At 43.6% G+C, this 144179-nt stretch overlaps 2 protein-coding genes across 3 annotated transcripts in view; one reads left to right on the plus strand and one right to left on the minus strand.

The window, feature by feature from the left end:
* Positions 1-1891: 1891 nt before the first annotated feature.
* On the plus strand, positions 1892-77077 carry OLFML2B (olfactomedin like 2B). The gene is made up of 8 exons (XM_075616809.1): positions 1892-2777; positions 41938-42201; positions 44942-45049; positions 48188-48364; positions 56357-56573; positions 60633-61175; positions 64311-64487; positions 73884-77077. Exons 1-8 carry the CDS (start codon positions 2574-2576, stop codon positions 74483-74485), a joined length of 2292 nt encoding a protein of 763 aa, XP_075472924.1. The 5' UTR covers positions 1892-2573; the 3' UTR covers positions 74486-77077.
* Positions 77078-117534: 40457 nt separating this feature from the next.
* ATF6 (activating transcription factor 6) overlaps positions 117535-144179 on the minus strand; it is a 168064-nt gene continuing 141419 nt past the window's right edge. For both annotated transcript variants that reach the window (XM_075616811.1, XM_075616812.1), the window contains one exon: positions 117535-122850. In XM_075616811.1, the coding sequence (XP_075472926.1) occupies positions 122642-122850 (209 nt within the window). In that variant the 3' untranslated portion in view covers positions 117535-122641. The remainder of the gene's footprint in view (positions 122851-144179) is intronic.

The following is a 144179-nucleotide window of genomic DNA, read 5'->3' on the forward strand; positions in this document are numbered from 1 at the left end:
ATCTTTTTAAACAGTGTTTTGCCCTAGCCTCCTCACCACTCCAAGTTTAAGTCCTCTGACAAAACGCGTAGGAGTGGGGGTGCTAGGCAGGACCCCTGGATGATGTTATCACGTAATTATGCTACCTAACACTGCTGCTATGATTTTTTTTGGACATTGAAACTCTTTTTCCATCATAGACATATACACTATACACAGGTTGTTCATCTAGTAGTTTATTGAGAGGCTGCATCCTATTCATGCCATTTATATGTCTATCTGTCCTATGCATTCAGTGATCCTCTTAGCATTGTTACCAACTTCCCTCAGAGATTTCTTATTGCTGTTGGTTTTGGTTTTCATATCTGATTTTTTGAAGCAGACTTTATGCTTGTTTGAGGTAGTCAAGTACACATTGACTCATCACTTTATTGTGTTCAGGACGTACTTCATTTCATGCATGTTATAGGTGCCTGTGAACTTAACAACTTGTTCTTTAAATTTGTGTCTATTTAAGAGTTTTTTGATAATACTGTCTATACATGACATTAGGGTTCACATTGTGAGTTTATCCCTTAGCTGTGCTACAGTGTTTCCATTGGGTAGTACCCGTGATAGGGGTCCTAGCCTTAATTTTTGTTTTTAAATCTTGTACTGTTTTCTATATCATCTTTGTGTCAATCAATAAATTGTTATTTGTTATATGGTATACCTGAGTGCTCTTAAGCGGGTTCCTTTTTTCTTTTTTTCTTTCATATATATATATTTATTTATTATGTATGTAAGCGGGTTATGTAACAAAGGTTCCCGGCATCAAATTGCACCAGATTGTAAAAGAATAAAGTCGCATTGGATGCAATGGGATTTTTTTGCTTTGGTATTTGCTTTTATTTGCTCCAGATTTCAAACTGGGAGACTTTGATGGATCATCCCCCGGCTGCAAAACCAGGGTAAATGTGTGAACTAAAAAAACTGCCAGATTTAATAGGGTAAAAAATCTCATTGCCTGTAATGGGATTTATGTTCTTTAGTAAATCTGGTGCAGTTCTCTGCTCCATGTTTGTCTTAATTGTGCCGCTGGGAGACTTCGGTGGTCATGTGGGTCAAAAATTCATGGCAGTGGAATTTTATGCGTTGTTTGATACACATGGCACAGATGTTTTAGCACCAGAATTAGCACCAATTTTGCCTTTATACATATATGCCCTACACTCACTGATTTGTAAGCTACTCAAGGCACGAAGCTACAGTTCCTGTAAAATTATTTATTAAAGTCTTCCGTGGGCTTTTCTTTGTCGATCAATCTGGTACAGCAATTGTTCATCAGTTTTGTCCCAGTTTTCCAGCCCTCAGACTTCGGTAACCAACCACCACCCCCCGCCCCGCCCCCCCCCCATATATTTAGCTTGATAAGAAAAAAATATTATTACCAAGGGTCAACGAGAAGACAAGCTGGCTAATAATTCAAACCCCCTTTCCAGGTGTACTGTAGATGGGAGAGATTTTTTCCCCGTATCTTCCATTGATTTGGATTGAGTTGTTAGGACTGTTCCATGGAGAAAGTGGTAACATTTCTATTTATTCAGGTAGTAATGAGAGAGCCCTTCTCATAAACAGGTTGTTGTTCAATATGGGAATGGTATTAAGGACAGCCAACATTTCTCTCACCACTTGATGTTTGTACAATTTGATAGTAAGCTCTTTGGCCAGGAATATGCTGTGTCTGCATGTGTGTTACTGTAAGCAGGCAATGCAAAAAAAATGATGTATTACACAGGAAAACACACCAAACGTTAACAGAGTTTCTGGCAATCCCTATGTCACTGTATTATAAATTGATGTGAGTATCAATGTAACAGCTAATTTCCCCTAAAATTCAAATGTACTTTGGGAAAACTCCTCCCCACCATGTACAGTCCTGGGAGATCCACCCCAAAGCAGACTACAGCAGGAACTTCTCCTTCATTCTCATCTGCTCTGACTCCTCTGCATTGAGATCCTACTGTAACTCTCTGCTCCTCATCAGCACCTTCCTCCTTTTCTTGTGTTGTAACTTGAGAAGGATTAGGGCAGATCTAAGAAAGCAGCCTCTCTTGTCTGGCTTCTCCTTGCATCCATCAGCAGTTCAGCAGTTCTGTAGTGCAGGCAGAAACTCTGAACAGAAGGGGGAGAAAAAACCCTGTCTGCTGAGCATGCAGAAGACAACCTAAATGTGTCACCAGCACGCAGATGCTGTCATTGCTGTGTGATGGCAAAAAGGGACAAGACAAGGTCAGGCAGTGGATTCATCATCAATCATGTCTGACATTATTGACCTCTTAACTCTTTCCACCTAGCTTTACCAGAAACAGCCTGTGCATCAGTGTGTGTAGGTGTACATTTGTGAAACTGTTGAGCAGAAAGATGGTTGCATTTTTGCCTACTTGATACAAGGAACAAGTGGATGTTGTCATTTGCCATCACTATTGGAATATATAGGAGTTTTACTTTTTTTTTTTTGCAATTGAAAACATTAGCTATATTTTGGACAGCTTCCCATCAATACACACAGGATCCCATTGCATGGACATAATCTGCAATTGTCTTCTCCTGCTATGGAGACACCTAGGATTGTGTTACTGCTTCTCTTTGCTTGTTGCACTGGTCAGTGCAAGGGATCTACTTCCACTGGAGAAACAGACAAAGCAAATACCCAGCCCTCAACCCAGCCAACCGAGCCCTTCACTCAGAGACCAACAGACCCCAGCAAAGATTCCCTGGAAGATGAGTTTGAAAACCAGGAGAACATTTTGTCACAGGTACTGTAAATGCTGTTTGCACTTCTCACTCCAACCAACTGCTGCAGAGCACGCCACTCTGCCACATCTATAGTAGCTACAATAATTTAGCAAAGTGTCAATTGTATTACAGAATGAAAACCCTTTAGCACTCAAAAGAAGGTGATTACATTCCAATAGAGAGTCATGATTAATCATTCACATTGGTAGCTCGGTTATTTTTACTTGTGACCCCAAAGTAACCCATTGGGTGGCCGTGGCTAGCCATAACCAACTCCAGAGGAACAATGTTGTGAAGACATGCAAAGTGTCACATCCACCACTCATTCTATCACATCACAACCCATATTTAATCATTTTATATAGGGTGCATATTCCCTAAGTCCTTGTGGAAATTCAACTTTCATTAATTGAACTCTAACACTACACATTGCAGACATTTTTTTATGCAGCAATTAACCTTTACAGTACCAATTAACACTGAACAGGAAGTTACTGTAGTTATGGTAATTATTGTTTACTAATGCCTAATTATTAATTAGAAACGCACATGTAACAGCAAAAATATTTTGAAAATGGTCTGCACTCCATAGCATTTTCATGGAATAACCGTACAACCATTATGTAAACCTGCCCTGAAGAGCTTACAGACTAATAATACTTAATAACCGAGGGGCAGGTGATTTGCAGATCAGACAAAGTAAATGCTAAGTTTTGAACTGGCATCTTCCACTTCCACAGGTCACTTTATTTATAATAAGGTTATTCCTCCAGTAAAAACACTGACGTTCAGCGGTGAAAGGGTTTATTGCTTGAGAAATCGGGGGTTGTCTAATTCAAAACATCCTCTGTATAGTCCATCTAAAAGGCTTTGTTGCTATACTGTATAGTTGTAAAGAAAAATTGCATCCAGACCTTCTCAGGGGAGACATGAAGTTTATTTTCATGCAGCTGCCTCCTGCTGAGCCCCCCATTGCATAGAAAACCTGCAAGCAATCTGTTTTTTTTTTTTTGGTGGCTTACTGCACCCTGAGCACATTCTCAGGGCACTAAGGCATTTAATGGTTAGGAAGCTGACAAGGTCAGAGGGTCAAGTGACCGCTCTGAAACATGCAGAGACCAAACAAATCTTGTTGTCAGTTTCATGTACTAGAAGGGATCTAAGTGACTGTAGATCTAAAATACGTCTCGTCCTTCTTACACACCCAGTTTAATAAGGGATTTACAATTCAGCTACAAGTAAAAGTGCTGATGATGGGAGGTAGCAAACAGCAATTTGGAAGACATTTTTTTAAATGGATTTCTAAATGTGAAAAAATTACTCCCATTTGGGTAGGACAACTTGTATCCAGCTAAGAGCACAAGGAGGATGAATAGTCATCCTCCTTTGTCAAGGAGGTCCCTCAGCACCCTTCTGTTGGAGAGCAAGTCAATGCATTGAGGAGCAACACACCGCCTCATATACTTGTATATGGTTTAACTGTAGTTTTTTGGGGGATGTAGCCTTCATAAACAAAGTATGTCATTAAGTGCTGTCCCATTGCAAGTAGTGAATGGTCAAACGGTTAACCAGCTGTGCCATTATGGGCTGCTCATTAATTTGTGGGCTCTAGCGCCTCCCACTTCTACCTTGTTTCCACAAATGTCTCCTACTCCCCTTTATGATCTACTCCGTTCTCTCTGCCCATGTTTCTATTGTCCGCTTTGTCTTTACAACCCTTATTGGCCCCTATTCGATATATATGTGGCATAACACATACAGTAGTTAAAATGCATTAACTGTGTGTTATCCCACTTCGCAGTTCATTGAATCTAGTTGGATCATGTGCTTTTCATCCACACGGTACAGACAGAATTGCACACAAAGACTGGGGGGTTCCATGGCAGCTAATCTTCTTATCTCCTTCCTGTTTCAATTTGTAAACACAATGGGTGCTGGATGAAATCTGAGTGTAAGACAATGGTCGTGAATCTAGCCGATATAAATGTTTTTAGCTTCGAAGGTTCTAATATTTGATTGCACTATACCTGATACAAGAGTCGGAAAATAATTTTGACTAATTTCTATGCACGGTTCTTAATTGTCTTTTTTTTTTTTTTTAACTAAAATAGAGCAACACAGGGTCTTTCTTCATTCAAATTTACAAAATTATCATATTCCTCAGGACTAGACACTAGTTTAAGGGAAGATTATGTTTAGCTTGAAAACAGGACAGAGTGCTAGATATCAAGTATAACCTAAAGGGATCTTTCTGCAGACGTTTCTGGTGTAATAGTTTGACTAGTCAGAGGTGTCATTTTTACATGTATAAAAAAAAAAATAAGACTTTTTGGAGAGATCTGAGGCTACAGAGAATAAGGTAGAAAAACAAACTAGATTCAGGATGGACAGGTGAGGGGGAGTGGGGGGGGGGGATGGGGGTCAGGGAAGCAACCAGTTTAGCCTGCAGGAGAAGAAGAGGTTTGCAGAGGTCACAGTTGCATAATTTGTGGTTCCATCAGGTTAATGATAACATCTATATCCTGAGATCTTCAAATCTACAAAGCTATACACTAACCAATGAGGATGATAGGCTTCATTGATTGCTCAAGGAGTTGTGATATTCAGGTCAGTACAGGTTTTATATGGCAAAATCTATTGTATCTGCCATCAGTCTCCATGGGTAACGAATTCCACATTTTAACTGTGAAATCTCCTTTCCTCCAACATAAGGGGATGCCCCCGAGTCTTTTGTACTGCCCGTGGGATGAATAGTTCTTTTGAAAGCTCCTTGTACTGTCCCCGAATATATTTGTATATACAGATGCAGCGGCCGTTATTCGAACATTTCACGGAGCCGTTTTCCTGTGCTCTGCTGTATTGCACGCGGCATTATCGCCGCCAATCACACCAGGCACACCTGTGTTTACCGCAGTTGATTTGTTTGAATTTCATGGATTCTGATTTCTTTGGGTGCAATTCTTCACTTATCCGTGGCAGAAATGAATGAATTGTAATGTATACAGTACTGTGCTACTGTGTCAATTTGCAGGTGTTTAAAAACCAGAATACTAAAATGCCATTTTCTGCACTCGATAAAAACGAGTCAACAAGCATTTTAAGGCGGTAAGGTTGGAAGAAATCACGCGCCATGACATGGGTATTCCGAGGTATACTCCGCATGAAATGTACGAATAACGGCCGCTGCATCTGTAGTTCTCATATCCCCTCTTAGATACCTCTTTTCTAATGTAAATAAATCAAAATTAGCTAGCCTCTCCTCATAAATTAGATTGTCCATCCCCTTTATTAATTTGGTGGCTCTTCTCTGCACTCTCTCTAGTTCCATAATGTCTTTTCGAAGGAGTGGTGCCCAAAATGGTACTCCATATTCAAGGTGTGGTCTTACTAATGCTTTGTAAAGGGGCATAATTATGTTTACTTCCCTTCCATCCATTGCCGTTTAATGCAAGATAAGATCTTGTTTGCCTTTGCAGCTACTGCATGACTTTGGGCACTATTGCTAAGCCTGCTGTCTACAAGCACTCCTGAGTCCTTCTCCATCAAGGATTCCCCCAATTTATCCCCATTTAATTTGTAAGTCGTCTGTTTATTCTTGCTTCCCAAATGCATAACCTTACATTTATCTGTATTAAACCTCATCTGCCATTTACCTGCCCAAGATCTCCCCAAGTCCTTCTGGAGAGAAATTACATCCTTCTCTGATTCTATTACTTTACACAATTTAGTATCATTAGCAAAGATGGAGACTTTGCTCTCGATGCCAACCTCAAAGTCATTCATAAACAAGTTGAAAAGCATTGGTCCCAGTACCGATCTCTGAGGTACTCCACTCACGACCATAGCCCAAACTGAAAAAATTCCATTTATGACAACCCTCTGTCTATCCTTCAACCACTTTTCAATCCAGTGCATATATTTTTACTGAGTCCAATTTGCTTTATTTTATACACCAAACACGTGTGTGGAACCATATCAAAAGCCTTTGCAAAATCTAAGTAGACCACATCAACTGCATTATCCTGGTCTAAATTCCTACTTACCTCCTCAAAGAAACAAATAAGGTTAGTTTGGCATGATCTATCCTTCACAAATCCATGCTGACTATTACTAATAATTTTGTTTTCCATTAGCTATTCCTGAATATTATCCCTATTAAACATACAAGTAGTTTCCTCACTATTGAAGTCAGACTTACAGGTCTGTAATTCCCCGGTTGTGATCTAGCTCCCTTTTAAAATATAGGCACCACATCAGCTTTACGCCAACTTGTGGTACTGAGCCTATGGAAATGGAGTCCTTGAATATTAAATGTAATGGTTTGGCTATTACTGAACTTAACTCCTTGAACTCTTGGATGTATGCCATCGGGGCCAGGTGCCTTATTTACTATAATTTTTTCAAGCCGCCTATCAACTTCTTCCTCAGTTAACCAATTGTTCATTAATATGGAGGTTGTGGGTTCCTCCTGCGGCACTACTATTGAAATGGATTCTTCCCTGGTAAACACAGAGGTTTACAGAGGGAACAAAGTTCCTTTGTCTGCTTCTGTCATTAATCTAAATGGTGGTCTATATTAAACTCCGACAGTATATGGAACAGTGATAAACCTTAATTCTCACTGGCCATTACTGTAAACATCAACCTTTCTACACATTCATCATGTGGATCCACAGAAACCAGAGAGATCCAAAAATGACTAATTACAGGAGTTGCATTGGAAAAAAGTAACCATGGGGAATTAACGGAAAATGCTCTAAAAGGAGAAATTAACATCATAATAAGAACATACTAGGACCTATTACATTACCAAATCCTAAAACAAAATCTGAAATCCCATAATAGGAGTTTCTTGTAAAAACACTAACTAAACATAAACCAAAACCAAATGTATTCGTTTCCATTTCAGGCCGAACCATTTAAAAGAGAGCAGGAAAAATGACTTTAAAGGGGAATATATACATTTCCTGTGTTGTAATAAGCAAATTGTTACTGTAACAGAAATTGCTTCCCCAAGAAAACACGTAAGATCTTTGAAAAGGTGTTTAGGACAGAATGTCTTATTGCAGGAATCATTTCCATATGTGGCTGAGATTAACGTTCATTTACAGGAGCCCTCATTATCCCTCTGCAAAATGAATATGCTGCAATGTGTACCAATACTGAGCATGTGGATACACTTGCAAACAAGAAGCACTTCATACATAGCAACAACTTGGCAGTTGTCTATATCAGGGGTGGCCACATCCAGTCCTCAAGGGCCACCAACAGGTAAGGTTGAGGATATCCCTGCTTCAGCACAGGTGGATCAATCAGTGGCTCAGTCATTATGACTTGTGGACTGGAGTTGGCCACCCTTACTCAAGGCCATGCATGTATCTGAGAGATAGACTGGACTGCAGACGTGGGTAAGAAGTAGCAAAGATGTTAGCGTGAGAGAGCAGAGGCAGCAAGGAGAAACGGAGCGGTGTTTAGACCCTGTTGTCTCTCAGTTAAGTCGTATCTCTAAGCATTCTGGGATCTATGGTCTTCTTTATCAGGAATCAGGATTCCTGTCTGCTCATGGGTTGGATAAAACAACCAGGACAGGAGCAAATGTTATTGAAATTCTGGAGCTGGCTAACAGATTGTGGTCCATATTTATTAAGTGGTGTTATTCCATAAGACACCTTCCAGGGCTGGAAGACACCTTACAGCTCATTTATGTGAAGTGGTGTATTCGTGAGTAATTATTGGTCTTTGCTACAGGGGTATCCCCCAATGAGATTGATGGTGGGGGCTTTTCTTTCTTCATACTACCCGTCTTCAGGGGGTGTTTACCCATAATTGCTGGCTATATTACCAACACGTCTTATTAATCCTGATATTATTCTCCTTGGATGGTGGTTTGGTGTTATTGAATATTCTACCTGGCATTGAGCGCTCCTCAACCTCCTATCTACATCTGTAACCTGCATATAAATAGGGTAATGTAACGGATGGTTGGAACTGGCTCAGCGCCAGGAGGAGCGTTTTGAATGTAATTACATTATGTTACTTCAAAAGCGTAAGGGATAGAGTTACAATGCTTTTCATGCCACTTAGGGCCCTATTACATAAACTCTGATAAAGCAGCTTTGGTATTGCCAAACAAATGTCCTAGTTATTTCCCCCTGAAATGTTGTTACACTTTCCCCCTAATTTAATTAAAAATGAGTAATGCATGATTTGTCCCTGTTAAACAAGCAATTAGCATACACAAACAGAACAGATTTACAGGACTGATACAAAACCAGTGGTTACAACCAGGGATTTAAATAGGCGATAAAATGTGAGATAAAACAAATGATATTCCTGCAAATTGTGGCAGAAATAAAATATCTGATGCACACTCCACATGCACCTTCTCTCTCTCCCCCCCCCATTCAACTGGGTTCTCTCACTCACCATTCTCTCTGACACATGCTCTGTCTCTTATCTTGCTTGACATGTCTTATTTACCTAATTCACAGATGGTTTGCCTTATTCACACGTCTTTGGGCAGCTTCTCAGGTTTTTGGGGCTGTTTTTTTTTTTTTTTTTTTTTTAACTGTAAGGAGCCTCTCAGGTTGTCTCTCCAATGTTTTTCTTTATTTATGTTTTAAGGTTGTTTATAAAATGTAATAACAAAGGTAATCCTCCTGGAATTTTAATTCTCTTTTTAGGTTTGGTTTATGGGGCACAGCTATTTAATTTTTTTCATTTGGTCCTAGCCATAAACTTTATAATCCGGACATCAGCCTGAGTTTGGAAAAGCTCTTTAGTACAGTAGCGCAATTCTATGCAGCCAAATTCATTCGTTGTAGGGGATTCTTGTAACATTAAGTCCAAGATAAAAACTAGAAGCTATTATTACATTATCATCATTACGGTCTGTAACTTTTTGATACAACGCAGTTTCAAGCTCATTGGCATTTGTAATCACTAGAATATCACTAGAATATCCAACAACATAATTTTACTTATGATATTGCCCCGTGAAATTGATGGTTGTATTCATCATATAACAGTAATCAATTATATTCTGAAAGTCTCTGTCCCTCTCCAAATTAAAAATAAAGTCAATTAAACAAATATTAGCATAGTTGGAGGCATATTAGTCACTGTTACTGTTCATTGGATCAATAATAATATATAAGGAATAATTTAGTCACTTAAAAGTAAACTTACTGGGACGTTTCATTTCAATGATGCATGAAACAGATTTATTATCTCTTGCTACCACATTATAACTTACATCCTCATTATTCAAATATGAATCTGACATAATCAAATGTAATGTCCTGTAAAGTTACATACCTTAAATGATTTTAATCTTGTTTATTATTGACCTTGAGGTTGGCATTGAGAGCAAAGTCTCCATCTTTGCTGATGACATGAAACGAAATTGTGTAAGGTAGTAGAATCATACAGGATGTAATTGATTTCCTGAAGGACTTGGAGAGACTGGAACTTGGGCAGGTAAATGAGGTTTAATACAGATAAATATAAGGTTATGCATTTGGGAAACAAGAATAAACAGTTTACTTACAAATTAATTGGGGATAAATTGGGGGAATCCTTGATGGAGAAGGATTTAGGAGTGCTTGTAGCAGCAGGCTTAGCAATAGTGCCCAATGTCATGCAGTAGCTGCAAAGGCAAACAAGATCTTATCTTGAATTAGAACAGGGAATAGATGGAAGGGAAGTAAATATATTTATCCCCCTCTATAAAGCATTAGTAAGACCACACCTTGAATAAGGAGTACAATTTTGGGCACCACTTCATAAAAAAATATTAATGGAAATAGAAAAAGTGCAGAGAAGAGCAACAAAATTAATAAAGGGGATGGAAAAAGCTGATTTATGAGGAGAGGCTGGCTAATTAGATTTGTTTACATTAGAAAAGAGGCATCTAAGAGGGGATATGATAACTATATACAAATATATTCAGGGTCAATACAAGTAGCTTTCAAAAGAACTATTCATCCTAAGGGCAGTACAAACGACACTGGGTCATCCCTTAAATTTGGAGGAAAGGACACAAACCACCAGATGCATCAAGCCCCGTTACGGCTAAAGGCCCCAGATCTGGCATTTATTCCTGTTGAGTTGTATGGAAGTTGACACTGGATGGTGTGCGTTAACCATTAAGGGAGCTTGATAAATCTACCCCACAATGCCAAAATATTCCACTCATCTGATATTCAGTGCTGACAAAAATCTGGACTTAATATTTCCAGATGTAGAGGTTATCGTATATATAGCTTTTAGACTATTTTCAAATAATATCAAAAGAGTGATTAAGAATATGTATCTCTTAATAAAGGTGCTTTTATGTGGCTTTGCTATTATATGGAGAAATAATAGTTAGGGCATACGTTATTTAATGCAAATATTACAATGAGATCTTTCACTTTTAGCATCTGTTGTCATCATTTTTCTCTAGGAACTAAAATACCAGGTCTTAGCCTGTCAAAGAAACTTGTGTGGAATGGATCAAACCTGCTGAAATACATTTGTTATACTGTATTTGGAGTAAACACTATAAGCATAGGATAGTAAATCACTACATATTGCATTCTACTAGCAGCTTGCTTGGCACCCAAGCAATACAGACCATTTTTACTACAGTTCAAAGTTATCCAGTCTGTGGCTACAATCTCTAGTTACCATCTGCAAATGGTAAAAACTATCCAATGCCAGAGTGGGCAGAAACGCATTGCTTAGAGCTGTAAGTTCTATTTTTATGCATACATGAGAAGCAAGAGGGTCTGTCCCCTCACCCATAACTTAATGTTAACTGCAAGTAATATATATATATATACACACTAGCTGAGAGACCCGGCGTTGCCCGGGAGTCACACTGTCCCCGTCCCCCCCCACACACACTGTGCCCCCTCCCCCACACACTGTCCCCCCCCCCCCACACACACACACAAACACACACACACACTGTCCCCCCCTCCCCCACACATACACTGTCCCCCCTCCCCCACACACACACTGCCCCCCCTCCCCCACACACACTGCCCCCCCTCCCCCACACACACTGTCCCCCCCTCCCCCACACACACTGTCCCCCCCTCCCCCACACACACTGTCCCCCCCTCCCCCACACACACACTGTCCCCCACTCCCCCACACACACACTGTCCCCCCCTCCCCCACACACACTGTCCCCCCCTCCCCCACACACACACTGTCCCTCCCCCCCACACACACACTGTCCCTCCCCCCACACACACACACGGTGTCCCACACACACTGTCCCCCCCTCTCCTCCCCCCACACACTGTCCCCCCCCCCCCCCACACACACACACACACTGTCCCCCCTCCCCCAAACACTGTCCCCCCTCCCCCACACACACACTGTCCCCCCTCCCCCACACACACACTGTCCCACCCTCCCCCACACACACACTGTCACCCCCTCCCCCCACACACACATCCACACAAACACTGTCCCTCCCCCCCACACACACTGTTCTCCCCTCCCCCACACAGACAGCCACCGGGAGGGGGGAAGGTGCAGGGCCTGTGAGCGCTGCGCACGCGCCCCCTCTCTGTACCTGTGAGCGCGAGCCGGCGGGAAACGCAAGGAAGGTGCAGGGCCTGTCCGTGTGACGGGGGAGAGTGACAGCCACCGGGAGGGGGGAAGGTGAGCTGCGGTCCGGGTGACAGGGGAGAGTGACGGCCAACGGGAGGGGGGAAGGTGAGCTGCAAGGGGGCCTGAAGCAGTGGTGTGAGTGTGTGAGGCCAATGAGAGGTGTGCGGGGGCGGGCGGTGAGTGTGTGAGGCCAATGAGAGGTGTGCGGGGGCGGGCGGGCCAAGGGACCAATGAGATTGCCGCTAGGGACAGGGAACACACCAGGGAAACATACATACATACAATGCTTTCAGAAATATATAGTAAGATATATATATATAGATATAGGTGAGACAGGGCAGGGGCTAAACAAGAGAATGAACCTGCACCGCCACAGCATCACACGCGGAACAAGAGACAGTCCTGTTGGCGAACATTTCTCTGACTCTGGCCATACGATGAACGATCTGAGGGTTGCCATACTCAAAGGTAATCTTAAAACACCGAAAGAGAGACGGTTGCATGAATACAAATTTATGCAACTGTTCGGGACACTTAGCAGTGGCCTAAACAGAGATCGAAATTTTATGAGTCATTACTGACACAAGTGAACTCTCTTCCCATGAGCGCTATAGGCCATGTCTGTACATACTGTGCTATATGTATGCACACACAGCTGTCTCTCACACATACTAATACTCCTTGTTTTTCCATCCCTATACACCAATAGGGACCACATAGTATCCACACACACTTTTAGTTATACTACTAACTCTCACATTTACACACCCACCCACACCATTTATATCCGCTCCCACTCCACACACACCTTTTGTAAAGCACTGTATATACTGTGGGCTCTCCATTCATTTTTATTCACACTGATACACATACACAATCTTTCATCACTTGCTTTCAGGAACCTTTTGACACCTCCAGCCATAAAACACATCCACACCAGGGGAAGGACCAGCACAGATAGCATTCCAATAGACACTGTTTATAGTATAGCTTTTGCTTCATTCATTGTAACATCGCCGGAAGAAGAGATCAGTGTATCTCGAAAGCTCGCACACATAAAAGCATTTCGTTAGCCACAGAACGGTATCATCTATTTATTTTTTGATTATACATATATATATATATACACACACAAAAGCCCCCTAGGACTTGACAATCTGCTTCTATTGCTGCCAGGGTCTGACAGAGTTTACTGACAATGATTCAAACAGACGTGAAAGAGAAGAGTAGCCATGTGTTTTAGAAACGCAGCCAGCAAAAGTGATCATTCTCCTGGAATGAAAAAATAAAATTACACATCTTTGTCTCCAGGAAATCTCTGGATTTGCAAAAGTAGTACTCTAACTGTTAGAGTGCACTTACCTTGTGCACCGTGGACCCTAGCACGCTAGAGACCATATTGACGTACCAAGTGCTCAGTTTTAGGGGATGATCGGGCTAATCACTGGTCTGATCGAAACAACAGTGGAGCCCTCTCTACTCCCATGTGCCGGGGGCGGTGGCGGCTGAAGTAATCACTGAGCAGAAGTCCCGGAGGTCCGGTGATTATAAAGGTTATTATTTGACGCGGTTGATTTTACTCAGTAGTCTGTACATGTCAGCAGGGCCGCCAACAGAAATCATGGGGCCCGGGACAAATGGAAGGAGCAGGGCCCCCTCCCCCCCAACCCATAGCGCACCGACCATGAATTTTTTTTTTAGCGCAAAACTTTTACTTAACCACCCAATACATATAAAAAATACACCCCCAATGCAAATAAAAATCAGACTTACCTTGTGGATGGGGGGCCGGTGGCTGCAACTGGGGGGACGGACCGGTGGCTGCTACTGGGGGGGGGGGGGGGCGGGCGCCGGTGCCTGCTACTGGGGGGGAGGCGCCGGTGGCTGCTATTGGGTGGGGTGCCGGTGGCTGCTGCTAGGGGGGGGGGGCGCCGGTGGCTGCTCTGGGGGGGGGGGGGCGCCAGTGGATGCTACTGGGGGGTGCATCAGTGGCTGCTACTGGGGGGGGGGGGCACCAGTGGCTGCTATTGGGTGGGGCGCCGGTGGCTGCTACTGGGGGGGGGGCACCGGTGGCTGCTACTGGGGGGGGGCACCGGTGGCTGCTACTGGGGGGAGCGCCGGTGGCTGCAGGATGGCTCGGGGGGGGGGGGGGAACGGCGGCTAGGGGCGCCAGATGGCTTGTCCAAAAATACTGGACACAATGCTAAAATATGCGAGACACCCCCAAAACATATACAAAAATACCCCAACCCCCCCAATACAAAAACACCCCAACCCCCCAATACAAAAAATACCTCGACCCCCCCAATACATATATATATAAAAAACAAAAAAAACATATATAAAAACACCCCGTCCCCCCCAATACATATATAAAAACACCCCGACACCCCCAATACATATATAAAATACCCCAACCCCCCCAATACATATATAAAATACCCCGATCCCCAATACAAAAACACCCGACCCCCCAAAACATATATAAAAACACCCCAACCCCCCAATAAATATATAAAAAAACACCCCGACATCCCCACACCCCCAATACATATATAAAATACCCCGACCCCCCCAATACATATAAAAAATACCCCAACCCCCCCATACATATAAAAAATACCCCCCCCCCCCCAATACATATAAAAAAATACCCCAACCCCCCCAATACATATAAAAAATATCCGCCCCCCTCCCAAAAAATATAAAAATCAAACTTACCTGGGGGATGGTCTCAGGTCAGGCTTGGTGGCTGGGGGGGGGGTGTGCCGGTGGCTGCAGAGGGCAAGTTGTTGGGGGGGGGGGCAGTGACTGGCGGTACAGGGGGGGGAGGTGGCGGAGCCCGTTGCTGCGGGGGGGGCTTGTTCTGCAGTGGGCAGGGCCGGTGGCTGGCGGCACTACGGGCCGGCCGCGGGGGATGGCAGTGCTGGGGGGGGTCGTACGGTAGCACCCTGGCGGCACTGCGCGGGCCCGGCGGCGCTGGGGGTGGGCGCCACGGTGGTGACTGCTGCTGAGGCGGAAGCACTCTGGCGGCACTGCAGGGACCCAGCGCGGCGCCTAGCGGTGCTGGGGGGGGAGGGGTGGGAGCGCCACGGTGGTGACTGCTGCGGGGGAGGGAGCACTCTGGCGGCACTGCGGGGACCCTGTGGCGCTCGGGGGGCGACGGTGCTTTGCGATGCTGCGGGGGCCCGGCGGCAAGCACCTGTTCTCTGAGGCTGCTCCCGCATGCGCCAGGTCTCCCTCTCATGCTGGCGCGCCGGAAGCTTACCCAGCTGCTGACTTCCGGCGCTGCCAATAGGGAGACTCAGTTTTTTAATTAACTGGCGAACTTGCGCCCGGCCGGGCCCCCCTGACACACGGGGCCCGGGACGCCAGTGCCCTTTGTCCCCCCCCTGTTGGCGGGCCTGCATGTCAGCTGGTTCAGAGACAGACACATTGTGCTGTCACACTGCAATATAATATATTTATTTTGCACCAGAGAACTTGTCCACACATTAATGATGGGTATTTTTCCCATGTCATACGTGTACATTATATATATGTAACGGGTATTCCACCCCACCCAATCGCAGATATAGTGTGGGTGCGGGGAACTTAGTGTTACCAGGTGTGGTGCGTTACCTGTTGGCTCACAGGAGGGCTGAGCTTCCGCCACGGGGAACCTGGGGCAACTATAGTATGAGTAAGAATAGCCTTGTGCTCGGTGCAGCGCCTCCACCTGCGATGGTTCCTAGCAGAGCAGGAATGGTTCCTCGCAGGACACATATATATACTCAGCACACGGTATGTATAAACAGTATTTACTAAGCATGAACTGTGACTCCAATAACACCTCTTTGCATAACATCAAACAATATATCAATAACAGTGCTTCACTCTGGATGCATACCCTTGCCCCACCCACATGTCCAGTAATCCCACTGTATCACACTACCAAGTCATATACATGTACGGGTGTGACTGCGCTGTCACTATGTCTGATGATAGGCCTTGTCGGTGCACTTTATAACAGTACCTGCCCTGGCTCCAGCCACGGGTGCTGCTATACCTCTGGGGTTGTGTCGCCGGCGTGGATAATATCACCGCAGCTCCACACCATCTGTACCGTGGCAAGGATCTGTCTGCTGCCCGCAGACCGCAGTCACTGCTTGCTTGGCCTCCGTGAAGATAGTCTAGCTCTCTTAAAGGCTAGGGCTTGAGCCCAAGTATCGTGGCGGGAAACACAGCATCCGCTGGATCCCTAACTAGCGAATAGCTAATGGGGCAGGGTCTCTAACCTAGGGCCTGTCGCTACAACACTCAACTAGGGTGACTCAGGGCTATCTGGGGCCTAGGGGAATTGCTGGCCTAGTGCAGAGAGTCACTGACTCCTGCACCCTACCTCCTTCCCCTAGCTGCTCCGGTCACCAACTGCCTTTCTGCCAAACCCCGCGAAATGTATCTATATCTTGCAAGCAGGGAGCGCCTGCAGCCCTATTGGCTCCCTGGCATCATGGGGTCGCTCCAGAGGCTCATGGGACTTGAAGTCCCCTTACAGAGCCCTCTTCTCATTGGTGGCCTTTCGCGCGCTCGTCCTGCGCATGCGCGACCTTCTCTGCCTTCCCCGCGCCAAAATGTCTTCTGCGCATGCGTGTGCAAGTCCCTATGGCAGTGCCCTGCACCGGGACCTGACAGCGGCCTGGCAACGTGTCCGCACGCGTTCTTGGCAACCGGCCTCCTGCCAGAGAGTCGCGCTATCCACGCCCACCCTCCCGCATCTCCCCACGAACGGCTAATACTTCCTGCTGCCGCGGTGAGTGTCGCGAGGGGGGTGGGGGCAGCGCCACAGCGGGGGACCTGGCTACATCCTCCCCCTGGTAAAATCCCCAACGTCCTCGCTTGGAACACAACTCAATATAACTATATACAGAAGTTATACAATGAAAATGCACAACACCACATACAATCTTAACTGTCTCTAAATCAGATTGCACATTTCAGATTGACAGATTGACAGATTGGATCTTGCTCCGAGAGCACTGCTGAGCCTCATAATGGGGTGCCCCCATTTGATCATAGGTTACCCAAGTTGGAGGGTACCTGACCCTTTGGCTCCGTCGGAGCTGTACTTCTGCAACTCCCTCGGGGGAGTAATAAACACAGTCCTGAGGCTCAGCCTCTTCCCTTGAGGGGAGAAATGTCTCTGGACAGTCTCTGCTAGGCACAAAGCTCGGGCTCTGTGGATCCAAAGGCTGGCCTGTTGGTGCCACCTTAGTAGGCGTCGACCTAAGGGGCCCTTTACCCGTAGCTCCTCCGGGAGATGCCCCTTCTGTGGAGCAGTCCCTTTGAGAGGGTCCTTCCATAGGATCTTCAGGAGTTTCAGAGTGGGTCTCGTTATTGACAGTCTCTTGACCCAACTCTGATAAGTCGGGCTCACCGTTGAGCGGTGTGGCCAGTATCTCGGTCTCTTCATCTTCCACTTGTGGAAGGGGGAGAAGATGATTGCGGTGCCATACCTTAACCCGGCCTTCAGTGTCTTTGATGCGATAGATCGGGAGGACAGGCATCTGGGATTCTATTTCATACACTCCGTCTCTCCAACGATCGGCCAATTTGTGTTTTCCTGCGATGCCCAAGTTCCGAAGCAACACAGCGTCTCCTGGCCGAAGTTCCCGATATCTGACCTTATGATCGTATCGCCTCTTTTTGTCAGCATTTAGCTTAGCGGTGGATTTCTCTGCATGCTGGTACGCCTGCTGCAAGCTGTCTTTGAGTCGTTGCACATATTTGAAATGGGTAGCATTATGTATCCCATCCGTTGAGACTCTAAGACGCACATCCACTGGCAATCTCGCCTCTCGCCCAAACATGAGGAAGTATGGGGAGAATCCAGTTGACTCGTGTCTGGTGCAATTGTACGCATGCACCAAGGCCTCCACGTGTCGACTCCACTCCGATTTCTGAGCACTCTGTAGTGTTCCGAGCATGTCTAGTAAGGTCCGATTAAAACGTTCGGGCAGTGCATCTCCTTCGGGGTGATACGGGGTCGTTCGGGATTTGGCAATGTTCAGCATTCTGAGCAGTTCCCTGATCAATGTACTCTCGAAATCCTGTCCCTGGTCAGAGTGAAGGCGGTTGGGAAGGCCGTAATGTACAAAGTACTTTTCCCATAATATCTTCGCCATGGTGATGGCTTTCTGGTCTTTAGTAGGGAAGGCTTGAGCATACCGAGTGTAATGGTCTGTGATGACTAGCACGTTGCATATTCCCCGGCTATCAGGCTCAATGCACAGAAAATCCATACACACGAGGTCCATGGGACCAGAACTTTTTAGATGGCCCATGGGGGCGGCTCGTGTAGGCAGGGTCTTGCGCTGTATACACCTAGTACAGCGGCGACAGTGACGTTCAACGGCCTCTCGCATCTTGGGCCAGAAAAAGCGATCTCTGACTAACCCAAACGTCTTGTCTATACCAAGATGTCCATGATCATCATGTAGGGACTTCAACACCAGGTATTGTAAATTCTTAGGGAGGACTAGTTGTCGCCTATCCGGGTGGTTGTGGTATTGCACCACCCGGTAGAGTAAGCAATTGTCTATTTCGAATTTGTCCCATTCCCGCATGAGCAAGGCCACCAAGTCATTGGGCGCGCGTTTTAGAAGGGCTGGGTTCTTCTTTTCAACGGCTCGCCGGATGATACTAACGACAGGGTCTCATATTTGGTAGTCTACCAGATCTTTCCACCGGAACACCATGTCATGCGTGAGGTGCATCCCTTTTGGGTCGCAGTAGGCGGCGGGGACAGCCTGCGACTGGCATCCCAAGGAATCGGCCACTCGTAATTCTGAGAAGGCCACTTGGTCGTTGACTATGGCGGCAGTTCTACACATAGCCCGCACTCCGGGTCCTGGAAGTTCTTCCCATTCCTCATCATCTGGAGTAGCCAGTAGTCCGGGCCTTCGGGAGAGGGCGTCCGCCCCGATATTCAATGGTCCCGGCTTATACTTCAAGGAGAAGCTGTAGTTGCTGAGGGCGGCCTGCCATCTGTGGCCTGCTGCATCTAATTTGGCCGACGTATTGATGTAGGTGAGGGGATTGTTATCCGTCCTTACCTAACACCGTACAGGTAATCGTGGAGCTTCTCTGTGATAGCCCACTTGAGAGCCAGAAACTCCAACTTGTGGACGGGGTACCTCTGTTCACTGGGGGTCAGACTACGAGTGATGTAGGCGACAGGCCTAAGGCCCTCGGGGTGCTTCTGGTGCAGGACGGCGCCCAGTCCATTGAGACTGACATCCATGTGCAGAACATATGGCTGTTCAGGATCAGCATACGCAAGCACCGGCTCTTCGGTCAGACATTTCTTTAATTTCAAGAAGGCCTGTTCACACTCAGACGTCCATTTATCACCAAACGGTTGGCGAGCAGATACACCCTTCCTACCGGTTTCCTCGGGGTATATCTTCAACAGATTGTTCAGAGGTTTCGCCCTACTAGTGTACCCTTCCACAAAACGACGGTAGTACCCACAGAATCCCAGGAAGGATCGCAGCTCCGTGACATTCTCGGGACGAGGCCAATTCACGACTGCGTCTACCTTGGCGGGGTCGGTGGCGATCCCTTGGGCGGACACGAAGTGTCCCACGTAGGTCACGGAGGTATGGCAAAACCGGCACTTGTCAAGGGACAATTTCAACCCTTCGTTCCCCAGACGGTCTATCACTTTCAGCAACCGTTCTTCGTGCTCCTCTAGAGTTCTTCCGAAGACAATGATGTCATCCAGGTATACCAGACACTCCCGCGGGCTCATGTCTCCGATAGTCCTCTCCATCAGCCGTTGTAAGGTAGCAGGCGCCCCACATATACCTTGGGGCATACGTGTAAATTGGTAGAATCCCAAGGGGCAGACGAAAGCTGTTTTCTCCTGGTCTTCCGCATTCATAGGCACCTGATAGTACCCAGATCGGAGATCGAGCACGCTAAACCAGTGACTTCCATTCAGCGCATTCAGGATCTCTTCAATGCGCGGGAGGTTGTACTGATCCGGTATCGTACGATTGTTCAGAGTTCGATAGTCGACACACAGTCGTACGGACCCATTCTTTTTCCGCACCACCACTATGGGCGACGCGTAAGGTCCTCGAGACTCCGTCACAATCCCAGCGGTTTCCATGTCTTGTATGGCGTTCCTCACATCGTCCACATCCCGAGGGGCGATGCGACGAGAACGTTCCCGGAACGGAGTGGCATCACTCATTCGAATGGTATGTTGGGCACTGCGACTGCACCCCACATCCATCTCACTCGTGGAGAACACATGTCGTCGTTGAAGCAGCTGGGTGGTCAACCGTTCTTTCCACTCGGTGGACAGCGTTGACTCGCCGAAGTTGAAGTCCAGATCGGCTACCCGCTCATCCACGGCCGCCGCCTTCACCTGAGGCGTGGTTTCCACTGGGCTGACCGGATATATGCATCCCAACTTCTGATCGGCATCAAATTCCATCGGAAAGGGGGAGAGATTCTGCACATACACGTGGGTTCGTAGAGGGATCTTAGCTGTCCATTCCCTCACTTTGGGTAGTACTCTATGAACCTCTTCTTCTTCAGGCGTACTCTCCAGCGAGAACAGTTGGTCGTTCTCATCTCGGTCGGGATAACAACACCAGACGGCCATCTTTTGCACTCCCCCTGGTAATATGGTCGTCAGTCCGCGTTGACGATTGTAGAGGTCCCCATGACGCTCCAAGACATATACCCGGTGGCACTCTTCTCGTAAGATGGGGTCTAGGAGCGAATTGGCCAGCGGCAATTCATTGATCTCTTTCAAGTAGGCTCGGATTACAGCTTCTACTATATCCGCATTGGTTCCCAAGATGATTGGGTACTTGCACTGGTCTTGGGGCTCCGGGCATACCATGGCCGCTACCTACATGGGGTGTTTCTTGCCGGTGTTCAGTTGGAGTAATTCCAGCTGAACCCTTACAATCCCATCGATGGGGTAGTCTTCATTACTTAATCCCCTAACCTTCATATGTTCGGCCGGCCTCAGGGGGCAGTGTTGGAGGTGCTGGTCATAAAACTTACGGTATATTATGGTTACTTGTGACCCTGTGTCCAGTAGGGCCGATGCGTATATCCCTTCCAGTACAACGGGCACGATGGCCGCAGGGCCCACTTGACTGTAAGCTTCACAGGGTGAGGCGTCATCACTGGGGCCAGAGTCAGAAGGGGCATCCGTGGTTCCAGAATGAGGGAGTTCTGGGTCAGATTCTGCCACGGGTACACTGCAGACCATTGATCGGGCTGATTTCTCTCTATCGGGAGGGTGTTCCTCTGGATGACCTTCTCTTTCTGGACAGTTACGGAGGACGTGACCCTTCTTACCGCAGTTATAGCACACAACCTGGCGGCTTTCCGGACGACCCGTGGATGGGGAAGGTGGTCGGTCGGGGGGTCTTGGCTTGTACCCCTTGGACGAGGCAGCAGACTCTTCCTTCTTTTCCGTAGAGCCCTTTCCCTTGGAGGCAGAGGGGCTCTTAGGTTTAGCGGTAGAGTGTAGCATAACATGAGCCTCCTGTATTTTCACTTGCCGTAGCAACTCGGTGAACTTATAGGGGCCCCCGTCCATTATCTTGCTGTGGAGCACGTTGGCTATGGGGTGAGTGGGGCTTGACCCCCGCAGATACTGCTTATGGAGCGCTTCATCCATCCCAGAGGCGAGAATCAGCTTACGATTGAGGAGGATTCCCAAGACCAGCTGCAGGCGGTGAATAAAAGCCGACAAGTCCTCTCCCTCCTTCTGATAAAGATGGAAGTACTTCGTCCAGATCGGTCCTTCGTCTTCTGCTAGCCCGTACGCTTCCAACAGGAATGCCACCATCTCCAATGCCGTCAACTCTGGGTGTTGGTCCCTGTGGATGGTCACAATGGTAGAGGCGGGAGGCCTAAGACATTCCATGATACGCTGCCGCTTTACAGTGTCAGTGCACGACCATTCCTCTACGACTTTTACTGCATTCTCCCTCCAAAGGTCTATTCCCTCCTCCCCCTGGGGTATTGGAAGTACTCCCGAGAAGGCCTTAAGTTTCCGGTAGCCTTGAGACTGGGAGGCCAAGGTGAAGGCTTCTACGAATTGAGGTAGCGTCACCCCCATTATGGAACCTTCGTTCGTTACCCTCTCTCTGATATGCCTGGGGTGTACCTCGCGGGGTACGGGGTCGGGTGGAGAGGGCGGACTGTCAGCCCAACTATTGGCTTCCGTGAGGGCGCTTGGGGTAAAGGAGACTTTGGGTTGGGGACGGTCAACCCGGTTTGGGGTACTTGACACGGGTGCAAGTGGTGTCCAAGTACTGGTGGACGGTTCCTCTGGATCTTGGGGAGGGGCTCTTAGTGAAAACATTTCCCTTATTACTGGTAAGTCCGAGTATATAAGGGGGTATCCTTCTGGCGGGCACTCGGGGGCTACTAGAGTGTTCGGGGCCGCTTCTGGGCATATGTCCCGCCCCACGGTGAATAGTAGGGCACTCCAATGACAAGTAGAGTCGAACACCCTGCCACGGTACCATATTTTATCTGGCCCTAAGAGCTTTCTCAGTGAGTCCCGGATGTCATTTTCCGCCACTAACGCCGGGACGTTCCCTATGGCAACAACGTGTCTAGGTGGTTCACGGACGATGGTAGCCCACGCGTGGACCTCTTGACGTGAGGGAATTACCATGTTGCTGATCTTTGGTGATACTGTTTTGAATAGGGCACCCCAGGTCTGAATCTCAGCAGCGCCTCCAAATGTAACGGGTTTCCCCCCCCAATTGCAGATACAGTGTGGGGGTACAGGGAACATACAATGTTACCATAGGTGTGGTGCATTACCTGTTGGCTCGCAGGAGGGCTGAGCTTCCGCCACGGGGAACCTGGGTCAATTATACTAGGGGTACTCACTTACAACGATGCAGCGCCTCCACCTGCGATGGCTCCCACCAGAGGGGGAGTGGTTCCTCGCAGGACAATCACAATAATCACATACACGGTGAGGTATAATAACTAAGGACTTTACTAATATGCAAGACAACATATCACGGCAATACCATAATATAACCTGTATCCCTCTCTAGATAGGACGCTTCCCCAACACTAGGTGATCCCACCCAATGTCCCGAGAATCCCACCCAATGTCCCGCCCTCTTGGAGAGAACGACTACTGCGCATGCGCTAGCTAAAGGCTAGTGGCGGCGCACTTACTGCCCGGCTCCGAGAGCGCCGGGATCCCCGTGACGCGCGTGCGGCCCCAGCAACTGGCCGCGCGCGTCCCCGGCAACCCCCGAGCCGGGACCTGACCGCCCTCACCCATGCAATCGCCGGACGGAGCCGCCATTGGACGCGGCGGCCCCCACGATCGGCAGCTAGGTGAGGGGGCACTGTCTCGCTGGGGAGACCAGGTTACATATATATATATATATATTTTTTGTACAGTGCTGTATATCCTCATCTATATTTTACAGCCTTGTTGCATAACGTGGTAGGTAAATACCCCTTCAAAGGACACATGATTGTAATTCAAGGCAAATGCTTTTGACAGCAAAGATTGTAAATCAGGGGTTGCAAAATGATAAACATTGTCACATACTCTCTGAGGATATAAAAAATAACCTATAAAACACAAAGCGTAAAGCTATATGCTTACACTAGATCCCTCTTAGGACCACTCACAGCGTAGAAAAAATATATACAGACTTAGTAAGTCATAGAATCTCAATATTCCTAATGGGTGATGCCTGAACTGACAGTGATGAAAGAGTATCTAATTGTTACACGTAAAATAATAAAACTTTATTGTAAATAACCACGGCGCAAGTGAACAATTGTGTACAGTGATAAAATACATTTCAAATATCCCCAGGTGAGGCGACTTCAGAATCCCAACAAACGGGTAACCATCAAATTGGTAATTGTATTCCCAATATAGGTATCTGTGTGTAGTTTCAGTTAGTACAACACACAGAGCACAAAACGGAGGAAAAATGGAATATACCAAGTATAGTAATATGGTTGAGTAAACACACAGCCTCTGTAGCTTAAATGTAGGATACACTCTTAGCAGTCTTATTCCCACTTATGGACACTGTGGCAGGACGGCCTCACGGCGGGGTCAGTAAGACGCTAGACACGATGGGAAACTTTAAACACTAGTGGTTTATTAGCCACAACCAAAATAAGTACGGGTGCACTGTCCCTTTAAGAAACTACTTTCTTGAAAATTAAAGCCTAGCCCCGTTAGGGACACTAACTCACTTCTTGAGCCCTTACTAATAGGACAGCCAGCTAATCTGGTCATGCCCAAAACATGCTACACAAAGGATAACGATACGTATAAGAATAAAGTCTTATCTGTTTTGCCGCTCCAGTAGCAACAGGAACACGGTTCTGGGGAGCAGGCTATGTCCAGCCTCGCAGCGATCTTGATCTTTATCCTAGGTTCGGGTCCCAGCTGGTCCCAGCAGCCTAGCTCCTCGCAGGACTGGGGGACCAGAGCAACAGCAACGGCTTCCTAGCCGGGAGAGTTCTCTCCACCTTCCTGTGGAAAAACAAGCTCTCTGTGTGTGTGTCACTTCCTGCTTTTAAACCTGCAGTCTCTCAGGCCTCCTGCTTAATTAGGCTGCAGGTGTGCTTCTTTCTATCTGAGGAGATTAACACTCTGTGAACTGGCTGCAGCGTCTCTCCATTCACTGTCACAGCCTACTGAGTCAGTGACTCTGTCAACACGCAATACAATGTCCCAAAAAACATGGCTAGTCAGGAAATGATAAGCAGAGGACTCATTGATTTGGTCTATGACCGTATTTTTTCCACGCTTTGAGTGCAGTCCTAAGAGGGACAAGCATATTGCTTGACTCTTTTTGTTTTATAGGTTATAATTAGCCCTGGGCACCAGTGTATATGTAATTAATTTCTCTATTGTAATTGGGTCGAGCGGTGGGTCACTAGTTAGTGGAATTACAGATATTAAAAATAATGCAACAACCAAAACGGAAGAAACTCTTAATAAAATGAAAATATTGTGGGTGATGGATCCAAGCTATTTTATAGCAAAATTAACACAATTTTCGTACGTTTCATCTTGCAAATCTTTGCGTCAATGTATCAAGGTCTTCCCTGCAAGTTTTGCTGCATGTGCATCAGCTTGCGGCTAAGGGAGTGAGAGTTACATGACACACAGACTATAAAGAGAGCTATCATATTCTGCATCTCTGTTCATCACTTAACTTATATTAGGGTAAAAAAACAAACGTTCGGTAAACTTTCCTGCCCATTAAGTTGTGTCACGTGTAGAAAACTATCTTACATTTGACACAAACGCAGGCACAAAATGGAGCAGTGTTTAAAAAACTCCTTTTTTACATCAACTTTATTGTAGTTTTTCTACCCTTTGTTGTTGTTCTTCTTATTCTACTTCGGTGTGACATCCAATTAGTTTTTCGGGTTTCTGCAGGGATAAAATGACCTTGTAAAAATCATACGTTCGAGTTGCCTTCGTGTGCCTGTTCTGGGTAGAATCGATTTTCTATACACGCAGTTATTGATCAGTGAAAATGAAGTAGCACGTTCAAGATGCATTTTATCTGGAGCAGGTCACAAGACAATAGGTTAGCTCTTGACTGATGACATCAAACCATTGTCTGATGTCATCCCCTCATTTCATGCTGCATTTACACAGAGCAGTAAGTGAACTACCAACCACATTCATATAGTGTAGCAGCACAAACCATACTGTGTGTGCCACATTGTATGTATATCAACCACACTAATACGTGTAAACCACCAGCGACTAAAGAGTCTGTCCTTTTGTGTCAAATGTAACACATTTTTAAGCATTATAATGTTTGCCAGAAGTTTTTACAAGCAGGGCTATTTTTGTAGGAAAATTCACAGGGATAGCGTTTGTGCAATTTTTTTTAGGGTTCAGTAATAAATGCCCATTAGTGATGATATTTTTTAGCAATAGCAATGGATGCTAACTTCCATTGAGAAACAGAGTTTCTGAGGAAAGAAATCCCCAAATCAGTGCATCAAAAACTTCTATGGTAGTGGGAAGAACTGTATACATGTTGACTGTTCATAGAATGAGTAATGTATTAAATGGAAAAGTCTTTTATAAAGATCCAGTAGTAGTCACATATTTCAAACTATGTAACATCATATGATAGGGCTCGTGAAAGCGTGGAATCCCTCAGGATGGGGTATGAGACGGGACGGAGGAGACTAGAGACTGAGAGACTCACCAAGGTTGTCTCGGATGGGTTGTGTCCCAACTGGTCCCAAAGTCAACCATGGAGTATAGCCACGCTAACCTGTTACTTCTGTCCAAACATTAAATGAGTATCACCTCTGAATATTGGTGTATGGAATACTTTGGCATAGGCCTACTATGCCCAGGCTTGGGGCAGCAAATTTCAGAGGGGATGGTGAATGCGGTTACAGATGTCCCGCTCTCTTCCTCACAACAATTAAACTGATTGCCGGAGAACATGGGGCCTTTGTAAAGGTATCTTACTCAGTTTCTTGGTGAGTAGCGTGTTGGAAAGAATTCAAAATAAATAAATAAATAGGGCTGAAATACTAACTATACTAATACTGACTATACTAAATGTTTTTCAACCACGTCTTTATTAAATGCTTAATTTTTTATTGTAGGTCACATATACATTCATTTGGCCTTACTCAATTCCCTTCCAAAATCAAACGCATGATATTATATACTGAAGTGGTCAATTACAAGTGCTACTCTAAACATTTCAAATGTAAAGGCGTAACGCTTGCACTCGCCACGAACAAAGCCGGACCCCGATACTGAGGTGGGAAGAGATGACACCACGCACCCACGGCAGCTGGGGCTGGCCTGGTAGGTGGATAGTCTGGAATGCCGGGTCGGGGTTGGAGAAGGTGGGTTAGAAAAGTACTTGCCGGGTCGTGGGGCGGAGCCAGAAGAGAGGTCAGAGTCCGAGTGCCGTGGTCAGGGGTAGGAGCCAGGACAGTGGTCAGTGTCCGAGAACCAAGGTTGAGGGTTGGAGAGTAGCGGATGGTCAGAGGCAAGCCGAGGTCGAATTCCAGAGAGTGGTCCTAAAGTCAAGCCGGGTCGTACACAGGAGAGAAGACAACGAGAGGTTCTAGTACAAAGCGCAAGGCAAGGCAGAGATGTGGAAACGCAAGGCTACCATAGAACTATGCTCAGCCAAAGAAGAGATGGCTGAGCAGGATATAAATAGGAACCAGGATCCAATGAGACTGGGGGCGTGAGTCCAGAAGTGCAGGGATAGGCTGGGAAACACCTGAAGCAGGTGAGCAGGTAGTTAGTGTTGCCGCGCGGCGTGAGAGCGGTGCACGCGCATCACGCTTGCGCGCTGCGCGGGGGGACCATGTGGCTCGAGCGGGGGGGGGGGGCGGAGCCTAACTCCACGTGAGTCTTAGAACTCCCCTGCGTGCGCACGTGTCCTGTAACGCGACCAAGGGTTTGTCCCACAGGGGGTGAGGAGAGAGACTGCAGTGAGCTGGGGACCGCTGCCGTTGAGTGCTGTAAAGCGGCAGGTAAGGGGGGAACCCTTTTTGAGAGAGGTGTTCCCTGATTCCTTACAAAATGATTGCTATTGTTAAAAACAAAACATTACAATCTTGGCAAAACAGTAATAGTTCCAGCACTCACTGACTAATGGAATAAATCCACTCCTTATCCCTGTTTTTTTCATTGTGTATTTTATATTATTGTGTATGTGTCACATCGCTGCGTGTATTTAACTTGTGTAGATATTAAACACTTTTTTGTAAGCTGGACAACTGAGTGTCTGGATGTCTGTCTTTGCGGCTGCCTGATGAAGCACCGGAGTGTGTGAAACGCGTTGCAGCGTTCACTCAGTGCAAAGACAGACATCCAGACACTCAGTTGTCCAGCTTGCAGCCTCCCCACGGAGCTCTGAGCCGTTTCTATCCGGCTAACTCCGAGTGGGAGTAGCGCTGTAGCTGTAGAGACACGGTGATTGCGGTGGACTACTCCATACGGGTATCGCGAGAGGACGCAACCCGGAAGTACCATCCGAGTATTGCCGAGCCAGTTGGTGCCAGCACGCGGGACTGATCCGTGAGCCTCGGCGTTTACCCCTGTGTCTACCATCTACTTGTGCCAGATGTCCGTGCACTGTCTTCTACTGGACAAATTTTATTATTCATGTAAGTTACTACTTGAAATCGTTTTATGTGTTTAATACTTTTATCTTGACCCTTGGTGCACTCCAATAGGTGATTTAGAGAGCAGCAGCTCTGAATCAACACTAGACCGTGATATAAATTTGGCATGACGTTCATTAAACATCATATGCCGGACTCTGTGATGCTCATTGGCGTCATTATGTCACTGCAAATCTGGGAACATACAGTATAACTTGCAAGTTATGAAACAGATACACACAGGCAATCTATAGGTCTTACATTTAGCCAGCAACGTTTCCCCACTTTAAGAACATTTTAATGTACCCTGTAACAAGGCCTTGCTAATGTCCCTGTTGGGCACTGGTGGCTTATGATGTCAACTGGAAATATTTCCTTACATTTAAGACATAACTATTAATCTATATATAGTATAGATAATGATATGGTTTCATGCTTTTATTCAGTTTAGTTCTTGGTCTCTGGAACGCATGCTCCCTCCTCCCCCCCCCCCCCCTGTTTTCTTGGCTGGGCAACAACAGAATAATCAAGAACAGTTGAAGAGGGAAGCCACGTCAGTTATATCTTTCAGATGTGCATTGCAGGGAGAGGGCTGCAATATACACACAGTAAATGTTACAGGATATTGGAAACATTATTGGATATTCTGCAGTTTTCTGGTGGTTAGTGTTGATGTTTAGAAATTGTGTAAAATGAAATGCCTGGATTATTATCAATCTCTAAAGGGAGTCACGTTGTATAAATAATAGACGTTCTCAATCTTTCACCCAGAATTATGAATTGAAAGGGACTGGAGCAGATTAAGAAAATATTAGTAATAATCATAATATTTTTATTTTATTTCTCTGGTAGTGCTACTAATTGAAGCCTTTGATGTGTATAGTAGAATATAGGTGTAACAAACCCCCTCCCCCCCCCTTCCCAGTGTTGGTTACATAGAGTAAGGCTAAGTCCATAGAGACTTAAGTCGTGCGGAGGCGCGCTGAGGCTGATGGAAAGCGGTGCTTTCCCTGGCCTTAGAGCGCGCCGTCCGTGGGTGTGTCTGGGGGGCGGGCCAGTGATGTCACGGAGCTGGTTCGCCCTCATTGGGCGAACCGCTCATGTGACCGGCCCTGCGGAAGCGTGCGCGAGCTCCTGCTAAAGCCGCTCTCATTGCGGCTGCAGGGGCTCACTGCCGAGCAGTAGCGCGCTGACGATGCCCGAGGCCTAAGCTGAGGATTTAATGGTAAGCAGTAGATTATAGGCTCCACTCTGTGATGACAGAACTATGTAGCAGGGGTATAGAAATCAGAGGCAATGATCTAGAGACGAGGTTCCAGTATGAGAGGAAGAACAGAGCCTCGGGGAGTAAATGTGAGGGATATGTCCCCACAGTTATAGTAATAATAATAACTTTATTCATATAGCGCTTTTCTCCCAGTGGTACTCAAAGCACTTCATACAGTAGTTACAAAAAGTGAAAAAGAAGAAAACATTTAAGGTTATAAACAAGACCATACACAAGACAGATACAAAAAACAGGATGGGACGGTACTGTAGCTATTAAATGCTGGACAGGTTGTGGTTCATTAATTAAATGGCTGGGTAAACAGGTAGGTCTTGAGCCTATTTTTATAGATTTCCAGAGAGAGGGCCACTCGAACTGTACGAGGCATACTGTTCCAAAGAGTGGGAGCAGAGTGGCTAAAAGCTCGGGCCCCAAAGGAAATTAATGAGATACTGGGAACTGTTAGGAGTCCTTCATCTGCAGATTGAAGTAAACGAATGGGAGTGTATGGAACTAGAAGCTCTTTGAGATATCTGGAACCCAGGTCATGCAGTGCTTTTGAATGTTAACAAGCCAATCTTAAAATAAATTCGCCATGTTACAGGCTGCCAGTGTAGAGAATGGAGAACAGGTGCCATGTGGCAAGAACGGATCTTGTTAGTTAACAACCTGGCCGCAGCATTCTGCACCAGCTGCAGGCAGTGCAGCTCTTTTTCCGGAAGATCCAGGTGGTGTGCATTGCAAAGGTCCAGGCATGAGGACACCAAGGCATGGACAAGCGTAGTAAGATCCTCTGGGGGGATCAAGTGCTTAATCCTGGCTATGTTCTTTAGGTGGAAGAATGAAGATTTGATCACGACAGAGACCTGATGTTTAATGGTCAAGTCACAGTCAAGGACAACACAGTCTGCGCACACAGAAAGAGTTTAGCAGCTCAGAGCCCAAAAGCTTAAGGTCAGTGTGTTCAACTAGCTGCAGTCTTGTTGTCTTCTGATGATGAACATCTACCAGGAGCACTTCTGTCTTATCAGGATCCACTCTAGGAGCTCAGATAAACATCTATTGAAGATTGAAATTGGGTCCTTAGTGCCTGGTGCAAAGGACAAGTAAAGTTGAGTGTCATCTGCATAGCAGTGATAACCGAGGACATGCCGCCTGATTATGTCACCTAGTGGCAGCATGTACACTTTGAACAACATAGGAGATAGGATAGAACCCTGTGGCACTCCACATGACAGGGGCATGGGTGCAGAGGAGTACACTCCTGAAGATACTCTTCTGAATCCTGACTGGAATGGGTCATAAATTTCATGGCTTGATAGACAACTTTCCAGTTGGGGTGCCACCACTTTCTCAATAACCTTCCCTGGGAAAGAAAGGTTTGATACAGGCCTGTAATTCGCCATACAATCCTGGTCTAATGAAGGCTTTTTTGGAAGAGGTTTGATGACTGCTTCCTTCCGTGGTTCAGGAAAGATTCCTGTCTGCAAAGACCAAAGGACTATTTTGGCAAACACTCGGCTGATTACATCAGCCTAAGAGAAGGCGTATTGGGACTGGGTATCAATCTCAGGTAGTGGGACGGATTACCTGGATTGTTTGTGTAGCCCTTTTTCTGAACACCTACCTAAGGGACTACTGGTCGCTGTCTAACACCTGTGGCTCCAGGAGATCTGAGCCTCCGCTAGCTGGGAGCCTGGGGTAATACTCACTCATTTACATAGAGCAGCGCCTCCACCTGCGACGGCTCCCACCGCAGGGGGAGTGGTTCCTCGCAGGACACTCAATAAACACATACACAGTATAGATAATAACTAATACTTTACTAACGCACATAGAAAACATAGCACAACATAACCTTATACTATAACTGTATAACCCACACAATATCGGTGTTCCCACCCAATGTCCGGTAATCCCCCACCCAATGTCCCGCACTCCTACGGAGATCGTGGGTGACTGCGCAGTCACAGTTAAGCTAAGGGCCCGGTGGTGCACTTATAATTCAGAGTTACCTGCCGAGCACTCCAGTGCTCGGGCCTGCAAAGATCTTCACAAAGGGTCAGACGTGCGATGCATCCGTCTGATCCTATCCTGGTGATATTCTCCGTGGACCCCAACGTGGGTCCGAACTCCGTCACTGGAACAGCAGCAGCCGCTGAGTCCCTAACTATCTAGGTGGCATACGCTATACTATAGGCCGTCCCTATAGCACAGCAACCTGTGGGGTCTTTGGGGAAACTCCAAGGGGCCTACAGGGGTGAATGACCTGTCCCACTCCCCTAACTAACTAAGTCCCAATCCTAACTGTAACTAGCCTCGCAGCAACAACCTGCAGCACTAACATACCGCACACGCAGTCAACCTGCATACAGCAACACACTGTGCTTACTTGTCAGCGCTCACAGCAACACCAGCCGGATCCACTGACAAGCCAGCACCCTCTCACACCTAAGGGCAAGCTCCCTATCTCGGGCCGTCCCTTATCAATTACCCTCTACCTTCTCAGGGATTGGGGCCTGTCTGGGACTTGGGAATCCTTACCTGGTGCAGGAGCCACTCGCTCCCTGCACCCTTCCTTCCCCTTCCTGCTCCTCAGCCCCAACTGACGTGACACTAAGCCCGCGAAATGTATCAATCGGGCTGTCTGGGAATCCTCCAGCCCTATTGGCTCCTATCAGGCACCTGGTGCCTGTCTCCCTATGCCTCCTGGGAGTTGTAGTTCCCAGAGGGCTGTCTGTGCATTGGGGCCGCGTGCGCACTTGCCCTGCGCATGCGCAAATGCCTAATGGCCGCCACAACCTTTCCCTTACCGTCCCTGCCCTCGCGCGACTTCCTAAGGGCTGCCGGGACGCTTTGCCTCTGGCTGCGCATGCGCGATCCCGCGCACACTTGCGTAGTGTGTCATGGCGGCCATCGCTAGCCGGGTGCGCCGCCGGAGCTTCAGGGATACCGAGCGCTCCCTGCACTGGCCCCCACCCACGCGAACTGCCGGCGGGTCCGTCGCTGCCTCCGGCGGCACCCGCGACCACTCGGCACTCGCGGAGGGGGGTCAGTGAGTCAAAAATAACCCCGGGGCTACATTTGCATAAGATTTTCTACATCCAGATGGTCAAAGCTAGTCTATAAAGCCAGAGAACCTGCATTTGCATTTGCATGCCTGGAACCCTGACATTTATTAGATAACACTGTCGGAATCCCAGCCCAGAGGGAGGTTACTTTATCAGTGAAGAGACCAAAGTCATCGCAACGGGACTGTGAAAAGGCTTCACTAGACTGCAAACATGTTGGTTTGCCGAGCCTCTTCATGGTGTAGAAAAGCTGAGCTGGTCTATTGTCCACTGCTATGATATCACAAGACAGGAACTCTGACTTCTTACTAGTAATTGTGGACTGGTATTTTGTGATGTGATCAATCAGTTTCAGCTTGTCTTCAACCCTGCAAGACTTAGTACAGGTTAGGCCTCCCTGTTGTTGTGTTTTAGTTAGGAACAGTGCTCTATAGCATGGCCAGAAAAGAAAAGCATGTCCCAGAGTGGGAATGCAGACATGCCATTGTGGGCAAAATAAAGAAGGCCCCAGCATGTCAGAGGATCAGCCCTACAAATAGATCCTCGCCTACAGTATTCATCACCCCTGAGGAAGTGGCAGTTCCAGAACAGGGCTTGCTATTAATAGAAAAGTACACAGAACAAGCCAGAATCTCAACAGGAGTCCGTAAGTTAAGGTGGCCCATAGGACGTTGCTAAAAATGGAGGCCGGTCCACAAAATGAAGTCAGTAGAGTAACAAGTGAATGCACCTCCCATGAGTGTTAAGAGGGGACACTTAGGGAAGAAGTCTGCCAAGAATACTGATAGCAGTATGGATAAAATAAAGTACAACCATGTCAATCTAATTGTAACTGTGACTTAGGGTTCCCAAGCATGGGAACATGAATAAGGATTGAAGTTGTACTATAAAAACTCCTGGAGTCCATCTTTTTCATCACCCAGCTGACCAGAGACAACACCCTGCGACAAAGTAAATCGTTGCTGATGTCAAACATCCCACTACCTGGATGTAACCTCCATAGTAAGCCGGGCAGGGAGGGTTTCATAGGATTGTAATGTCCCTGTTCTGAAGAGTTTACAATCTGAAGGAGCTAGCAATGTGACTAAAAACAAGGATATTTTAAACGTGGCATTGATTAGAAAAAGGACATAAAATGAAAATAAGAAATCATTCTTGTGTGATTACAGGAGTCCCTCCAGGGGTGTGATTATTTAGGAGTTGTATTGCATGCCATCAAAACTCAAAGCAGCTGTCGTCCATTGGATTTTCAGCTTCAACATCTAGTAACTGTACATAATAGATCAATACAGCAAGTTGAAAATGGAGTCCCATGTACGTATTGTCATCTTCCAATCATTCAACAAAACGTTGATCTGCCCAATTAAAAGCGAAACTGATCTGTTAGCACAAATATGCCATGCGCCAGGGCAGCCAACAGCTTTCCCTGGAGCCCAGGACTAGAGTTTCCACCGGGACCCTCCATTTTGGCTGCCTTGCCGCCCGCTCCCCTCTTCACCCCCCCCTCACATACTTAATCACTTTCTCGCCCCACTCTATTTCTCTCCCCAACTCTCATCCTCTCCCTCCCCCTATATATTTCTCTCCCCCGCTCAGTCCCTTTCTGTCTCTCACTCACCCTATCGCTCACTTTCTCCCTCCCACCCATTGCTCTCTTCCCCTTCACTCTAACTATCCCCCCTCGCTCTAACTAAGTTTGGAGACAGTAGGAGAAGTATTAAGTGCACTGAATGGAAGTACAGAAAAATTGTAAGCCCCCAAATCATTTTCAGAGCATAGAATACTGAGTATATAAGAAATTCCAAATACTTTTGTGAATAATCAGCAGGACATGATTCGTGTTTTGGTTTTGCTGGAACTTCATTGTTTTTCGAAATTATGGGGAACATTTTAGAACTTTCCTCTTTTAGCAAAGGTTTGCAGGACTTTTTTAAAAGTTCAACCAGTGTAGAAAATAAAAAGAGAGAACAAAAGAAAACAAATCAGAGGATGGGGTTTTTGGCTCGCGTTTAGCTCAGCTTCAAAAGTTCATTTCAATGTTTGACTCGATCATCTGAACAAACTTCGAAGCTCAGAAATCATACGCACAAGTGTGCCTCTCCTTCATTTTTGTCTCAGAATTACCCCACCTTTGCTTTGATTCATACTGGTCTTTGGGGGCACATGTATCAAAGCAAAATCTATGCAATCTTGAACACAAAAAAATTGCACCAGATGTATCAAAGGAAATCATCCCATTCTATACAAAATGATTGTTTCCTTTTATTCATATGACCTTTATTCATATCACCTTTTTCCCTCCCAGAATAGTGCCACCTTTGTCTTGATTCATAGCCATCTTGGATCTGTGGTGTCAGTTATGACACTGAAGGCATCCGAGAAGCTGCACAGTATAGAGATTATCCAACGATCCATCCTTACCCAGTGGCAAGTTCAGAGTAGGTTTATCTGACTGTAACGCATGACATATACTGCATGTAACCAGAGATGACTGAGCCATCCTATAAACATATGTTTCAGAGTGAAATTACTTTGCTGTTCTACTGCAGCCAACAGTGATTTATCAAGACATCAGGAGCTCTCGTGTAAGAGTTATTCTTCTGTACTGAAGGAGTCTGCAAATTGTGACAGGGTTATGATGGTAATTTCTGCAATATTTTTGAATACTTGTCAAAAACAATAATACAGCAAGAGAGTTAGGAGTGCAGGACGGGTGTTTTTTTGAAGCAAAGAGATTGTTACTGTACTTACAGTAGATGGAAAACACAAAAGAAAAGTGTACGTCAAACACACGTAACCACTAAATGATGTATGATCTTGTTCTGTGTCATAGGGTAAGAAATGTCCTCGGGTCCCTTACCACTAATGGGTGATTTAGTTAGGACAATGCTTAGATTAAAATACTACATACACTCTCTTTTGCTGTCTCTGTTCCTTACCATTGTTTATTTTCCATTTCACTGATACCCTCCTGTAACTGTCCCTATTCTCTGCGCTACTCTGTCAATATTATGGCTACCTCTAAGGCTGCAGCCATAGTAGGGAAGACCGCGCTGACACATCCGCACGCTGAGTGATCAGACTGTCTAAAGGCAGTGATCGCGTCTATACAGCGTGCGGACGCGTGCGCGCGGAAGCGGGAGGGGGGTGTGCGATGCGCGTGAAATGAGTCAAAACTGATTTCTCGCGCGATAGGGCGGTCAAGTGCGCGGTTCGCCCAATGAGGGCGAACCAGCTCTGTGATGTCACTGGCCGCCCACAGACACGCCCCCGGACGGCGCGCGAACGAAGGCCAGGGAAAGCACCCCTTTCCCTCAGCCTCCGCACGGCTGCTGTGTCTATGGACGCAGCCTTAACACTCATCAAGGCTGTCCCTTCTCTACCTTCTCTCCGTTTTATAGGTAGAGAAGAACATAGGGGAGTAATGAGGCCAGGAAAATGCGTGAAATTCAGAGAGCTAGGTGATTTGTGGAGATATGTACATTGTATGAGATAGTATAATTTGTATTGTATTGTATGTCTTTATTTATATAGCGCCATTAATGTATACACTGTAGCGCTTCACAGCAGTAATACATGTGGTAATCAAATAAATAACAGATAATATAAATAACAGATCATGGGAATAAGTGCTTTAGACATTAAGGAAGAGGAGTCCCTGCTCCGAGGAGCTTACAGTCTAATTGGTAGGTAGGGAGAACGTACAGAGACAGTAGGAGGGAGTTCTGGTAAGTGCGTCTGCAGGGGGCCAAGCTTTATGTATCGTGTTCAGAATAGCCACAGTGCTATTCATATGCTTCTTTAAGCAAGTGTGTCTTAAGGTGGGTCTTAAAGGTGGATAGAGAGGGTGCTAGTCGGGTACTGAGGGGAAGGGCATTCTAGAGGTGAGGGGCAGTCAGTGAAAAAGGTTTAAGGCGGGAGAGGGCTTTAGATACAAAGGGGGTAGAAATAAGACATCCTTGAGAAGAACGCAAGAGTCTGGATGGTGCATAACGAGAGATTAGGGCTGAGATGTAAGGAGGGGCAGAAGAGTGTAAAGCTTTAAAAGTGAGGAGAAGAATGGAGTGTGAGATGCGGGATTTGATTGGAAGCCAGGAGAGGGATTTCATGAGGGGAGATACTGAGACAGATCTCGGAAAGAGTAGAGTGATTCTGGCAGCAGCGTTTAGGATAGATTGTAGGGGAGACAGGTGAGAGGCAGGAAGGCCGGACAGCAGGAGGTTACAGTAATCAAGACGGGAGAGAATGAGGGACTGAGTCAGAGTTTTAGCAGTCCAGCAACAGAGGAAAGGGCGTATCTTTGTTATATTGCGGAGGAAAAAGCGACAGGTTTTAGAAATGTTTTGAATGTGAGGGGCGAATGTGAGAGAGGAGTCGAGTGTGACCCCAAGGCAGCGTGCTTGGGCTACTGGGTGAATGATCGTAGTTCCAACAGTAATGTGGAAGGAGGTAGTAGGGCCAGGTTTTGGAGGAAGTATGAGGAGCTCTGTTTTAGCCATGTTGAGTTTAAGGCGGCGGAGGGCCATCCAGGATGATATAGCAGAGAGACATTCAGAAACTTTGGTTTGTACAGCAGGTGTAAGGTCGGGTGTCGAGAAATATATTTGTGTGTCGTCAGCATAGAGGTGATAATTAAACCCAAAAGATGTTATTAAGTCACCTAGAGAGAGTGTATACAGAGAAAAGAGAAGAGGTCCCAGGACAGAGCCCTGGGGTACCCCCACAGAGAGATCAATAGAGGAGGAGGAGGTGTTAGCAGAAGAGACACTGAAAGTATGATGGGAGAGGTAGGATGAGATCCAGGATAGAGCTTTGTTCCGAATGCCAAGAGTATGGAGAATGTGAAGGAGAAGAGGGTGGTCCATGGTGTCAAATGCTGCAGAGAGGTCGAGTAATATGAGCAGAGTGTGATGACCTCTGTCTTTGGAGCATGGAGGTCGTCAGTTATTTTAGTGAGGGCTGTTTCCGTGGAGTGAGCAGTGCGGAAGCCAGATTGTAGAGAGTCTAGGAGAGAATAGGTGTTGAGAAAATGGAGCAATCGAGAGAATACAAGACGTTCAAGGAGTTTAGAGGCAAAAGACAGGAGGGAGACAGGTCGATAGTTAGAAAGACAGGTAGGGTCAAGCTTGCTGTTTTTGAGTAATGGTATGACTGTTGCATGTTTGAAGGAGGATGGAAAGGTTCCAGAGCAGAGGGAGGAGTTAAAAATGTGTGTGAGCGTAGGGATTATAGTAGGAGCAAGAGGTTTTAGGAGATGGGAGGGAATGGGGTCAAGAGGGCAAGTGATAGAGGGAGAAGAGGTGATCAACAGCAACACATCCTCCTGTGAGACAGTGGAAAAAGAGTCAAGGAAGGCAGGAGGAGAGTTAGGAACAGGTGTAGGATGGGAGGAAGAACAGAGGGGATGTTCTGACGAATGGATTCCACCTTTTCCTTAAAATAGTCAGCAAAGTCCTGAGCGGAGATGGAAGAAGGAGAGGCAGCTGAGGGTGGTTTGAGTAGAGTATCAAAGACAGAGAACAGTCGGCGTGGGTTAGACTTGTGCATGTTGATTAGTGAAGAAAAGTAGGCTTGTTTAGCTTGCGAGAGGGCAGAGTTGAAACAGGATAGCATAAATTTGTAGTGAAGGAAGTCTGCGAGAGTATGAGATTTCCTCCAGAGGCGTTCAGAGGAACGAGTGTAGGAACGCATGCGCATGTGGGAATTTAACCAGGACCTAGGGTTAAAAGGGCGAGTGCGGCAGAGAGAAAGCGGGGCATGTAGATCAAGAGAGGAGGACAAGACAGAGTTGTAGTTCCTGACCAGGTTGTCAGGGTCTGTAGCAGAGCTTAGAGAGGAGAGGGAGGAGCGTAACGTGGACTCAAAGTCAGGTAAGTGAATAGAGTGCAGGTTTCTGAACCGGTGGGTAGATGGAGGTGGAGAAGGGGAGAAGTGAGATAGAGAGAATGAGATGAGGTGATGGTCAGAGAGAGGAAAAGGGGAAAAGGGGAAATGGAGAAATCAGAGAGAGAGAAGTTTTTAGTGAAAACCAGGCCTAAGTAGTGGCCATCCTTGTGGGTGCTGGCTGCAGTCCACTGTTGAAGGCCAAAAGAAGAGTATAGAGAAAGAAAGCGGGAAGCCCAAGGGAGAGAGGGGTCATCAATGTGGCAATTGAAGTCCCCAAGGAGAAGAACAGGGGAGTCTGAGGAGAGAAAGAAAGAGAGCCAGGATTCAAAGTGAGAGAGAAAGGCAGAGGGGGGATGAGTAGAGGTAGGTGGGCGATAGATGACAGCCACGTGGACAGGGAGAGGAGAGAAGATCTGGACAGTGTGAACCTCAAAGGAGGGAAAAGCAAGAGAGGGGGGAATAGGAAGAGTTCGGTAACGGCAGAGAGAGGAGAGCAGGAGCCCCAACCTCCACCCCTGCCTTCAGGGCGCGGAGTGTGGGAGAAAGAAAGGCCACCATAAGAGAGGGCAGCTTCCAGAGCAGACTGAGTGAGCCAGGTCTCAGTTATAGCAAAGAGAAGCAGGGAGTGAGAGAGAAAGAAGTCATGCACAGAGAGGAACTTGTTAGAGAGGGAGCGAGCATTCCAAAGGGCATTTATAGATGGTCCCTTATATTAAACAGTGTTATTAATAGAATAATTTAAAAAGGAATCCTAGCAGTGAGGCAGGGGGAGTTGTTGGAGTCATGTGATTCAACCAGGAAGAAACTGCGCTCCACAACATGGTGGTTGCCTGTTAATAAAAAGTTTGTCTTTCTTATACATAAGCTTTATTGCTTTTATAATCACACAAAACTCATTACATTATCCATGGCCAAAATGCTGACTTCAGCAACCCTGTTCACTCTGGTTCAGACTGAGAAGCACTGCACATTACCACAGTGTGTGGTTAACCAGTTCTTCAACTGTTGTCAATTCTCCAAGCAGACAATAGAAGAGATCCAAGTAGACTCAGGACTGTTGGAGCCAGCGATTATTTTTTGAGGCCAGTGACCTTGAAACGTCAGAGCATTTAACGTCTGCACAAATATCTTGTGGGAAAAATAACATTTTGTTTAATTGAGGAGGCATTTCTTTGTTTTTTTGATCTTGGGAAGATTTAGAAAAAAGGTTTTTGGAAGGGTCGTCACTTTGTGAAGAGATTAGTTGGACAATGCAAACTTGTTAGTTCCCACATGCTAAACGCCTGAAAAATGATCAACATACGTCTACTGTTTCCATTGATGTGCCAATATATATGTGACGCCAATATATAACGTTTCTATAAATAGGGAAATTATTATTTTATTCAATAATAAATATAGGGGACCATTAGACACATTAACTGCCCCCTTCATCGTAATGACAATCCCACAAGGTAATGGAAACATTGGTTGCATGTTCCATGTCTATTGCTATTTATTGAATAAGACAGACTCTTCGGCCTAATTTGTAGTAAACTAAAAAACAGCGTTGGCATAAAAATATTAGCGTTGTGCTAACATTCATTTGTTTATTTACAATGGGATTTAAAGCTAGGTGGTACAAAGTAGTTAGCCTCTGGTAAAAAATGATGCTAATGAAATCTTGGATTAGCGTAATTGCTGAAGTGCAGATTGTATGTTTCTCGCAATTATAGGACTGTGCGTAACAATTATGTGTGTTACGTTTCTGCGTATTTGTATCATCAGACGTCTTTATGATGTGACGTTTGTCTGCAACTATAATAGCCATATGTTCTTATAGTGTAGCCCGATTTTCACCTGGTCTACAGTACGTAGGTGAATAGTTAGGAAGAATTCTTAAAAAGGCAATCCCCGCATGCAATTTTATTTTTTTATTTTTTTTTGAACATAGTACAGTATTAACCCCAGAACCCCACTAATTTCAGCTGCAGGGACCCCCTTCTTCCGGAGATACAGACCTCCGTAGGGCGTGCCAGTAGCTGCTCCGCTTGGGTAGCATGGTTCAAGTAATGCCGGAGTTTCAACGTTCTCGTGCCCTGGTGGCCAATAGGAAGGCGTGACATCATCAGGTGCAGCTTCCTACTGGCCCACGTGATGTGGGACCTTTAAACTTTGCAGAGATACCGACACCCCCTTTGGAGGTGTGTATCTCGGGAAGCAGGTGGTCCCCAGAGCTGAAATTAATGGTGTTCAGCTCCAATCTGCTTCAATCCTATGTTAAAAGATAATAAATAAATAAAGCGCATGAATTGCTCCTTTAAATAAAGAACAGTCATTCAAATGTATCCTTTGTATATTGTTGTTACAGGTTCCTGTGATTGTATTGTTGTATTTTTATATTATAGTGTCCTGTCCATGTGCGTACACCACTGAGAAGTATATGGGCGATATCGAGACACTGTCTCAATTGTATGTGAATAATGCTGTGATACTCTATAGCAGCAGTGCGCAAAGTGGGCGGGGGCTCCCAGATTTTTCTGGGGAGGGGGGCGTGGGCCGTTGAAGGGGCCCTGCGCTATTCCCCGAGGCATTAAAATGAAATGCCGGGGGGATCGCGTGAGGCCTCTGCAATTCTATTTCTTACCTTGACCCTGCCGGCGTCACTCGTGTCCATGGCAACGCATCGTGACGCCGCGGGGTCAAGAGACGTGTCGTCACACGCATCAAATGACGCCCTGGGTCACGTTTAAGGGAGGGGGCGCAAGCACCAGCGGAGGGAAGGCAGGGGGCCGCAACTGCAAAAGTTGGCGCTCCCCTGCTCTATAGTGACTTAACTGAATAAGAGTTTATTTTTGCATTTATCTTGTTGAGTGATTAATGATCTTTTTTGAGTGCTGTGGGTTACATTTTATATTGATTTATGTAGTTTATTTGTGATGACTCTTACAGAGATGTCAACCTCCATGGACCAAAAACCAATGACATTTTAATGGAAAACTACTGATTTCTATGCATGAGACTCCATTGAAGTCTAGTGCTCTTGCTAAAAATCTGTGAAACGGACCCCATAGCGGTGAGACTCACAGTAAATCAGTGAGAGTTGACATGTCTGCTCTTAATGCTTCTTTGTTATTCAGTGTCTTCATTAAATATGTTTGTTTTGATGAGCAGCTGCTGGGTGACTATGACAAGGTGAAGGCCATATCAGAGGGATCCAACTGCAAGTGCAAGTGTGTCGTGAAACCACTGAGTAGGGACGCGTGTCAAAGGACTAACAACGGGCACTCACAACCAGAGGACTTCTATACCGTAGAAACCATCACGTCAGGACCAGACTGCAAGTGCGCCTGTGTGGCACCGCCATCTGCCCTCAATCCCTGCGAGGGGGACTTCCGTCTGAAGAAACTCAGAGAAACAGAAAGCGACGGATTCAAGGTAAACTTCAAAATCTGTAGGTAACGATGTAGCAGGATTCATAATTTGAGATGTGTGCACTTCACCAAATTCGCTCCACCTACGGTTGGCTCAAACCTTCCAAAAAAAGTTTGAAAATTAGAATAGGTTTGACGGAACCTTTTAACAGAAACGTTTTGGCTGAATATTTACCAAGCAGTGTTATTCCATGAGACACCACATGGTCCATTCAAGTGAATGGGCAATAAGGAGTCCTTCAGTGCCAGAAGGTGTCTTATGGACTAACATCACCTCAGAAGAAGACCTCTAGCTTCCAACATTTATTTGCCACAATGACATTGCAACTTGTGGTTTTTCAGCCCTAATATAAAAAAGCTGAAAGAATTTAAACTGGATGAAAATCTGATTCCTTTTCTAAGTTGCCCATGCTTTCACTTCCATTTGGTCACTAAGTTTAATTAATGCTTTAATGAATCCGTTGAGCTCATGATGATGAAGAGGTTAATGGTCACTCCCAATTTGTAAAGGTTTGTGAACCAAGTCAGTTACATCATTAGAAATTCCATGTTTCTACTTCCTATCCACAGGACTCCATAACATCTTGGTCAGCTTGAACGTTTACTCTAAGATCCAGTTACACATGCATAGTTACTCTGATTTCACGCTCCACTGTCCCTAGCACTACTGTTACGCAACTCATTATTTCCCAAGGCTTGCCCTGAGCTGTCATCACCACGAGGAAACGCGTGGAAGTGCTATTGATGCTACAACAGCTGGCTGCATGAAACCATTTTCAAAGCAGTTTCAAAGGACGCTAAAGTCCTTCCGTAATTTGGAAATGTTGGCGCCAGGTTCATATCGCCGCTGTTACCATTTCCAATATGCATAAAAATATAAGGGGAACTATATAATATTGGTAATTAAAAAAAAGAAAAAAATCCAGACCCTTATGTGCATAAATGTGTTTGTTTTTTTTTTTTTACTTAAAACAAACAAACAAACAATTATATATATATATATGTATTATGGTATAGCCTATCCCATAGCCTCTCATGCATACCCAGTTAAAATCAACCCCACACTGATGAGACCCATCAAGGTCGAAACAGCTGTCTGTGGGTGGTTTTCTGGGTATGCACCTTAACCGTGGCTGTGCTCAAAGCTGTGACCATGCAGCATGCTTAAGCCTATAGGGAACCATGTTAAAAATGGTTTTTGAGGCAAAAAGTGACACTGTGTGCTCATTTGCATGTCATTTCCCAGAATCCCTTGCTGCAGTGGAAGTGCTGTATGCTGGGTGATGATGGGGAAAGGCGGGGTTGCAGACCTGCCTAAGACATGCAGATGAGCATACAGTTGTATTTGCATATATATATATATATATATTATAATTTGCAGATAGATGGAGTTGAATGTTGATAAAAAGAAACATCAAAATTGTGCTTCCTTCCCACACAGGGTTTGCCCATTTCTTTTTACCAGAGAGTTAAAAACTACTATACAGGCATACCCCGCTTTAAGGACACTCACTTTAAGTACACTCACGAGTAAGTACATGTCGCCCAATAGGCAAACAGCAGCTCACGCATGCGCCTGTCAGCACGTCCTGAACAGCAATACCGGCTCCCTACCTGTACCGAAGCTGTGCGCATGCGGGGAGACTATAGAGCCTGTTACAAATGTGTTATTTACATCAATTATGCACGTATATGATGATTGCAGTACAGAACATGCATCAATAAGTGGAAAAAAGGTAGTGCTTCACTTTAAGTACATTTTCGCTTTACATACATGCTCCGGTCCCATTGCGTACGTTAATGCGGGGTATGCCTGTACAGTTTTTTTGCAGAGAAAAATCAACTAGAAGATCAACTTACTTTTGTGTTATTCGAAAATGGGTAGAAAAGCCTGCTGAGCTGCACTCACTATCCAGCTTCTGAAGTGCAGCAACCTCTGCAGGTCATGAGTTGATGGTATATGGGGCTGCGACAGGGTCTTTCCCTGGTTTAAAAAGGCAGCACACTTAGGCTATGCCCCCAGTGGCCGCGGCTGCGTGCGCGGTGCACACAAGGTACAGCCGTCTATGGGGCCGGCCCCAGTGGCTGCCTGCACGCGCCTGTGGGAAGCGCGATATGCGACCGCCTTTGCCAAAAACAATAAATTTGTCTTTTGGCGCGGCTGCCGAGCATTGGACACGTCACGGCGGCGGTTCAGCCAATGAGGGCGAACCAGCTGCGTGACGTCATGGCCGCACCCCTGGCCATGCCCCCCTCCCATCACACACAGATCACGGCATGCCAAGGTGCACGCGCCGCCAGGCGCTCCGACCTGAGCCCGCGCGTAGTGGCTGGGGCCGTAGCCTAGCTCAGAAGGGCTGTGCTGCCAGAGAGATCCCAGGAACCAGAACCCTCTATTCCAGGGTGCAGCGTACCGTGGAACCCACTAGAGGCCCCTCCCCCACCACGGACACAAACCCAGACCCGGAGACTGATGTGAAGAGCCCCTCTTTTGTCTTTAGGGTCAGAGGTTGGCCAGAGGCCTAGCCACCCAGCCCTGCAGAGAGGGACTGGGAAGTGTGAGTCAGGCCTTACAAATGGATAGGCTGTATGATTTGTTTTTGCTGACATGAAGCTGTATTGTTTTGAAGCTACGGGACATAATAAAAAGCACTATTTCCATAATCTATGCCTCCCTGGTTGTACCTCTGCACACGTCTCCTACGGGGGCTTTTTTAATAAGAAATGTGTTTCTTGTCTTGCAGCTCTCAACCATTATAGAAATGCTGGAAGGAGCCTTCTATGGGTTGGATCTACTGAAACTGCACTCTGTTACTACAAAAATTGTTGGCCGTGTTGAGAAACTTGAAGAGGTGAGAGGTTGTATAGTATATTAAGTCATCCTAGTTATTGAGTATTTTGTGTGGGTAATTTTACTGACCACAATAAGCACTTTGGACATACACTGTGGTAACTACCAAAGTATTTTTTCATGGTAAAATATCTTCTAAAATAAATTAATTAATTCTGGACGCACCACTAAATCTAAGACCGGCATAACAAGTTAGAGCATACTGCATCTTTATAATATATGGTGATCCTATTTGTTTTCAAACCAGTAGTGGGGTTTATGAATGAATATGTTCCAGAAATGGCAATGTAAAAAAACATAATTCCAACAGAGCGATTAAGCAACTCTTTATTCTAACGCCATTAATAGAAGCAACAACAGATCAGGAATTTACATTCATGTTTTAAATAAAAAAGAGCCTGACATTCTATGCTATGCTCCAGATTACATACATACAACCTGAATGACAGATCCTTACCAGATAATACAGGCAGCTAGAGATGCCAGTTATTTGTTACTCAGTGTTGGTAATTTGTAAGTATTACATAATTTAAAAGATGCCTGTGAATGATGTGTGTGATCCCAAAAGTAGAAGATTTGAATTGTTTGCTGTGTACGTTTCCACCTAATTACATGGAAGTCGAAATAAGGAGGCCTCTTTCTTCTTCTTTCCTGTGATAATGATGGGATTTTATGGGACTGAAACAATATACTGTATTTGTTAAGATGTAACAATTATGCTCTGCTCAGACCTCTGAGCTTTCCTGGTAATTTAAATGTCTCTCGGTCACTACTTATGTTGCTTAGAGCAGTGATTCACAACCTTTTTTACATTGTACACCCTTTGCTAGAAAAGATTTGTTCTGCAAACTCCTAATTAATACATTTAATTGCTTACTCATCAGACTATTGCTAATAGAACTTTTGACCGATCCCAGGCAATATAGTGTCCTGAGCTCATGAGGGGTACACTCTTAATAAAGACCCCAAACTGCACCTTGGTGTGTGCAGACAGCATGGTTGGTATAGCTGTTAATTACTGCGGAAGCTTCCAATGTCACGCCCCACAATGCCTTGCCACTGTGAATGCAAAGCATTGTGGGCAGTGACTTTGGAGACTCCTACTGTTATTGACAGCTATACCATCCACGATAAACTGCATTTTGGGGCCTTACTAGGTACTCAGTCCACACACACACCTTTCGGTGATCCCCTTGTTGATACCTCACAAAATCTTAGGTGTTCCAGAACCCCCTATTGAGAATCACTGACCTAGAGCATCTACTTGTGATTTCCATCTATTGTACTAACTATTGTAACCCAATGTTACCTCTCAAAGACTATAAACAGTAGGTCCATGAATTTATTCACAGATTCTAAAATGACTTTCATTGGGTAAAGTTAAAATCAACTTTTATTCTGTTTGGCCAACATAACTCAGGTCTTTAATTATGGCTTCCAAAGCCAGATTTGTAAACAATGAGTGCTCATAAAAACCACATCAGTACATGAATCGTCTCCAACAAGGATTAGAAAAGCCCACCCATGAGAAGATGCTTGTTGGAATGCCTACACAAACATAGAAACATGTTCATTGGGAATACACTTTGCCTAGGTTACCTGTCCTTTTCCCCTTCTTCCTGTGAGACCTTCCTAGTGTGATTCCCTTTGACCTACAGTAACAACGTGCCCATTTGTTCCTTATTGTATCTGTCTAACAACCTTAGGCTGTTCCATGCATCCACTTTCCCATATTTTTCCAGCGTGTATCTTGGGAGCAGACCCTACACTGTAACATTTATTGTTCTCCATAAAATAAATACAGATGTAGCCAGACTTACTGCTCTAGGCACCGGGACATGCTGCAGTCATGCTACCACGGTGGTCCCAGTACCGGACGCTTAATGCTCGAAATTCTTCTATGGTTATGCTCGGATAACAATATCATATGCACAGATTACTGCGATATCAAAACACCCTAATAACTCATTTACTGTGTGTGTATTACCTGCCAAGCTATGAAGAATCAATTAGAAAAGCCAGCCTCCTATGTAGGAGAAAGTTTGCGATAAGGCCGGCCGTTTTTCACATGTATTTTTTAATTTCCCTTAATCCATTAAACACAGAATAATTACAATATAATATATATAATAATAAGTAGATTAATCTGAGCAAATCAGTGAGTCAGTGCAGGGCTCAAAGACCTCAGAGACATGGAATTTTTCCAACAAAAAAAGGTCTCCTGTGGATTAACCCCATCTGATTACACGCTGCCTTTTTCAGCATCTAAATAAAATGGTGATGGATCATGGAAACAAAGGGCTTCTATTTGTTCATGGCGGTGATTCAGAACAGTCAGCAGCAGTTCATTACAAAGTATTCGCTTTGCCTGGCTGCATTGCTATTGTGCTAGCGTGTATTTTTATGGAGCCAGGAGATGCAGGAGACAGAACCATAAATCTACATTCACATGCAGGAGACAGAACCATCATTCTGAATTCACATGCAGGAGCAAAAGGGTCTTGTTGGCATAGGTAACATCGCCTCAACATCAAGTTTCATACTTCGAAATGCATGGTAAACAACACAATAACAAATACCCATGTGGTTTTTCTTCTTCGATCAATCTGGTCATGTTGTATCCATTTTGCCCATAACTTGCAGCCACGAGAATTTGATAAATGTGCCCTTAAGGCCCAGATTCATTAAAGTGTGCCAAGCATTAGCACATAGGGTTGCCAGGTGTCCAGTATTGAACCGGACTGTCCTGTATTTGGACACTGTCCAGTAAAAAATGAGAGGTACTGTAATACTGGACATAGTGACCTGACGCACCTTTCACCATTGAGTCCAGTATTTTTGGAGAAGCCACTTGGCAACCCTATTAGCACACCTTAACTTTCATTATTTGAATGGGAGTTGTCTTGCTGAAGCTCAGCACCCTATTGAATTGAATCTGGGAATAAAATATTTAGTCTTAGAGCTTTTTATAGCCTATAAACACTTGACTCAATGGATCGGGTATACAGTGCACAATAATAATACAATTCCTTCTCCACTTTTCCTCTTTTTATTGCACTAGTGGAGTTATTCCCTTAAACATGATAGCAATTACAATGCTTCGCTGGTGACTTCAGAAGATGTTTTCTTTGCAATATAGGTAGTTTCCAAGAACCTCACCAAAGAGCAGGAGCAAATCAAAGGCAATGTGGATGAAATCCTGAGTGCGATGCACAAGAAAGAAAAAGAGAACTGTACGAAGAGCATCAAAGATAACCTCTCTGACATTGGCAAGGCTCTGCAGAGAGATGCAGCTGCGGCCTACACTCATACCCACGTGAGTCGGTGCTTTCGGTGACCTATATCCCTGTACAAGATGAGGTATCTTCATTTGTTTCACATTTGGCTCACACTGCCTTATTAAACGTTTCGCCGAACCTTATAGGGCTAAAAATTCCCCAAACATCACACATTTGCACAATAAATTCATAGTTTCCCCCAGCTTTGTTAAGGTGAGAGAGAAAGTGTGAGTCCTATTTAGCAGAGTACCCATTGACTTGTAAACCTCCCAAAACACTACAACACGTGGAGAGATACCTGTGAACACTCCTGAGATATAGGGGAATTATGCAAATCGAAATTATTTTTATATACTGTGCATATTCAAATGAGCTTATTTCCTACAGTAGGTATCTCAGGTGCATTCACAAGTATCTCTCCATGTGTTGTTTACGGTGTTCTGGGAAGTATATAAGTCAATAGATAGTCTACCAAATCCCCCTCTTCTTTCCCTCCCCCCTCTCTCCCCACCCCCACCCCCGTTCTTCTCTCCCTTCCCCTCTCCCCCTCCCATATGTCCTCTCCCCCCTTCCACTCCCCTCTCCCTCTCCCATACGTCCTCTCCCCTCTTCCCGCCTCCTCTCTCCGTTCCTCTCCACCAAAAAAACTCTATTTCAGGGTCTGGATGTGGAATCTGTCTCACAATTTTCTTTTGCTGCAGAAAAAGGGGCACATTTCATCTGGTTTGCGACCTCTATATTTTAAACCACGTGTGATAGTTACAAAATAGGTGTAATTGCGTTCATGCACATTTTGAGATCATTACATAACCCCTTGAGTGTCCCATGTTGTAGCCGCCACTTCATGGGATCTGACACTCCAGGAAGCCAACAACGTAGTAAGTACATCGCAGTCTTTGAGTTCTCACTTTTAACAGCCTTGGCCAAGTGTTCAGCGGTCATATTTACACCAGATTAATATCCTTAAAGCAGTCTTTTACTATAAGTGTACTGATGTGCCATGTAATTCAGGGCACTTCATTTGGCCACTTTCATGAGCGCTTCCCTAAAACCCTGTTTGTGTTATTAGCATTCATTAAACTCCCATTACGGTATATTGGCAGGCATGCTTTGATTTGCACATACAGTAACGTGGGTAAATCATAGGCCATAAGTTAGCAAGCAATCAACTAACACCTAATATTTCAACTTGTCTTGCATTTACCCTGAGTCTCCCTCCTCTATGCTCTGTGCAAGGAGAAGGCTTCCCCTTTATTCTCCTGCCTGATGATATGGCGTGCTGCTCTGCTTGCCTTCCCTGGGGTCTGTACTCTGGCACAACTGGGACCCACTTAACCCAGCTCACCTTCTCAGGCCTCTCTTCACTCAGGACCCCAGGACACACCTAATCCTAAAGGGCGGTTCCCCAATTTATATACCCTGGGGGTGTGAACCTTCCGAAGTCTCTGGGCAAAACAAAGTGTTGCACAGCATCACCTCACTGGTCACATGAGCTGCTAGAATCTTCCAAGCTCTGAGTCATGCCTCATGCGCCAGGAAGCTGCAACATTGTGGTCTACCTCTGAGCTAGCTCTCATGCAAGACTAAGGCCTCGTTCAGGGTGCCTGCTTCGCGACGTACGCGCGCACGTTCGAAACAAAGTATTTAAAGTCAATATCAGTTGTCAGGGTAGAAGCTACCCTGTCGCCGAAGTACAGAGTTGACGCTTGCTACAGTTTGCATACTCAAGTTGTTTTTTGAAGCTGCAGCAGTGTCACTGGTACTTCGGCAGCCAATCAAATCATTCTTGAAAATGATTTGAACAGAGCAACACCCATCCCTAAGCTGAGCTCTGTAAACCCGCCTCCTCAACGCTAGTAAAGGTCTGCTGGGGATGATGTGCACAAATCACCCAGCAGAGTGACGCTCGCACACGCGGACGCGCGCCCTCCACCTCCTGTCTCTGCCACCCTGAACGAGGCCTAAGGGCTCGCTCAGACAGGCTGCTACGGCAGCTTGCTAGCGTTCGCGCCCCCGCCGCTCGCTCCTGCAGCACAGCAATCTGTGCTCAAACTGCAGGATGCAGATCGTGGCGTTTAGGGACGTGGCGGGGGCGTGTAACGAACGCATCACGGAGCTGGTTCGCCTTTATTGGCTGAACCAGCTCGCGTCACGTGACTGTAGCCCCAAATTTCAATTTGGGTTGCGCTGGCAAAATGTGGAGTTTTCAGTTTGAAAACTCCCACCGCACAACCCAAATTTGCGACGGACGTTCGGGCGCACGTTAGCGCGCGCACATCGCACCGCCTTCTTACTGAGCTCAGCCCAAGTCTGCTTCCATGGTACCTCAGACCACAGACTGCCTTAAGGCAGTGTTTGCGTACATGCGGCGTGCGTGCACACGGAGACTGGAGGGGGCGCGCGATGCGCAAGAAATCCGTTAATCTGGTTTAACCCCCACACTGCCAGCATAGAATATAGCCTTCATGCATAAAACCAGGCCTGGTTTTAGCAAGGGGCTACATAATATAACCGGTTAGTAAATATGGGCCCTAGTTAGGCCTAATGCATTAGAATTATCATTCACAGAAGGCAGTCGTGCATGTGTGTGTATGTATGTATGTATGTATGTATGTATGTATGTATGTATGTATGTATGTATGTATATATATATATATATATATATATATATATATATGATCTCATAGATTACAATTTCAATCTTTATACACGTCAAAACTGCTCCATTTAAACAATTTGTTTTGTACACGACAACCCTTAGATCACATCCACTGTGGCTTTTAAACTAGCTACACTTGCAGTAAACCACGGAGTCATCCACTCTGATCGTAGATATCCCACCTGACATTCTGACAGGGCCGGATTACCCATTAGACACAGTGGACACATGCCTAGGGGCCCCCAAGGTTAGGGGGCCGCTGATATGGGGGGTGTACCTGTTTAATTTTAGGGCCGTTTTTAGGGCAAGGGTCCGGCACCTTATAGGGGGCCCCGCACTACCTCCTCTTGTCGGCGCCGGTACCTAACTTCCACCTGCCCTCCAGCTCCCCCCTCCGGTCGGAAGGATCCCGCCGCCGACACGATTGCCGCTGCAGGAGGAGGGCTGCCTCGGGGAAAGGCCCCCAAACTCTTGGTGCCTACGGGCCCCAGAGGGTCTTAATCTGGCACTACATTCAAACATGGACGATTATTTTGTAGGTGTTATGGAATTCAACAGGTTTATCTAGTGCTAGTTTCAGGTCCTTAGACGTTACTTCTACACATACACGCATACACGCATACACGCATACACGCATACACGCATACACGCATACACGCATACACGCAGACACGCAGACACGCATACACGCATACACGCATACACACATACACACACACATACACACACACATACACACATACACGCATACACGCATACACACATTTAGCATTACCAAAACCCATATAAACATTACTTTTTAGTTCTCCAGTAGCTTTGTAACGAAAACTTAAAATGGTCACTACCACACTGCTTCACTTCCATTGCTCTCACTGCAGGAGGTGCTGGCAACACTTCTCACACACTTCTTTCTTTGATACTTTTGCCAGCGATCTCTGAACATTAGTGAGACTTGTGGAGATTTACTTGACCACTTCTGACCACCCTCTGCATGTACAGTAGCAAGAAAAGGGGAAAAAGGAGCCATTGCAGAATACGTCGTTTAGTTAGTTCATTTGGCATAGGACGCATAGGCCCTTAGGCCCCTATTCCCAGTGCTGGAGAAGAGTTTGGCTCCATTCAGTTAATAAGAACTAAAGTATTCTCCAGCACAGAGACGTACAAAAACATGGCAACCACATTAAAAAGGACCACAGAGAACAGATACAGAATGATGGACGGGTGAAATGATTGAACTTCATCTTAATCATTTCAACTGTGGAATCTATATTTGTAATAAAGACTTCAAATACTGTACAAAAAGCCTTCATTTTGGTGGTGACACTTTACGTTCACAACGTAACGGGCACGATAATATGCAGAAAGTTATATATACTGTAGCATCGGGATTGTAAAACAATTCGGATGGGCGAAATATTTAATATACAGTACTGCATGCCCCTTACTACTTAGTATTTTTTTTTTTTACATTTATTATTATTTGTTCATTCTTCTGCCTACTCATTGAATACATATTAGAAATGGACAGGGAGTGGGGAGAGAGAAAATTGTGAGGACACAGGTAATACAGACAGAGAACAGTAAAAGTGGACACCACAGAGAAGACTCTATTCAATATAATTCAAGTGAATGGAAGTTATAGCATCATTACCTATGTGTCGCCTTACTCGTCACTATGGCTCATGTTCAACATACTGTAAAGCCGTCTTCGCTTCATCAAAATGGAACTTAGGGGTACATTTGGTATACTCCGTACCGGATGCTCGTGACGTTTTTGGCCGCAAAAAACAATTGAAGTCCATGTGTATTTGAGTCCGAACGACCGCTCTGGCAGAAGTAGAATGACTCCCTAAAACATCATGACTAAGGGTAGGCAGCTTCTCAGCATATTGGATGGCTGCTTTCGTTGAATAGTGGGAGCCAAAGGAAATGACACTTCGCCACGTAGGGATATTGTTAACCAATAACTAATGCCATGTAGGCTCCTCTGGCATTAAGTGGTGTTGATGTATCTTAGAATAAAATGTGGCTTTTGATCTACAGCTATTGTGGCTAGCTCGTACCCTATTGCCCATATTTACTAAGTAGTGCTATTCCAGAAGACACCTTTTTGCACCTGAGGACACTTTACAACTCGTTAACTTGAATGGAATGTGTCTTGAAAAATAGTGAACCAAGAAAACACCCGGCGCTCTTAATGTGTGGAATCCAAAACCCAAGTGAAATACTAAAGTAAAACAATAAAGTTAAATCAATCACGTGAAAAATGATTTTATATACTGTAACTTAAATTCGTGACAAATACAATAAATATGACCAGTATGCAGCTCAAAACCCAAAAAATGACGGTTCTCTGAAGTACTGGAAGTTGAGATCTTGGAAATAAGGGGAGCACGAAAACCGGAAAAAGACAAAGAAATGCAAGAATAGTGCAATACTGTATCTACAGTAAGTGTGCTAAATGAATATAGAGAATCTCGAAAATGCGCACTCCCAAAGTATCAAAAGAATATAGGCACATCCAACATATAAACCTGGACGTAGTCTTCTTTAACCAGGTGTAAGACTTCTCATCTGTTAGATGTTGAAGAGATGTAGTGCTCATTCCCACCCTTAAAAGAGAGCAAAAAGATGGTGCAGATCGTACTAAACACAATATTTGTTTATGGCTTAGACTCCACAAATTCAAACTCACATTTGTGACATTTTTTTAGGCATTATGTTTAATATGATGGTAACGGAGGCAGGTAATCCCTACGCGGAAGTCCAATCTCACCCCACGCCGCCGATGAGCTGGTGCCCCGGACGATCCCGGTGCTTGTGTTTCCTCCCGTCTCACATGGGCTGGCGTGGTGACATCTCTCCCCTCCGATTGGTAGCTGCTGCTCTGTGACTCTACGCATTTCGCTTACGTGCTTCATCAGGAGTCCTATCAAGTCTTAAAGAATAGCCCAACTTGGTAAACATGGGCCTGTTCACATCGTCTCCCTTTAAAAACTCATTTTTGCCACCGCCCCCTTAACATCACTATAAATATGTGTATGATTATTTTGAACTCTTTACAAGAGTTTTCTTTATGAATTTACCGAGGGTCTGACACTCCCCCATTGCATCACTTTGGTTTACAGAACATTTTGTATGCAGTCTAGCCAGTAACATAAATAAAACCTGTATTTTATGACCTTTTAATGATGTGAGAACATGATGCGAGGAGATCATAACAAAATTGCTAAACTAATCCCCAAATGAAAAAAGTTTTTGATTAATTTTTTTATTGTTCATATTTGACAGGTAGTTTTGATCATAATTACATTAGATTGGTATACTAAAAAAATCAGCAATCTAATCCAGTATTATTGAATTGCTGGTTGTAAAAATTTAATATGTATACAGACCATATGAACAGTAGGAAATAAAGGTAAAATATAATGTTAGCCTATGACGACAGTTTATTCCTATTTAATTGTGATAATGCATCAAAACATTCAATGAATCACGCAGGCTTAAAACTCCTAATAATTCCCTCATCCTTATGAATCATTTCTCAGCAGACATACATTTTAGGGCTAAGGAGTATTGTTAGGAATAATCAGTGGTGTGTTTGTAGGGACAATGTCCCCAACTCTAGAAGAGAAAAGATTATTTATATCTCAACTACAATAAATAATTCATCTTTAAAAAAGGAAATGTGGCAGAAAAGACATTCACCCCGTTCCAAGTTAGTATTCCAGTCCCATTCAATATAATTGTGGAGTTTCTTGTTAAACACTACTGTAGAAGAAAAGGGCTGGAATTCTCCTGAGTTACCCCACAAAGTAGCCCTGAGAATAGCATGTAGCGGGAGTTATTTGCAAAGAGAGGGGCATTGGTAGCACTACATTTACAACCCTTGCTAGGTGCTAAAGTACTTACTTCAGTATTGGTTCCAACTAGGCCATCCATTCATCTGGAAATAGAAAAACATGCTTTCTTCAGTTACACTGCCTAATGTTTTATGTCAACTACAGTATGTGCTATCTGGGTGTAACTATCTTCCATTTCCATTAGCACTTTGCTGTAAAATTTGTGAGACCCTTATTAATAAGTCTTATTTGTTCATAATACATGTATTCAATTTGATATATTAATAGTATTATCACATGGCATTATAAATCTGTATTCAGAAACATTCAGAGATACAGTACTTCACTTTTGCCTTCATTGTGTGTGCTGAGATCTACTGGGGCTTTGTAAAAAGATGTATTGAAAGAGCCAATGGAATTACATCTTAAAAAGACATAGGGGTCTGTGTGTCAAGGCAATTTTGGAGCAAAATCGGGGCATTGTCATCCTGCCCTTGTATCAACGCATTTCGCCATAATTTCGCCCTGTCGGCCCCAGCTTGCACCTTGGAGTGTCAGTAGGAGGAGTTGGGAAGCAGTTACATGGTGTACAGAATCACATTCTGCGTCTCTGTGGACCATTCTGTTTCCCTTTTATCTGCATCCCACCCCCCCCCCCCAAAAAAATCTCCACATCTGAAGTGGTGGCAGTCTAAAAGACTGCATCAGATATAAGAAACTGTTCGCACATATGCCACAGCTCTGCTCCACAAAAAGGAGCAGTGCGTCTATACACACTGTAGTCCTCGTCCATGGTGAGCTCGTGCCTGTAGTTGCAGCGATTTTGTGGCCATGGAGTAGATGCGACTGGGGGGCGTGTCTGAGGCGTTGCCGAGACGTCATAGGGCTGGTGCACCCTCATTGGATGAGCCGCTCACGTGACCCGCCCGTCACGTGGCAGAAACAAATTTATTTGTCTGCTCATGGATCGCGAGCACTGGATCTTCTCATCGCGTGTGCGGTCGCGCTCTACCGCTTGCCTCATAGAGGCACGGCATTTTGGTCGCACTCACCATGGACACGGCCTTAGGTTGATACACAGGGGTTCATGCATCAAGTGCCGGTACGGGTTATCGCATCTGTTCTGGAGTTAACTCCGTTTCAAGTCAGTGGGAGTTAATGCTAGAATGGGTGTGATAACCTGTACTGTATGTGCCCCATAGGCCCCTAATACTTCTGGTTACAATCAATTGACTTGCACCATAAAATAACTTGTATTACCACTTAGAATCAGTGTAATTGCATGTTTTATTGACTACTATTACCACTTACACCACATTAAATAATTTACACTAGTAATACCCCTTCGTTTTGTATCACCACTGAATTACATCATAAAGCCATCGTTATTATTAAGACTATATATAGTATATATATATATATATATATATATATATATATATATATATATATATATATATATATATATATATATATATATATGTATGTATGTTTTATCATGCTAATATTTTGAATGTTTTACCATTCAGGACAAATACGAGGAAAGGTTCATGAGGGATGAACAAGGAAAAGTGATCAGCCCAAAGCTGCAGGTTCCAGCACCTCCACAGCAAGTAAAGAGGAGGCCACTAGCAGAGAGACAAATTCACGTGAGGGCTAAGCCAGCCCCTAAGCCGCCTGTCATGCGGGGGGTCACTTTCTATAAGGCCAAAGTCCCGGAGGATGACAGCGACTTAGAAGAACAGCGTGAGTCCCAATGGATTTAACTCAAGAGTTTTTGGTGCACTGCATACATGAAAATCAACTAAACTCTGGGTCTTTATACAATAGTGTCTATGGGGTGTATTCAGTAAAGTCTTCCTGCTATATAACTAGGACAAAATCAGTGAACAAACGGCACCATATTTCTAACAAAAAATCCCACAGAAAGCAATGGGATTTTTTCCTGGATACATCTTGTGGAATTCTTTTGCACTGGTTTTGAACCAGTTTTGCAGCCACAAGATTTTGGTAAATAACCCCCCACAGTATATATCTAGAGAGTAATATTGATCCTGAAAGAGACATTTCAAACACATTTCTCTTGGTGTCAATACATCAAGATTCAGTACAGTACCTTGTACATATTTTGTCCTTTGCCAGATAGTTGACAGTAAATGGTATGTATCATATTCTGTGTTGGTGGTTCATCATTTTTTCTTTCTCGTACTAGTGTGCAATAAGACGCGCTATATCAACACGCGCTATATCAACACGTGCTATATATACACACGCGCTATATATACACGCTATATCAACACACTATATATACACGCGCTATATCAACACGCGCTCTATCAACACGCGCTATATATACACGCGCTATATATACACGCGCTATATCAACACGCGCTATATCAACACGCGCTATATCAACACGCGCTATATATACACACGCTATATCAACACACGCTATATCAACACGCGCTATATCAACACGCGCTATATCAACACGCGCTATATCAACACGCGCTATATATACACGCGCTATATATACACGCGCTATATATACACGCGCTATATATACACACGCTATATCAACACGCGCTATATATACACACGCTATATCAACACGCGCTATATATCAACACGCGCTATATATCAACACGCGCTATATATCAACACGCGCTATATATACACGCGCTATATATACACGCGCTATATCAACACGCGCTATATATCAACACGCGCTATATATACACACGCTATATCTACACGCGCTATATCAACACGCGCTATATCAACACGCGCTATATATACACACGCTATATCAACACACGCTATATATACAGGCGCTATATATACACGCGCTATATCAACACGCGATATATATACACACGCTATATCAACACGCGCTATATATACACTCGCTATATATCAACACGCGCTATATCAACATGCGCTATATATACACACGCTATATCAACACGCGCTATATATACACGCGCTATATCAACACGCACTATATATACACGCGCTATATCAACACGTGCTATATATACACACGCGCTATATCAACACACACTATATATACACGCGCTATATCCACACGCTATATCAACACACACTATATATACACGCGCTATATCAACACACACTATATATACACGCGCTATATACACACACACTGTATCAACACGCGCTATTTGTCATGTTGGCACATACACCGAGATTCACTAAGCTCCAATAAGTGGTACGGTATCAATCTGGTGTTAACTGTCGTTGATTTATCAGAGCGTAGTGAATCCCCTCCCAGGCCCGTATTCTCTGCGCTGTGAAGCCACGTCCATAAGCTAGAGAAGGTTTTAGTCCAATTCATTTGAATAGAGCGAAGATTATTTTTCCAGTATATTAAATAGGGGGCATAGACTGCAATAGTTGTATAGTACTGTAGGTAGAGGAAGGACATACGTTTCACACTGTAAACTAAAGATTAAAAGCACCAGAGTCCTGGTACATGCCTCACACATTCTGTTCCAGTTTTTTAATCGTTATGTACAGGGATGTACAAATGAAGTGAGCAAGGGGCAAACAAGCCATACTTTTTCCACCATTGTCTTGCTATCTAGCCAAGTCCATTTGGGTAAGCTACAGATAGCCATGTCTCAGCTGGGTCTATATATCAGGTACAGTCTGTTTATGACATCTACAGTAGGCTGTCATTGAAACATTGGACAATCCTTCAGGGTCTGCTGTAGGGGACTTTTACTCCATCTTAAACTAAGAATCTTTTACTAAGACACCCAAAATATCAAAAATAATGACTGCAAAGCATAAGAATTGTTCCTGTGAACTGTGATTTTTTTTGCTTCAAAGTTACAGTATTTCTTTATAAACATGAGCAAAGTTTGCAGCATTTTTGAACGTCATGAATATTTCTTGTGAAAAAACACTTTTGAAAAGCTTTGTGTCATTTTACGGGCACATTTGAGTAAAATGTTGTCATTTTTGTCGGTTGCAAAGGTCCCAAATTAGCAAATCTGTGTGAATGCGTAGCCCATCTCTAGAAAGACATGCACACATTGATGCATTGTTGTGTGAGCCAAGTAACGGCTCCTTAACTACTCATTGCTCCATGTATGGAAAAAGCTGCACACAACAAATAAATATATACAAAGGTAATAGGGTGCATGTATTGCTTTGGTACATATCATTTGTTCCATAATTGCACCAATTTTGCACCTAGGATATGATGATACACATTCCTCAATAAAGAGCTAATGTGTGTACCAGAACAGGGTTAAAGCTGCAGTTCAGTAAATATCCTGCATGTGTGTTTTTTTTTAATAAATCAGTTCTGTAGTAAGAAAAAATACTTTTAGCATTTTCTGTTTTTAAAAAAACAACTTTGAAAGACCAATTTTCTTGTATTCTAATTTAACAGCCATTTGCTAAGGCACTGCCCCTTCATGTCCTGTCACAAGCTCTGGCACACCCCTTTGTCAGCCCTGCCCTCCCTCTAGCACATGTCAGTGCAGGAGTGCTCATGAATATTCATGAGCTTCCACTGACAGACAAGCAGATTATAAACAAATCCCAGCTTTTAATATGTCACCAAATTTCGACCTATCAATACATGGAGAACGAATTGACCTACAGCTATACAGTTCTTTAGGTAATTAGAGATTGCCCACATGAAACTATTGAAGTAAAAAAATAAATGTAAAAAAAAAAAAAAAAAAAAAGACTGAACTGCAGCTTTAATGCTGCTAAGATTATGGCCCACATTTACTATCCCATAAGACACTGTATAGCCCATTCACTAGAATTGGCTGTAGGGTGTCTTCCGGCAGTGAAAGGTGTCTTGTGGCATAGTATTGCTTAGTAAATATGGGCCATAATCTAGGCGCTAATTTAACACTGGTCTGGCACATAGCCCTTTATGGAGGTTATGTATCATATCCTACAGTAAGTGCAATTATGGGACAGAAAACAGCACCTGATGTATCAAAGCAATACATACACCCTATTACCCTTATATGTATTTACTACATACACCCTATTACCCTTATATGTATTTACTACATACACCCTATTACCCTTATATGTATTTACTACATACACCCTATTACCCTTATATGTATTTACTACATACACCCTATTACCCTTATATGTATTTACTACATACACCCTATTACCCTTATATGTATTTACTACATACACCCTATTACCCTTATATGTATTTACTACATACACCCTATTACCCTTATATGTATTTACTACATACACCCTATTACCCTTATATGTATTTACTACATACACCCTATTACCCTTATATGTATTTACTACATACACCCTATTACCCTTATATATATTTACTACATACACCCTATTACCCTTATATGTATTTAATACATACACCCTATTACCCTTATATGTATTTAATACATACACCCTATTACCCTTATATGTATTTAATACATACACCCTATTACCCTTATATGTATTTAATACATACACCCTATTACCCTTATATGTATTTAATACATACACCCTATTACCCTTATATGTATTGATCTATTTTCTTAACTGCAGCTTTTTCCTATCAGAATTTAATCAGTTTTGTCTTGATACTTACTGCAGGGTAACCACAGCCAGGTAGTATGAAATATTACAAATGTTTTAACCCTCCTGTTCCTTCTCATACGTTGAATCATTGAATCCTTTTTTCTACACTTGCACTAATATGCTATTTCAGTTCTAGAGTCTACATGTGAATAACTGACCAAGCTGCTCCACCAACTTTTCCCTAATTTTTTTTGACAGAGGATGAATTCTTCAGCGGGGATAATGCTATAGACATGCTGATTGAAGACCAACTCATAAAGCATAGAGTCCAACATCCCAGCACCACTGAAGAGCCAATCCCAACGAGAGGGCCACTTACCACAAATTATGTTGATATGGAAACCAAGACAACGGAGTCTGACCTTTCCAGCAAGGAGTCTACTGGCACATCATCAACTGCTAATGATTACTCCGTACCTGTTCCTACATCAGAGGTGCTGCCAGTAAGCACACAATCCACTACTACACAAGCCGCAACTACCCAGATACCCACAACTACAACTGTGGCCACGACAACTGTGTTGACAAGAGCAACCACTGAGGAACCTACAGTGCCCCTAACTACCACCGTCTATTCTTCAACCACAATAGTAAAGACCACTACTGCCTCTGTTCACCTGGATACCGTCACCCCAATGAAATCAGATGCTCCCACGATCAGCTCAAATCCCCAGAAACCCACTGTAGCAAAGCAGAGCTCTGAAGATAACAAAGAGGAGGATGACCTCAGAAAAGTTATTGGTAAGAGCGAACTATATCACCTATGAACAGATTTCAATTATCTAACTAACTTGATGTGTTCCTGGCTCTTATCTTTTCATTTCGGTTTCACACATTATTGTGGAAGTCGTTTTGTACAAAAACAATGTGATACAATAACAGAAACCAATATTTGCCTGGTCATAAAAATGGGACCCATTGGGTTTGTTTAATCATTCTACCACTGCACTCAGACTGTTTTCCTCAGTTGCCACCTCTGTGAATACAATATACAGATATAATACGTTTTCTCTGAAGCAATACAGTACAGTATGTTGGAATATGTCGTGTTATACAGCGCCAGCAATGCCATTGAATCCTATGAAATCCTGAGTTATACCGGGATTAGTTGTGTTATCTGGAGGAACAATATGACGAGCTACCTCTGCAGATGTTAAACAAGACCTTTAATATTTTCAGTGACGGGGGTCCCGCAGCATCATAGGGCCACCGGACCCCCACCACTTTCGTGTCATGTGATCCCTCTTCTGTTTCGATTTGGCTGGCCTCGACATCAGACCATTGCCCATCATGTACCTGGTGCATCATAAGGGCACTGGGAAGGTTAAGCTTAAGTTTGAAAACCTAACAATTATAGAAAATGGATTAAACATTAAAAACAACACACCCAGCTGAGTATTTTTTATTTTATTTCATTGCTTACAGTTTTTGAGACACAGATACAATACTAAATACAACTAGGACTTTAGATACGTTCCTTGGATTTATAGAGGTAGCAGTATTGCGTTTTGTTTTAATAAGAAAACAGTCACTTACTGGAGGATAAAGTCAGCGAGGGGTTTATTACAAAAGTTATACGACTGTAAAAACAAATATATTTATTCTGGAATTTATAGTATCACTTACTATGCCGTTCTGCTCACAGGAGGCAGTCATTTTAATGATCTGCTGATGACATACTGTTTTATGTACCATTATAGTAGTAATAGCAGCAACTTGTATTTATAAAGCTAATTTCAGTTTCAAAGCTATAGACAAGAAAATGGTTTCCAGGAGTCAATAGTAAAAAGTCCTAATAACAATTATTTCTTAACGTGTTCTGCACCAATGCCACAATTTTAGGCCTGTATACTGTAAAAGGCTGTGGGAGACTGAATGGGACAGTCATTTAACTTAGGGATGAGACCGTGTTAAATGTCTCTTCTAAAGGTGCCAGTGAATATCACATTTCAAACATTCATAAGCCCCTTTCTTTTCTACGGGATAGGGAGGGCGGCCATGCTGTGCCAGTAAGTGAGGAATTTTCCAGAGAAAAACCATTGGTGGATGGCCAAGACCTTCTGAGTTTATAGGATCTATAAAACCTTAGACAGTTTTATGAGAGAGACAGGCGAAAAAATGAAAACTCCTGCGGTTCCTATTAAGGGGGAACATGTATTGTAAATAAACATGCATGGGGTTAGTGCCTTAAGAAATGGATAATTAAATCCTAATTAATATAGTGTGATTGATGGAGGAGATCTTCGCATTTCCAAATTCTAGCAGCATGCAAATACATTGCTATGTATCCCTTGCAACACAATACTTTACTGCTCTATAGACAGGGTGAATGAAACACGATTGTATGGAGCCATAGGGGGAGTTAGGAAAAGAGTTGTTTGGTAAACGTTATAATTAGATTTTGTTTCATTCTAGCATTTGATGCCGTAACGTTTCTTCACCTTGTTGTAGCTCTAATTCGCTTTTTGTACAGTTATTCCCCCCAAAGTGGCAGATCAGGTCATTTTGGACCGTTCCCCATTGACTTTAATTGGAATTTTCGTCCAAAGACGGCCCAATCGGCCGCTTTATCAAATATAGAATAAGCTCTTAAATTGGCACAAACGTTGTTATTTGGGGAAAAAAAATGTTTTAATAATATTGGTTCCTGAGATAAGTTAATTTAATAAAGCAAATTACTACAACTTTTATATAAACTGCCACTTAAGTAAATTATCCTAAAGCACGTTCATCTTTGTTTGAGACAGCTCAGGCACAGACTGGCAATCTGGAGCAGTTAATCTACCATACGTTGCTACATTGACTAAAATTGCTGAGGAGCAGATGAGCTGTTTTTAGAACTTCATCCTGAAAAATGATATAATCAACATAGAAAACAATAGTTTAATGGTACAAACTATAACCAGTATACTAAGGCTGCGTCCATAGACAAAGGAGCCGTGCGGAGGCGAGCGGAGGCTGAGGGAAAGCGGGTGCTTTCCCTGGCCTTCGTCCGCACGCCGTCCGGGGGCGTGTCTATTGGCGGGCTAGTGACGTCACGGAGCTGGTTCGCCATCATTGGGCGAACCGCTCACGTGACTGGCCCTATCGCGCGAGAAATCAGTTTTGACTGATTTCACGCGCATCGCACACCCCCTTCCCGCTTCAGCGCGCCCGCACGCTGTATAGACGCGATCACTGCCTTTAGACAGTCTGATGACGCAGCGTGAGGACGCGTCAGCGCGGTCTTCCCCTCTATGGACTCAGCCTTAGAGGTTGAGCGAGCATTCCCTGCTTTGTTCTGCCGCAACTAGACCAACAAAACCTTTTTGTCCCAAAGAGGAACCTTGTCAAGGTGAACATGTCTGGAACCAAGAATTGGTCTGCTACATTATACCACTAAATCCTTGTTGATTTAACATACAAACTATACCTGTAAGTTTATTCTTATGCGATCACATTTTATAGTTTAACCAGCTGTTCTACAAACCACTCGAGTTTCCCATCCATTGCTATTATTTTTGATTCACATGTTATTTTGTTATGACCTCATTCCCGGGAATCTGGTAGTAACTCTAGCTGGTACTGTAAGCATGCTGGGGAACAGTTTTTCCCAAAGCTTGATTTTGATGGAGAATGAGTTAAGTCAAACTTGAAAATGACCGCAAGTTTGGGAGGAAAATAATTTGATATGATTTAGTGCTCACATTATACACAGAATAATGGTAGAACCATTACCCAGTAACAATGATCCTGTTAAGAAAAGTCAGGAAGGAAGATCTTAAAACGGCATCATAAAAAGTTAATGTACGTTGCAGATGCCAAAAAGCAGTGTGAAATGAACTTTAAAAGCCAATGTAACTATATCCAATATTTTCCTCCACCGAAAATCATTAGGTCGATGCAAAGACACTTTGTCTACCATTTCGGGACCCACGACTCAAAACACCTACGGCCGGAATGAAGGCGCTTGGATGAAGGATCCACTAGCAAAGGATGAGAAAATCTACGTTACCAACTACTATTATGGAAACACCCTGGTGGAGTTTCGGAACTTGGATAACTTTAAACAAGGTGGGTCTGGGAAATTAATCTGTACTACGGTCTAGTGCCGTTCTGAACCAATACACGGTGAGAGCTGTGGGAGTATTTAGAAAAGGAAAGAAGCAATGCCTCTGGTTTTGACATTGAAGAACCCAGTTCAAATCCCAATGTAAGATCATTGTGAGGTTGGGTAAGTCATTTTATCCCCTTGAAAATGTACGTTTTTCAGTGTAGGGGTCAGGCGCTAGTTGGAACATTTTCGGCTGGGAGTTAAGCATGGCTCACCAGCCCAAGTATCGCACACCTTACACAACTTCAATGTACACAAAAACATACCAGATATATGCACCATATACAAACATGCAAACACTGCATACATGCACTATACATACATACCAGATACATGCACCATGCAAACACATACTGTACCGCAGGTATGCACACAAACTCACCAGATACATGCACCCAAACACAACAGATACTGTATATGCACCATGCACACCGCAAACATGTACCAAACATACAAACACACCACACACATGCACAATGTACCATGCACACACATGCCAGATACATACGTGTCCACTGTACACATCCCCATCATATACATGCACCACGCACATGGACACCAGATCATATATGCGTACACACACCAGATACATGCACAATGCATCATACATTTGCACCAGATACATGCACAATGTACGATGCACCCACATACCGGATGCATGCATAATGTACCATGCACCCATATACAGGATACATACACCATATAATATGCACACACTCATACATATCAGATACATATCAGATACATATCAGATACATGCAATATACACACATATGCAATCAGGAACATATACCCTAAAACATACCCACATCAGATACATGAACCATCCCCACACACACACATGCATGCACTATACATATACATGGACTATACACACATACTGTACGCATTAAATACATACAAATACATACTAAATGCAAACATCAAATGCATGTTCCATACACATACATCAATACATCCACCATACATAAACACAGACACACATACAGGTGCGCCGACGAGTATTCTAAAACTTGCCTTAAACTTGCCTTGGAAAATCAGGGGATATCACCAACAAGATCCAGGTACATGCTGGGTACATGCTGCAACATTTCAGTGACATTTCTGCAGAGACTAATGGCCCATCGGATTAACACAGTAGGAGTCCCTGGCAGTCCCATTCAGTTTGAATGGGACTGCCAGGGAACCCTGCTGTTAATCCGATGGGCCATTAGTCTGTCTGCAGAAATGTCACAGCATGTACCCAGCATGTACCTGGGTCTTGTTGGTGATTGCCCCAGATTTGTTTTAGAATACTCGGCAGCACTACAGTATACTAGTACTTACACACATATACTGACAACACACAGACACACACACATACACACACACACACACACACACACACAAAAACACTTACGGACCTGGGGTTGGAGCAGAGAGGAGTATAGAGGCCAGTCAAGGGGAGCTCAGAAGCGCCCTGACATGGCTGGAATCTAATGCTGCAGCAGCCCTGCCTACCATGTGAGTGCAGATCAACACCTTCTCCTCCCCTCCCAGCAGCTATCTGCCCAGCATTACAAAATCTGAGTGTCCGTCCCTAGGTTATGCCCCTAGGTTGCCCTTAGGCAAGAACTATAAGGCCACCCCTTTTTTTATCTCATCCCGTGTAGCAACAGCAGGCTCAGTGATCGTGCTACTTCAGCGATCCCAGCAGTTAAAGGTTATCAATGAGACAAGATCATGTTCTCTGTCTGTCAGTAAATTCATGAAGAGACCCTGTGGTGAAAAGCTGCACGATTACATGTTTGAAAGACAATTCTTCACATTCTCAATTTAGTTATCCATCAGCATTTTAACTACCACTTTACCTCTTTTAATTTTGCTGAGCCCTTGACAAGTACTGCCCCCAGGCGGTGCTTTACCTGCTTACCACCTAGGGACGGGCCTACTCATATGGGTATAGGTACAGCAAGCTGGCAAAGTTCCCTGAAGTGAGAAAAGGGTTACAAATGGCGCTCCTCACCTTACACACACAGTGAATAAAGAGTGAAATAAACAAGTGAAAAGAATTAAAGTGCATAAATAATTCCCAAGTGATAAAACATGGGTTCAAAGCAACAACAAACAGTGTATAATATAATGGAAGATAAACGTAAATACTATTTGCAGCTCAAACCCCTAAAAGAACTGTTCCTCCAATCCTCCTCAATTGTGTTCGTTGTACAAAACAGGGAAGCGCAATAAAGTAACCGAAAAATACAAGAAAAAAAACAGAATATGGTGCAATATGTATTCAAAGTGTTGGACTTCTGGGAATCTGGTGGAGAAGAATGGTACTCGCAGATTCCCAAATTTCCAAAGCTTATCCAAAATACTGTGGCAAATCTTAGTGCTTGTAGTCTGATGGCAGACAGTGCCATCTTAACGCATGGGCACGCTGGGCAGTTGCCCTGGAGCCCCACGAGCATAGGGGCCCCATGCTAATCTATGCACAGACCAGAATTTAACACTAATTTTCCGATCACCCGCCTCAACATTCAAATCTCCCGCTAACTCGGTAGATGTAGAAAAATTATGACTAGCGGAGAGTAGGCAGGGCCCAGTGCACTGCTTTGCCCGGAGGCCTATAATGCTGTTAAGACGGCCCTGATGGCAGATGAACCCTCCGGGAAAACCAGAGAAATAGACAATAGTGCAGATAAATAAAACAAACTTTATATGAATGGCCCTAAGTAGGAAATACACTCACTTGGTGTCAGTTCTTTAAAACATAGTATTTAAAATCTTTTTACGCTCCCGGTAGGGCGGACAGCTCCGCGCTCATCGCCTTTCGAATGCCGGCATTGCTCTGCAGTTCCGGATCTGGTGCCCGGATATTCGCCCACAGGAAACGTATACATCTCAAGCTCCCTCAGCTCCCAGGATATGGTCGGATTAATCTCTACGCGTTTCACCGCAAAGAACGGGGCTTCCTCAGGAGTATCTTAACGTTCTTTGCGGTGAAACGCAAAGGGCTGTGGGGGAAAATGAGAGCCACAGGCCCCAAGGAACGTCACAATCATGTGATCGCTCCCATGATCTTGACGTCAATGATGATGCGAACAGAGGAGGTGTTCTCTTCTTGCATTCAGATCACGTTGGGAGTGCTGAACGCAGTCTCTCCTAGCAAACAAGCAAAAGCTAAGTCATGGGGCCCCTGTCATTCCTAACCTCAATACATGGTAGCTGCATCAATGGGAATTCAAAGGATTCATTTAGTGCAGACTTGTTACATGGCAACGTGAGCCATATGTATTACTGTACGTGCTGTAAAGCCTCGTAACGGCTTATTGACTTCAAGTGAATGGCCCATAAGGTGCCCTATGGCTTAGCACCACTTGTGACCTTGTATTTTAAAAGACTTAATAAATGTTTTACACAAAGATATTGTAATCCATTTACATAATACTCTGGTCAATATAAAAGGGACTTGACAGAGGAAATGAGGATCAGGTACTGGGACTTGAAATTAGTTCTCTCACTTCATACACAGCCACGAACACAGAACTTTGGCCATTTGGCCTCTTTCTCTGGAGGATTATCAGAAATCCAGACCATATATTTCCTCTTCCACGGCAGGAGACGCCTGTTAGGACAGATGCTCTCTGCAAAACTCTGGATACTCTGTATTAGCTGCACCTTCTTTTAGTATTTTGTAACCAAGTCTGTAAAATGAAGCTAAGAGATTCAGATACTGCAATGGTATAAATAAGTTACAGGAAGGAAGCATTTTTCCAAATAAAAGTAATACTGTATGAGGACAATGTATCACCCCCATAACTAGAGGATAAGGGGGGCTATGTGTGCTAGGAAGCACTGATCGTTTTTTTCAAACAGAGCTACGGCATACAGTGGCGTGAAAATCTTTGTGAACCACTTAGGATTTTCACATACAGTATTTAACACCTAAAATTGTATTATATCTTAATTTAAGTTCTAATAATAGATACAAGCAGCAAGGATGTAGAGGAGCACAGCAGCGTTTCTTGGCAATATACCAGCTAGTGGATCGCCAAAAATGAGGGTAACTCCAAACAGGGATAGGTATTAAAAGGGTACTTTAATGGTCAGTGCAAAAAAACAATGGTAGGAACGCACCTACCATTGTTTTTTTGCACTGACCATTAAAGTACCCTTTTAATACCTATCCCTGTTTGGAGTTACCCTCATTTTTGGCGATCCACTAGCTGGTATATTGCCAAGAAACGCTGCTGTGCTCCTCTACATCCTTGCTGCTTGGGTTTACCCTGAGAGGACTGCACGCTGGAACGGATCCACCCATCAAGGACACCACTAAGGAAGGTAAAGGGCCTCGGCCCATTATATTATTACCCTCCAGTGCTGGACTGATTGAGTTATTTCCCCAGGGTGTACTGCTGCGGCACAGTTTATTCGAGCATTTGCCCGTTCTGTGCCGCAGCAGTAGCCTGGCGCGCGCCCGAGAGTGACGGGCGCGCGCCGAAGCAGCGGAAGAGCGCCCTCCGATCGGGGCGCTCTCCCTACCGCTGCCGGGTCCGCCGGAACCCCCTGCCGCTGTCCCGCGATCGCGGGACACCAGGGCTCCCTCGGGGAGCCCCTGGACGCGCGTGCAGGGGGCGCACGCTCCCGAAGACGCGTGACCGCGCGTCTATGACGCGCGGCACGCCGAGGGGCGGCCACTAGCAAGCCGGGAAATCTCCCGGCTTGCGGATCTGGCCGCAGTGTAATAAACTGTGTCGCCAGTGTAGTACACCATTATTGGGAGACCTATTTTGGAGTACCCGCGTGGGACGACCAGGCCTCTGGTTTCTCACCCTGGGATGTTATGGATTATACTCTATGTCCTTGAACTTGGATCCATTATGGTATATGGAATTATCACTATATCAATGAGCCATCTATGGTGATGCACCAAAACACCACTTATCTACTGTATCTAATAATAGATACAGATAACCTGATCAAACACATGACACAAAAACATGATTCTTTTTCAGCTATTATTTATCCACAAATGATTCAACATTCAATATCCATGTGTGAAAAAGTATGTGAACCTTCAGATTTAGTAGCTGGTGGCACCTCCTTGAATAGCAATTACTTCAACTAAGTGTTTCCTGTAACCGCTGGTCAGTCTCTCACATCGGTTTTGAGGACGTTTGGTCCATTCCTCCTTACATAACTGCTTCAACTCAGTGACAGTTGAGGGCTTCCTTGCATTGACATCTCGCTTCAGGTCCTGCCACAACATTTCAACGGGGTTTAGGTCCGGACTTTGACTAGGCCATTCTAAAATGTGGAATTTCTTCTTCTGCAGCCGTTCTTTTGTAGATCTGCTTGTATGTTTAGGATCACTGTCTCGCTTCAGCTTCATCTTACGGACGAATGGCATGACAGTCTCCTCTAGAATCTTCTGATACAATGCAGAATTCATGGTTGTGTCAATGAGGGAAAGCCATCCTGGTCCTGAGGCAGCAAAGCTGCCCCCAACCATCACACTCCCACCACCATGCTTTATGGTTGGGACGAGGTTCTTCTGTTCAAATGCAGTTTTGTTTTTCATCCAAAGATAACGTTTCTCATTGAGGCCAAAAAGTTCTACCTTTGACTCATCTCTCCAGAGAACATTGTTCCAGAAGTCTTGTGGATCATCTTTGTGCACTTTGGCAAACTTCAGATGGCAGCAATGTTCTTTTTAGAGAGCAGTGGTTCCCTCCTGGCTATCCTTCCATGAACACCATTCTTGTTCAGTCTTTTTCTGATAGTTGAGTCATGAACACTCACATTAGCCAAGGCGAGAGTGGCCTGCAGATCCGTGGATGTTAGTCTGTTTTCTTTTGTAGATTCCTAGATGATTTGCAGGTTTGTTCTAGGAGAGATTTTGGTAGAACGGCTGCTCCTGGGCATAGTGACTGTGGTCTTGAACATTCTCCATTTGTCTGAGAGTAGATTGGTGGAGCCCCAAATCCTTAGAAATGATTTTGTAACCCTTGCTAGACTGATGAGCATCAATAACGGCTTTCCTGAGCTTTATTTTGATCGTGGAATGACGTGTTTCCACACACCTGTATGATGAAGACCAAACTCACAAAGTTTCTGATCTTTACAGTATATAGAGTGGGACCTCCCAAACTAACACCTGAAGATCTACCTAATTATTTAAACACCGGATTCTAATTATCCCCTTTAATTTAGCTGATAAAACCATGGTTTCACTTACTTTTTCACATATCCTGACTCGTAATTACTCATTGTTTGTCTAATTCATACATCATTTTGTTTCAAAAGACATGGAATTGGTTTATAGAAACCCTATTGGATATTAAAGAAAAGACTAGTTTTAATTCAAGAAGGTTATCATGGAAAAACTATGTAATTTCCGTAATTACCATTGGGGTTCACAAACTTTTTCTCGCCCCTGTATATGAGAACAGTTTCTTACATCTGATGCAGTATGTTACACCTACGCCACCTCAGATATGGAGGAGTTTTGGGGGCAAATAAAAGGGGGAAAGAGTGGTGAACAGAGAAGCAGAATAGGATTCATCATTATAATCTTTGCACCATGTAACTTCTCCCCAAGTCCTCCTACCAGCGACACGCAAGGTGCAAGCTGGGGCAGACAGGGTGAAATTGTAGCAAAATTCTTTGATACATAGATGCAGGATGGAAATGCCACAACTTTGCTCCAAAATGCCCTTAACCCCCAATAGGCTAAGGGAAATGTGAGAGTCGTAGCATGGATTGGTCTCCAAGCAATGTGGTGGGAACTGGGAATAAATACAGCCAAACATCTGCCTCAGTTTAGTAACGTAACACCTATATATGATAAATTATAGATATACAGTAGTACCTACAAAAAAAACTGAACAGATGACATGATGATAAATGGTGGATGAAGTAAGTAATACTTCTATTGAGCTATTCTGCTTGAATGCAGAGGCATACACATTTCTAAATGGGTATCATGTATCTATACTTTAGGAAATTAAGATGTTTGAACAATAAATCAATTTTGGACCAGTCACTTAATTATATTTCTCACACATTGAGATAAACATAAAGTACCCCTGTTAGTGAGATTACTGTACCCTCTTATCCCACAAGAGGTATGTTCCACTTCATCTTGCAAAGCGTTACGTCACTCTTCAGTAAGCTGTGAATCTGTCGTGCCGACAAATCAACGGAGTCACAATCTTCCCAAGCACGGGGTAAGGTGGCTTCACAGCATGATGGATAAGGGCCTATATATCAGGGACTTTAAAAAAAGAAAAACCTTCTACAGATTACACGTTTCAATAGCTATCTTGACAATTGAGTAGGAAAACTGGTTCCGTTTATCCATGACAGAAGTCTGAGCCAATCAGAGGATTATATATTGGAAAGTTATGAGTGTAGGAAAGAGCATATATGTGCATAAAATTATTTGATGTATTAAAATCTCTCTTTATCAGAGAAAATTAATTCCATGGAAAAGAGTACAGAAAATAAAAATGCCTCGTGGGCACATTCACGTCTCAGACGGGCCTGCCACTCTGCCTTTCCCCATTATCTCTTAGTGTTTCCACTGTAGCCAGGGATTCTGGGTAATAACATGCAAATGAGCACACCGTGTCACCTTTTGCTTCTTGTCCATTTTAACATGGAGCTCCTATAAGCTTTTGACTGCTGGAAAAGAATAGTATGTTCTCCTTAGATAGTTCTGATTCATTTGTTTACCACTGTTTTTCTCCAGTTTTTCAGCTGGGATACTTTAAGAATTAGAGACCCTAAAGGGTATTGTTGTTGAATGAAACATTTTGATTGGTTCATCTCCCAACCTCCCTTTTTTAATTAAAGAGATAAAAGTGAGTACTTTCAAAGAAAACAAAAGAGTTTCACCATTCCACTTAAATCGTTGCTAAAAAGGTACAGATTGAATTTAATGTGTTGTATATAAGGCTATAAGTGTAAAATACAGTAGATATTTTTTTCCATAATGGAGCGTGAGACATACTGTAGCAGAGAACATGCTTGCACGCTCCTGCAGACGGGCTATTAACACAGATTGCAGGCATATGTCTATTACTGCCACTGCGTGATGGCAAACAAAACAAACACTCACTTTATGGCTCCCTAGATATGAGCTGGCCCCTGTAATCAAAGCACGCAATTAGCCAATGGTATTTATAGTGCTGCTGGGACTGTTCCACTGTTAACAAATAACAACTTCTTCAATAATTGTGATCTTTATGGCTATACGTCAGTCCCATGGCTCAGAAACCTGACCCATTGTGTGCTGTATTGCTATAAAACAATTATTGCTTTAACGTCAGCAGTAGATTAATTAGTTGCCAATTAAAAACAGCAACACCACTACACTCAATTAAAAAAAGGGATGACGTCCTGTAAGAAACATTTTGATGCTTTCTATAGGTATTCCCATATTTCTTCTTATCATGCATGCACAGTCCTGGCATTTCTCTTGTTGTTTGTCTTTGTTTCCTGCAGAACCAGTTATGAATGTTATTGCCACTCATAGATGTAATGCTAATTACACTCATAGATGTAATGCTAATTACACTCATAGATGTAATTTACACTCAGATGTAATGCTAATTACACTCATAGATGTAATGCTAATTACACGCATAGATGTAATGCTAATAAGACCTTCCGGCCTAAATGCTAATTTCATTATACTAAAGGAGAATTGAAAAGAAGGATATTTATTTGAGTGTATTAATTTCCTGGAATTAGTTGGAGAGGTATTTTCTTTATCACAACACTGATCTGTAGTATGCCACTGTTCCCACACAAATGATAAGGATTCAATGAACCTGGAGACACAGGCCCCTATACTCAGTGGCAGACTTACCTTTCTGCCACCTGTAGGCTCGGGGGTGGCCCTCCTCCACAGCGTCCGACATCTTGACATCATGGTGTCATGTGACGCCGTGTTGTCATTTGATGTCCGGTCGCCATGATGATGCGACACTACAGGCGGGGGTAAGGCTTACACACACACACACACACACACGCACACGCAAACACACATTTTCTTCCCCTAAAATTGTCACCCCAAACAAATTTGCCGCTCTAGACTGCAGCCTAGTCAGCTTAATGGGAAATCCGCCACTTCATACACTATGAAGCTACTTCCCCATAGTGGAGAAGATTGTAATCCTTTTTGTTTGAATATAACTGATCTCTCCTCTAACACTGAAAAGTGGCCTAGGGATATTGAATAGGAGGGGGGAGGAAAGAGGTCTTATGGGTTCAGTTACTCCATCCTTTCGGGAATGTACATGTATAAGCATTGCTTGTTTGGAGATGCCGCTTGCTCTATTACAGTGTGGATATGATTCTCTTATCAGGTCGCTGGAGCAACTCCTACAAGCTTCCCTACAGCTGGATTGGGACGGGGCATGTGGTGTACAATGGTTCTTTCTACTACAACAGGGCATTTACCCGCAATATTATTAAATATGACTTCAAGCAGAGATATGTGGCAGCCTGGGCCATGCTCCATGACGTAATTTACGAAGAGGCCACCCCATGGAGATGGAGAGGTCACTCAGACATAGACTTTGCTGTGGATGAGAATGGCTTGTGGGTTATCTACCCAGCCATCGACGATGAAGGGTCCCAACAGGAAGTAATTGTCCTGAGCAAGTTGAATGCCGTAGACCTCAGTACACAGAAAGAGACCACGTGGCGGACCGGGCTGAGGAAGGACTTCTATGGCAACTGCTTTGTCATCTGTGGAGTGCTTTATGCAGTGGACAGCTACAACAAGAAGAATGCAAACATATCCTATGCCTTTGACACGCACACAAACACTCAGATTATTCCAAGGCTGCTCTTCGAGAATGAGTACTCCTACACTACACAAATTGATTACAACCCAAAAGACCGTCTGCTATACGCCTGGGACAATGGACATCAAGTCACCTATCATGTGATCTTTGCATATTGACCTGCCATCACTTTGCCAGTGAGATAAGGGGCATTCCAGTGACTGTCTTTTTGGCTCTCACTATAGGGACGAACTTTAAGCTTCTCATCTGGGTATGTGAGCACAAGAGAATCTAAAATGAGTGAATTTTTGTATTGAAACCTTGCACATTCTAATCTAATCTAGAACACATACCATTTTCTGGGGCTTTAAGGAGACGGAGTGGTTGTGTGGGTTGGATCATTTATTCCATCACCAGAAAGCTGTATTACCCTGTAGGAAGATTTATTTGATACGGGTTAAGCCAAAGAAAAAAAAGGCACTTCAGATAGGTCTTATTTTTCACAAACTCAGTTCAAGGCCTCTGAGATTGAGTTCAGCAATTCAGATACCTAATGTAGTTCAAAGAAATAACTGCACAACCAATGTATTCAAAGTAAAATCACACATTTTAACAGTTTGTGAAACTTTTATCATTTAAACAATAGCAATCTGTGATTAATACTGCCAATTTTATTGTTACAAAGCACGGTTACAGAGGCCCCATGCTCTTCCCCGAAGCAATTAAATTAAATGCATGGGGAGGCACGAGGCCTCTGTAAGTCTCTCTTACCTGGTCTCAGCTGCCTCTTCGGCAAAGCGCCACCATGATCCCGCGGGGTCAAATGGCAGCGCTTTGCCATGGCAATGCAACATCACATGATGTTGTGATGTCATATGACGCTGCCGTGCCATGGAGCCGGTAAGAAGGGGGGGGGCACGAGCAGGGGGAGAGAGCAGACAGGGGGGCGCAAGCAGAAAAGTTTGCGCACCCCTGCCCTAAATTATTCAGAGAGAGCCCATTCAGCAAAGGGTCATGCGTACAAACAAATTGCTCTCATATCCGTTTGTTTTAACGTTAAATCAGATACTATAGATAGAAACGCCATTACTTGGCTTGATGTATTGAATAAACTATCACAAGTTTTGGAGAACTATAAATCATTGTTACCTGAATCTTCCAAATTCAGAATATAGAACAAGTACAAAAGTACAAAAGGTGTGAATAAATAAAAACGATTTAGATTTCTAAAGAAGAGTAATGGTGCTACATTTGGGAGCATAGCAAAACAAATGTAAATGCCTCCAAGTTATACTAATCAATCCCTTTAGTAAAGAGGGTGCAGTGTATTAAAGCAGCAATCCTCGTTTTTCAACTTTTTATTTTATATTACCTGAAACAAGGAATGTCCCCCAGGGCTGATGATGTGTCTCTCTATTAGCCACAGGAGAGAGGCTGCCCATGGGGGCCATTTTGTCTCTGCAAAGTACAGCTATCTTGAGTACTGAGGGATCCCTGGAGCTTGAGGGACTAACTCTGGGAATGTCCTTGGTTAAAGGTAATAAAAAGAGAGTTTCAGAAACTGCTGAATTAAGATATTTTTTCTAAACATCCACAGATCTTATGTAATCGAACCCAATCTAACACATGGTGAGTTTAGTTTAGTTTTACTGTTTTTCTAAAATGCTAAGATGTGTTCCTGTGATCTTTCTGCTATTGTGTTTATTGATTTCAGTGGATTAATAAGAGTAACATTAAGGGCTTTAGAGACTGCAGTTTTCTTATGAACCCAGGTTGACTATCTCGGTTTTAGAAGGTAAAACAAGTGTTTGTTTGTATTACACTGCTTTTGTACACTGCTAACATCCCTGACTTTTTAAGGCACCTCCTGTGCCTCTTAATGTGTCCTTATTTGTTTGGGGGCATTTATCATTGAATACACAAGGTTATGTTGCTGTCAACCATGACACACCAATCATAAGTCTCTCATTATTTTTCTCAGTGTAAGGAAGAGGACCAGTATTAAGTAGCGTCCAAAACTTTTATTTTCATTACATTGGAAAATATATAGCAGGGATCAAATGATATGCAGTTCATCATGTACATACGTACGTTTTGTGAACAGAGAGGCTAATAAAGTTATCTAGGGGAAAAAAATCCTTAGATAGAGATTTAATTTTCCATTCAATAAGCAGGTATCAAAGCTATATCATGAGGAAGCAAGTTAACAAAATATTACATTCACAGCAAACCGTTTTATTGATAACATTTTCATAACCAAAAGTTTCTTCGAATGTTTGAAAGAAACAGTAGAGTTTTTAGTGGGAGACACCAAGTTTAGCGAGATACCAGCATCATCGATCATAAGAAACCATGTACAGTAAGTCAATACATAATCATTTTATGAGTTGATTTACTCAAGACCTTGTTGGATAAGTTTTACCAGAAGGCCCCTATTTCAACTCGGCAGTTAACATGACATCCAAAGATGAGACATTTGTGGTTTCCAAAGTGTATAAAATATGCAACTATGAAAAACCTTTTTTGCTGGTCATGTAAAAGATATCACAACCCGCAATAAAAACACGGTAGGAAAAAGCTTCAGCGAAATGATGGACAATACCCAAGTGCCATTAGCACTTTTTTAATGTTGATTTTGTACAAATTGCAGAACAAATGCTGTATTTTCTTTATATTCATCTGCAGATTGTGGATCAGTCTGCATTGTTGCTTGTATTGTAATTTTGATGTAATCTGCTTCTAATGCATAAAAAGTGACTTTGTATGTGCTACAGATGTCTATTTTTTCTCTTTGAGGTGTTTGGTGCTTCCAAATTTAAATCAAAAAGGCTTGCAGAAGAATTCAGAATGACTCAAATTCATATGAAAACATCCACAGAACTAACACACCTGACGCTTCTTCAAGGTAGTCATGTTTGCAATTCACTTAACATCTTGGCTCAGAGCTTGCCACAATGATGAAGGTATATGCCATCATGCGTGTACCAGATCAGTTAATGGCACTTTAGACCTGGCACATTTGTTTGTGCAGGTAAAAAGGACAACATTGAGAAAGATGGATGCAAGATGTGCGTAAAACGTGATATATCTCATGCAGAAAGTGTGCGGTATAGGCAGCACTACCTTTAATGAAAAAGTAAGTTTGTTTGGCGGGTGCAAAGGGAACAGGAGGGAGACCCCCAATCTCCCTCAAATACAATGTAGATTACAATGAGTGTTCCCAGCACTCCAAAAAAAGGTATGTGACACGTTTTTGTAAAAAAGAATCAATATGTATTGACAAAACAATGGCAGTAACAACGCAATATGATGCAATGGGCGATGCAGGATAAACGAAAGTACAAGCGTGGTCAAAAGCGTAAGGGAGAGGGAGAGGGAAGGGAGAGGGGGGGAAAGGTGAACACATAGACAAGGAAAGGAAGTAAAAAGTAACAAAGGAGTATATATAACGTGAGAGAGAATATGCGGGGAGCAACGTTAACGTTTCAGGGTCCACAGACCCTACTAATTGCCCATTCCCACAGTACCCAAACAAGAGGGATTATGGTACTTCCCAACACTCACTTCCAACACTACGCTCTAAGTAAAAACAATAAGCGATACAACAGCGCTGATAATTTATAATATGCTATGTGGATTACTACTGTGTTCGGATAAGCCACACAAATTAAATCTTTAACACTATACTGTAAACAACACCAAATGTAACACTTTACTACAGATAGAGAAGATCACAGTCACAGTAACAAAAGTAAAGATATCATGAGGTATAGAGCAACAGGTAACATGAACCACATTTCCAGAGGTTCAGCAATACAAGGGTTCACACCAGCATAAGAAATTATGGTCATATACAGTAGGTAGTCCACAGATAGATATGTAAATGAATCAGTCACTATAATGATAACCTATATGAGTTCTATGGTAAGACCTGGCTGTCTCCAAATAGTAATCCTCTGACAAAGGTCACAAGGGGGACCTAGCTGCCCCCCAATCAACTTGCTTTAGAGACCAATAGGCAATGGAGAAAAAAGTTGTATCCAACCCGTGCTCTGCTGGCTGGGGAGTGGCGTCAATCCGTGTGCTCAGCTGGCTGTATAAGGGGAGATCCCTGATGACATCAGCGAGTGGGGCAGGCAGCAGCTACTCCCATATCACACAGTATGAGACGCGGAAGCGTGTGACGTCAGCAAGATGGACGGGTGGTCCGACAGGGAAAGTAGCAAAGTCCAGACATGCGCACTAGATTGCGCTACGTGCTCCATCTGGAGAGATGGGAGTGATGCAGCTCCAGCAGACGGAGTCCATGGCGTCACCGTTGGCATGGTGACCCAGTGAAGAGAGTGCAGAGGAGACACAAAATAAAAGTGAATCAGTCAGTGTTGCCATCTGAAAGTTGTCAATGACATGGGAGACATGGGAAATGTCAGACTGGCGGATGCAGAAAGTAAATAAAGATCTAAGACATGTTGAGGGAGACTCGAGGTGACCAAAGATAACCGAGTGGCAATCATGGCCAAAAAGCACACTTCTATATATGTGTATGGTTGTTCTGGTGAGGGCACACTCCCACCACGTTGGGATCCCTCATCAGTGGAGGCGCTGCACCGAGTGTAAGTATATACCCCAGGTTCCCCGTGGCGGAAGCTCAGCCCTCCTGGTTGCCAAACAGGTACAGCACCACACTGATATGTAGTCAGATACACCTACCCACCCCAATCTCACTTAGGGTGGGGGTAAGAGGGCTACATTTGGACAGTCTCTGCTATGGAGTCAGATACTCTTTCTGCACTCAGGCTGTATGGGCATTCAGGCAATGTCCTGCAGCATGTCTCTTCCTCTCTGAGTATGGTGAAGGAGTCCCTGTCTTAAGGCAGTCCCTATGACATACAGTATTCCTCTACAGTGTCTCAGGGGACTAACTGGGCCCTGGGGGTATACCTCTACCCTAGTCCCTGCATGCAGAAGATCTCTTGCTGTAGATTCTGTCTGATCCCAGACAGACACATGCAACTGGCACTGGTGATATACCACACTGTGTAACTTAGAAAGCAACCCCCTTTCTTCCTATGAGGGGCCTTTCCTTGACACAGCCAAAGCAACTACTCTGGCTGCACTGCACACAACACTGTTGCAACTTACTATCCTGCTCATCTTAGAGGTGGCAGATAAAGCGCAGGAGAAGGCAGAGAGGCAGGAAGGCCCTCTAGAGGTTGTGCATGCGCAGGGAAGGGGCTCGGCAGCCATTAGGATAGCGCAGGCGGAGATAGGAAAAGGTGGGCGGCCATTACAGAGGCGCCCATGCGGTCTCCATAAGCAGGAGCCTCCTTGGGAACTACAGTTCCCAGGAGGCATAGCTGCAGGCAGTCAGGTGCTTTTACTTAGCCAATAGGGCTGAGGGATTCTCCTGTAAAGGGGAGGATCTAGTTAGGGATGTTAGCAAGCTGGCAGGAAGGAAGTCACCCAGGGTGGAGAAGCAGACAGGGGAGGAGGTAGGTGTGCAGGGTCAGGGACCCATGCACTAGGCCAGAATACCCTTCCCAGGCCACAGATAGCCCTGAGTCACCAGTGAGCTGCTGCAGATAGGGACAGACAAAGAGAGGGATGCTGCCACCTTAGCTGAGCAGGATAGTAAGTTGCAACAGTGTTGTGTGCAGTGCAGCCAGAGTAGTTGCTTTGGCTGTGTCAAGGAAAGGCCCCTCATAGGGCCCCTCATAGGAAGAAGGGGGGTTGCTTTCTAAGTTACACAGTGTGTGGTATATCACCAGTGCCAGTTGCACGTGGTGAACTGCCGGCCTTAAGACAGGGACTCCTTCACCATACTCAGAGAGGAAGAGACATGCTGCAGGACATTGCCTGAATGCCCGTGCAGCCTGAGTGCAGAAAGAGTATCTGACTCCATAGCAGACTGTGGTAAAGGATCATTCCGGCTGGGGATCCCTCCCCTGTGGAGTCAGCGTGTGTATCCATTCCTACAGAGAGCAGTGCAGTGCGGCGTGGGATCACTGTGCAGTGTTGCTGAGTTCCGAGATTATCCTGAACAGGAGCAGTGATCAGGGAGGTAGTATAATAAGTGCACCACCGGGCCCCAACACAGGGAAGCGCTATCCCTCACACTCACACTCACCTTATTGTTGTGGACCCTCAAGGGATAAAGTGCCCAAGCACATCATTATCAAAGGGACTGAGGGTGATGTGATGATGGACATGTGGACTGAGGGGATGGTATGCATTCAGGGTGATGCAATGTTATTCATATGATGTAATGATGTATTGATGTTATGCAAAGAGAGTTTCATTGAAGTTACAGTTCATGCTCAGTAAATACTGTTGTTTCCTGTATGTTTTGCAGTTGCCTGTTTGAAGGAAGGCCCTGCAAATTTAGGACCAAGTGGGGACCATTGGATCCACCAGAGGGAGATTGTAGCCCTGTGTAATTATGGGGTTACATGCCTCTCTCCTCCTGTGCAATAATCCCTGTTAAAAGGGCAGGTTTGCCAGGAGTAATCATGAGGTTTGCCCTCATCCCCTGTGATGTGTATTGTGTAGTGAAGGAAGTGACATCATCTGTGTCCAATAAGTGACACAGGGGTGGTGCCTACTGGAGCTATATAGTATACAACATTGCCTGAATTTAGTGTGTGTGAGTGTCTCATCCCACTTAAATGAGACTGTCTGACCCAACACATTGCCAGGGCTCTGGCAAGGATTGTGGCCCTCCCCTAGGGGAGAGGTGGGCAGACTATTCCCCTTACTCTATTAGAGAGTAAGGGAAGAGCAAGGACAGCTTCTAGGGCCCTGACTAGGAGTGGTGTCCAGGGACTTCCTTGAGGTGGGCAACCTTTATGATGAGCGGCTAAAGATGACAATAAAGAATGTCCAATTTGAAAGAACCTTCTTGCCTGAGAGTGGAGTCATTCAGGGGGAAGCTGCACCCAGAGGTTCTCTTTCAGAGACTCCTCCCTGCTGTCGTGGGGACCTGGAAGAGATGGAGGCGCTGTACCAGAAGTGAGTAGTTCTCAGCATTACCTCACAAGCCAGTCCTGATGTATTTCCCCATATCACCGCGGAAGACTCAGGAGTTTTGTAAGCCAGCAGGTGCACCACACTATAGTACATGTAACATGGGGCAGTTTCCTCACGTAAGGGGCCAATATGAGATAGGGGGGGGGGAAACACCGTTACATCTGTAAATATGCGGGTGGGCAGTGGTGGTTGAAGACGCTGAGGTAAAGGTGGATCTACTGCAAAGACAAGCAGCTTAACGGGGTGACAAGTGATCTATAGAAGCCCCTGGTGCACCCCTCAGAGAGAAGGGGGGCACAGGCACAACATCAGAGAGTTCGGCATAGGTGAAGGTAATAAAACGGGAGAGTGAACAAGGAGATAAGCCTCGGCCCCAATCACCACTTAGAAACCTCAGTGTCTGAGAAGTGGGCAGGCAGTACTCATATCATGTGACCAGTTGGACAGGAATGACATTGTAAAAGGATCTCAGAAATGACAGCTGAGATCCAAGTCCTGATTCATTCCCCCTGGTGTCAGGGTTCCCAACGTTCTGATCCACCTGGACTCTTTCTCTAAGAGACGCTGGACTACGTTGCCACCCCGTCTGCTCTTCGCGACGCTGTCTACTATTTGGTAGCGCAGTTGGCTAACATTATGCCCAGCACGTGTGAAGTGGTGGTCCACGGGGGCCTCCACATCACATCTGGTTTGAAATTACCACTAGTCTGTTATTCCCAAAATAGGAAATAAGGTTACAGAAGAATCATATAACTACTGAGGTAATTTTTCTTACAGTTGTTGCGTATAACAGTTCTCCAAATGTAGCCAAATATGTCACAGGTGAATCTTTGAAGCAACCAGTATGTAAACTGCATGCTTTGTTTTTTTAGTATATATTTTTATATGGTGCACAACATTTTCTGCAGCGCAGTACAATGGTAGTTGTAAACCAAGACATAATAAAATATAATATCGCAATGTCACGCCGTCACACTATGTCATACAGTGGGCAAAAGAGGCCACAGCCCACATGTTATGGCCACATGTTATGTGGACCATCTCCAAATGGCCAAGTCAACTAAGAGAGACATAAAAAGAGTAATTTATTATTATCTTTTATTTATATGGTGCCGGCAGCACAGTATAATATGTGTGTAAAGACATAAAAAGAATATACTGATCACTGATAGTAGTTTCTGTAGTATGTAATTATGAGTTGCACCCACAAATACCTAGATTGGCACTGGGTGCATCAGATGAGTTGAATGAAGTATTTTTCCAAAATTAGAGGGAAAGGTGTGTTGTCGCCCTCTCTCTAGCTAGAAGCTCATTAATAGATGCACTCCGGGACTATTAAAACATAAGATTTATTAGGTATAATGCTAAAAAAAAGTCAACAGTGGGTGTAAGGACAAGAGCACAAAACATACTGAAACAATAGGTAATGCTCCGAGAAGCTTACACTCTAATAGGAATGGGCGAGTGCTGACACAAGGACAGGAGAAGGGAAAAGGCCACTCAGCATATTAACTATAGGCTTGTCAGAAAGGTTCTCGGCTGGCTGTTTAAAGAGTTGAACTTTGAGAGAACTTTTAAAAGTGTGAATAGTGGAGGGGTAATCTGATAGTATCCAGTTTGGACTTCCACAGTTGGTTTGCAGCCCAGGAGAAGTCCTGGAGGCGGGAATGAGAGGAAGTAATGAGAGAAGAGGAAGAAGTAATGAGCTGGGTGGAGGCTGCATGTGGGAGAATGCCTGATTATATAAGAAATATACAGAGGGGCTTTGTCATGGAAAGTGTAACAGAACGTGAGAAGACTCCACATGCTCTGGGATCCTAGGTACACAACTAGCAGGACACAAGGGCTTATAAAGAAGTTTATTAGAATAGGTAACAGTAACACAAACATACAACCAATAAAATAAAAGGGGGAAAACGTACCATTACCCTGTCTACTGAGATGCAGGCTGCTGCCACCGCTAGCTTACCCTGGGCACTCAGGTAGTCCAGATCATGGGGTCTCCGCAACAAAGAAGGCAGGGGTGAGGACCTCCAATAGCCGCAGTATGTTGCCTCAGTTCCTAGTCACTAAAACCTCTCTGCAGTCTGAGTATAATCCACCGGGGTCTTCAGTTACCGAGGCTCACCGCGAGAGTCTCTTGAAGTCTAGCTGGGGCTAGCCCATGTATAGATCCTAGTTCCCATACAAAAACATGATGAGCACCGCTCAGCCAATCTGGAGCATCCCTCTAACTTCCAGACCAATCTGGAGGGAGCTGGTTGGTCACAATGGGACAATCACAGGTGGGGTGGAGCTATGCTCCTAAGCATGGCCCAAAGAGGAAGATCCAGAGTGGAGGGAGAACAATACTCTGGCTTTGGTCTCTCAGCAGGCAGCCAACCTCCTTCCACAACCCAACAAAGCCTCCAGACAACATAATGTGTTCAACATATCCACATAATATATAATGTACTTAACATACAAAATACAGTTTACCATGAGTAATGTATTTATCCTTAAAACAGAATGAGGGAATTTAACCCTTACGGCTCAGCCAGCCATCTGACGGTCAGAGGCAGAAGACAGACTTAACCTTTAGTATGTGATTGCCATGATGTCTCTTCTGTCACACAGTATATAGTACAAGCATACAGTGATACAAGGGAGACATTAACCCCAACCTTCCCAAAAAGTAATTTTACTGATGGTCAGATGCAGAAGGCTGGGCTTGACGTTTATTATATGGCCACCTGACCACCTCTTTCATCACATAAAGCTTTGTAGGTGAGAACCAAAATCTTGCATTTGATTCTGCTGGGTATGCGTAGCCGGTGTAAAGGTTTGCACAGTGATTCAGCAGACATAGAATGGTTGTTGTGTGTAGGTTAGCCTGGCAGCAGAATATAGGATGGACCGGAGTGGGACAGTCGGAAGTAGGGAGATCATCTAGGTGAAGTTTACAGTAATTTTGTTGGGATATTAAAAGTGCATGAATTAGAATGGTTTGTACTGCTTGGTGAAGAAGGGGTGTATTTTTGCAAAGTTTTGTAGATGAACGTGGCAGTAATTGATGTGTGGTATAAAGGACAGGGAGGAGTCAAGTATGACACAAACATCTGGGTATCACGAAGATGGTTTAATCCATTGTCAGCTAAAAAATCAGAAACAGGGTTAAAAATAGAGGGAGGAAAAATTATTAGTTCTGTTTTGGCCATGTTGAGTTTCACATCGAGGAGGAAATAGCAGAAAGACAGTCACAGGAGTCTGCTGGAGAGAGGGAAGAGGTTTAGAAGAAGACGTGTATTTGGGTGTTATCATAGTAGAGGTGGTAGTGAAAGTCAAACAACTGTATTAGAGGAGAGGTTCTAGAACAAAGCCATGGGGAACACCAAAATTGAGTGGAAGTAAAGAGGAGGTGCCAGGAAAGAAAACGGTCCATAGATAGAAAGAGAACCAAGAGAGAACAATGCCATTAAAGCTAAGGGCATGGAGAGTATGTAGGAGGACGTGGTCAAAGTATCAAAAGCAGCAGAGAGTTCTAGTAGTAGGAAACCTGTACTTGGGATTTTGCCTTGAGGAGTGAAGATGGGCTTATTTTATGCCAACATTGGAATTTTCGGCAAATATGGCATTTATTCGCTAGTGTGAATTAATAAAAAAATGTTAATTTGCCTAAGTTAAGAAATGTCGGCGAATGTATGTATCAGGATTTCAAGGGGAAATCCACAGGGAGAGTCAGTAGTTGTCGCAGATAGCTGGAGCCAGGATTCCGGATCCGTAGTCTGATGGTCAGCAGACAGATCAGGGAGGAACAGGCAGAAGGGGTAGTCCAGCAATCCATACTCAGGGCAGGCAGCAAACAGCAGAGTGGTCGATCAAGTAGAGGGTCAAAGCAAGGAGCAAGCAGCAGAGTAAGTAGACCAGCCAGAATTGGTACCAGGTCTTGAAATAGCCAGTAGCAAGTCTGGGAGCTTCACAGCAGCAGAGAACAATTTAACCTGCCTCCAGGGTAGTAAGCTCGTTCTGAAACACTGGAGGATAGGACAGGTGTCTTTTTATAGGCCGTGGGTGCAGGTCTTTACAGTATCCAATTCCGCCAGTGTACATGATTCGCAAATTCGACCTAAACATTAGATTCTCCCAGACCCTAAAATATGGATTGAGGGAGATGGGGGAAAAGAAATGGGGGGGGGGGGGGCGGGGGGGATGGTGGGAGGAGAGAAAGTCTTATTTGAGTCCCAATTACTACATTATATATACCACCCTAAACAAACCTTTAAACAACACATGGAGAGATACGAGTGCACAAAAAGGAGCACAACTGTGATACAGTACTTGGGAAATATGCTAATTTTTAGTAATTTGAATATACTTTGCATATCCTGTTAGCATATTTCTACAGTATCTTCTCTCTCAATCAAATGTTCAGGACGAATTTACGGATAGTGGCCACTGCATATATTTCCACACATTTGTTTTACAGAAACCGCACTGATGAATATTCAACTCTGTGGGGTGGTTACAGTGGAATCTAGATTAACATGTATCAATGAGGGAGTTAGAGAATAGAACATGTATCATGCAGTTATAAACAAGACCTTCAAGTAGTTTAGGAGCAAAAAGAAGAAGTGACATTGGGTGGCAGTTAGAAGGTGAGGCTGGGTCGAGAGAGGACTTTTTCAGGATGGGTGTGATAGAGGCATGCTTAAAAGTTGAAGGAAATGTGCAAGTGTTGAGAGGTTAAAGAGGTAGGTCAGAGTAGGAACGATTGCGGTAGAGAGGGAGCAAAGAAGATGTGAAGGAATAGGATTAAGAGTACAGGTTGTAGGAAGGGAGAAGGGGAGAAGGTGGTAAACTTCCTCTTTAGTACCGGAAGGAAGAAGTCAAATGTAGGGGACATGTCTGAGTGGTTGGGGGTAGATAGTATGATATAATTCCATATAATTCCAGTGCTGGATAGAAATCCAGGTTATGATGGGTTTATGTCTTGGTCTAGGGTTGGAGGATATGTCAACACACAGCAGGAGCATAGGGTATTAGAACGACAAGTGCATTGTACATAAAAGCACACCCATCTGTGTGCCTGTTTGATATAATCGTATATACAGATGTAGCAAGTCTTACTGTCCCCTGCGCCGCAGCCAAAAAAGCAAGCACCCGCGGCACTGGGGACAGTGTCTACCGCGATCGCACTGCGGGCGTCCGTGCTTCCGGGTCAGTGAAAACGTAGCATTAATCCGTCCAAGCCAGGGTTGCGGGACTGCGAGCTACCTCGACACGACGGACAGTAAATCTTTCTACATCTGTACAAGGAGTTTGATTTTACATTGCAGCACCATTATTTGTTGCTGTGATAGAGTGCACTCATTCCTGAACCTAACGCAAGGTGCAAAGTGATGACAAAGAGGAGCAAATGAATCTAACGTTTTATCATGCTCCTGTGGATCTCATGCAGCTGTTTGGGTGGACGGCTGGCAAAGATTTGACATCCTGTTTCCACATACTGTTCTGTACTTATTCTGTGCAGCTGCTTGGAAGCACTGCTCAGCAACTCTCATGATATATGCTGTACCTATTCTTAGACAAACTTTCTAGGATTGTAGGAAGGCATCCATAGCGTGTATTACAGATTGTTTGTATTTGTAAACTAGAGAACATAAGCAGGGGACCCGGAGTTCGTTAAATATACTACGCCCAACTGCACCTAAAAGCCCATTCTATTTAGATGGCGGTATGGAGGGCTAAAGCTTAGGAAGGTTTAGTCAATCTGACGATAGATGTGTGGTTTAGCCAACAATGTTAGTGCTAGTATTTGTTGTTTTTCTCTTGGCAGATTTCATTTTCTGTTGGCTAACATGGTATCATCCTAAATAATGAGATGTGTACATCAAGCAGATTGTATTAATGCAACGTAGAGCTTGAGCAATTTATTATTATTCTACATAAATCTGGGTTTGATGCTATTTTTGGGGGGGGCAAGCAATGCAATGGCATCTCTGTCCTGGCAAATGATTAAACACAGAAAATGTGGTGAATGGCAAGATGTGCACACATATGATACTGTACATCACATGATTATGCAGTTGTAACCACAGGTAAGATGTATGCAGCTGACACACATAAACTGCCTCCTGCCTGCAATAGGAAACTACAACTCCCAGCATGCTGTATCAGGGAACCACTTCCAGTGCAAGAGTATGTAACTTGTGATGGACAGGGCCTCAGCCAATGAGATTGGATTCTGGAGAGGTGGGACTAAAGGAGAGATCTGTAAGAGTCCCTGGCAGAGCACGCGGGGGCAGATCTGCGCGTGCCTGAGAAATCTCAGGGTTAACTGTTGGTGACCCGGGGCCAGTTTATGTTCTGCCCATGTTACTGGACGCTGGCTGGAAGGAGAGCAGATACCCTCACGAGGAGACCCCGCAGAGCATCCAAGTGAGAGCCGCAGGAGGAACGCACCCCATCAGAGTGGATCCTCAACGGAAGCCAAATAAGGGGTAGCAAAGCATTTTGTAAAGTACAGGCTTGCTACACAAATACTGTAGGTAGTTTAGAGCTCCAACGGGGTGCCGGCACCAATACACAGGCCTCAATACCCAGGATTCGGTGGCCTCAGTAACAGACACTGACACACACCCACGCAGCATTTAGTGGGCAGTGTTATGTTACTATGTTATGTGGATGCATGTAATGATTCTTCTGTTAAGGATCATAAGGTACCAGAGTATCCATTGCTAAGTACTTTATAAATACTGTTACACTATAAACTATATACTCAGGCCCCCACCTTAGCAGTAGGTGTTAGTCTGAGGCAAATAAGAAGGGTTACACAGTATGTACAGTGAGACCATTTTCTCCAACTTTGCACATTCAGTTGTAACCACACTGCATATTTTGTAGGATAGTACTGCTCCAGTAATAACACCATTCATTGTATTTGTGCGAAACTTGAGAGGGCCCTTCAACCAAGTGGATGTAAATATTATGTTTTGCTTTTATTTACATGTAGTGCAGCCATACTCCCACTGATTTACAGTACAAGCCTTCAAACAAATGGAAACTCGGATATACAGTACGAGCATTAGACGTAGCAACATTAAGCAGGTTTGTCAACGTGTAACAGTCTCAGCTGCAGTTTGTAAAAGGATTTGTGTTTTGCTTATACATCTCCTGCTGTGAAGCGGTTAAGGAGGCACAGACTCCGGCATCCAGCTGAACAAAAAAGTCTAACTGGTGACAGAAAAATCAAATAGAAAAAAAAAAATCAGGCAGGTTGCACAAAAATGCCTTTGTCTATGTCGGTTTCCGTTCTAGACCTTGGGAATGTATTTGGACACTGAAATATGCAGCACAAAAAGAGGATCCTTTTGTGCCACCCACCCCCAAGTCTGCCTTCCCCCAGGTTTAACATCCGACAGACCTGAGAGGCTGGATACTGTACGTGCTTGGATGTTACATACCAGCATAACAAGGACACAGCAGCTCTAATCATAATGGGACACATGTAGCCCTTCACATTCCTGCGCTCCTTTGCTCCCCTATTAGAAGGCTTTTTGTGAAAGCGGAGTGCTTTGTATGGTGGAATTCCTGGGGAGATAACAGGCTCAGTGCTGCATTCATTTGCTTGGTGCATGCAGACACTATTGTGCTGTGTGTGAAGGTGACATCCCAGGCCAAGAAAAGCATTTTTTCCTCTCTCTCCGTCACCCAGGGAGGCAGACGCAAACATGCTGGAATTTGTAGAACATTATTGTAACCCTCCTTGCCCGGCTCTAAAGGAGTTTACATCGAGTTGGATAAATATATATGGCTGTGCTCAGACTCTCATACAGTACCTGTTAAAGGTGCTGGATCTGTGCAGGCTGGGAGTAGATATGCAGATAGAATAATGATGGGCGCCAGGAACTTTTATAGTACAAACAAGAACTTTATTCACAGCCGTTGCTAATGCTCTACAGTACATATAAAACTTACTTCACTTGAGACAGAACGCACCAGCGTTCGAAACGCGTTGTATTTTAGGTCTATGACACAATAAAGTTTATATTTTTTTGGAATTGGGTCCTCTCTTTGCTCCTGTTGGATCGTGCGCTCCTTTCCACTTCCTGCATTCACTTCAGACATTAACTGGTGGCAAATAATATGGTTACTCTGTGCTTCTTCCCATGGTAGCTCTCATTCCTACACTGGGGAAGTACTTAGGCTTGTTTCCTTTAGTAAAGGTTAGATTGTCAATCTCCTACATAGTTTCTGTAACACCATGTATCTGGTTGACCGTTATTGGGACACACACTATTCACAGGGATCAGTATCACTTTACTGTGAGCGTCATTTTCATCTATACTTATCTGATCGGGGGTTTACCGAGGATCTGCCGGTGGGAATGCACTCTATCCATCGGGGATCAACACCCTGTCACTGTGTGTACTGCCTTCCTCATTCAGTCCTGGATCGGGACTTTGCTAAGGACCTTCCGGTGGACCTGATCCAAGTATGCTCAGAAGCTTCTACTCTGCGAACTCCCTGCTGAGAACATGCTTACTCTCCTTCTTGAATGAGAGCAATCTTAGGCCTCATCCAGGGTGGTGCTGAGCGGGCGCGCGCATGCTGGACACGTTGCGACAATGCACGTGGCCTGCGTGAGCGGGTGGGCGCGCCTCCCTGGTGCTCAGCTGCTTGCCGAGCAAGCAAAATTGATTTTGCTGCTCGCAAGCGTGTCACGTGAGCGGTTCGCCCAATGAGGGTGAACCAGCTCCGTGACGTCGGGGCTGCGCCCCCAGACGCGCGCACACCTAGCCAACCAGGAAAAGCACGGCCGAGCAGGGTAGTGTCAGCGCACCTGTTCCCTACCTGGACGAGGCCTAAGCGCTTATCCGCTGACCCGCGCTGACGCTTGTCAGTGAGCGCCTGCAGCCGCAATGAGAGAGGCTTTAGCAGAGGCTCGCGCACGGCTTCCGCACGCCTGCGGAAGCGTAGCCGACAAGAATTTTTTAGTTTAAGCGGTCAATGAGGGTGAACCAGCTCTGTGACGTCACTGGCCCGCCCCCCGACACACCCCCGGACTCCGCCGTAGGCCATTGCTGCAGGCCCTAACTATATTGGGCCCATTCCTTAATTGAAAACAATAAAGGTGGCAGGACATCCTTACTACACTTAATTTATATACTGTACATGACTCACGATGAGGCTATATATACCCTGATGGTGACGTCATGGGTCACCAGACAAAGTGGGCATGGCTTCTTTACTGCCAAGTCCCTCTAAACCAGCGTTTCCCAAATGGGGTTCAGCGGAACCCTGGGGTTCCGTAGCGCAGTCCCAGGGGTTCCGCCCACGGACGCCCCCCCAGTCCGATTTTGCCTGGAGCAGGAGCAGAGAGAAAGCAGTCTGTAGCTGCAATCACTCCTTCAGCCATTAGGTGGTGCTGCACAGCTCATGCAGCACCTCCTTGCTGCATGCAGCTGTGATAAAGTGAGAGATCGAGTGTGTGAGTGTGGAGAGGTGGGATGAGGGTGAAAGAGACATGGAGAGGTGGGATGAGGGTGAAAGAGACATGGAGAGGTGGGAGGGGGGTGAAAGAGACATGGAGAGGTGGGAGGGGGGTGAAAGAGACATGGAGAGGTGGGGAGGTGTGAAAGAGAAACATGGAGAGTTGGTGGGGTGAAAGAGAAACATGGAGAGTTGGGGTGAAAGAGAGAAATGAGGGGGTGAAAGACATGTGGAGGGAGGTGAAAGAGACATGGGGAGGGAAGGTGAAAAACATGAGGAGGGAAGGTGAAAGAGAGACATAGTGAGGGAGGGTGAAATAGACATGGGGATGGGGGTGAAAGTGTGACATGGGGTGAGAGACATATTGGGGGAGGGGGAGAGATAGACACTGGGGGAAGGGGAAACACTGGAAGGTGAGAGACACTGGGGGAGGAACTGAGAGACACACTGTGGGGCGTGGGAGTCTTTTAAAAATGTATTGGGGCGGTGGGGGTCTTTTAAAAATGTATTGGGGCGGTGGGGGTCTTTTAAAAATGTATTGGGGCGGTGGGGGTCTTTTAAAAATGATCTTGAACCAAGAAAAATGTTCGCCTGCGGCACAATTCTTTTTTGTTTTTAATCATGTCCTACGCTAAAAATATTTAAGGGGTTCCATTCTATTTTACAAAATATATAAGGGTTTCACAACTACTGTACATTTAATTGGGAAACACTGCTCTAAACCATGTGAGGGGAGAGGGACGTTACCCTGCTTGAGCCCACAGTTAACCCGTAGGGGCCATTAACCCCTTAACTCAATAGTCATTCCAAAGGGGGGCTATGTTGAAAGCTTCCAATTTACAGCAACTCCACGTATCCCAACTAGAATTCAATATTCTCTGCTCTTCCGTCTAATCAGGTTTAATACCGACCTGATATATTTGTTGTTAATAGACGTGGGCGGATTTTTATTTTGGGCAAAGTGTGAATTCCCAAAGATAACAGCATTTTATTTTGCACATTTGTAAACATTCGCGAAATGACAGAATAAATAAATTCTATATATTTAGAATAGATTCTTGCGAATGAATACTTATGAACCACCTTAGCGGTTTTGCGGCTTTAAAAAAAAAGAGGAAGATAAGATCCATCCCCCTTTCCTTAAGTAACCCCCCTAGTCTCTTGTAATAAATGTGTTGTGCCATGATCTTTTCTCTCTTCTATTTCCATTGCAACTCTATATGTATTGGAGACCTAGCCTGTCTAGATTAACCTCTGACACTCCGGGTAGGAAAAGAATTACAACACAAGCTATGCAAAATTGTAAGTGCATGAATTCAAATGTATGAACTTGAAGGGTTAATTAACCTGTATTGATACATTTCTATATTCTCTTATTTTTATTTTGGACTAAAACGAATATACTTGAGACAACGCACCGGAGAACATCTTTTCTTCTTTGCTCTCATTTGGAGGAACGTGGAACTCTCTCCTGGACTCAGGCCGCTGAACCTAAGTACAGTTAGGTCCGGAAATAATTGGACACTGACACAGTTTTGATAATTTTGGCTCTGTACGCCACCACAATGGATTTGAAATGAAACAACCGAGATGCAATAGAAGTGCAGACTTTCAGCTTTACTTCAAGGGGTTGAACAAAAATATTGTATGAAACGTTTAGGAATTGCAACCATTTACATACACAGTCCCCTTATTTCTGGGGCTCAAATGTAATTGGACAAATGAACACAATCATAAATAAAATGTTAATTTTTAATACTTTGTCGAGAATCCTTTGCAGGCAATGACTGCCTGAAGTCTGGAACGCATGGACATCACCAAATGCTGGATTTCCTCCTTTGAGATGCTTTGCCAGGCCTTTACTGCAGCTGTCTTCAGTTTTTGTTTGTTCGTGGGTCTTTCTGTCTTAAGTTTTGTCTTCAGCAATTGAAATGCATGCTCGATCAGGTTGAGATCAGGTGATTGACTCGGCCATTGCAGAATATTCCACTTCTTTGTCTTAAAAAACTCCTGGCTTGCTTTCGCAGTAAGTTTTGGGTCATTGTCTATCTGTAAAGTGAAGCGCCGTCCAATGAACTTTGCTGAATTTGGCTGAATCTGAGCAGACAATATATCCCTATACACTTCAGAATTCATCCGGCTGCTTCTGTCTTCTGTCACATCAATAAACACTAGTGACCCAGTGCCATTATAAGCCATGCATGCCCATGCCATCACACTGCCTCCACTGTGTTTTACAGATGATGTGGTATGCTTGGGATCATGAGCCGTTCCAAGCCTTCTCCATATTTTTTTCTTCCCATCATTCTGGTACAGGTTGATCTTAGTTTCATCTGTCCAAAGAATGCTGTTCTAGAACTGGGCTGGCTTTTTTAGATATTGTTTGGCAAAGTCTAATCTGGCCTTTCTATTCTTGAATGGTTTGCACCTTGTGGTGAACCCTCTGTATTTGCTCTCGTGAAGTCTTCTCTTTATGGTAGACTTGGATAATGATATGCCTATCTCCTGTAGTGTGTTCTTCACTTGGCTGGATGTTGTGAAGGTGTTTTTCTTTACCATGGAAAGGATCCTACGATCATCCACCACTGTTTTCTTCCAGGGACGTTCAGGCTTTTTTGTGTTGCAGAGCTCACCAGTGCGTTCTTTTTTTCTCAAAATGTATCAAACTGTTGATTTGGCCACTCCTAATGTTCCTGCTATCTCTCTGATGGATTTTTTTTTTTTTGCAGCCTAAGGATGCCCTGTTTCACTTGCATTGAGAGCTCCTTTGACCGCATGTTGTGGGTTCACAGCAACAGCTTCCAAATGCGAATGCCACACCTGGAATCAACTCCAGACCTTTTACGTGCTTAATTGATGATGAAATAACGAAGGAATAGCCCACACCTGTCCATGAAACAGCTTTTGAGTCAATTGTCCAATTACTTTTGGTCCCTTGAAAAAGAGGGGGCTACATATTAAAGAGATGTAATTCCTAAACCCTTCCTCCAATTTGGATGTGGATACCCTCAAATTAAAGCTGATAGGCTGCACTTTAAGCCCATATTCATTATTTAACAGTAACTTGAATTTATTTTGGTACACAGCCGAAATAACAAAACTTGTATCAGTGTCCAATTATTTCCGGATCTAACTGTATATCTATATTGAACTCATTACCTTCCTCCGTTAGCACTATGAAGTCTGTTATCACTGTACAGTATATTTGCAATTAACTCATTTATATTAGTTTAGTGTTTAGCGCTGCTTTTTAGTTTTTGTTTAAAAAAAAAAGGCCAACAATTTGTGAAAATAGATTCTTGGGCATTTTCGCTATAAAATGTTTGGTTTAAAAGTTCGATTGAAAGTTACGCCAACTTTTCAAAACTTTTGGAAAGTTTGAACCAAAAAAATGGAAGCAGAAATATTGCATGTTCGGCCTTTACTAGTTTTAAGTTTCTCACTATCTTTCACACTATCTTTTGCGGGTGCAAATCACATCACTTTGACATATTGCTGCAAAATTACAACTTCTCTGCACCTGGGCTGTTCTATTTGTACCATGTGTGTGTTCATTTACATACAGTTAGGGCCACCGGGGGAGACAGCCGGGACAAGTGTCCCAGGCCCGGTTGTTGTAGAGGGCTCAGTTTCTGCATTGTCACCGCCAGGCCCCAGCTCTCCCCAGCTGCTGCCTTTTCCTACGCCGGGCATCTCTTTCCTGCCGGAAGCTGAGCCTGACTTCTGGGGTCACCCAGCTTCCGGCGCACACCAGTGGGAGAGAGGCATGGCGTGGGAAGGTGGCAGGAGCTGGGGAGAGCCGGGAGCCATGGCCCGGCGGCAGCGACCAGAGGCCAGGCCGCTGGTTGCTGCCGGGCCCCGACTCTCCACAGCTGCTGCCTTCTCTTCCCACTCTGTCCTCTCTCTCTCCCATTGCCGGTGCTCGCTGGAAGCTGGGTGCACCCTGAAGTCAGGCTCAGTTTCCGGCGTGAACCACCGGGAGAGAGAGGACAGCGTGGGAAGAGGAGGCAGCAGCTGAGGAAAGCTGGGTCTCAGTGGCGGCAACCAGAGGACAGTGGGGGATGGTAATTGTATTTGTGGAGGGGAATTGTATTTAGGGGGTGGTGGTGGTAATTGTATTTGGGGGTGGTGGTGGTGGCAATTGTATTTGGGGGGTGGTGGTGGTAATTGTATTTGGGGGTGGTGGTGGTGGCAATTGTATTTGGAGGCTGGTGGTGATGGTAATTGTATTTGGGAGATGGTTGAAAACCACTGCCCTAGATGACACATTTAAAAAGCCCTGGATCTGTAAGGAAGGGGCGGCATCACTTAAGGCCGGGGACCCCTCCACTAAGGAGCTTTGAGGTCAGGCCAGGGGGAGGGGTTAAGAGAGGGGTACTTAAGGAAAGGAGGAGGGATCTTATCTTCCTCTTTTTTTCTAGGATCTACTGGAGCGAAGTCATCTGATTATCCTGGTTCATGGTATCCTGAGAGATGACTGCGCAGTGTGGAAGAAGAAGGATGAGGTCGGATGGCCCAGCAGGGATGATTGCAGAAATTTATAGAAAACGTAATGTTCTTAGAGCGCTTTCTGCTGGTGGTGGCAGTAGAACTATGGGGTAAGGAGCTGGCCAACAGGGAGGTCATCTTCCAGACGGACAACATTGGCGTGGTGGCGGCTTTGAACAGGCTATTGGCATCATCTCCGGTGGTGGTCTGGTTGCTGGTACTAAAATGTCTGGATCATAATATATGACTTAAGCCAAGGCACATCCTGGTATTGAGAACAGGATAGCAGATGCCCTTTCTCAATTTCAGTTTACGGCGTTCCGGGAGTTCTTTCCGAGAGCGACAAAGCAGGGGGCAGGGGAGCCCTGCCTGCGGAGCCTGTCGCAGGAAGCAGTTCGGGAGTGATGGAGCTGGTGAGGGTTTCGGTGGTCCCGGGTACATGGACAGCATACACCAGCGCCTGGGAGGAATGAAGGGTCTGGTTGAGTACAGATTTGGAAGAGCAGGGAATAAGCGGTGCAAGGATAGAGGCGATCAGGGATAAACTGTTAAGGTTTCTTATTAAAGAAACAGGAGTCGGGTGGCTCAACCTCAATGGCTCAAAATTTTTAGCAGACGTCTCCTTTTTAAAATTGAAGGGAGACAGGGAGTCCAATCATTAGACGTAATGAAGAACATGCAGTGGGACTTGGCGCTATTAATGGCAAGGTTTAGGTCTCTGATGCTAGTTTGGTCTGAGGTGTCTCCTAGACTGCTTTGCCGTGGGGCTAGAAATGATGCAGCGGTAGACAGAAGAAAGCAAAGAAGGTGATGACGACATTCGTGCTGGATTTAGGGGTGATAGCGATGTTTAGAGAGGATGAAGTTCACCTATCCGACATAGGGAATGATATCCTGATCTCAGCCTGGCAAGGTGCGCAAGAAAAGGCAGTGAGGCTTGTGGCAGTTCGCAAGGCCAGTTTAAGGCTTGTTAAATGACTTTGCTGCTGGCAAGAGTAATGTTTACTCTGGGGGGGGGGGGGGGGGATTCAGATAGCAGTAGCTCCTGGAGGGATATGTTTAGTTGGGTAAAGCAGTACCATTCCTGGCTTGGTGGCCAAAATTGTGGTGATCTTCCGTATGAAATTTGTGGAAGGCGGTACCATTCCCGGCTGCGGCGGCTGGAACGGTGGTGACCTTCCGATGGGAGCTCTGTGCCATTCAGACTAAGGTACTGAATGGATTGATGAGCACGAGCTGAGGGTAACCCTCAAGACTAGGCAAGGAAGAAAGAAAGCATGGAGTCTTAAACAAAATGCAGCATGACCTCAAGGCCCAGGCTCACACCACCCCCACCTTTTAATCCTGCCCCCCTCTTGGTCACCAATTACACTCCGGAGGGTAGCGGCTGGAGGGTATAAAGGCAGGCAGTGGAGACGTGAGATCTTTCCGCACCCCTCACGCCGTTTTTGCAGTGTGTCCGGGTGCAGGAGCTCTGCTAGCAGCTCCGGGCTGGGGCCTGTTCTCGGGACGGGACAGCTGCTCTGTGTTTTGGGCGGAGACGGGGTTGGAAGCAAGGCTCAGTTGGAGCCCTCCAGAGGGTGAGTTTGTGGCTCACAGAGCTGGTCGTACACGCTGATGTCCCGGACGATCGAGGATCGGCGAGGGTAAGGGAAGTGCACATAAGGCCTCCTGCTGCCCTCCATTAATCTCCCTTGACTAGTTTGTGGAGTCCAATACGTGGCTTATATGTAGGTGTTAACCTCTTTAATTATGTACTGCTGTTGCCTTGAAAGCATTGTTCTACAATGAGATGATCATACTCGAGCACTAAAAGAGTTAAAGGCAAAGAACTATTTAGTCAGGAAAATCATTGTTTTTCATATTTCAAATGACTTTTCTGTCTCTTTTTCTTCTCCATCCCATCCCATACCTCGCTATGAATCATACAGCTGTTTTTGAGAAAACATTTTTTTGCAATGACCTCTTAAAGTTGCTTCATAACTCAGCCTGACAATGTAGCCCCTTCATTTTGGGAACTCTGTACTGCTACCTAACTACTTACTATATACAAAACTGAAAAATCTTGGTAGAAAACGTTATCGCCTTAACAAATGAAGGGTAAATCTATATCATCTAAACATGCCTAGTCGTGAATGTCCGCTGATCCAAATATATTTAGCTGGGCATATACTCAACATAAGACTACTTTGGAATGTCACAAAGGTGACATTTAGGATACCATACATATCTTCTGATATCCATTTCTGACTCCTCAGTGTCATTATATTATTATCAAACCGTACATCTTAGTGACAACACTTACAGATGGTATTTGGTTTGGTTTTCTTTTTCTCCCTTCTCATTGTTCCTTTACTTAGAGGACATGGACATGCTATATGGCAATCAGTCATCATCTACACCTTCGTGTTTCCTCCCTGTGAATTTTATCCAAAGCTATTAGTTCTCTGTATATATGTTAAATAAAGGATTTTATAATTATTGGTGAGTGGCATATAGGGTTTTTTCCCTAGGATTGAATACTTCCTAGCCCTTAGATGTTTATAGCGAGTGCACATAGGTTTCTTTTGGTTACCTTGTTAACCTCCCTCCTTTCCCGCTGTATTTACTCCCGTATGCACCCTATTTTTGTACAATCAATTACATTTAGGAGAGCGACAGTATCTTTAATTATGTATACTTTTGGAATTAATAAGAATGATCTACAGTAGTATATACTGTATACATACTGTACATGGAGACATTTCAAATATATTATTGAAAATATAACACTGCCTCAAGAAAGGGGTTAAAGAAAAAAGTAGATGTTTCTCTTATTCTTTAATTGACATGCATTGGGATATATATAAAAAATAAAGATTATCTAAAACTCAAAGGCCCAGTTGTGCTAAGCTCCGATAAATGAGGACAAATAACATGACATTATCTAAATAGGTAACGGGCAATATTTTCCCTGAGTTTAAAAGGTATCCACTAAGCTAATGCAATGCCAAAGCAACGGCTGGGACTACCAGCATTCGCGCATGGTTAAATGCAGTAGCTTGAATGGAAATAGCGCACAGGCGAGATAACCAATACAATGCAAATGTGCGTTGACAGTCACATAGCAAAAATCCAACTTGGGTTCCATTTAATATACTACTGCGTTCCAACCATATAACGCATGTGCATTATCTAAACCTAACGCCCACGTGCAAGCGGCATTTAAAATAAATACACAGCACAAAAAAGTTTGTAAATCATTTTATCCTAATGCTATTAACATGGCTCAGGGGGCTTCCAACTTTGCTGCTGCAGCTGCTATGGTCTCTAGGGTTAGGTGTGGATTAATTGCATTCACAGATAGTAAGTTGGGGATTTTAATTAATGGGATAGTTGACAATCATCCCAAGCTGTTAGGTGAACTCAGCTACAGAACCAGCACAGCAGAGAAGATCTACGTTAAGTACCACATTTTGCTGGATATAAATGCCCATGGGAATGCTGCGAGTGCAGTAAACATGTGAAAGCAGCAGTCCAAGCTGTTGTTTTTCTCCACCTCTCCCTTTAATATGCACATCGATACAATCCACACAATGATAAGTAATTAGCTAAGTTGCCGATCGATCCGTTCTCTTGTGATCGATCGACGAAGATTTGGCTCGGGGGTTCACTAAATGGCTGTCAGTTCAGCAGAAGAGGACCAAAGATGCAAAATTCTGTGGGGAAGATCATCTGACCAGGCAGTTACTAGATACAATTGGTGCACTGCTAGAGAGAGGGCGCGAGACTGCCTGCGGGGGGGGGGGGGGGGCTGCCATTTATAGAGGCCCTGCGCGCTTCCCAAAGGCACTTAAATTAAGTTTCGGGGGAGCTGCAGGACCTCTGTAAACCTTTACTTACCATGGCTCCACATGTGTCGCCATGGCAACGCAGCATCATGACGCCGGGGTGAGGGGGGCACGGGGGTGAGGTGACCGCCGGCAGGGGGCGCAGGGAAAAAAGTTTGCGCCCCCCTGCAATAACCTATATATGAGATGCTTATATTGATATTGATGGTCTCATAATGTTCAATGTACAGGCCACAAATTATACATTACAGATGTGTAAAACTAACTATTAAGTAATCCTCTTTCTATTTTATCTCCGTAGTAATGTTAATAATTGCCTATATCACATGCATTAACTGTTCCATCAAAATGTATAAAACATAACATTTGGACTCCTATATGAATCGTCTTTTTAAAGGACTCTAAAACGTATAAGAAAAGTGTTTATACAAACACACAGCCCATAACAATGTTGTTACATATGCAAAAAAAAACAAATTATGAATCTACTTGACCATACAGTATATATTTTTAAAAAATCAAGGATCATCGCACAAACACCCATGTTCTGCATTACAGAGCTCCCTGGGTGTCTCCTATGAGGACGAGCAACAAGAGGAGGACACAGTGACCCTACAACTCAAGTACTTCTTGAGGAATATGCAGCTCTTGCTCCAAACGGCAGTGGCCAAACGTCCTACCTGGATCACTCCAGCAGCTCCTGTAGGCGAACGCGCGAGAGAGGAATATGATATCAGCACCAGTTGCAGAGAATTCAGCGTTCGGTTTATCATGCCATTAATAATAATTTTAGGCAGCTGGTAATTCAGAATCTCCGCCATGATCAAGTTCTGACGAAGATAATGCGACAAAACAACACTAATATTACTAAAAGTCTCTCCCTACTGACAGGTGCAGATAAACTGGATTAACATGGGCTGTACAGCAAGCCACAAAGGGTGTGGGAGGCTATTCTATTATATTCACACCAGCAGCCTCAACCCAATCTGTAACAACATCTGGTATTTCTGTTCCGACATCCACTCCTCCTCCATCTCCTTCATCCATTCCACCGGCGGTACTGCACTCTTGGCACTACCTTTATTAAGGTGTGAGAGACCAAAGGGGGCTTAGTCAGCCTGCTCGTTCCTCCGCAAAAAAGAGGAAAAGATCATTTTGTATATATATTTTTCCCCCTGCAAACGTCAATGTGCCATGTTATGTTTATATATGTTCACTTATTCCCCCCTCCGCTCCTAACCTCCCCTCCCCAGTGCTTGCACTGTATGAGCGATTAAATCTAGTGAAAAAAAACTTAAAAGGTGCCTGGGCAAATAAGCCTTAATGGAATTGGTCTATGTGAAACCAAACCCGTTTTCAGCTCTGTTGGTACAGATTTTTTTGAAGGCTTGTAGTAATGTCAGCCGACAAAACCATCACCTACTGTATATGTTAGGAGACAAGAAAGACAGAAAATGCCACTATAGTGCATTACCTCTGATAATACATATGTCTTAATCAGGGTGCCCATGAAAAGACAGTTTGACGTCTTGAAACGCGTAGGGTTAATCTGGAGAACTCGTGAGGACCCCGTAGCTGAGAAACAGCTGACAACTGGGAGCAGTGACATCATCTGGAGAGACCAGATGGTGACGAGTTTGTTGTGTCTGACCCACACAGCTGATCGGAGCCGTCCGCTGCCGCCCGCCACCCCACCGAGCAACCAGCCGCGGAGTGAATGCCGAAAGAGAGTTCTACCTACTAGGCGCATGTCCTACGGTCTTGTAAGTAGGATTTACAATTTTACATTGGAGGAAAGAAGAGCATCGAGCTAACCCATATGACGTGGCATCCTTTCACCAGTTTTATATGTTGATTGCAGTTGTGATCTGTTTTATTGATTCATATGGAGTATTACATTTTTTTAATTTTCCCACTAGAAGTCAATTACTGATCATTATAGATTTGATCATAAATGAATTATCAGAGGTAATTCACTATTGTGGCACTTTCTGTCTTTCTTGTCTCCTGACATATATATAATGGTTTTGTCCGCACAAACAGAGCTGAACCAGACGGACAATCATCTGAACGGGTTTGGGTTCACATAGACCAATTCCATTAAGGTTTATTCGCCCAGGCACCATAAAAGTCTTTTTTTGCCATAAAAGTCTTTTTTTGCAGTAGACTTATATTCTATTTTCAAGAGAAGCAGGCAGACTTTTTAGGCAGCAGCTGGACTTCATTTGCAATGGACTTATGATTTTATAAATTGCACTAAGATTGATTATATGTATATTCACTGATCAAGTATTATTATGTCACTAGCGCTTTTTCACTAATATCCACCCACATGAGTGATTAAATGTTTAAATCGCAATTACTGTTTCTTTGTAGTTAATAAAAATGCTTGGTATGTAATTGTACACACATACTTTAGTTACTTGCTAATATATTACCTCTCATGTCAACCATATCCTGCATTCCCCTTCATCACTATAAAACATCATGCTGTTTAAAAACATTAATTATTTGATACGTTACCAGCTGCATCTCTTGTCGTGTTTAGTAATGTTACTGTAGGTCTCACACTTACAACTAATTTAAGAGACAAGGCTAAGTACCAGACTAAAAGGATATATTAAGGTACCATTTTTTGGTTTAACCTAAACATTTATTTTTCTGTATGGGCAATTCTATCTAATAACGTTAGGATAATCCGGGTTTGGCTGGGAATAACAGCACATTTTGGTGTGACGTTATTTGCCACGTTAACAGACTTTGGTGCATCTGCGATGTTAGGTTTACGAATCATTAGCATCTGAGTAACACTAACGTCCGTAGAAATGTATCAATACGCTATTGTACTGAGAACAATAACTCTATGGCTAATGTTACGTTATTCTCTTTAGTGGATAGGCGTTAGGATTAACCTAACGTTTATTTAGGTTAACATTATATTAAATAGCGTAACAGAGTTTAGTGCATCTGGCCCAGAGTCACACAGACAAACACAGACAAGAGCAGCATTATCTCGACTTTCAGAGACTCCATCATCATAGCTAATATTTGTGAGTTAAAGGAACTGGCGAATGCTCTTGGCTCAACCTCAAAGCCAAACTGTAGTTCAGGCCCAAGGCACTACTCTCTGTGCCTCTGAAAGCCACTGTCTGCCGCATTGCTCCTGCTCCTTATTTCTGTTTCCTAGCCTATCCCACTTACACACAATAGATTCATCTTATTAGATTAGGCGGTATATACTGTACTACTAACCCAACTCCCAAAGTACCTTATTATCTTACAGAGTCAGCTATAAAGCAGCGTCAAAATAGTTATAATGAAAAAAATAATTCTACATAAGTGTTTATTTAAGATCAATGGGCTGAAATGATTTCATAATTCAAGAATGTTCTTTCCATGTAGGCTGATTACAGGATCCGATATGACATATGTAGAGAGTGATGTCTCCTAAAACAGTTTTCCACTATGATCTCTCTACTGTTAGAATGAATGATCACTAAATACTCAACATATTACAAAACCATATGTTGTGCTCTGTACAAATGGAAAAAACATAAACACAACTACATTTTAGACTGAATACATCACAGCTTATTAGTGGGGACAAAAAAACCCCAGTCTCAGCTTCACACACTTCAAGATGAACACATGCGCTATTAAAGGGAAAATAAGTGTACAGTTGGTTCAGCCATGGTACTACCATGACTGTCTGTGGCTATACTGGTACTATGGTAGCCAGATCAAGATCTGAAAAAGAGCATGATCCAACCCTGTTTTTATTAATCTTCCGTAATTAACAGGAAACATAAGGGCTACAAGTCCTAAAATTATTAGAAAGTGAAGTGAAAGGTATATGCTGTATAGAATTGGATTCTCAGTGCACTATTTACAGCACTTAGGACAGGATTCACTAAGCCGCAATGCAGGGCACTGCACCCTGACCCGGCATTCAAGTCAATGGTGGTTAGCCCCGAATAGGGGTGCAATACCCCTATTGAATCCCCCTCCATGGCCATAGTTACTAAGCAGAACCATGTCACAAGGTATCTCACAGCCCATTCCCATAAATGGGCCATAAGGTATTGTGGCAGAACAGCCTGTAGGCGAAGTCAGACAATAGTCCACACGTGCAGTGTCAGGGTAAACCAAATGTTGAGTGGTTTTATTTCTCCACAACACAAATAAACATTTGGACACACTGTCCCTTTAAGGCAAAACAAAACTAAAAAAAAGAACGCATACTCCCCATGGGAGATCTTGCTAAACATTTCGGGCTGGCTGGCTTTGTCCAGTTCCCAACCCCTAAACATATACCACAATAGTTATGACACAATATTAAAGTCCTTACTGTATCTTTGCTTGGGAATCTCTGTCCCTAGAGAGAGTTTAGGAAATCCTTCTGGATAGAGCTTGCACAGGACAGCTCTGGAGTCTGAGTCAGCCACTTACTACAAGCAGTAGCCTCCTTATCAAGCTGGTTGTCAGCTGTCTCAGCTTACTTCCTGATTGCCCAAGTATTCTTACTGGGTTAACCTTCTGAGTGCTGGATGAAGGACTCAGATGTATGTTTCCCAGGCATAATTATCAGTACCTGACTTCACCTTGTCACAGGTACCATCTGGATAAGCACCGCTTAGTAGGTAGTATGAATATGTATACAGTATATAGTGGCTGTTTATAGGTGTAAGGCCCTCAATCAGTATAGCGCTAATGGTGTGAAAATGAATTAGTATAATTATAATATTAATGTGATAACAAAAACCTTATATCTATAAGCTGGGCTGCCAGGAAAAAGTGACCGATACAGATCAAACGAAGCACAGAACCTCAAGACGACCCTTAAGATATACTGCACCGACACACTTTATTCGAGCAAATACCCAGTATGTACCTGGCAGATACCTGGAATGCGCCGCTCCTCACCTCTGACAAGCCCCGTTGCGTTTGCCTTCCCAGCCTGGGTTCATGCCTGGCTGACGGGCGGCTGATCTGTTAAATGATAATGATTAGGATTTAATAGGCTGCAATGCTTCGCGTGTCTTCCAGATGGCATAAATTCATGAATTGTAATGCAGTATATATATATATATACTGTGCAGTATTGCAGCCAGCGGGAATAAAATGCTTCAATCCCTGCCTGGAAAATAACCCAATGCACTCGGGCAGAAAACAGTCACAAACCTCAATACACCCGGGTATACCCGAAATTCGTGGGACTAGCCGAGCTCGAATAAAGTGTGTCGCCAGTGTATCTGGAGGCTCCCAGGTCATTCAAACTGGACATTCCATATGGTCAATGGTTAGAATTTACTAGCCATCATTTGCACATTTTAGAATGCAATTACAGCATGCTACATTTTAATCAGAATTCACTACGTCCAGTGGACACAAGATGGGCGTCGGGCTCAGGCTCGCTTTAGCGACCAACAGAAAGCTGCAAACTACTATAGTACATAAACTATAAGTATCTCCAGAACAAAGTCACCCATAACAGTTTAAAACTATTTATAATACGTTTATTTCATTTAGCTTAGTGAATAAGGTTGTGGTACCATCCATTTTTGAAGTGAAACTTCTTTGCTGGCGCCCACAGGGTTTTCATGGGCAAAAATTCTTGCCTTGTAATGAAAAACCGTAACGAGAGTGACGTCACAGAACTAACGGGTTACGCCCGTCGTGTGCGGCTGTCGCGCACGTGCATGCGCACAAAAACAGCAATCTGTACTGTAGTAGGCTGCACGGACCTTACATGCGCACAAGAAGGGGTTGTGAGCCGTGGCGCAGAAGCCAATTGCCACCCCCACACATGCACAAAACTGCACAAAACTGCCGATCCTGTGCTCCGGCTCCCCCGAAATCTCCTCTTTGGCCGGGAGATGCGACGGGGGCTGGCGATGTCCCCGCACCTCCGTCGTGGGGGGGAGAGAGGGAGGGCTGCTCCGGCAGGCACCGGCGCTCCAGCATCAGGACACGGAGACGACACACACACACACAAACACACACACACACACACACACACACACACACACAGTCACAGTTACTATAAATATAGAAGTGCAAATAGCTAAAACACGTGTTCTAAGTCAAACTTCTTTGCATTTTGGCACTGAAATTGTGTTTTGATTTTTAATTAAAAACATCACCACCACACATACAATTTCTGTGACAAAAGACAAAGACATTTCATTTTAAATGAGCGTGCTCTGCACACACACACACACACACACACACACACACACACACACACACACACACACACACACACACACACACACACACACACACACACACACACACACACACACACACACACACACACACACTTTTTTTCTTTACACTACGTGTACATTATATTTACTAATAATTTCAGAAATGTCCACAAATTAAAATACTTGCATCTACTTAACCCTCTCGGTTTTATATAACTGAGTGCAATCTAACTTTACAAATATCTCCAGAATTAAAATAATGTTTGCCCTGTCCAGCAACAACAGTGAACTCAGTGCAGTATCTCTTTCTAGGTCCCTGTGTGTGCCATTAGACGTGAACCCATGTTTTAGATGTACAAGTGTAATGTAATTAGTGTGTCCATCCTATTTAAGAAAATACAAGATCAGTATTACTTTGTAAATGTTTCTAATTGGAATGTTTGACAAGTGGCATATAATAGTCATCACGGAATGTACAGGACAGTGATTCATTGGCTCAATTGTTATTTTTCTCTCTCCAGAAAGATCCAGAATAACTTGAGCACCTCTGGAATACAGCAAACTGACATCTGCTTACAGACACGCACCTGTTACCCAGACACAACACTGCTTATTACTATGGGGGAGGGTGGAAATGGAACAAGAGGGTCTTTTTAAACCTTCTTAGCAATGTATGAAGTGATTGAAATGAATAGGTTTCTTGATAATGGGATAAATCAATGCCAGCATGTTTCCCCTCATATAATCCATTATTTAAACTGTCAGGTCTGATATGAAGTTAACTTTGCCTACTGAAGAAACTTGCATTAAATGCGTCTTATGTTGATTCGGATGCTGAAAGACTAATTTTCCATTAACATCTTGCATGGCACAAGTATATTATATCAGGGACTCAATTGGTCTTAATCCCGGCTCTCAACCAACCTACTGTATATCGAGAAGTAGTGGATAGCTCTGACAGGTTACACAGACATACAGGCATACTCCACATTAATGTACGTAATGGGACCGGAGCATGTATGTAAAGCGAAAATGTACTTAAAGTGAAGCACTACCTTTTTCCCACTTATCGATGCATGTGCTGTACTGCAATCGTCATATACGTACATAATTGATGTAAATAAGGTATCTGTAACAGGCTCTGTAGTCTCCCCGCTTGTGCAGACCTTCGGTACAGGTAGGGAGCCGGTATTGCTGTTCAGGACGTGCTGACTGGCGCATGCGTGAGCTGGCGTTTGCCTATTGAGCGAGATGTACTTACTCGCGAGTGTACTTAAACCGGGGTATGCCTGTATAGTACTTACCACCTTGGCACTGATCAATGTAATCCAGCCAGTACAGGTTTTTTAAATGAAACTTCTTTGCTGGCGCCTGCAGGGTTTTCATGGGCAAAAATCCTTGCCTTGTAACGAAAAACCATAACGCGAGTGACGTCACAGAACTAATGGGGTAGCGCCTGTTGCGCGCGGCTGTCGCGCTCGTGTATGCGCACAAAAACAGCAATCTACCGTACGCTGCATGGACCTCGCATGCGCACAAGGGGTTGTGAGCCGTGGCGCGCATGCGCAGAAGCCAATTGCCACACATGCGCAATACTGCCGATCCTGTGCCCGAGCTCCCATGAAATTTCCTCTTCGGCTGGCGATGCGAAAGAGGCTGTCCGTGTCCCTGCACCTCCGCCGAGGGGAGGAGAGAGGGAGGGCTGCTCCGGCAGGCACCTGCGCGCCAGCAGCAGGACACGGAGACCACACACATACACACACTGGGTTATAGTTCCTGAGCCTTCCGTGTGGCTTGGCAGTCCCCGTGGCTTGTAGAAAAAGAAACGGGCACACAGCCAATGAGTGGGTCACCAAGGTATGAACTGAAAAAAATATCCTTTATTGATCCATAAAAACAAAGGAGAGCACCTCCTACGCGTTTCGTGCATAAAAATACACTTTATCTCCTTGATTAAGTGTATTTTTATACACGAAACGCGTAGGAGGTGTTCTCCTTCAATTTTATGGATCAATAAAGGATATTTTTTTCAGTTCATCCCTTGGTGACCCACTCATTGGCTGTGCACCAGTTTCTTTTTCTACATTGCATCAATTACCATACTGGGCTGCACGCAATTTGGGATATTTCTGATTTGGACATTATGTGAGTATTCTTGAATTCATATTTTCTTATGTCGTGCTGTGAGTCCAGGGACCACCCCCATGAGGAATATATAGGGGCTTTACCAACAGCCTCATCTTCAGGGTACCATTGGCCCCTACAGAGGACTTTACATCCTTATTCATCTCACTAGTCCAATCTCACATGTCCTTGTTATTATCTATATGGAAAGATCCAGCGCTGGAGCGCATTTAATCACTATATACCTATTCAGTCCCCGTGGCTTGCCTATCCCTGTGGCTTCCCTGTCCCAGAGGCCTGCCTGTTGCTGTGTCCTGGACCGTGACCCCGACCTCGCGCCTGCCCTGACCCTTTGCCTGTTGCCTGTATTCTGCACCACTGCCGCCAACACTGACCTCCTGTCTGCTTATCGACTACGGATACTCTTACAGAACTCTGTCCCTGGGCTCATTTGCATCCCTACCTCAGACCTGCGGGTCCGTTTCCTGATCGGAGACGAGCACGTCACACCTTTGCTATAACTCATGTAAGGGTCTTCACAGCGCGATTTGAAAGGACGTACTATATTAACACCTGTGTTTAGAGACGGGCCATATTTGTGTCAAAAGGAGTGCTACTGAGCATGGCCAAATGTATACAACAAAAGACAAGATACCCAATGCTACATCCAATGTGACAAAATACATAGTAAAATACTTCACTGTTAGTATTTTCATGAATAAGGGTCATTTAGTTAAATCCTTTGGCCAAAGCGTTATAAGCCTGCAGCCACTTCACAGCATGACCAGTATGCAGGTCCTTGTGTAAAAGTACGAACTGTTACTAAGTGCCTTCCTATAACAGTTCAAGAAACAAAATCTTCACATACAGTAGACGCTAACCTTGATAGTATGCACACAAGCTTTGTCTCTCCTTTACATTTAGTAACTGCACCTCTGGTGGGATGAATCTCAACTCTTTCTTTTGAAAGAAAGTTGAGGGTATTCCTCATTGACATTACAGCACAACAGCGGATGTGGCTTTTGCTCCCTTCTTGTCCTTGGGACACGTGCAGTTCCACCTAAAACATCAGCTAATCACTGTGAAATCCCCATCCTGTGTTAAGAGCATTAATAATTAACAGTCTTGGATGTTCTACAATATAACAATTATTTTGTTCACGAGCCATTCCATTTTATCTATAAATCGTTTGTTGTGTCTCCCACGTTATGCTGCTAAGGCTCAAATACTTATTTCACTGTCTAAATACTTTATTGTGTTATGTGCGAGTGTTTTTGGATCAAATGAAAAAATGTTCTTGGCTGGAAATTTGCAGTGGGCGTTTAAAGAAAAACTGTGGATAATAATCTAAAGCAAAGTTTGAAGTTTAAAAAAAATGACATATGAGGAGAGCTATGCTAGATTTCCAAGACTGCCTTTATTTTGCAAAATCAAGTGTTCTCTACCTTTACCAATGTATAGTATCACATGCTGGGCTGTGTAAGAAATACACAGATGTAACAGACATTATTACCCCATTAACGCACAAAACAATGCATTCGATAACACGTATGATCTCTGTAACCAGTTTTCTATAGCACAAATGGTAAATAACGGCGCCAGCATTAACACTACATCTGTATTAGTCGCAGAGAGGTATATGTGCTATTTTACTGATCGTTCCTAAAATCATACTAGAGTACTCTGTTGAGCTATGGAGAGCTTACAGTATCTGCAGCACATAAATTACAGATTACGCAAAGAAAGGCTACTAAAATGGTGCATGGTTTATATCATAAAACTTATCAGGAAAGACTTGAGGACCGTACCAAGTGCAGCTCGGAGGTGAAAATAGAAAAGGGAGTTGGGGGATATGGGTTAAACTTTCACGTGTATCAAGGTTTTCAACAAGGTACAGGAGTGAAGCATATATGATCTGACCAGGGGCATGCTTGGATAGCATGGCAGACCTCATCTTCTGAACCAGTGCCTCTCTGGGAAAAATCCATAGCATGTGGTAAAAACCATCTCTAAATCCTCATTGAAGCCTTTGCTGTGTGTATTATATAGTATATGCAAGTGATCCAATGCTAGGTAAAAAAACATATTTGAATGCTGTTTTCTGTCTACCCCTAATCAAATTAAGTGTTGCCAGAAAACCATTTGTTTGAATGTGCCTCAGATGTGCTAATTAAGCAGACAGAACCACACTGTCAGGTGACTTTTTAGGCCTATATAACCCCAGTCAAAAAAGCTAGTCTGCCTGCAGCCCATATCCAAGTGGCCCATTATAAGTGGCATGACTACTGAACAACTGAAGTTTAAAAGGAAGTTCAAAAGAAGTGAGGAAGAAGTGGACACCCCATCTGGCCCTGATTCCTGCATTTGAACTACGCTGGAAAGGAGGATATCATCAATACCAGACTGCATCATTACTGCTGTGATGCTGCCTTTACCATTTATATTTGCTGTGACTTCACTTCTTCTCAAATTATGCACTTCTTTTTACCAGCCTCAGTATGTCTCTAACTCTATTCATATATCTCCATCTCTCCTTCCTTCACCACTTCTCTGTTCACATGAACTCCTTTCTTACCTGCATCCTCTGACACACACAGCTATATCCCCTGCACTAAAACACACCCCTACAAATCATCCTCACACATCCTTTTTCTATCCATGCTTCTCCTTCTTGCTTCTGGGGATATCTCTCCCAATCCTGGTCCCTGTCTTATTCCTACATGCGCTCGTCCTCGCCTGCCAACTGCAACCTCTACTCCTTCTGGTGTCAACCCCTCCAACCTCATACCCATCCCCTGCCACCCTCCCTCCTCTCTCCCTTTCTCCTGTGCGCTTTGGAATGCTCGCTCCCTCTCTAACAAGTTCCTCTCTGTGCATGACTTCTTTCTCTCTCACTCTCTGCTCCTATTTGCTATAACTGAGACCTGGCTCACTCAGTCTGACTCTGCTCTGGAAGCTGCCCTCTCCTATGGTGGCCTTTCCTTCTCCCACACTCCGCGCACTGATGGCAGGGGTGGAGGCGTGGGGCTCCTGCTCTCCTCTCTGTCGTTACCGAACCCTTCCTATTCCTCCCTCTCTTGCTTTTCCCTCCTTTGAGGCTCACACTGTCCAGATTTTCTCTCCTCTCCCTGTTCATGTGGCGGTCATCTATCGCCCACCTACCTCTACTCATCCCCCTTCTGCCTTTCTCTCTTACTTTGAATCCTGGCTCTCTTTCTTTCTCTCCTCAGACTCCCCTGTTCTTCTCCTTGGGGACTTCAATTGCCACATTGATGACCCCTCTCTCCCTTGGGCTTCCCGCTTTCTTTCTCTAACCTCTTCTTTTGGCCTTCAACAGTGGACTGCAGCCAGCACCCACAAGGATGGCCACTACTTAGACCTGGTTTTCACTAAGAACTTCTCTCTCTCCGATTTCTCCATTTCCCCTTTTCCTCTCTCTGACCATCATCTCATCTCATTCTCTCTATCTCGCTTCTCCCCTTCTTCACCTCCATCTACACCCCGGTTCTGCAGAAACCTGCGCTCTATTCACTTACCTGACTTTGAGTCCACTTTACGCTCCTCCCTCTCCTCTCTCAGCTCTGCTACAGACCCCGACAACCTGGTCAGGAACTACAACTCTGTCTTGTCCTCCTCTCTTGATCTACATGCCCCACTTTCTCTCTGCCGCACTCGCCCTTCTAACCCTAGACCCTGGCTAAATTCCCACACACGCATGCGGCGTTCCTCCACTCGTTCCTCTGAACGCCTCTGGAGGAAGTCTCACACTCACGCAGACTTCCTTCACTACAAATTTATGCTATCCTGTTTCAACTCTGCCCTCTCGCAAGCTAAACAAGCCTACTTTTCTGCACTAATCAACATGCACAAGTCTAACCCACGCCGACTGTTCTCTGTCTTTGATACTCTACTCAAACCACCCTCAGCTGCCTCTCCTTCCTGCATCTCCGCTCAGGACTTTACTGACTATTTTAAGGAAAAGGTGGAATCCATACGTCAGAACATCCCCTCTGTTTCTTCTTCCCATCCTACACCTCTTCCTAACTCTCCTCCTGCCTTCCTTGACTCTTTTTCCACTGTCTCAGAGGAGGATGTGTCGCTGTAGATCGCCTCTTCTCCCTCTACCACTTGCCCTCTTGACCCCATTCCCTCCCATCTCCTAAAACCTCTTGCTCCTACTATAATCCCTACGCTCACACACATTTTTAACTCCTCCCTCTGCTCTGGAACCTTTCCATCTTCCTTCAAACATGCAACAGTCATACCATTACTCAAAAACAGCAAGCTTGACCCTACCTGTCTTTCTAACTATCGACCTGTCTCCCTCCTGCCTTTTGCCTCTAAACTCCTTGAACGTCTTGTATTCTCTCACTTGCTCCATTTTCTCAACACCTATTCTCTCCTAGACCCTCTACAATCTGGCTTCCGCACTGCTCACTCCACGGAAACAGCCCTCACTAAAATAACTGACGACCTCCATGCTGCCAAAGACAGAGGTCATTACACTCTGCTCATATTACTCGACCTCTCTGCAGCATTTGATACTGTGGATCACCCTCTTCTCCTTCACATTCTCCATACTCTTGGTATTCGGAACAAAGCTCTATCCTGGATCTCATCCTACCTCTCCCATCGTACTTTCAGTGTCTCTTCTGCTAATACCTCCTCCTCTATTGATCTCTCTGTGGGGGTACCCCAGGGCTCTGTCCTGGGACCTCTTCTCTTTTCTCTGTACACTCTCTCTCTAGGTGACCTAATAACATCTTTTGGGTTTAAATATCACCTCTATGCTGACGACACACAAATATACTTTTCAACATCCGACCTTACACCTGCTATACAGACCAAAGTTTCTGAATGTCTCTCTGCTATATCATCCTGGATGGCCCTCCGTCGCCTTAAACTCAACATGGCTAAAACAGAGCGCCTCATACTTCCTCCCAAACCTGGCCCTACTACCTCCTTCCACATTACTGTTGGAACTACGATCATTCACCCAGTAGCCCAAGCACGCTGCCTAGGGGTCACACTCGACTCCTCTCTCACATTCGCCCCTCACATTCAAAACATTTCTAAAACTTGTCGCTTTTTCCTCCGCAATATAACAAAGATACGCCCTTTCCTCTGTTGCTCGACTGCTAAAACTCTGACTCAGGCCCTCATTCTCTCCCGTCTTGATTACTGTAACCTCCTGCTGTCCGGCCTTCCTGCCTCTCACATGTCTCCCCTACAATCTATCCTAAACGCTGCTGCCAGAATCACTCTACTCTTTCCTAGATCTGTCTCAGCATCTCCCCTCCTGAAATCCCTCTCCTGGCTTCCAATCAAATCCCGCATCTCACACTCCATTCTTCTCCTCACTTTTAAAGCTTTACACTCTTCTGCCCCTCCTTACATCTCAGCCCTAATTTCTCGCTATGCACCATCCCGACTCTTGCGTTCTGCTCAAGGATGTCTTCTTTCTACCCCCTTTTTATCTAAAGCCCTCTCCCGCCTTAAACCTTTTTCACTGACTGCCCCACACCTCTGGAATGCCCTTCCCCATAGTACCCGACTAGCACCCTCTCTATCCACCTTTAAGACCCCCCTTAAGACACACTTGCTTAAAGAAGCATAGGAATAGCACTGTGAACATTCTGAACACATGATATATAAAGCTTGGCCCCCTGCAGATGCACTTACCAGAACTCCCTCCTACTGTCTCTGTACGTTCTCCCTACCTACCAATTAGATTGTAAGCTCCTCGGGGCAGGGACTCCTCTTCCTTAATGTTAACGTTTATGTCTAAAGCACTTATTCCCATGATCTGTTATTTATATTATCTGTTATTTATTCGATTACCACATGTATTACTACTGTGAAGCGTTATGTACATTAATGGCGCTATATAAATAAAGACATACAATACAATACAGAGAAAAAAGTGCTACAAGAGCTCATTTGCTGAAGATGGAGGGTGGGAGGCGATGGAGAAATGTAAGGAAGAACTTCATGAAAAGTACTACATGTACATACACTACAACACCTACCTCTCAACATGCACATTTCTATTCAAATATTTGTACGATCAATCTGTTCTCCCGTGAGCGATCAGCAAAGAGCCTGCTTCACAGGGCACCCAATATGGCTGCCTATTTCAAAAGAGGAAGTGCGGTGACATCCTAAATGGTTGTTATAGAAACCCAATGAAGCTTAAGAAATTTTAAAAAATCATTAAAAATTGCATTAAGAGTGGCGGGAAAAAATGGAGTATTATCTAATACCACACAACTGATTTATTTAATATAAACACACGTACGATTTTGAAGGTAATGCTGCTTTAAGCATAGCTCTGTTCCTTTCTTTAATCCATAGTTAAAACCACATTTTCAGACAAGGATTAGCCAGACTAGTACAATTAAAAGCTTAGGTTTTTAAAAAAAAATCATAACAGGGAAGAGGTGTGGTTTGACCTGTGGTCTTAGGGATCATGGAGAATAAAAAATGTAAAACTAAACCAATTAGAACTGGAATTGATACTCCCCAAGGATAACTAGAACAACGTGGTGTGGTGTTTTATTTAACCCCTTTGTGCTGATTGAGTCAGTGCATTAACCCTCAATTGATACAACTATCCCAGCTTTCAGTAGTCTTCATCTATTGTATCAACGGGTCTATTTTTCCCTTTTAACTATGTCAATCAAATTACCAAAAAAGCACTAAACACGATAATGTAGCTAATTACAATCAGTTTAAATGAAATATTTTTTTTTAAATATTTAGCACTGGCTTATCAGAGGTAAGAATCCAAGTAATCATTTAGTTGGCTCATAACTCTGTTGGAACTACTTACAAATAAATTATGTATATTAATAAATGTATCCATCTATACAATGATTTACTTGAAAAGAGGTACAGATATGACTGTCATACCAACTAGCAAAGGTGTGCATATCGCCAGCCTTTGCCATAACTTGGTACAAGCCGCCTCGTACTGAGATTTGAAAGGATTTGCATCACCTGCGTTTCAAATTGGGACAGCGACCGGCTGTCACAGGCACAGAGAGGGCTAACCTGTAATCTCCCGTTTGTACTTGCGATAGCCCCTTTTGCAGTGTGGTTCAGGGTTCAAATGTATTTAATAATAAACATTTCTAAAAATTATAAAACAAACAATAAAATAGCAGTGTGTGTTACTTGGACAAGTGTAATCACTACTTATAATTTATTATACAATACCTTGTTAAACAGGACTGCTATGTAAAGGGCAGCAGCTGCCTTAGGCTCTCCATATTTACATTACACCAGGGTCCTCTACTGGGAACATGACAGAGCTGTATAAACATTGCAGCAGTATTAGTAAGAAATTGTCTGAGAGATGTAATATGTTTAGCTAACCTTGTGCCAGGGTACCTTATGAAGTCGGTTCCTTCTCCCTTTCCCACCCTAAAGATCGAATGGAATGACTCAAACAACAAACACAGTGGTTACTTTTACATTAACTAAGGATAAAAGTTGTATGGAGACCCTAATGCATGTTAGCAGGTGTGTCACCCCATCAAAGCCCCTCTGTGAGTTGTTATAGTACATGTAAAAAATGCAGGGCAGTGGGGATTTACCAATGCCCATATTATTAGAAGCAGGACTTCATTAGTTGTTGAATCTTTCATTATTTTGTCAAAACTCTATAAACATAAAACATATTCATGTGACGCGGGAGTTTGTGGGACGCCACGGCGATGAGATTGGGCCATTATTTGCTCAGCGTCTTTTGTACTCGAATCACGCTTTAACCATTTGTATATTGTGACTCACACTGCGCATCTCTCATCCTTTTGGATCTATTACATTGATTTTCGCCATGTATGCTGCTTTCCTTTCTCCTCCTTATTTTCCTTGAGCCTCATCCTGTGTGGCAGTTGGGGTGATGGAGGGGATATCCAGGATTCAGTTCCACATATTCAGTTTTATACATTTAAATCAAGAAAACATCTTGGGCGCTCCAAACCTTTGGCGTGTTTTTTCCTTTTTGTACAGATCACACTATGTTTTCCCTTTTCCTCTATAGGCTATTTCTTTTTTTTTTTCACTTGGTTCTTTTCTCTCTGGGTAAGAGTTACACACCTGAGCTGCCGGGAAAGAGAGGATTTAAATATCGGATTTTTATATTGTGTATCACGTGTATTTTTAGTTGCGCTGTTCTGTCTTTTTTCACGTTTTTGTTGTTGTACAGGTATGTTTAATCCTTCTCATAAAAATTGAGAACAAATTAAAGTAACCAACATTTCCAACCAAAAAACGTCAAGGAACATTCTTAATTTTTTTTTTTACAATATTCTAAATTAATGCAGATAAAAGACATTCTAAAAACGAGATCAGTAGGTCATTTCCCAAAGTTAAATACAATTGTTGGTGAACAGTTCAGAGATACTAAAACCACCAGTCTCACACATTAGCCAATTACAAGCAGTAGTAACTTCAGCCAATTGAGAATCTGAATTCAACCAGGGCAGACACACGCACACACCCTGGACGTGCTAGTGTGAAAGTGAAGAAAAATGGGTTGCCATTGAATACATTAAAAGCATTCACCTACAGTATATATAGTGAGGCAGCTTGTGCTGTGTGTGTGACCATAATAATGGAATTCCAGGAATGCTTGTTTGGCTCTGAATTGAAGTTAGCACCTTGATACATTTCAAAAGATAACAGATCTGTGTTGTACTTTGGCCCTGTTTACAGATGCAGTAGACTTCATTGCTCCCGCTAACACAACATATTGTGTTTCCATAGGATTCAATGTCAGTGATTATTCAGAATATTTCACCATTCAGCGAGAGCAATAACGTTGGCTACATCTGTACATTACAGTGTAACATGAAGCAGCCGGTGGAGTTCCTGGATGCACATTTAATAATGGGATATTTAATGTCTTGATGTATTTTTCTTCTCCACTGTGTATGAAACAAAAATACTAACCAGTTTTGAGCTTGTGTATCCCCTAGTCTAATTCTGTCAAACTTAGGCCGTGCGTATAGTGCCCGCGACGGGCGACCCAAAACAAACACATTGCCACCGCCGCGGGCACTATAGTAAGCGCGACGGCGGCAATGCGACGGAGCGACGTCGCGTTACGGACTTTGGAAGCCGGCAATATTTGATTTTTCAAGGGCTGTCGCCTCATGTGACAGCCCCTGAACAAATCAAATGCCCGGAAGCCCGCGCCGCCGCAAAGCAAAATATAACTTTTGGTAGCGGCGACGGGTGACGTCACCCTTCTCGTCGCCGGTCGCGGGCACTATACGCGCGGGCTTAATAAGCAAGTTTATGTAACTTTACTTTGTCACCAAGGGACCAAATAGAAATGTTCTATTATGGCAGATTCATCACGCAGTGCTACGGGTTAGCGCACTCTATCTGGCGTTAATTGCCATTAACAATGCGAGTTTACGCTGGATCGGGTCCACTAACCCGACCCGACCCTTGATGAATCTACCCCATAGTATTATAATGCATATGCTATGACATTATAAATGAATAAATCCGACAGTGCTGCTTTGAGATTACCCAGGGATGGGACTTTTGTACTTTCTTACATATAAAATATCCGTGCATTTGTTTACAGTACTAGATCTGTAGGCTTATATCTAATGGTTCATTATTGGGTTTCCTCCTTTACTGTAATCGGTGTTGGCACTGCAGGTCTTCCAAGCAATGATGGAATTAAAGTGACAGAAACCAGACGCCTGCTAAATTAATGCAATCTATCTAGATAGCTATGGGCCAGTTCTGTAAATGTAATACAGTTTGCAGTTGATAAATTGAAAAGTATCGGTCCCCAGTGACCTGGAGTTGACGGACTGGGTAAACAGTTTTGAAGGTCACCGTAGTTTAAATGCTTCTTTAAGAACACATTATCAACCAGATGTGAGATATGTGAAACCAGTATTTGATTTGATGCCTGATGATGGGTGGCTGCTCCCTGTACCCACTTCCTTTCATGGGCGGAATTGTATTTTACAAACTGTGCTGCTAAAATCAAAACAGATGTGAAACGTACAGAAAAAATATTTGGAAAAAAGAAAAACATAAGGACACGCATTAAGAAAGTGTTTTTTTTTATTAATGTTTTTTAAACAACGTTGTTAATAATTGTATCCCGTGACAGAGTTCTGCAAAGCATTCCATTGATATCTCATTGGGTAACAAAGAGATTCATTATTGCATTAAAGACTGGACAAAGTGACACATTGTTACATCAAGGTCATTCAAGATCTACATTGGTAAATTACAAATTCTAATCACACATGTTGTAAACACAGAAATCCCCACTATATGAACATAAAATAACTCTTCAAAGACGCAGTCCCAAAAAAAGGCTAAATTGAACCTATGACACGTTTAACAGGTTCAAATCAGGCAATTGATTCAATTTTCAAATGCAGTAAATACATGTAATGATTTTAAAATAATTTGTAAACTTTATACTAGAAACGTTTACAAACATTATAACCTTAAAAGTAAAATGTGTTTGCTGCCTTTATTCCTCCCTTATTTCTCCATTCCTAATTATTCCTTTTACAGGGGTAAATGTAGACCTATCCGATTATCCAATATATGCGGCAGGGACACAGAATATTGACAATCCTCTCCCTTTCATAGATCCCAATACATATAAAAACCAAAACATTTTTTTTGTCTCAAAAATGATTTAAACATAATTGTGCTCATCTTTATGTGAAGGCATCCATCGTCTAGTCTTACCTTAATAAACATATCACTCCTTATTACTGTAGTTCAATTTGGTCCTAGATGGGACTGTACCTTTCAACATGTCTTCCCTTGTATTATAGAACTGATATATGGAAGCAGAAATACTAACTGTTGCGAGGTCTCTGTAGGGAATTGTTCAATGTGCCGCAAGACTCTTCTATCAGCAAAGGGTGCCGCACACTTAGGAGGGGCTCGTCACGTTATTATTTTCTTTCTATTCAACTTAAATTCTTAATGATGACAAGTTATAATGAAACAAATGAGACATTATGAACTTGGTTTGTTATGAGCGCAATAAAAAAAGGAAAATAGAGTACAAGTCTTGTCACTGTTCTTAAAGCAGCAGCCCAAGCTGACGGTTTTTTATTATTTTCCCTTTAATATGTGCATCAATACAATCCACACAATAAGTCATTCGCAAAGTTGCCGATTATCGGCGAAGATTGGGCTTGGGAGTTCACTAAATGGCTGCCAGTGCAGCAGAAGAGGACCAAAGATGCAAAGTTCTGTGGGGAATATCATGTGACCAGGCAGTCACCAGATACAATTGGTGCACTGCTAGAGAGAGTGCAGGGCTCAAAAAGGGGTGTGCCAGAGCCTGTTTCAGAAAAGGAAGGAGACGTGACTTTGTAAATGGTTGCTATAGAAACAAAAAATACTTGTTATATTATAATACGTAAAAAAATGTCATTCAGAGTTGGTTTAAAAAAGAAAAATGCTACAAGTATTTTTTCATAGTACAGAACTGATTTATTATAAAAAAACAAAAAAACACACACGTACAGTAGGATATTGCTTGGTTTGCAGCTTTAAGGGTGTATATCTTAAACTGAGAGAAATACGTCAGTCTCCTCCTTACAGGAGATTAAGATAATGCAATATAATCCACAATTGCAGACATGTAAACCGTTCTACCATAGTAAGAGCTCGAAAATCATTATTGGGACTCTAGGCAAAAGATAACTAACTCCCAAGCCCGATCACCAATGCAACACAACATACAGAAAGCAATTGATAAGAGCCCAAAGCATGAAAGAGCTCTTCTGTTGTGATTAATAAAGATTAAAGGGCAGCAGAAGCATGTACAATACACAAATCTATATTTCAGGCATGACAGCATCTTCCATATTCGTATACTTTCTGTTCTTATTTATCAGAAGAAAATGGTTTTAGTGAATGGCACTGTATGGGGTACCAGTTCGACAATAGGTTACTGTGTGTTCAGTTCCAGGTTGTGGGTTATAAATATTCTCTCACCTTATACTAACAACACACCTTTGAAGCAGCAATAACAGTTATAACACGTTTTTACTTTTAGTGGTAATTAGCAGTGTGTTTGAACTCAAGGTTATATTGGGGCTTATTGCAGGTTAACTCACCTTCCCTCTGTTTAACGAGCAATGACGGTTGTTCAAAGAGATTCCATATGAGTAGTTACGGCCGAGGGCTGATGGGTCTTTCCCAGCTAAATGTCTTTTGATCTGAACTTTTCATGAGTTATAACAGCAACCACAAACAATTATCTCAGGTTGGAGCGCCACAATTAATATGATCACCTACAGAGATATTGTAATCCATTGCACTGGTCATTCTGCGATCATCACATGTGATGATGGAATGTGGATTTATTGAAGTTGATATAAGGTGTCATATAATTGAACATATTCAGATACAGATGTAGGCAGACTAACGGTTTGTGCTGCCAGGGGGTAGCCCTGGAATCCTTTCCAAGTTGTTGATACATTGCAAATGATTTCCCATTTACAGTTGCAATTATGTACTAGATTTAAAAAGGAAGAAGTGTCCTGGAAATAAGATTTTGCATTTTGAGGCCTGCAGCCCTATCAAATAAGATGCAACACAGCCCATCACGGGCAAATTGCCACCGACTCCCTAGCTGCTATCGGCACTACTGCAGCTTGATGAATAAGGCCCATGGTCTCAAGGTTTGTGGTTTAGGGTGCACTGTCACTTTACATCGACTTCTATTAAACCATGCTAAATATATTAGTTTAAGAAATAGCGCACGTGTGTGTGTATGTATATATATTTAAGTCTTGCAGAACTTCTGTATAACATGAAAGTATTTATGAGGATACCTGTAAGTTGCAAAGAAGTGCATAATAAAGAGCGAGATGGAAACCTTCATTACAGAAGATAAAATGCCAGTGCTTTAATCCAGTGGACAACCTATCTCAGTGCGACAAGAATTAAGCAAAAACTTTGTAATGAACACAACAAATGTTAAAAAAAAAAAAGTAAACTACTTAACTTTAATACAATCCCCTTATCACTAAAATCATTTAAAAACCCACATTAAATGTAAAACAATAAATCAAAGCAAAAAACATATTAAAAGTAAAAATTATACCACAAATTCAACTGCTTCTTTTATGGGGTACTAAAACCTTAATGACAAAAGGTCACGTTAGCTAAAGATACAGATGTCCCAAGACTTACTGTGCTCGGTGCTGCTGCTGCGCGCGGTCATAGCAACGAATGGTTAACACTGCAGGGGGTCTCATTCAGAAGCATGAACTCCCCTGAGCTCCACTGCGGCAGACACTGTCCCCCGCACCGCTATGACAGGCACTCCAAGTTACAAAACAGGATACATCTTCACCTTTTGTAACTTGTAGTGCCTGTCCCGTGTTCTGCTATCTGACCGTCTGCACCCTTGGTCAACCTTTAAATAATTTAAACGTGAGTGCCTTGTCTCTGGACTTTGTGTGTGTGTATTATACATATACATATCTAATATTGGGAAGGTCAGTCAAATAATCATCCCCGCTCCTCAGAAATTATTTGGCTGGGAGATAAACAACTGGTCTTTTCTTCATACTATGATCTGAGCAACTAACCACCACCCTCTTATGCAATAGCTTTCTACCTTGACATAACTATCAGGATAGTCAAGAAGAATGTATTGGAATAGACTAGTACACTGTACCCTTCAGTTAATAAATATGCTCTCATCAGTCATTATAATGGATAATACAATGGAGGTTTCTAATATTTTGGCCAGCGTTTTGGATTTGATAGTAAAGTGTATGTTGTGAATAAAGTCAACACTAAACTAAAGCAAAATGACAATTTAACCATTACTATGTCTGTATCTTTTTACATGTAATTCAAACCAATGACCATTCACCGACCACCTTGTTCTGCATAGCATTGCCCTCCCATGCTTTGAATTACAAGTAGACAGATACAATGCATGTTAATTAATAATACAAGCAGCCGGAACAACACACTCCGCAAGAGCAAAATATTATCCCAGATAGGGCTGGGGGTGAAGAGATGTGAGCTTTAGAGGTTTACAGTCTAAAGGTCGGTTGACCCGGTCTCTTCTTTAATGTACAAATACCTCGTAGTATTACAAATACATAGAAAAAGTGGGTAGGACAAAAAGATAAATGACACAAAGGGGAGATTCTCTAAGCGCCAATTTAGGGAATTGCACCCCAATCTGGCATTAACTACCAATCAGGTCAATGGCAGAAACTCCGTGGGGTGAGGGAGCGGGGGAGAGAATACCCTGCATCGTCGCTTAGAGAATTGTGAAAGAGTCATATTTACTAAGTGATCCTTTATTACATTTATTTATTATTAATGTTGCTTTGGCAATGTTCGTATAAAGTGTAAATATGGGATTTGGGGGTTTATCTTGTGCCTTTCGTTTGCCTTACATAATGCATGTTATCAACACCTCCAGTAGTAGTTGCCTGTGCATTCATCAGATTGAGTTGTAATTGGGGTGGAGGTAATAAGAACAATACCCTGATCCTTCACAGTCTGCTCTCCAAATGGAAACTGGCAAACACATAACAGAAAGTATGTGTCTCAATCATTTTTATTAAGGAAAAAGACTGGTAAGAGGACTCAAGTACAAATGATATAGTGATATCCAATACCTAGGCTACATATATATTGATGCTGCAATTTAATTTAATGTGAATTCATATGGTGTGGCATTCATATAAGTGTATCTGGGTATGTTTATACAACTCCATTTTTTATCAAGGGTATGTTAAAGAGACTTTAGAATATGTTCTAAAAACCCAATGATAAACTACATTATTTAAAAAAATCCCCAATGTGCAATCCACTGCACCTACCACTGCTATTAGTTCATTCTTGTCCTAAGTGGTACTGTATCTTTAAATAAAAATAATTTCTTCCCTAAAAAGCCCTGTTAATCACTCTCTATCAGTGAAGAGGTCATCTTTAACAATTAGGAAAATAATGCAATTATTGCAAAGATCTTTTGAGTAGATGAAGAGACAATTAAATAAATATGTTCATATTGCATCTGTAAGCACGGAAGGAACATCCGTGAGATATATGTATGATATCTCTATAGACTGAAACCTTTTTGAAAGGGTCTCCAAAACAACAACGAGGCAGCAAGTGGCTTAAAACGCAGGTCTCTCCCTCACAGCGGTGACTCAGTGATTGCACTTACAACATGAGCCGTATCTGTGCTAGAGGTGGGAGAGTTGTAGAATGAGTTGGTCTGGTTCTCTTGGTGCTGTCGAAGGAACGGAGGGATGGATGCAGATTTCACATGGAGGATGCGGGTGTCCATGACCTCACAGTCAATTTGCATCATCACCTCATGGTCTTGTCCGTTGATCACGTTTTCTACATTGAGAGAAAGTAGATGGGTATGGTATTAACTTGCCTGTTAAATGAATAATAAAGCAATATGCCCCAACAAGGCAATTTCTCACATTGCAATAAATGTTTGGAAAAACCTTAGGTGCTAACTACAGATGTGGAAACTTCACCCTTTTAGGTTCAACTGAAAAGATCGCTTTGGTCCAAAAGATTGCAACACGTTCACCTACAGTAACACAAAGTCAATGGGCGTTGCATGTTCAATTCATTTTGCTTTAGAAAACCACAGATTTTTTTTTACTTCTGCACTTTGCCAAACCAACAGCATAATAACTTCTGCAGGTAACTAACTCATGGTTCCCAAGTGGAGGACTGTCCCATTGGGAACTTTCTTTGTTCCCTTTTTGTCAGCCAAAATCAGTCAATCCAGAGGAACAATAAATCTGTAATGTATATTACATTTTAGCTGTCCATGTGCTTTCTATTATTGGTTCTCATCCCTGACGAGATGGCTTCTAGCTGTTCTCAGTGGTGAGAAATAGCACATGTTGAACAAATTGCCCTTTTTTCGCTGGACCCTTTTGTTGCAGATTTTTCAAAATTTTTGGAACGTTCGAAACGACAGCAAAGCATAAAGATGCAGCCACGAGTATTAGAACTCTTGCCTTGGAAATTCTGGGGCAGTCTCACAGTAAATGCCTCAATTTGCCGCAACATTGCCTCACCATTTCTATGAGATTCTTAATGGCCCATCGGATTAACACAGCGGGGGGTCCCTGCAGTCCCATTCAATCTGAATGGGACTGCAGGGACTCCCTGCTGTGTTAATCCAATGGGCCATTAAGAAGCTCACAGAAATGTTGAGGCATTTACTGTGAGACTGCCCCAGAATCTCCCAGAATCTCCCAGGTACAAGTGTTCTAATACTGGTGGCTGCATCTGTATCTTGGAACGTTCGCACATCTCTGCCGCCAACGTTAACTGAGGTGCAGACCATCTCCGGTTCTCACGCAGGTACCCAATTTCCCCCAATATCTTGCGGAAAGATGCAGACGACTCAAAGACAATGACAGAGAAAAGGGGCCAGTCACTTGTTAGTGAACTAAAATAGCACAAGGTAAAAAGACAAAACTTTCATTGTTCTGTCATCATTTTCATTTTGCAAATAGTTCCATGACTGTCCAGTGTGTGTGTGTGTGTGTGTGTGTGTAGGGAGGTGAAGACTTTTATGAACCCATGTTTAAAGGGTTTTACAATATTCATGTAATGTCTTTTAGAGAAAAGACTGATTGTTAATCTTAAAATCTACAGGTAAATTGTGTTTTGCTTCTGTATGTAATTATGAAACAATCTGTAGTCACATAGATAGCCATAATTACAGTAGCTGATATACATGGAGTCAGCTGCCCAATAGAAAACAAAAACAACTTAATTTTTCACTGAACACAAATAATTAGAATTGTTAATTAGGGTGATTAAATCTTACTAAGGAAGCCAATTACATTGGTAAGTTATGCTGCTCATTCAATTAGTTATGCTCTTGGTAAACACACTGTCTAAGTACTGTAGCTGTCAGATAGAGGACAACAGGGGAACACTAGCTATTTCTCTGGTTGTGATTACTTTTGTGGAACCGATAAAATAGGTGCCAACCACAGGAGGTGGCTCTACCTTTAGGCTACATTGGCGGCAGCGGCGGCACAGGACCCCGCAGTTGAAAGGGCCACACACAGGCTCCCACGAGGTGAAACAGACAGGGGGAAAGGGGAGGGAGACATCCAAGGTAGTACATGGGAGACACTTGTATGCTTTCTCTGTCAGTTTGCACAGGAGGAGTTTAACATAAAATATCAGGGTTATAATTAAATGTAGAGCAGAAAATAGGATTAAAAAATAATAATAATATATATTTTGAATCTGAATTGAGCTGCAGTACATCAAGGTTTCATAATTCTCACTGCAACGTCTAACTCACTTTCCCTAGAGGCGCACCCCAAAAAATAAAAAAATATATTGCTGTGGCGAAGATGCAGGCACAGGTGACCACGGCGGCTGTGTGTGCTATTCTGGCTTTCCTTGCAAACACCGTTTGCCTCGGTCTTGCTTCCCAGCAAACCGTGGTCACGTGAAAAGTCAGGCCACTTTTGTATAATATATCCCTAAATTCTTCTTTACAGGCCCCTATAGATGTGACTCGCATTATCATTTATTGCTTTGTGTCAAATAATAAAAAGCTTAACAAATATATTGCTACAGAAAAGCAGTGAAACATTGGAGGACCCCTGTCAATTTACTGCCTAGGGCCCCGCAAGACCTACAGGCCCCGCAAGACCTACAGTAGAGCTGCCACCGCACACCCAGATTAGGACATTCTGATAAACATGAGGTCAAATTCTGGTATCTTCAGTGTGTATTCACCGCTGAGAACAGCTAGAAGTCTTTTGGTCAGGGACAAAAGAACCAATAATAGAAAGCACATGGACAGCTAAAATGTGATATACATTACAGATTTATTGTTGCTCTGGATGGACTGATTTTGTCTGACAGTAGGAGAACAAAGAATGCTGTCAAAGGGACAGTCCTCCCCGTGGGAACCATAAGGTACCTGCAGAAGTTATTATGCTGTGGGTTTGGCAAAGTGCAGCAGTAAAAAAAAAGCTCTGATTTCCTTGCAGACAGACAGAAAACAAGAAGGAGGCGAGTCAGGAAACCATTCCCATGCAAAAGTGGCTACTACAGTACATCGATACTTATCGGAAGAGTCAGCTCATTGACCCTGTGGTCTTTTCACAACATTGTCAACCGCAGGGTCTCTGTTAAAATCGAGATCTTTGTGACCTAGCGCAGATCAGTAGCTTCCTGTTTGTCCCCTTTGCTGCTCTTCAATGCGTTGCTGGCCCCTCTGGCAACAAAAGGGTTAATTCGATGTTCGAAACGTTGTTTATTCCTAGCACACGAGAATTGTGTTAAAAGGTTGGTGTTCGTTTTTACGGCTATGTGGAATTAAGGTGCAAATTAGCTAATTGGGGTCTAAATCATATTTCCCTCAGATTTACTAAGTTGTGCCACGGTTAACGTTGGGAAATAACATGGTTATTTAACCCCTTGAGTGCCAGGGGGTCCAGCACCGCATTACGTTGTCGACTTCTCTGCACACAAGAGGCTTAAAAGTGGGAATGAAAGTTGTGGTACTCGGCAACTGCCCATTTGAACTACAGACTTACTTCAATGTGGGATTGAGATGTTGGCCTCACTGGCGGAAAGGGTTTTTAACGCAGCAGTTTTTGTTCGAAGGAAAATGTTTGACCCACCCTTGAATACTAACATTCTGACGAAGCAAGTTCATACATGCGAAATGTGTCACGGTCATGTGTTAATGACGCCGACGCCGCCGCGAGGGGACACCGAGTTATGCAACTGCAGCAGTTGCGGCACCATATTAATGCTGCAGGGCGTCCCACTCAGAAGCATGGATACCCGGCAGCTCCATCGCGGCAAACACTGTCCCCGGCACTGCAGACTTTTGCTTGTTCATCCGCGGCACTGGGGATAGTCTTGATACATCTGTAGCTATACTCCGTATTAATTAATTAATTGTGCAGCAGGTCAGTTTTACCTTGGGGGGTTCTGGACACAAATTCAGGTTACAGTTGTAATGTTGTATCTACAGTTTCAATTGAGGTTGGCTATTTAAATTAGCTAACAATCAGGACACCTCCAAGTTATTTGCCCCAGTGGATACTACATGCAATTTGAAAAGCAACTAGTTAAATGATTTCGATTGACTGTTCATTAAACAAAGCTAATACAGCAAGGAAATTCATAAATGGTTGGGATAGACTTATGGCTACCATAAATACAAAGGAAAGTGGGGACTGAGGCTATACAGCAGATAGGAAATAGGCAGATTACTGTAGGTGAGCCAAGTGATTTTGACCTACCGTCAAATGTTGTATTTTCATAGATTCCTATATGAGTGTGTCTTATAGGAGCAATGCAGAAGCTTGAAAGTTGTCATTAATACCCACATACTGTACTATATGCAGGTCCCTTACAGAATCCCTGTACTGTATGCGTATAGTGCTGGACAAAGCATCTGTACAGTATATGCCAAGACTGTTACCTTAATCGAGAACTACTTTAGAAAGCCGTAGGATCCACTATTTTCCTGCTCTGCCTGTCTATAAACATGATTGTACTTTTTTTCTTTTTATTCTTTGCATACAATAATAGAGTGGGGTACTATTTAATCTCACATGTGTGGTTTGCTTTGTAATGTGTATAGTGATAATGAAGATATTTTTGTATTTTTCTTCAGTACATTAAGATAATTGCTTTGATGATAAATTCATAATTTTCTGAACCCCCAAAACCAATTTCTACAGCTCTCCAGGACCAATACTTCCACTGAAACTCTGTCCTCGGAAGTGCCCGAGGCTGCAGTACCGCAGGGACCCGCCTCCTCCGGCAACTTGCGATTATGTGATCTCTCCTGAGCGAGGCCGTGTGACATGGACAGAAAGGGAGGGTGCTGCTCTTCTGTTTAGATCAGGGGTGCTCAACTCAAGTCCCCCCAAGAGGTCAGGCTTTAAGGACATCCCAGCTTCAGCACACAGGTGGCTCAATCAGTGGCTCAGACTGAGCCACCTGTGCTGAAGCTGGGATATCCTTAAAACCTGACCTTTTGGGGAGTCTTGAGGACAGGAATTGAGCACCCCTGATTTAGACCACATGAATGCGCTCTAACCTAGACAATTAGCTTTCATATTGTATGTCAAGAAGGCACTCAAAACAAAAGTGGATCAAATACTGTATATACAGTAAATACTCCTATTTTAGTAGTTCCTACTGCATGAATACACTAACGTTTTTCACAATGGTCACCAAACAGCATCGTTTTTATTTTATTTGCCTGAAATCAAGCTCAACATGAATGCTTTTTTTTTTTTTTTTAAATGGCAACTACAAGAGGACTTTCCAGCATGGAAGCGAGTAATGCACAACAATTCAACATTTTTGCTTGTTAAACAGCACAGCACAATGCTATGAAGTACAGCTGATGATCTTATGTAATGCCCCACGGAGTGAATGGATGATTAACATCTATGTACATCTGTCGCTTGCATGCGATTCAGTTGTTAAGGCTGATGTATACACAGGATGCAGTTTTAAAAAAAGCCTTCCTGGACCCTGGTGCGAGGAAAGACACTTAAAGAACGACCGGAATGTCCCAGCCGTTCCATGGATGTTTACATCTGCACGGGCATATACATAACACATGTAGGGAGTGAGCATAATTATGTAATCAAGTTAGTTACGTGCGATATCAAGAGTATAGGGGCTGAAGACAAAGACATGGTCTCTATTGAAGAGGTAGAGTTTCCTCTGTTCGGAACAAGTTTTCTGCTTCACATTCTAAGTAATCTATAAACAGATGAAGAAAACGATATTATTCTTTTGCAGGTATGATGAACAGGGCTACCAACAGCTTTCCCGTGGCGCAAACCTCCCCCTGTCGGTGACCCTGCGAGTACGCCCTCTCTATCTCCTTCCCCTCACTCACCCCCGTCCTCTCCTAACTCACCGTCCCCTCCCTCTCCTCTCCCTGTCCTCTCTCCACTTTCTCTCTGAGAAGGGGCATGGCAAGAGAGGGCCCCGCAGTTGAGGAGAGCTGGGGCCATGCGGCACACAGAAGCCCAACCCAGAACTTCCGGGCCGGAAACATTTGTCCTGTCTCTCCCCGCCCTCTCGGCGGCCCTGATGATGCACCTGGTAGTGGATATTGCCCATCAGTAAATGTTTGCCCTTAGGGGCATGTGAGTTTATGCCGGAACGGGTGCGGTAACCTGTACCGCTACTTGATTAATGTTCCCTAAAGTCCTTTAGAGTTGCAGTCTCACCTAGCAACATATATTACAAAATACAATTGACAGCTTCAGTAGAACATCTTCTACATTATATACAGAATTTAATTGTGTTCATGTCCTAATGCAGCACACTATTGTAACTGCATGAGAATCTGTAGGAATCGGCCATGTACAAATTTGAGTAGGCCAGGTATTTGAGTGTTTTACAACGTGATGTCAGTGATGCTGATGGCTGCAGAGCCCTTTTCACGTTTGATCTCATTAGAAGAATTTCTCCGGCTCACGTGCAAGTGATGCAATCACCTCACACTCTATTCCTTTGAACATGTTACTAATGCTACATAATGAATCCAAGATGCCTGATTTATTACATACGTGATCAAGCAATGACTTCACACGTTATACTTCGGATGACTAATTCTACATAATTAGTCCATCATGAAGCAGTCCAGTAAATAAGTGATCAGGATAACGAATTCAACGTAAAACCCATTAATAGAACAACAGCACAGCCCCTATTCAACATGCAGTGAAGCTGCTTCTCCGTGTCAGTGAAGGGTTGGATTTCTATTCATATGAATGGGCTTCACTTAGGCTGCGCTTATAGTGCCTTGCGATGGCGACGTCGCTCCGAATCAAATACATTGACTCCGTCGCATGTGCTTATAGTAAGCGCGACGGCGCCGGAGCGCCAAAATATTTTGAAGCCGGGTCTATTTCATTTTTTTAGAGACAGTCGCCACATGTGACTGTCTCTAAACCAGAGACCGCGGCCCGCCCCCTTTCGTGACGTCACTGGCGACAGTCGCGGAAAATCTAATTATAACTTTCGTTGGTGGCGACGGGTGATGTCATCGGTCGTGTCGCTGTCGCCAGCACTATAAGCGCGGCCTTACATGGAAAAGCAGTTTCACAGCGTGTTAATCGTGGACCTCACATTGAAGTCTCATCTCTCGTTCTTTTAATTGTGTGATATATTCCACCAATTGTCTGTTGCAGAGAAATAATAATATTAATCTATTTTCTCAGGGGTATTAAACAATGATCGCCGAAGGAATATCCAAAAAACCCACCCATCATCATCACCTCTTTAAAATCTGTGCTGCACACTTTCCGTGGTTGAACTTGAACCTCTAACTAGCTCCTAAGGAAAGCAGTGTGTAGTTAACATGCCAAGGTGTGCGCTTGTTTATTTTCTACCTATCTACTGTATCACAGTATAGAATTTAATGGCAGATAAAACCACTTGGCGCACCCATTGCCCAATTCCTGTCTGCTGTAAAACCTTGGATCATATTTGATCCATGACTTTCTATCGTATTTAGGATAGCCTTATGCCTATCATAAGCCTTGTTGAATTCCCATACTGTAATATATTCCCCTATCACACCTGTTGGGAGGCTATTCCATGAAACCATCATCCTTTTCCGTGAAGAAGTACAGTACTTCCTCACCCTTCCCCTCAGCCTGCCAACTTCCAGCTTCAGAGCACCTCTATACCTCTGTTCCTATAGAGCGGAGGTGGGATCCTTGGAAATAAACATGTACCCTTATCACTGAGAAACTGCCAGTTAAAAGGGCAGTCCCTTTAGTACAGGGGTAGGCAACTCATGCCCTCAAGGGCCACCAACAGGTCAGGTTTTCAGGATATTGCTGCTTCAGCACAGGTGGCTCAGTCAAAAACTGAGCCTCTGATTGAGCCACCTGTGCTGAATCAGGGAATGGAGTTGCCCCCCCCCCCCTCGCTTTAGCAGGTACAAAAATAAACAACTTATCAATGCAAGTGGTTCTCTAGAAAGGTTCCATCTCCTTTAAAGTAACATTTCCACCAGTTTATTTCTCCTAGTTACATTTAATTTAAATGCTACCTGGTAATTGTGGGTCTTGTCTACTATCTATAAACCAATTATGCTGTAATAATGATCTAAACTAAAGGGTGAAATTCTGTATAATGAATCTCACTGCGTATACAACAGTCACAAAAAAACAAACAAGATTAGGTAAACATGCTCTCCAGCACATTTTCTGACTATAAAGACATTACAAGTGTCAGAAATTATATAGCATACTTGCACTTCTCTGATTTGCGTCAATCACCTACATTTAAACCATTGAAGTTCACTTTGGTGGCTTTATGGTATGGACCATCGGGTTACAAGTGCCAAATAGGGCCCCTGCAGCAGCAGACCATCAGTGAAGGCAGAAGGTGTCTGTCTTAACAATGTCTCCCTCATTCACTGGCACACGCCAGCGACACTGCACTCTATACCATTTGGATGAGAATAGTACTCGAGTCCTCTTCTCCAGTGGTAAGATCGTTACGATCTTGCTTCATGGGTTCAGGCTACTGAACAAGGTTGATCCCATTAAAGGAGGAGGATTGCAGTCTTAATATATCGTTGACATAAATGATATAAAAACAGCCAGAGAACCTAAATGTTTTCAGTTTATTGTAGTACTAGACCGCCGTTTTTACTTTCTCACTGTGCAACAACCCGTATTTGTTGCATCTTTAACTGTAAATTCAATATGCTTCTGGTTGATCAGATATTGGCGTTCCTAAAAACCCTAAAGCAGTTATGTACTGTAAGAGTTACCAAATTAAAATAAACACTAGACCACAGCTTAGTTCAACATTGACTGTCCTAAACCTACGCATCTGGAGTACGGTTTGCTGTGCAAGCATTACTATTTGTTGTTCTGCAGATTTTGACCCCAACAATGGGACTGATCATTAAAGGGCCACTACAACAGTGAGTTTCCAACCCTGTAGAAAAATATATAATGTGATTCCATGGAACTCCTTAAAAACTTATTGCAACTTTGGGGAACCCGAGATTACTTATCCTACTGTATGTGCGTAAAAATCCTATTGATGTGGTAGGGTTGATATATTTCAAATAAACCAACAGCTTTCAGTATTATATATAATGTATTAAAACAGCAGTAAAAAGTTGATAAACGTTTGGCTTTTCCAGTAGTCCTTGAAGGTCAGGTCTTTTGCAAAATGTTACTGCCCCCTACAAGGCCCATGCTGCCTTTAAATTCTGCAGCTCTCTTAAAGACGACTACTGAGGTTTTATTGAAGGAGAAAAATGTACAGATTGTGAATCATGTCATATGGTGAATAAAACATCATGCCGAAAAATGCATGTGAAAACTACAGATTTCTATAAAGATCTCCTTTGATATTTCCTTCCATAGCAATTGATGTGTCACAAAGTATACTGTGAACCCAATTCTAAACTTGGCAGGTGGTAACAATACATACATACAGTACAATGTGACCAATTGACAAACCCGGCTTTGTTCTGTACTACCCAACACAGGCTTCTTATATGCCTGTATTGTCACCACACTTCCTCTACTCACAATACATATTGTATATCAGGGGTGGAAAAATCCTTGGCGACTGGTCGACCAAGCGCCTAAAAATACAGCCTTGGCGCCTCTGTTTCAGACTGCTGCTTGTCATGTGATATCCCTTCTCTGCACGGCTTCTGGGAGTTGTAACACTGCAGTAAAACAAAAGAACTCGGGCGCTAACTCGTATAAGGACTAAATCAGAAAGAACTCAATCAGAAAGAAAAGAAAATAACACAATATTACCGTAACTACTAATGTAGCTGCCCTCCCCTTGCAAAATGAGAGAATGAGGAAGGAACAGAAACGCCTCGTTGTGTATGTACTTACTCATGCCCGTGTGAGTATTGTGATATTACTAGCATTATTCACTCTAAACCTCCCCTGGCTGATCTCCCTGCTATATTGCGAAAGTATTTCGTCTAATCTTTTGCTCCCTATACATTGTGTATATGATATTGGGAGCATCCGAGGACCATCTGGACAAGGATTTCCATAGAGTCAAAAGCAAAGACAAGTAAAGTTACCTTTTGTTGTGTATTTACTTACACATGGCCGTGTGAGTAGTAAGATCTTATATTTGTGCTATTTTCCCTACCCCCACTGGTCGAGATTGCATATATATTCATATTCATTAATATTCATGATCTAATCCATTGCTCCCCCTTTAATGTGTTTTTCTAGTTGTAACACTGCACCTGTTCAATAGTATTATATTTACAGATAGATGAACTACAAGTCCCAGAAGCCGTAATGTAAAATGCCATGACACCCAGGGATCAGCCAATCAGGGCAGGTCTTTGGAAACCACACCCCTACCTCCCACACATAGTGGCAGCAAGGTAATAATAATCGGGTTTCTTTTCCTTGTATAGCGCTGTGCATAAATACATTTCAGGCACGAGTCCCTGGCCCGTAGAGCTTACAATCTATTTTTTGGTGCTTGAAGCACAGGGAGATAAAGTAACATGCTCAAGGTCATAAGGAGCTGACACTGGGATTTGAACCAGGCTCCCCTGCTTCAAACTCAGTGTCATTGTTTAAGGAGTCAGTGCTTTTATTAAGCCCCTCCTGCAGACCTTAATAATTTGATGTGCTTTGTTAGAATTCCCTTTAAATACATTGCAAGACTAAAGTACAACTAGTATTGTGAATCTGCAGTCAGATCCCAGTGTTTTAAAGATATATACACACACACATATATATATTGTATATACATATATAAACACACACACACACACACACACACACACACACACACACACACACACACACACACACACACACACACACACACACACACACACACACACACACACACACACCGAGATAAAGCAGATATGAATCAGTTCCCAGTCACGTACATGTGTGTTTATATTCGCTACAACGTAAATCCGCTTAGAACGCGGTCTGAGCGTGTCTCCCGAGATTTGAAACCCTACATTTTGCCCCGCGAGGAATTACCGGCATCTAGCTCTATCTCCTCTTTGAAGTGAGGAGAGAGCGGACAGCAAAGAGGAGAGAGATCTAGATGCCGGAATCCCTCGTGCGCCGAAATTTTAACACGAAGCCGGTTATAACGCGGTCTCATTCAGTGCTCCCCCCCAAGGACCGCGTTAGAACGGGGTACAGCTGTATATATAATAAAAATATATAACCAGAATATATCTCTACATGTAGATATCAATATAACGCCCCCTCTAAAGGGTTACTAGTATGGTTAGTGTGTGCCGGGCTCCACCCTGTGTTGTTATGGGATCATGACATCACTGAGTGTATAAGGGGAGGGGAAAGTTCAAGAAGGTTAGGTTCCAGGAGGACATGAAGAGAGGAGCCTTGGGGAGAGTAGATAAGTAATGTTTATAAAGTAATAGCACAGACCAGACCCACCTGTTTATTATGTTGTAGATAGTAAGGATCCCCAAAAGAAGGAAAGGAGCCCTGAATAGTACAGGAAAGAGAATACGGCACGCCACAAACGGCCTTAGGAAAGAGGGCTCCCGGATATCGGCGGATCAGCTCCAATATTCCTCATCAGTCTGTATGGAAGAGGCAGTTCCGAAACAGGCCAAAGGTATCGGGTCATGTAAGAAAGACATGCCAGGACTCCTGTAAAGGGCCTAGTGGAATCTGATTAATACCGATGATGTCCCAAAGAAACAAGGGCGACTCGGCGGTCCCACACCTACGCAGATCAACTAAGTAAATGTACCTCCATTCCAGTGTTAAGAGTGGGCACTAACGGAAGAACCATATTCATGTCTGTCTGATATAAAATACAGTACAACGTTGTTAATGTGTATGAGCGATCCTTGTGCTTGGGGACACAAATAAATGACTGTTGTACTCCAAAAGTTCCTGGCGCCCATTATTCTATAACCTTGCTACCTCATCGCTCAGCCGCCTGAATCCCGTACCCTAAGTCACGGTAACCCATGCGGAGTAACCATACATAACACACCGATGTAACCCTAGAAGCCGGGCAGTGGAGGGTTACATTAATATATATTGGAATGTGATATTTACATAAGACAATACTGTACAAACCATAATGTTGGCTCCTTTCTTGATATATGAAACATACACAGACTTTACCTGGCATGAAAACATTAATTTACAGGGATTATTAACTGCGGTGCAGTCTGCATTTAATATTAAGTGATACAAATTGAAAAAATTATTGCAAATACTCACTAACATCTGTGTGTGTATATGTGTGTATGTGTGTGTGTGTGTGTGTGTGTGTGTATGTATGTATGTATATATATATATATATATATATATATATATATAATCAAAAAATAAATAGATGATACCGTTCTGTGGCTAACGAAATGCTTTTATTTGTGCGAGCTTTCGAGATACACTGATCTCTTCTTCCGGCGATGTTCATTGTAACATCGCCGGAAGAAGAGATCAGTGTATCTCGAAAGCTCGCACAAATAAAAGCATTTCGTTAGCCACAGAACGGTATCATCTATTTATTTTTTGATTATTGAAGCTCGGCTAACACGGTACTGATACCTCTACATATATATATATATATATATATATATATATATATATATATATATATATACATACAACAAAAAGCAGCAGCCAGCACTCCAAGCAACAAATGTAAAGTCAAGGTGCATGCTCCATAGAAATCAATATAGAAACCCTGTCTTCCCATAAGAAAAGGCACAAAAGCAGCAACACTCAGATAAAGCAAAAAGACATGTATTAGCAGTTACAAAACAGCACACTATAAACCCATATAGTGTGCTGTTTTGTAACTGCTAATACATGTCTTTTTGCTTTATCTGAGTGTTGCTGCTTTTGTGCCTTTTCTTATGGGAAGACAGGGTTTCTATATATATATATATATATATATATATATATATATATATATACACTCAAAAACTAATATACGATACCGGTCTGTGGCTAACAAAATGCTTTTATTTGTGTGAGCTTTCGAGATACTCTTTATACATGTATACTGTATAGTATGTTCCCCATTCCTTTGAGGGGTAACAAAAGGTGTCACAAAAGGGTGTTGGAATTGGGGGGGGGGGGGGGGGGGGGGAGGAGCATCTCTGCAAAGAGGGAATATCTTGTATTTTAACATTAAATAAGACCCAAAGGTTCTCAGTTTGGAGTTGTACTCACTTTCTGTTTGAAAATAATTTACCATGGCATCTAAATGGCCTTTAAGCTATATAGATGGGTTATGTGTACCAGCCTCAATTGGAAAGGTGTTAACCAAGCAGCAGTAGTTACTGCCTTCTGATAAACGTGTTTCCTTTACACGGTCCGAAACATTGTGCTTTTCATTCCTACCCATTGGATTCAATGAAAAACAGAGTTCTGGATAGAACTGCTCAGACTTAAAATGAAAACAGAGGTTTTGTGCCCATATACTCAATTTTTCCTAGAGCAGTGTGTATGTTGATCATCCCAGAAATATGTATTTAATTATAGTGTTTTGCACGAAATGGACATTATGAATTAATGCACAAGGTATACATTGCAAAACGTGAGCAATGACACAGCCCTCTGTAACTTCTCTTACTAAAGGGGCATTACAACTTTGAACAGGGGTTCTCAATTCCAGTCATCAAGACCCCCCAAAAAGTCAGGTTTAAAGATATCCCAGCTTCAGTACACCTGGCTCAATCGAAGACTGGGCCTCTGATTAAGGCCGAGTCCATGGTGCAGGCGCACGCCTGTCAGCCGAGCGATCTGTGAACTACAGATCCCCTCGACTGGGAAGCGTGTCCGAGGCGTAGTCAATTACGTCATGGAGCTGGTTCACCCTCATTGGGCGAACCACTGAAGTGACCCGGCCTCCGCAAGATATCCCTGCTTCAGCACAGATGGCGGTATATGTAAGTTTTCGACTGAGCCACCTGTGCTGAAGCAGGGATATCCTGAAAACTTGACCTTCTGATGGCCCTTGAGGACTGGAGTTGCCCACCCCTGCTCTAAGGGCATGACATAGCTACTCATTATGAGGCCCTTGGAGTGCCAGATCCCATGACGCAGTGGCTACGACTTGGGGCACCAAAAGGGTTAAACATGACACTTATCCATAGGCTGACTGGTCTAAGGAGGGATTACCCCTTTCGTTGACAGTGGCCAGAAATGCTTCTCTCTGCATTGGTGGGCCATCTGGCAGCGAAAGGGTTAGGAGTGCCAGGAACCATAAAGCTGCATTCCTTCTTTGATGGAAGATAAGGAAGCATTAATTACCAATGATTTTCACTTTGGCTGTCAGCTCCAATGGACTGATTTGTATTATTAAAAATTAAAATTGAAACCCCCCCCCAAAAAAACCAGACTGCTAAAAGAGTATGTTACGCAGATGCCTTCATCGTTTTCTCAGCCAATCTCTTCAATCTTTATAGCTCCATTGGTTTTTGATATGCGGAAACTAGAGGGCATGTAACCGAAAGATTTCCAAAGGTATTGGGAATTGTCAATTGGTTCAGCCATTTTCATTGACGGGTTTTCTTACCACCTATAGACTACGAGCGAGCACTGAGTGCATGCTACTGGCACCTTCCTGGCGTTCTCCCACCCGGCGGGACACTTTCTGCCTTAAATCTTCCAAGTATTTTCTCGTAGAACAGAACTGATTCATTAAAAAAATAACACGTAGGACATTTCTTGGTCTGCAGCTTTAAAGGAACGAGACATATTCCCTAAAACCTAAAAATGCAGAATTCTGCCAAAATAAAGGAGAATAGTCATTTTCAGGAATGAGATGAGAGCAAAAATTGTTTGGGGCCCATGCAACAGTGATTGAGAGAATCTCGTGATTCAGACTTCATATTGCTACCATAGGTGTTTCATGTACTTCTCTTAGCCCTATAACACTGACTGACTGTTGATTTCAATACACTTATAACCTGCCATCATATCCACCTGTCAAAACAGCAACTGAGAATGTTTCATTTCACATTGAGCAGGGGACTTATATTTTCATTTCAAACACACAGATTACTTTGTTCTTCGGTTTCAAGCCTGAGACCATACAAATTAAATATGCAAGGCCTTCATATTTTTAGATCATATAAAGAAAAACAAAGGATTGTAAATATATTAATCACTGCGCTTTTAGCTCTTTTGAAATATGCCATTAGAAATCATACACTGTACGTATAGGACTAGCATATTTACTTATGTAAAGCGTGCACTGGCCGCATGATTCCTGGAATTCGGGAACGACTGGGAGTTGAACGGGAAACAGCCGAATTAAGATGGAACGCTGGGACTATCTCGAAGACTTAATTTGGAAAACCTGGATAGCAGAAGTCTCCAGAGAAAGAGGCTCCCAATGGAGGGAATCAAGTCTGATCTAGAGTGAAAAAAAATAACAGTCCAAATTGCAGCCAATGCAGCTGTGGGACCCTAAAGAAATACTGTCTTAAAACGAAGAGCCAAAGGCAAGTCTTCCACAGCCTCCGCCCGGTGCTGGAATGTAATGATACATGTACTGTAGAATGCTGAGAACGAATGGAAAATCCAATTCCCAGACATTTCTGCTTCAGAATGTCACAGAATATAACATTCTGTAGATAACGTGAGAGGGGACTTGGGGGACAAATGTCATCGGCTTTAACGTCTTAACTGCAGCAGAGGCCTGAAATATATTGCAGAGTAATTAAAGCTGCCTGCCTTTCACAAGTCACCAAACAGTGCAAAGGTATCGTGAATCAGATGTAAGTCATTTTACTGAAGATACTTCTTTGATGCATTTACAATTCTAAACTTTACTGTAATCAAAGGTAAGCTCAATATTGGTCGACTGGAATAACCAGCACCCCTCGTTGTAGGAATAATTAAAAAAGCCTAGAGAAATTATGCTGCAAAGAACTGGAAAGGTTCCCTCTCTCAGCCTGTGAAATATTTTGCTGGGAAGGTGCTCAGCTGGGATGATAAATGTGAGAGACCAAAAAAAAGAGAAAAGAAACCCAGATACATGGCATTCTGTAACCCTATGAATAATTGAGAAGTTTTACGAAATAAACAATACACACACAACATTTTTTATTTACATAATTGAATAAAAAGTGTGAAACCGGGACACTCAATTACGCACTTCAAATATCTGCCTATAACATCCCTACTGAGTTGTCTCTGGCTCCTAGTTAGGGTAACCTCACATGTAGACTCCTCTACCTACTCTTGGGGTTAATCCCACATAGAGGTTGCAGCAGTATCCCCAATAACAATTCCTATATTCACAATGTTACTATTTATCTAGAGAAAAGGTAGTCTCAGGTACGCTCTTGCAAGTAACATACTGTAAATCAAGTCATTGACATAGATATGCATTCACTAAGACACGCTGTTTTTATAAGCTGTCCTAATTTATGTCAATTAAAGTCGTTTTCACAACTGAATTGGTAGTTCCAATCAGTTGCCAATAGAATACTGTAGATCTGTCTAGTACCCGTGCCTAATTGCAGCACATGGATTCAGACAGAGCTATCTTGTTTAAGTATTTTGTAAGCTCAGTTTTTAAATATATATTTTTTGGAGTTGCATTAGTCTGCCTGAGGATAGTGACAGTTTTGGGATAGAAGCGTGAGGTGCAGAAATACCATTGAGAAGTGTGCTCTGTCCCTGTTTGGAAAGGGGAAAAAAGGATTTTAGAATCGTAGGGTAAAAAAGCAGACGCTGGTAAGCGCCTATCAGCAGGACGAGTGGGTGTTATCACTGACCACCGTGTTAGATCTTGCTCTCCCTAATTACATCAAAGGACGTCTCAAACGGCCAACATTCGTTTCGCGTAATAGCTGTGCTTTCTCAAAGCAAAAAGCAACCAGCTTTCCCTGTGTGACTGATATTTACAGGTGAGTCAATTAGCTGAGGTTCCTGCCTATTAACCCCTTCAGTGCGTAGGTTGTCATTAGTAACATTGAGTAGAACACAGCAAGTGTGTGGATTCCTGTATGGGGGTTGAACACCTGATGACAGGGGTAATATATACAGGCAGTCCTTGGTTATCCAGCGGAATTCGTTCTGGGAAGTAGCGTTGGCTAGTGAAAGTGTTGTAAAGTGAGTCCTATATTAATCAGCTATCGTAAGCGTCTGATAAGTCATTCCGGCGTCGGAAAATATCCCCATAGGTTTGCATTGTGACGCATCGGATATGTCGGCCGTCATAAAGTGAAATGAGGGATAACGAGAACCTCCTCTATTTTTATTTAAATGAAGATTGGAGTTGGCTTCTTAAAATTAATATGAGCCCAGAGTTCTTTGAGTCAATGTGTTAATGATTACAATTTACCAGCGTAACTAGTTTAGAAAATCGCTCAGCTGTAACAGAATTTCTGATATTATTTTGTTTATCACGAAAGGGCTCAATCTGGGAGCCGTGAAGATAATTTGAATTAACATTGAGACTAAGTATCTGGTCTTCCATAGGTTATTCAGGGGTTATTCAACTTTCCATTGTGTGATATTAATGGAGATGACCACTGTATAGATAAAATTTGAATACTAATAATGGTTACAGTTACATAGTAGATGAGGTTGAAAAAAGACATGGGTCCATCAAGTTCAACCTATGCTTAATTTAGACGACAGATACTTTATCCTATGTCTGTACCTACAGTATATTGATCCAGAGGAAGGCAAACAAAAAACCCCAGTGACATATCATCCAATGATTCTCATAAGGAGAAAAATAAATTCCTTCCTGACGCCAATAATTGGCTATCAGATTACACTCTGGATCAACATCCTTCCCATGTTTACTTATTTGGTATATCCATGTATACCATTCTTTTCTAAAAAGATGTCCAACCTTTTTTTGAACAAATCTATTGTATCTGCCATCACAGTCTCCATGGGTAATGAATTCCACATTTTAACTGCCCTTACTGTAAAGAACCCTTTCCTTTGTTGCTGGTGAAATGTCCTTTCCTCCAACCTTAAGGGATGGCCTGAGTCCTTTGTACTGTCCTTGGGATGAATAGTTCTCTTGAAAGCTCCTTGAACTGTCCCCTAATATATTTGTATATAGTTATCATATCCCCTCTTAGATGCCTCTTTTCTAATGTAAATAAATCTAATTTAGCTAGCCTCTCCTCATAAGTTAGATTGTCCACCCCCTTTATTAATTTGGTGGCTCTTCTCTGCACTCTATCTAGTTCCATAATATATTTTCTAAGGAGTGGTGCCAAAAATTGTACTCCATATTCAAGGTGTGGTCTTAGTAATGCTTTATAAAGGAGGCAAAATTATGTTTATGGAACATTTTTTATGGTTAATTTTATTCTTTATTCTCTTATTTCTGTATTTATGTTTTTCCCTCTGTACTAAAAGATAATCTTCACTGAAAGGTGCTTTGGTTATTTTACCCACTGGGTTTTCAGTATTGGTTACTGTTATTGGAAAACTCAATACTTTTTGTCCAGCCCACTACATAGATTTCTCAAGAGATACCAGATTATATTTTTATTGTAATAGTATTATATGTATGTGTATCTGTGTATGTATCCCTTATCAAGGTACAGTTCATAGTGACCTGAATCCTTTTATCCAGGCTACTATATGTTTAGCCTAACTCCCAGGTTATTTTGTAAAATATAATATATACGCATGGCCCCTGTTCTCATAGTGGAACATAATCAGCCAGGTGTTTGATCTCCTCTATTTCAATTGTGTATTGGGCACTGTATTGTTTTGTATTGTGTATTACCAAAAAATCCAATATATATATATATTCAGTTAAATAAAAGGTGACAACACAAAGTCGCGTTTAGGCCTGTTGGGAACAGAATTTGCAGACTATAGATCCATCTGGACTCTTTTTTGAGTACCTCTGTGTCCCAATCTCCTTTGCGTATGCCAAGAAATAGCTGTTCAATTCCAGTAAATTTGAGTGCAGTGGTGTCGCCATAGTGGCAGTCAGAAGATGGGTTTCTGAATGGCTAATTATGCAAACCCTGGTCCATTCAGTTTCATAGATATATTATTATTGATAAAGAGAGCCAAGTAAGTATTGTGGTCCCCTACATTATTAATATTAAAGTGGACTTCGGACTATGTAGTTCTACGTGAGATCATTAGTTACTGTTGGAACAGAAACCTCCTGGACGGTACCCTAAGATGATTCTGGGTAAGAAGAGAGACTGTTTGTCTGAGTGAGAACCAATGTTCCAAGGACACAAAAAGCAGGAACAATTACCCCAAACAGCTGCACACATTCTATTGAGCTATCTGTGCAAATTACCTTGCCTGAACTGAAACGACTGCTAGCACAGGACAGATACTAAACACAGACACACACACACGTACAGAACTAGGCCCAGGTAAAGGAGAACATTATATTTGGGAAACAAAGAGAAAAGATACAGAAGTATTACAGAAGATACAGTAAGAAGGTAGGAAGTGGAGTGTGCTAGAACGTGAGAATGTGGAACGAGTGATGTAGTGTAGCTGCTTTATGCAAAAGATATAAGTATTGCGCCCTGAATATAATTCCCTTTGTCTTGACCAGGGAAGTGTACTCTTGATTGTTTTGTTCTACGCGCACGGGACAAAATTGGCTATTTTCCCATATGAATAAATATTTTTCCCAATAATTTTGCCTTCCTAAAAATGAAATGTATTTTGTTTTATAATTATGTTATTTATTTCCATTTCTACATTATTACAAAAGTCTCTGTGCAGAGTTATTAAGCTATTCTTTAAAAAAATAAAAAAATTACAATGGTGGCTGTAGTTCATAGCCCTTGCAAAAAATTATTTGCATTGACATTTCTCTAGGATATGATAGATGTGCATATATCCATATTAATAATATTTAATAGAATTAAAAATTGCTGAAGGATTTGTCAGGGAAGTACAGTATGATCTTGAATTAAAAAAAACCCGAAACATTATAGCAATTTCTAAAATATTTTTTTCCTCGGTCTTTATCATTTGGAACAAGGCTTGAGCTCTCCGATCTGTCTTCAGTTTCTTTAGAGCATACATCATATTCCATGAATGAAATCACATACGACAACCGTTCTTATTCCAACTGTTCTCAACAAACAAAATCAATGTCTTGAAAAAAATGCAAAGTGCCAGATGAATTTGGGAAACAGGCGAGAGAGAGAATACATTTATAATTAAAGTCATCTTAAAAATACAATGACAAGCAGCCGGCACATTTTCTATCTGAACAGATGTTTCATTTCCTCCACATCTGAGTATTGCATTGAGGTGGCTCTGTTCCAGCTGTCAATATAATCTGGACACTGCTGTTCTATCAAGGCAGAAACTCCATTACCAGGGCAGCATGGAATGCTTTCCAGCAACAGGGATACTACATTGGAGTGTACCAGAGGCAACCTGGAGATCAGTCACTAGAGCCAAGTGACATTTTAGCCACACCACAGAAAATAAACCTTGTGCTGTACATTATACACGTTTAGATTTACTTAACAGTGCTAAACCTTAGCGCACGTTATGGTCCATTCATGTACAGCAAATACACCTTAATTCAGCAGTCAGAGCTGCTGTATGCTTCAAAAACTATTTGAAAAAGGGTGTGTTCAAACAGTTTACTACTAGAAGGCCCCAGCTGCAGGAGTGCTTTACCTCTGATATACCTGCATTTGTGGGCACTTTAAATAGCCGGTGACTGAAAGCTGCCAGTGACCCAATCGGTAATTACCGGTTTGCCTGATTATAAGGCAAGGTTTTTTTTCAATAACGTTAAATTGAAAGGTCCATAGTCGCCTTATAATCGGCTCCGCACATTTTGCTGCTGACAGTCTTGTCCTGTGTAAGGCCTCGTCCAGGGTGAGAGCGCTCGCGCGGCATGACGTCAGGCACTCATGTTGCCCGGGCGATTCTTGGCCAGCTAGTTGCGTGCATGGGGGGGAGGAGGGGACGTGCCCGTGACATCACGTGAGCAGGTCACCCTTATTGGCTGAACCGTGCACGTGACCAGGGCAAGCGCGACAAATACAGAAAAAATTGGTCTCGGCAAGCAGCTGAGCCCTCACAGGCACGTGCACACTCTGGACCAACACATGTGTTTGATCGCGCTGAGCACGCACGCTCGGCTTCACTCTGGATGCGGCCTAAGGCAGCCACACAGCAGCAATCTGCGCATGCGCTTCTTTCAATCCCGTGTAAGGCATGCGCAAGCGCTTGAACATGTCCCGGCGGCATGCGCTCCTTTCAATCCTGTGTAAGGCATGCGCAAGTGCTTGAACATGTCCCGGCGGCATGCGCTCCTTTAAATCCTGTAAGGAAGCAACACAGCAGTCGACATATTACCTATTTTCACAGTTTGCAGAGGCTGGAATCGAATGCGTTGCCTTATATTCAGGGTCACCCCATAATCAGGCAAATACAGGTGCGCCGACGAGTATTCTAACACTTGCCTTAAACTTGCCTTGGAAAATCTGGGGCTATCACCAACAAGATCCAGGTACATCCTGGGTACATGCAGGGTACATGCTGCAAACATTTCAGTGACATTTCTGCAGAGACTACTGGCCCATCGGATTAACACATCAGGGGTCCCTGGCAGTCCCATTCAGTTTGGGACTGCCAGGGACTCCCGCTGTTAATCCGATGGGCCATTAGTCTGTCAGCAGAAATGTTGCAGCATGTACCTGGGTC

The sequence above is a fragment of the Ascaphus truei genome, chromosome 10 (genome assembly GCF_040206685.1).
Source record: "Ascaphus truei isolate aAscTru1 chromosome 10, aAscTru1.hap1, whole genome shotgun sequence".
Lineage (NCBI taxonomy): Eukaryota > Metazoa > Chordata > Amphibia > Anura > Ascaphidae > Ascaphus > Ascaphus truei.

Coding starts and splice junctions, on each gene's coding strand:
- OLFML2B (XM_075616809.1), top strand. CDS start 2,574: ATGGAGACACCTAGGATTGTGTTACTGCTTCTCTTTGCTTGTTGCACT. Junction 2,778..41,937: donor AGGAGAACATTTTGTCACAG/GTACTGTAAATG, acceptor TTTGATGAGCAG/CTGCTGGGTGACTATGACAA. Junction 56,574..60,632: donor CAGCGACTTAGAAGAACAGC/GTGAGTCCCAAT, acceptor TTTTTTTGACAG/AGGATGAATTCTTCAGCGGG.